The sequence below is a fragment of the Rhopalosiphum padi genome, chromosome 1 (genome assembly GCF_020882245.1).
Source record: "Rhopalosiphum padi isolate XX-2018 chromosome 1, ASM2088224v1, whole genome shotgun sequence".
In the NCBI taxonomy this organism is placed as follows: Eukaryota; Metazoa; Arthropoda; class Insecta; order Hemiptera; family Aphididae; genus Rhopalosiphum; species Rhopalosiphum padi.
The window spans coordinates 52,196,831-52,319,633 of record NC_083597.1 but is presented as its reverse complement, the minus strand read 5'-3'; the positions used below and the strand labels follow the sequence as shown (position 1 = coordinate 52,319,633).

Below are 122,803 nucleotides of genomic sequence, written 5' to 3'. Positions count from 1 at the left end.
TATTTCCATTATAAAGCCGTAAATATCCATTTATTTCTTAAAATTCCTACTTATTTTCCATTAAAAACCGTAAATCCGTTAAACGTACTCCGTATTCCCTAAAATAACAGTAAATATATATAAAATCGTTTAAAATCATCCAAATTTCCATTAAAAACCGTAATCCCGTTTAAAATCCTCCATATTTCCATTATAATGCAGTAAATATCCATATATTTCTTAAAATACCTCCATATTTCCATTATAATGCCGTAATTATCCATTTATTTCTTAAAATTCCTACTTATTTTCCATTAAAAGCCTTAAATCCGTTTAAAATACTACATATTTCCATTAAAAAACGTAATCCCGTTTAAAATCCTCCATATTTCCATTATAAAGCCGTAAATATCCATTTATTTCTTAAAATTCCTACTTATTTTCCATTAAAAGCCTTAAATCCGTTTAAAATACTACATATTTCCATTAAAAAACGTAATCCCGTTTAAAATCCTCCATATTTCCATTATAAAGCCGTAAATATCCATTTATTTCTTAAAATTCCTACTTATTTTCCATTAAAAACCGTAAATCCGTTAAACGTACTCCGTATTCCCTAAAATAACAGTAAATATATATAAAATCGTTTAAAATCATCCAAATTTCCATTAAAAACCGTAATCCCGTTTAAAATCCTCCATATTTCCATTATAATGCAGTAAATATCCATATATTTCTTAAAATACCTCCATATTTCCATTATAATGCCGTAATTATCCATATATTTCTTAAAATTCCTCCATATTTTCCATTAAAAGCCTTAAATCCGTTTAAAATCCTCCATATTTCCATTATAAAGCCGTAAATATCCATTTATTTCTTAAAATTCCTCCATATTTTCCATTAAAAGCCTTAAATCCGTTTAAAATCCTCCATATTTCCATTAAAAACCGTAAATCCGTTAAACGTACTCCGTATTCCCTAAAATAACAGTAAATATATATAAAATCGTTTAAAATCATCCAAATTTCCATTAAAAACCGTAATCCCGTTTAAAATCCTCCATATTTCCATTATAATGCAGTAAATATCCATATATTTCTTAAAATTCCTCCATATTTCCATTATAATGCCGTAATTATCCATATATTTCTTAAAATTCCTCCATATTTTCATTAAAAGCCTTAAATCCGTTTAAAATCCTCCATATTTCCATTATAAAGCCGTAAATATCCATTTATTTCTTAAAATTCCTCCATATTTTCCATTAAAAGCCTTAAATCCGTTTAAAATCCTCCATATTTCCATTAAAAACCGTAAATCCGTTAAACGTACTCCGTATTTCCCTAAAATAACAGTAAATATATATAAAATCGTTTAAAATCATCCAAATTTCCATTAAAAACCGTAATCCCGTTTAAAATCCTCCATATTTCCATTATAATGCAGTAAATATCCATATATTTCTTAAAATTCCTCCAATATTTCCATTATAATGCCGTAATTATCCATATATTTCTTAAAATTCCTCCATATTTTCCATTAAAAGCCTTAAATCCGTTTAAAATCCTCCATATTTCCATTATAAAGCCGTAAATATCCATTTATTTCTTAAAATTCCTCCATATTTTCCATTAATAGCCTTAAATCCGTTTAAAATCCTCCATATTTCCATTATAAAGCCGTAAATATCCATTTATTTCTTTAAATTCCTCCATATTTTCCATTAAAAGCCTTAAATCCGTTTAAAATCCTCCATATTTCCATTATAAAGCCGTAAATATCCATTTATTTCTTAAAATTCCTCCATATTTTCCATTAAAAGCCATAAATCCGTTTAAAATCCTCCATATTTCCATTTAAAAATGTAATCCCGATTATAATCCTCCGTATTTCCATTAAAAACCGTAAATCCGTTAAACATACTCCGTATTCCCTTATAGTAACAGTAAATATATATAAAACCGTTTAAAATCCTCCATATTTCCATTATAATGCCGTAAATATCCATTTATTTCTTAAAATTCCTACTTATTTTCCATTAAAAGCCTTAAATCCGTTTAAAATCCTCCATATTTCCATTATAATGCTGTAAATATCCATTTATTTCTTAAAATTCCTCCATATTTTCCATTAAAAGCCATAAATCCGTTTAAAATCCTCCATATTTCCATTTAAAAATGTAATCCCGATTATAATCCTCCGTATTTCCATTAAAAACCGTAAATCCGTTAAACATACTCCGTATTCCCTTATAGTAACAGTAAATATATATAAAACCGTTTAAAATCCTCCATATTTCCATTATAATGCCGTAAATATCCATTTATTTCTTAAAATTCCTACTTATTTTCCATTAAAAGCCTTAAATCCGTTTAAAATCCTACATATTTCCATTAAAAAACGTAATCCCGTTTAAAATCCTCCATATTTCCATTATAAAGCCGTAAATATCCATTTATTTCTTAAAATTCCTCCATATTTTCCATTAAAAGCCTTAAATCCGTTTAAAATCCTCCATATTTCCATTAAAAACCGTAAATCCGTTAAACGTACTCCGTATTCCCATATAATAACAGTAAAAAATATATATAAAATCGTTTAAAATCATCCAAATTTCCATGAAAAAACCGTAATCCCGTTTAAAATCCTCCATATTTCCATTATAATGCCGTAAATATCCATTTATTTCTTAAAATTCCTCCATATTTTCCATTAAAAGCCTTAAATCCGTTTAAAATCCTCCGTATTTCCATTATAATGCCGTAAATATCCATTTATTTCTTAAAATTCCTACTTATTTTCCATTAAAAGCCTTAAATCCGTTTAAAATCCTCCGTATTTCCATTAAAAACCGTAAATCCGTTAAACATACTCCGTATTCCCTTATAGTAACAGTAAATATATATAAAACCGTTTAAAATCCTCCATATTTCCATTATAATGCCGTAAATATCCATTTATTTCTTAAAATTCCTCCATATTTTCCATTAAAAGCCATAAATCCGTTTAAAATCCTCCATATTTCCATTTAAAAATGTAATCCCGATTATAATCCTCCGTATTTCCATTAAAAACCGTAAATCCGTTAAACATACTCCGTATTCCCTTATAGTAACAGTAAATATATATAAAACCGTTTAAAATCCTCCATATTTCCATTATAAAGCCGTAAATATCCATTTATTTCTTAAAATTCCTCCATATTTTCCATTAAAAGCCATAAATCCGTTTAAAATCCTCCATATTTCCATTTAAAAATGTAATCCCGATTATAATCCTCCATATTTCCATTAAAAACCGTAAATCCGTTAAACGTACTCCGTATTCCCTAAAATAACAGTAAATATATATAAAATCGTTTAAAATCATCCAAATTTCCATTAAAAACCGTAATCCCGTTTAAAATCCTCCATATTTCCATTATAATGCAGTAAATATCCATATATTTCTTAAAATTCCTCCATATTTCCATTATAATGCCGTAATTATCCATATATTTCTTAAAATTCCTCCATATTTTCCATTAAAAGCCTTAAATCCGTTTAAAATCCTCCATATTTCCATTATAAAGCCGTAAATATCCATTTATTTCTTAAAATTCCTCCATATTTTCCATTAAAAGCCTTAAATCCGTTTAAAATCCTCCATATTTCCATTAAAAACCGTAAATCCGTTAAACGTACTCCGTATTCCCATATAATAACAGTAAATATATATAAAATCGTTTAAAATCATCCAAATTTCCATGAAAAACCGTAATCCCGTTTAAAATCCTCCATATTTCCATTATAATGCCGTAAATATCCATTTATTTCTTAAAATTCCTACTTATTTTCCATTAAAAGCCTTAAATCCGTTTAAAATCCTCCATAATTTCATTATAATGCCGTAAATATCCATTTATTTCTTAAAATTCCTCCATATTTTCCATTAAAAGCCTTAAATCCGTTTAAAATCCTCCGTATTTCCATTATAATGCCGTAAATATCCATTTATTTCTTAAAATTCCTACTTATTTTCCATTAAAAGCCTTAAATCCGTTTAAAATCCTCCATATTTCCATTATAAAGCCGTAAATATCCATTTATTTCTTAAAATTCCTCCATATTTTCCATTAAAAGCCTTAAATCCGTTTAAAATCCTCCATATTTCCATTAAAAACCGTAAATCCGTTAAACGTACTCCGTATTCCCATATAATAACAGTAAATATATATAAAATCGTTTAAAATCATCCAAATTTCCATGAAAAACCGTAATCCCGTTTAAAATCCTCCATATTTCCATAATAATGCCGTAAATATCCATTTATTTCTTAAAATTCCTCCATATTTTCCATTAAAAGCCTTAAATCCGTTTAAAATCCTCCATATTTCCATTAAAAACCGTAAATCCGTTAAACGTACTCCGTATTCCCATATAATAACAGTAAATATATATAAAATCGTTTAAATCATCCAAATTTCCATGAAAAAACCGTATTCCCGTTTAAAATCCTCCATATTTCCATTATAATGCCGTAAATATCCATTTATTTCTTAAAATTCCTACTTATTTTCCATTAAAAGCCTTAAATCCGTTTAAAATCCTCCATATTTCCATTATAAAGCCGTAAAATATCCATTTATTTCTTAAAATTCCTCCATATTTTCCATTAAAAGCCATAAATCCGTTTAAAATCCTCCATATTTCCATTTAAAAATGTAATCCCGATTATAATCCTCCGTATTTCCATTAAAAACCGTAAATCCGTTAAACATACTCCGTATACCCTTATAGTAACAGTAAATATATATAAAACCGTTTAAAATCCTCCATATTTCCATTATAAAGCCGTAAATATCCATTTATTTCTTAAAATTCCTCCATATTTTCCATTAAAAGCCATAAATCCGTTTAAAATCCTCCATATTTCCATTTAAAAATGTAATCCCGATTATAATCCTCCATATTTCCATTAAAAACCGTAAATCCGTTAAACGTACTCCGTATTCCCTAAAATAACAGTAAATATATATAAAATCGTTTAAAATCATCCAAATTTCCATTAAAAACCGTAATCCCGTTTAAAATCCTCCATATTTCCATTATAATGCAGTAAATATCCATATATTTCTTATAATACCTCCATATTTCCTTATAATGCCGTAATTATCCATATATTTCTTAAAATTCCTCCATATTTTCCATTAAAAGCCTTAAATCCGTTTAAAATCCTCCATATTTCCATTATAAAGCCGTAAATATCCATTTATTTCTTAAAATTCCTCCATATTTTCCATTAAAAGCCTTAAATCCGTTTAAAATCCTCCATATTTCCATTAAAAACCGTAAATCCGTTAAACGTACTCCGTATTCCCATATAATAACAGTAAATATATATAAAATCGTTTAAAATCATCCAAATTTCCATGAAAAACCGTAATCCCGTTTAAAATCCTCCATATTTCCATTATAATGCCGTAAATATCCATTTATTTCTTAAAATTCCTCCATATTTTCCATTAAAAGCCTTAAATCCGTTTAAAATCCTCCGTATTTCCATTATAATGCCGTAAATATCCATTTATTTCTTAAAATTCCTACTTATTTTCCATTAAAAGCCTTAAATCCGTTTAAAATCCTCCATATTTCCATTATAAAGCCGTAAATATCCATTTATTTCTTAAAATTCCTCCATATTTTCCATTAAAAGCCATAAATCCGTTTAAAATCCTCCATATTTCCATTTAAAAATGTAATCCCGATTATAATCCTCCGTATTTCCATTAAAAACCGTAAATCCGTTAAACATACTCCGTATTCCTCTTATAGTAACAGTAAATATATATAAAACCGTTTAAAATCCTCCATATTTCCATTATAAAGCCGTAAATATCCATTTATTTCTTAAAATTCCTCCATATTTTCCATTAAAAGCCATAAATCCGTTTAAAATCCTCCATATTTCCATTTAAAATGTAATCCCGATTATAATCCTCCATATTTCCATTAAAAACCGTAAATCCGTTAAACGTACTCCGTATTCCCATATAATAACAGTAAATATATATAAAATCGTTTAAAATCATCCAAATTTCCATGAAAAACCGTAATCCCGTTTAAAATCCTCCATATTTCCATTATAATGCCGTAAATATCCATTTATTTCTTAAAATTCCTACTTATTTTCCATTAAAAGCCTTAAATCCGTTTAAAATCCTCCATAATTTCATTATAATGCCGTAAATATCCATTTATTTCTTAAAATTCCTACTTATTTTCCATTAAAAGCCTTAAATCCGTTTAAAATCCTCCATATTTCCATTATAATGCCGTAAATATCCATATATTTCTTAAAATTCCTCCATATTTCCATTATAATGCCGTAATTATCCATATATTTCTTAAAATTCCTCCATATTTTCCATTAAAAGCCTTAAATCCGTTTAAAATCCTCCATATTTCCATTAAAAACCGTAAATCCGTTAAACGTACTCCGTATTCCCATATAATAACAGTAAATATATATAAAATCGTTTAAAATCATCCAAATTTCCATTAAAAACCGTAATCCCGTTTAAAATCCTCCATATTTCCATTATAATGCAGTAAATATCCATATATTTTCTTAAAATTCCTCCATATTTCTATTATAATGCCGTAATTATCCATATATTTCTTAAAATTCCTCCATATTTTCCATTAAAAGCCTTAAATCCGTTTAAAATCCTCCATATTTCCATTATAAAGCCGTAAATATCCATTTATTTCTTAAAATTCCTCCATATTTTCCATTAAAAGCCTTAAATCCGTTTAAAATCCTCCATATTTCCATTAAAAACCGTAAATCCGTTAAACGTACTCCGTATTCCCATATAATAACAGTAAATATATATAAAATCGTTTTAAAATCATCCATATTTCCATTATAATGCCGTAAATATCCATATATTTCTTAAATTCCTCCATATTTTCCATTAAAAACCGTAATCTAGTTTAAAATCCTCCGTATTTCCCATTATAAAGCCGTAAATCCCGTTTATAATCCTCCGTATTTTCATTATAAAGCCGTAATCCCGTTAAAAGTACTTTGTATTCCCCCCTTATAGTAACGGTAAATATATATAAAATCGTTTAAAATCATCCATATTTCTATTATAAAGCCGTAAATATCCATAAATTTCTTAAAATTCCTCCATATTTCCATTAAAAACAGTTATCCTGTTTAAAATCCTCCATATTTCCATTAAAAACCGTAATCCTGTTTAAAATCCTCCATACCTATTTCCATTATAAAGCCGTAAAACCGTTAAAAGTACTCCGTATTCCCTTATAATAACAGTAAATATCCATCAAATATTTAAAATTCCACCATATCTCCATTATAAAGCCGTAAATATCCATATAATTCTTTAAATTTCTCCATATTTTCTTAATAAGACGTTAAATCGTTTATATTCTTCCATATTTCTATGTTAAAGCCGTAAAAAATCCATTAAATTATTAAAATTCCTCCATATTTCCTTGATAAAGCCTTATAACCCGATAAAAATCTTCTATATTTCCATTTTAAAACCGTAAAAATCATTAAATGCCTCAAATCTCCGTGAGAGCCGTTCTCACAACATCCAGTTAAACGTTAACTGACACTTAATCGGCGGAATTCTCTTAAAATCTGTTATTAGCCGGTTAGCGTTTACCGACACTTGATCGGAAATTGTAAAAATGGCCATGACAATATAATAGTACAGTATATGGTCTATTGATCTATCATATTAATTTATCATCCATGACAATCATTAATCTTCGCTATTCGTCGGAGACGATTGAAGGTTGTAATAATTTCAACAGAGGAAAAAAATAGATGTAGGTTCAAATCGTTAAACCTTACTTTAATATATATAATATTTTACAAGCATATGTCATTCTGTTCAGCTTTTTTTTATATATCTCAGTATCGTCAATTCGAAACGCGGTAAAGACGGACAAGGAAATCTGTTCCTGCGTCGGCGATGTGGAAGTACGAAAGCATGTTTTTACATTCGATTTTTCGCTACCAGAACGACCTCTTAACGTTTGGACATTACATATGAGATATTACACAACTAAGTTTCACAAAAAAATCTATGTTTACGTGAGTTTGATTTTCTATACTTTTAAGCTTTAATTTACTGTTTTAGATATAAAATAAATACATACTTATTGCTAATTTATTGCTACCCGCCAGGTGACGTATACGTATGCATATTTTATTCCCGTAAGCGCGATGCGTAAAATACGTGAGACCGAAAATACATAATCGTCATATTACCAGATCCTTATTATAGAATAATAATTTATATTTAATATTTATAATATTATATAATATAATATTTATAATTAGTATAGCATTTTTCATTTATAACCGTCCTAATACCCGACCGATATAAGTTTTTTTTTATCCCCAACAAAAATAAAAAGTTTTCTGATAAGACACATTAATATTTTATAATCGTCTGAATTTTTAATTTTTATAACATTTCATATTTCTATGATAATTATTTCTTCTCAACCAATTTTTGTTTTTTTGTAGTTATTTAAAAACGTAGGTAAGTATTTGAAACTTTTACCATATGTTTGCATTTCTTATACATATTATAATTTTCAAATTATTTTGACTATATACTATAAATATAGCATAACACCATAAATAGATGCATATATTACATATGTTAGTATCGCAAATTATCTGAGCATATTTAGAACCTATCGATTAATTTTAAAATCAGTAAAAATAATATGAGTATGTATTATTCCTAAACAGGACGGTACCGGAACGGGTATGATTTAGTCACATGTGTATAACGAGTCGAATGTGAATAACTGCTTGTATTTGGAAATTAATTTTATTGATTTTGTAAGTCCTTCTTTATTATACGTAGATCATAATCTATTAACTATTTAATATGTAATATTAATTTAATGATTAAACTTTTAAATATTATTAAAATTGTTAATCATTTAGTTCAGCCAAACCGTAAACTGCTGTATAGCTACCTACTATAGTAGGTGACTACATCTAGACTAGGTTAAGTATGTCACTATAACGAATTTGTACAATTTGAATTCAATGTATAATAAACATTGTGTACAATGTAAAATTATGCTGGTCGAAGATGGTCTTATTTTTTGGTGAAAAATTTTATCAAACAACTATTGAAATAATAAAATTATAATTAAAAAAAGAAAAATTCAGGATAATATACGCTTATTATGATTTTACGTATGAAAATAATTAGATACCAAAAGTTTCGTAATAAATCCTATAATATCACAAAGAATAATTCTATAAAAAAACATATGATTTATCATATTATTATAATATTTATCATCCATGGCAAACGACAATCATCGTCATTTGTAGGAGACGATTAACAATTCTAATAATTTTATTGAACAGTCGTCAAACAACAGCCTTCAGTACATTTATCATGTACTCTTATTTTCATAAAATATTTCAATGATTCCATTCCGAAGCGTAAAAAAGACGAATGAAGAAATAAACTAGCTATTTCTTTGGTGGCGGTGCACGTTTGAACTTTAATATGGCACAGCTTGATTTCGCCGAAAAGCGTCGAAGGATACTTACGTAGGTTAATTTTCCTATAATTTTGGGGGTAATAATAAATTTACTTTTTATACATAAAATAAATGTTTATATTTATATAAAATAAAGTCGTTATAACTTATAAGTACACCTTAGATCCTGGACGTAGCGAAAAATGTATAATGATTTTACAATTATGTAGTTTATTTTCTGTCTGCCATGAATTTTTGTAGCAAATATGATCTATTTGGTACTTTGGGTGGTAAATAGTAAAATAAAATAAAAAAATTCAGATCATGCCATAATATTGGAAAAAAAAAACTGGAAATATTACGCTATATCCTACTATCCTAGTATAATTTCAACCCGCAGGACGATTGGCAGCATCAATAAGCAGCCCATCTGAATAACAAGTGTCGCAACTAGTCGCAAGGGTGTATTTGTTCAATACTATAATTTTTGAACAGTAGTACAGTATATTATGAATATTTACATTGTACTTAACTTTTATGGTTTTTTCCAAATAATGTACTGTACTACGGATTTAGGCGGTGTTCTTTTATTTTTATTTTAATAATAATTTGATAAATTACCAAATTTTTCAATTTTTTTTCTTATCACATAGCTAGTTCGTCTTTCTGTATGTTTAAGTTTATATTTTTATGGTTATTGTACTGTTTAACGTTCTTAAAAGAGAGTGAAGAATTTAAACAGTGGCAACCAAACAGAAAGTTAAACAGCACTATACTATAATCTTCTTGTTTAAATTTTTTAACTGAAAACTATGAATATAAAATTTAAAATTAATTTTAATTCAAAAAAAATAAAAGAACACCAACACAGATTTCTTTAATATTAAAATTGATTTTTCTATAAGTTTAAATTACATTTAATCTGCACATTAGTTGAAGTTTTATAAGAACCGAAAATTTGGCTGGATCATGGACTACCCACCGACGAAGAATTTGTCATTGAGCTGATGGAAAATGCGTCGGCTATGTGTTTCAACTCGGAGGACGTTTGACTGCAGCAAAAAGAAGTCAATTATTATTATAGTCGATCGACGTTCGCTCGTTCTCGCTTACGATGTGGATTAGGCCTACTGGGGACACCACAATAAAAAAAACGTGCCTCGTGTAATACCTCATAAACAACACGTACGATGTTATTATATGTCGTTTAAGATTAAGACTAAAGATGGTGAGGAAAATTACACAACACTGCTATCTTAGTATCTCGCGTATATACAATTTATATCTTTAGCTCTGATAAAATTAATGATTTTTACTGTTTTTTCATAAAAATTCTAAAAGTATATTTGGAAATTTACATGATAAATTTTCCTGGTATTGTCGTATTACGGAATGGGAATTCATTAATTTTGATTTTTAAATAACACAATAAATAATGTGGATGAAATTATCCCAATAATAAATAATGGTTTTAATTTTAATGGTAAACAAATTTTACAAATTAGTGTTATTGTCCATGCCCTGATATGTGATGTACCAGCAAAATCATTTGCTTTATGCACTAAAGGTCACTCTGGTTATTTTAGTTGTTCCAAGTATGTAATTAAAGGTTCTTATATATAAATGAAAGAGTTTGTTTTCCATTAGTAGAAGATACTTTTAATTGTTTACGAACAGACTTAGATTTTTACAACTATGTATACAATGGCAGCTATCAACACAATATATCAATATTAACTAAAATTCCAAATTTTGGAGGAGTAACAAGTGTGTCATTTATTATAGTATGCATCTTATTTGTCTTGGTGTGGTAAACAAAATGATAAATTTATGGATTGCTGGTCAATTAACAGTTAGAATTCCTGCTAGAGATGTTAAATTAATATCTGATTCTCTCATATTGTTTCAAAATTGCACTCTTAATGATTTTACAAGAAAGCCCAGGTCACTTATTGATTATAAACATTGGAAAGCTACAGAATTTCGAACTTTTTTGCTATATACACTGGATCAGTAGTTCTGAAAAAAATTTTACGTCTTGATATATATGAAAATTTTATAGTTTTACATATTGCAATTTCAATTCTAATAAATTCTAATTTAGTAAAAGAAGGTAATTTTATTAATTATGCCAAATAATTACTTATTCAATTCATATTACAATTCCAAGAAATTTATGGTATTGATAATGTTTCACATAATATTCATAATCTCTTACATTTAACAGATGATTTAAAGAAGTATGGAGCCCTTGATGAATTTAGTGCGTTTAGGTTTGAAAATTATATGTCTAACTTAAAAAAAATGCTCAGAAAATCTGAAACGCCCCTACAGCAATTAGTTAAACGATTTTCTGAATTAGATTATAATAATTCTGTTATATTAAAAAATAGTAACACAAATTTATGTCTAAAGAAAACCACACAAATGGCCCACTTACTGCTGACTTATGTAAAAATAATGTTCTTCAATTTAAACAATTTTGGACTTAAAATATGTCTATTATTTGTGACAATAAAAAAAACTGTTTTTGTTTATTAAAAAATAATACAGTAGTTGCTGTACAAAATATTATTCAAATAATTGAAAGTCAAGAAATATTTATTGTTGGATTCATATTGAAGCCTGAATTCCCTTATAATTTATACACATCTCCATGTATATCTAACAATTTAGACATTCATATAGTAGCTAATATTAACAAGACACAACATTTACTTTTTATGCTGACTTTATAGGTTAGGTGTCTATACAACTATTTTTTTTAATTATTAACTTTATAAAAATGGCATATAAAATTGTTGAATTTAACGATGGTATTCAACTTGTACCTAATAATTGGCTATTAAGTGACGGATCTTCTAGTTATTGGCCACCTTCTAGTTATAATCAAATAAAAATAAACAAATCAATAGCAAATAATTGTGAACCAAATATAGCAACATGATCAATACATTCGGTTCTTCGAATATTTGGTTCTTCAGGTATTTTTTTTATTATATTAAAAATTATCACTTTATAACTAATTATTTATTAAAAAATATTAATTTAGATAGTTATGAAAGTGGTATGTTTAAACTTAAACAAGCTCAATATTATTCAGACGTGGAAACTGGTTCAGAGTTCCAAAAAGCGATCTAGACATGAAAGAGTTGCTAAGAGCAACTTGCTATTGAATTCACTGACAACTATGAAGATGAAGAGCTTTTATTGATACAGAAACCATATAAACATAAAAAGACCAAAGTTTTTAATGCTTCAAACAGTAATAAATAGTATTTAACTTAATATTGGGTTTAAAATACAATTGAATTTTCTGATAAACTAGGTATCACCAAAAATCAATTTCCAACATTTCCTTCATTAGATAACAATGATATGCTTGCTTCTACACCTACTCGAAGACTTCCATCACAGACATTTAATAGTAATAAATAGTAAATAACTTAAAATTGATAATATTATTAATACCATTTTTGTTTAAATTAGATATCACTAATAAACCTTCAGAAATCTACCATTCACCAATACATAAACCACCGCTACAGTTTACTGAAAGAACACCAGTCAACAAAAAATTGTACAAGGAACCTTGCGATCATTACAGTAAAAATGAAATGGTCTTTTGGGTTTTATATAATTATTTATAATTGTGTTACTTTTTATGTTACAGTTTGGCAAAAAGAAATTTCAAAAAAACTATCAAAAGTCACATTAAAAATAGATTCATTGCAAGAGCAAAATTAAGAAATTAAAACAATGTTGGAAAATTTCATGAAGAAACCAACTAATTCAAATAATAATGCTTTCTCAGATGATGAGCTAAGTGAATTAAATATTAGATTCCCATTATCTAACGAAATTAATCTTTTAGAAATAGAAAGTACGATGTTAAGTGATCAAGAATTTTATTCAAAAATGGTAAATACAATCTTTGTAAAGTTTTTTTAACAATCTATTAGTTAGCTATTATATCATGCTTACATATCTTTATCTTTAATTGCAGTTTTTTTTTTTCAACATATAATATCTACTTTAACCCTAAACAATTATATTATTTTAATTATCATAAATAAATTGATCATTTCATAAAATTTTAATACAGATTATAACATTAAAAGCGTTAGGAGGTGCAGACCTCACAGCCTTAGTTAATACTATACTAGCAAAACTGATGACCAATTGCTTAGCCATAAGATATAGTTTTGCTGAAAAACAAAAAAAAGTATCCTTCAAAGAAACTTACCCTACAGTTTTAAAGGTCATTATAAGTAAGTATATCAAAGTATGTTTTATGGAAAAACCAAGTTATTATTGAATATCATAATCAATGATGACATATAATATTATAACCCTAGTGTTTTATGCTATTTCTTAAATTTTTAGATGTTGTAAAATTTCATAAACCAACATCTATGCATAAAGAAATTCATGATCAAATTGGTAGGTGGTTGGTTCAAGCGCAATTGAGAAAAACTCGCCATGAAAAAAAAAATAAGATTATTTTCTATCAAAAATAAATTATGTAATTTGTTAACTTAGTAATAATAATTGTTACATAGATTTGGGGGTTCAAAAGTATTTTTTTCGTTTTTTTTTTTATATATAATATAAATGTTAATAAAAAATATTTTGTTGCAACTAAATACTTGAAAAATATTTAAGATCCATTGCCATGATTTTTTTAAGTAATTTTTTTTTTCAGGCAAATCTATTAATCAAGTTTGATAAGCAGAAATCTGTGAAATAATTATTGTATATTTGACAACATTATTATATTATATTGTATAATACATTTTTTTTTCAATTGTATTTTAAATAAGCAATATTACTTGAGTAATTATATTTAATTAACTGAAGCAATAAATATGTACATATTTTATGTATAAATATTATTATTTTTGTTTATTCATGTATTTTAATTTATTTTAATTTATATTGTGCTGGATATATATAACTGTTCAATTTTAATTTGTATATGTTAAGATATATTATTTAATATAGTATTAGATTCTTTTGTATTTGAGTATTACTTGTTAGATAATTTTTATATATTTATTATTGATTATATAATAAAAGTTAAAATATTTTAATTTGTTGTAATTTGAATATAAATACATTTATTGATACATTTATATATACCAGTTTTATGAATAAAACATAACTCAATAACTGTAATAAATATTAGTTTCTGTTATATTTTGTATAAATGTTTCAGAAATTTTGAATTGTTATCAAAATGTTTGTCAATAAGCGGACATAGGAACTAATATGCAATGTTTCAGTTAGATAATTGTTACTAAATGTTATATATTGTAATATTACATTTGTTTCAATGTCATATTTCAGAAACATAAATGGGACTATATGATGTTGTTAGGGTAGGTACTTAACTGTTAAACCACGGTGATTCAATAGAAGTAGATTTAAAGGCAAAATAATTAATAAAAAAAAGCAATTATTACAAAATTTATTAAAAAATTAAATAGTTTGTATATTGTACATTTTAACCAATTTTAACTAGTTTGTATAAAAAAATAAATGTGGACTGACGAACAATTTTGAATTTAGTATCAACGCATTATGAACATATTTTAATCTATAGATAGATAAAAAAGGCACTTATAAATCAATAAAGTATTTATAACTAAAAAAGCCAAAAAAAAAGTACATTCGTCGTGTCTTATACACACATTTTTATATAAAAATTATTTTTCTTTTGCCTTCAAAATTCAAATCCGAACCCTATATTATAATGATAACATAACCGCCGAGGATTTGAGGTATAATCTGTGATTCAGCCATTCAGCTGCTATCATTCGTCTTATCATTCTCCGTTTATGTGTTAACAGTTAAATAAAACATAATACCTATTTTATTATTATTAATATTATTTAAAAACGCATAGACGCAATGCCCGTCAGATACCTATTATATAAATTAATGAAATTATTCAATTTAAACAAATTAAGGCCAACAACATTCGTTTAAAATGTTATTTATTACTAACTGTTACAGTTTATATCATAGTTTCTATGTGTTCGAAACACATTAGCTAGCCATCGAACTGATTACGCACATCAAAAACGACTTCGGAATGGTGGACGTTTGGAAATACATCGTTAAGATGAAGATTCCCAGCCCAGTGAGCTACGTGAGCGCGATACTTTTGATAATCTTTACAGCGGGCGTCTACAAGCAATTAACGTTGACACAAAAGACGGCCAACAATTGTGAGATGACGTTCATGTTCGAATATCCTCATTTTGTTGTGAGTGACATTAGTTCGTTATTTAGTATTTACACTCTCCATTACGATGATAATGATGCCAATTATTAATCTGATTAATTTTCTTCTTTTTCAGGAAATCTCTGTGCCCATGAACAGGGGAAAGTATAATTTGTACGCTTACACTGAAGGCCAAACAATGGAAAAAATAAAATCTATGAAGTTTTACGGTACACCAGTCATTTTTATACCCGGACACAGTGGATCGTACAGACAAGGTAATAATAATACCATATGACTATTTATAAATAGTTTTTGAACAAGTTTTATTGAACTACTAACGTTTTATCCGTTGCAGTTCGGTCCATTGCTTCAGTTAACATTAGAAAAATGTACCATATTCAATCAAATATAAAATTTGATTTTTTTACTGTTGACTTGAATGAAGAATATTCTGCTGTCTTTGGAGGTGTTCTATTACAGCAAACTGCATTTGTTTCCCAATGTATTGATACAATCATAAAAACATATGAATATGACTACAAACCTACATCAATTATACTTATTGGACATTCTATGGTAATTTATTGAATTTAGTTGTCTCATGAATGCTCATATAAAATATATATTTATTAATATTATTATTCTAAAATTATAAATTAAAATATTACCTAATAAGTAATAAGTATGTAAATGTAATATTATTAAACACAAAAAGTAGATTTCTAATTATTTAATAATGTGGGACCGGCTTGTGTTCGGCCAGTCTGTGCTTGTTGACAACTTATTGTAACAAATTTAAAAATAGAATCTCAAATAGTTATTCGTTTTATTTTGTTTTATATCAATTATTTAAAATATTTAAAAATTTAAAAGCTAAATTATGTTTACAAAAGTATATAATAATTATATATATAAAAAGGGCTGCTGAAATTATGATTTTTCTCCCAGGCCGCCACTGCAAACATGTATATTAAAATTGTTTGTCATATTTTCTAAATTTTAACAACATTGTTAACATAAATAATCTATTGGAAATATCAATAGTAAAACTTTTTTTTTTCTTATGAATTTTAAATTTTTAAAAAGATTTTTTTAGTACTTATTTATAGTGTCAAGTGTGTACCTAACTTATATTACAATCATTAGATAATTTTATGGATTAATTTTAATAAATTATTCACTGTAATATTACTGGCATTTAATGTTTACAACATAAACAATATTAATACCGATTAAATAAATTACAATGATAATGAAAGAATGAATAGAAGTGGATCTTTAGAAAATAATCTTATTGTTATGTTTATTAATCATTCATTGCTTTTATTTGAAAATTGTTATGCTGTTAAAAATTTATCTCAAGTACAATGAGCAGTGGCCTGATGCCTTAGCAATAACAAACAAGTATCATAATTTTGAAGCATATTATTATAATGCATATAGTTCATTACAAAATCAAAATATTGAAAAAACCTGATGAAGCACAATTATTGATATATTTTATTATAAATTTTACTGACCGTGTAATCATAATACGAGAATAAATATAGCAAACAGTTTTATCACATGTATAAATATATAGTTGATTGATTAGGCATTTACTATTTAGCCTTCCAAAAAACAAACTGCGATTAGTAACTAAATTAGTTTATCAAATGCAAATATTGATGTTCTTTTATCTTATGTTATTAAAATTGTTTTTTATTTCCAGGGTGGTATTATAGCCAAAGGATTGTTTATTGATCCTTCATTTGATACCAATCTCGTTGAACTGATCATTACTTTGGCCACTCCCCATAGACCTTTGTTTTTAGCTGATCATTATATGGATAGCTATTATGACCAAGTAGAAAAAATTTGGGGGAACGGATTGGACAAACCAAGGTCTTCATTTTTGTCAAATATTTCACTATTATCCATTGGTGGTGGTCATCGAGATTTAATGGTTTGGCCTTGCTTGACTTATACCCCACATGCAGACATAAATGCATTAGTAAGTACCTTATTTTATATAAATAATTTAATTGACTTAAGAAGATTATTAAATTCAAACATCCAATTGATCTTTAGAGTTTAGCCATACCTGGTGTCTGGACTTCTACTGACCATCAGTGTATTTTGTGGTGTAAATCGTTGGTCAAATCTATTGTAAGAGTGCTATTTGACTCTGCAGAATCAGACTCGGACGATACAATTTACGAATGGAGAAAAAAAGTTTCTTCTTATCATTTTGACAAAGTATGTAAAAGAAAAATAACTTAATTATATATACCGTTTAATAGATTTACAATACTCACTGATCATCTGTGGTATGAGTGATTTCTACTAATTATATTTATTAAATAACAGAGAAGTAATGGAAAGTGGTTTCATTCTAATCTACATCCTATGACTGTAAAATTGAATGAGCCTAACGTGATTGAATGGAATGAAACATATAAGCTTCAAAGATCAATTTCATTAGAAAAAGGAACAGCAATGCCAATCGTTATACATCTGCCATTATTTGAAAAATCTTTTAACTATGAAATGACTGCTGAAGCTGTGAATATTGAATACCACGATTGGGTATTTTCGTGTAAACCTGATTATCATTCAAAAAAACACTGGTATGGTATTAAATTAAATTAATTTATTTTACAATCTTTATTCAAAATTCCTAATATTGTATTATTTTAGTTTATTTGGTACAAACTGGTCTTCTAATAGTACTATATCGGTTTCAAAACATATGAAAAGAAGACATATTACATTAAAGTTGCCTGACGTATACAAATTAGGTCATTCAAATTTGGTTTTCAAAATAAAAAATACTAAAAAACCAGTAAGTTTTCTAAACTGTAATAAAAAGTCAGATAATAAATTAATAATGCTTCATTCTAGACAGCATTGAATATTGACTTGTATGAAGCTAGTGATAGAACTAATCAAATGTTGTGGAGATTTTGGTACGGAGTTTTCGATAGATATATTTTATGGAATGTCAATGTTTTTGAAACAATACAATACAAAACTATCCTGCATGGTTGGCCAGCTAGTATATGTATGCATTGTGTGTATAATGTGCACATGGTACCCATCAAATGCTCAAAAAAACATCATCATGCTGTTTCTAAATTTATAGTACCTTGGACACAAGGCATTTTGCATGGTATCACTAGGTAAGCTATTTTTAGCTATAGGTAATCTCTTGTTAAATTGTTCATTGTGGCTTTGATGGTTTTACTTCTAATTTCAGCGACAGTTATGTAGAACCATTGAGAATATCTTTAGAAAACATTCCTCTGTCAAATGCAACAAAAGATCCATATTTGCAGTTCATATTAGATCCAAAATGCAACTATCGTATTGAGTAAGTAATAAAAACCATTTGTGTGCTGTTATAATAAAAATGTGTTTACTTTTAGATTAGAACTATCTATTATGGACACAATTGGAACAATAGGATTGAAATATGGATTGACTTTTCCGTCATACATTGGTATCATAATACTGTTAGTATTGTCAAATCAATTTTCACAATTAGCAAATTCAACTAAAGACGATTGCTCAATATATCATAACTCCTTGCCATCAATTATAAGAGTTTTTAAAACTTTGGCCATTACAATTTGTTTTTTGACGGTTATGTAAGATCATTAAGTTGATAAATTTTAATAATTAAGTATACTAAGGTAATAGTGATATTTCTTTTCTAGGCAAAACCAGTGGCCTAACATCAATAAACCAATTGGTGGCATAGACTGGCTTGGACATCCATTAAAGACAATGATATTTTCATCACTGCTATATTGCATAACTAATTCATTCATGTATTTTGCTACTATAGCACTGTGGATGATGATGTTATTTTGGGGGAAGGCTATAAACGAACTATTAGTTGGGTAAATACTAGACATAATTTAAAGTTTTTTTTTTAATAACTTAGTATTTCATGTGCTAACTTTTTTACAGGTTTATAATGAAAACTTTGAAAAAAAATGCTACATTATCTGACTGGATACTGTATGGATTTGGAAAATTACCAATAGCTGTTTCTATGATAGCCATTTTAATTTCTTACAATACATGTGGTACTGTAGGACTTGTTATTTCAGCATTTTTTTATTATTTCTTGGTAAGTTAATTATTAATTAAGTTAATATTTTGAAACTGTAATTTATTTTAATTATAATATTATTAAATTGTTAAGTTTGGTAACATCAATATAATTTTTCCATCATCAATGTCCAGTCTAATATCTTTTCCTTATTAATGTTAATCAATGCTATACAAAGTTTACTTTTTCATTCTAAAATTGTTTAATATAATATAAGAAATAACTAAAGGATATTTAAATGCTTAATGTTACAGTTGTGTACAATGGTTCAAGACTGCATTGACCAGTTGATTTATTACCCAATTATATTTTTTAAAGAGTATTTTATGAAAGGCGAAAAACCAGTTTTGAATTTATCACTGACATCTATCCACATACATTTTTCACTTTTTTTGTTGTGGTTACTTATTTGTGGTTGTCATCTGCCGTGTAGCATTGAATGGGCACGAAATTACCAGTAATATTTTGTATTTTGTTTGCATAAAAATTTGAAATTAATTTTTTGAAATTATTACAGTCAAAGCAAATACTTAGATCCAGATCCATCATTGATTACCTCGTTAATATTAAATACATGTGCGGGTATTTTATGGCAAATGGAAATCCCCAAACGTAATTTGTAAGTAATCATTAAAAAAAAAAAAACTATTGTATTGTGTAAAATATCTTCTATGTTTGTGTTTTAGGAAATTCTACGCACAATTAAGTAACCTTTGTATAGCGGCTTCAATAATTTTGTTTTTGTTCTGCCAAACTGCATTATTTCGAATAGCTCCAATTTTGACATTGGTTTTTGTAATCATTACTTTGCACCAGTGTTTTAGTTCTTGGATAGGAGTACAAGACCTGATTGATAATCAAGTAAGTGGTGCTAATGATAAGACACCACAAAAAAAAGTGGAATAAATGAAAAATTGTAAGTATGTAATAATATGATATAATATAATATGTACAGTTGACAGGGGTGGACTAGTTAGGGTTTGCTGGTATATTATAGCATACTAAACTGGTTCAATGTTGGCCAGTTGGCCAACGATTATTTGACAATATTAAACAATGATTTATTACTATTAGTTTATCATTGTATGATACTGGTCCACATACCTCTCATTACGTCCTATAGTTGATTCTTTTATTTAATAGTGAACAAAATTTTTGTCAATTTTTTTGTTTTATTCGATGTGGTGTCTTAAACAAAATATAACAACTAAGTGGTCAGTTTGAGTTACATTGCAATCTCATTAATTTAGAGTGTCATTTAGAGTGTACTATTTATTTATTGTGCATCCATATTTTGTTTTCGCATTAAAGTTGATTAATAATTTTATTTAAGACAAAGAAGTGTTATGAATGCCAAAATGTAATCCATCATTTTTGTCTAGTTTGTGTGCCTATCAAAAAATTGTTGATTATTTTTTTAAAGCATTTCTAATAGTTTTTAGAGCTTTTATACATGGGCCCTACTTATCATAGTTAAATGTGCCATTTTTCATTTAAAAATGTTGTATACATTTAAATATATTTCGTTTCTTCAACACTAACACTGTAGAATAAAATATGTATAATAGAACCAATATATTGACTACACTATATATTGAAATTATCGATATAATTTAGACACTTCATTTTGTAAAGCACATAAACAAACATCAATTAGATTCTTAGTTAAGCAGTATGTAGATATAATAATGCAAAGTATGATCATTTAAAAATACCAAAATTTGTTTCGTTTAAGAGGATACTGCATTAACGTCAGGTCTGTCTTCTACAGTTCTGTTTAATATATTGAGAGTACAAGGAAAACAGTTCTTTGTAAATTCAATTATGTGTTCATACAGATTAAGTTAAGGTATCATACCTCAATAAAAACAATAGAACAATTTTAACAGTCATTTTTTTAAGAATTTATTTTAAATGTTGGTTATTAATAATTTTATGAAAATACTTGGATGTAATAAAAAAAATTAAAATTAATAAAGGCTTTAAATAAAAAATAAAATTGTTCTCAATTATTTTTAATATATGTATGCAACTCCCTAATTATAACGTCTATAACTGTTTAATTATGATTTAGAAAGTTTTGAAAAATACAATTATTGACTGAAATAGAGTTCACAGTTAAAAGAATCTCTGTGTATAACTATTTATATGCCAAAAAAATACCATTTTGGCTATAAATAATTTAATGTATGAGAATATATATATATATATGTGTGTGTGTGTGTTAAGACCATTTTTATTTATTTTTACATCTTATTTACCTCATACCAGTGTCATTTCATGTTTTTTAAAGACTGATTCACGTTTTTGATTAATTATTTTTGGTTCTATTTATTATTTAATTTTTTTGTATTTATTTATTTAATAATATTTACTATTTAATTTTGTTTAAATGTAATTATTTGTTGTGGACATTGTATTTTATATGTTAAATCTTATAAGTCTAAGTCATAAACAATCTTCTAGTCAGTTGTATAAATTCAATAATTATGAATGTAAATATTATATTGTTTTCAATATTTCGTTAAGTACTCATTAGTAATAGATTATAATAATTAAACGTAACATAAGGAAAATATAAACTTTCAAAGATTAAATAAAATGCATATTGTACATGTGATTTTGTTGTAATGTATTGTAACAATTAATATATGTTATAATACTACTAATTTAATCATTGTATATTATATAATTTTTGTGTCTGATAAATACAGCAATTGAAATTAACACTAATCATCAAATTTTCAATGTGTTGTGTTTACCCTTTTTGTTCTATAAAAATTGCTTGGTTGAAACTACTGTGTGTGCCAAAAGTTTGCCATGGACTGTGGCATAAGATATCCATACTTTTTATTAAATGAGTATAGTTGTGATAATGTTCTTTAAAATGTTTGTATAATTTAAACCGTGAAAGCATGATAGTATCAGAGTAACTACTTTCATAAAGTTTGTTTTGTTTGTTTTTAACAAAAAGTGTATACTTAGGTGTATGTTTGAAAATAGTTAACTAAATAGATGAAATAAACAATAAAAAAGTGGGATCTCTTCCCTGCGAGGTTCGGTTATGTTTGCCCTCCTCCCCTCCATCTATGTATACAGTAGAAATCTTTTAACCTTCTAAAATAAATTTAAAAAAATGCATTTAATCTATATATTTATAAGATAAAAATATTTTTCTCTCAAATTATTGCATATTTTTTTTCGCCTATCTTGCCATCTACTAAAAAGTTATAAACTGTATTATCTTACAATATAGTTAATATATTTATTAAACTATGACTATTATTCTTATTCATTAAAAACTCAATATATTGTTTATTCGCTATTATCAATAAGTAACTATAAAATGGCTATTTTAAAATTAGGTAAATATTTAAAATATAATTTTAACCTTTTTTTTTTTTGACATTTTACTTTGTAAATCATGATAAAATGGTAGCATTTAATCATGTAGATGTTTACATTACTTTTCTAAAATATTCACTCTATTTATGTACAGCTTGAATTAATAATTAGGGTTACGGGTTACTGACTTTATATTTGATTGGTATACTGCAGATAAATAGGTACTATTATATCCATTGATATGTTTGTGATTTATGAATTTATGATGGCAGGAAAATAGTTTATATAATAGTAATATAAGGTTTACATATTTTATAGGTTTGCGATTCGCACTCGACGCGGCTTAATAAGTTCAAATCTTTTTGATTGTTGATCAACATTGAACTTGTGAATAAAAACCTCCATTTCAGAGTCGTCAAAAGCGTTTCACGCGGTCACAGATAGTTGCAGGCGTGGTCGTATTTTAGATTAGTATGCCTACGTATGTTACCTATACTCGTAGTATACCTATGTAGGTATTACTGGCTGTGAATTATTGTCGCTCCGTCGAATTGTTTCGAAACAACTATACTTTGGTACTCTGCGTATACATGCCAGTTAATAATATACGAGTAGGTAGATATATGTATTTTATTTTATATTTATAACTCAATAGATATATTATTATCTACCTACTCGAGAATATACTCACGATATTATAGGTATTTAACATAATACCTATAGGTAAACAGCTTAAACGTTTAATGATTTTCGCGTTTATCTTCGCGCGGAACAGTAATAAGGCCACGCTGCACATATGCCGTATATATAAACGTGACCACGTGGACCATCAATCGACGTATATTATTGTTATGTAGGCTGTAGGTAGACATTTTACTACGTATTATTTGCCAAACACTTAAAGTCGAGTGGAGTGCCTTCTACATTATACCGCGGAGTCCTAGTGTTATCGACGACTTATAAATATAGGTATCTACGTCGGGCGTAGGTCCGCGGTAAGTAAAATACACCTATATATTATTATTATATTGCTCTCGCATTAAATGTTAATATCACGAAATAAGACTGGTGATGATAATAAATAATATTAGTACGATGTACAGGACGACTCAGCGAGCTCGATCACCCGTTTTTCTTCTTTGATTAAGCAGAAGTTATTGAATATCTGATTTTTGATTTTTTTTTTTTTTTTTTGTATATAGGTACTTAAAGACCATATTTGTTGTCTGCTAAATAATTTACAGTAAGAAAAGGAGGGTTCTCATATCTCATTTTAAAAATAGAAATTTGTGTCGTTTGTAATTATAGGTGCAGGTACAAAAATTCTCAAAAGAATTTGAATAAATACATAATATTGAACGAATTATTAGAGATGAGCACACTTGGCAAATCACACTGTATATAGACGCTTAAAGTACTATATATAGTACAATACAATATTAGTATTTCCGGTGGATTGAGCTGCGGCATAACATAAAATAAAAATTATCATCAGTAGGTAACTATAAGCCGTACAACTCTACTAAAACGTAGCCTCTATGGTTTAAGCCAAAATATTTTACCTATAGCTTTTGTTAATTCCACATTGTGGTTTATCTACTAAACGATGACGTCGGTCAGCAATTATTTACACAGCCTAATATACTCGGCACTAGTATGTTACCTATTATAACCGTACGCAAAACATGTCATTATCATCGCTGTACAAACGTCATAATAATTCAGCTGTCGATTTTATGAAATTTTGTATTATTATATTGTTCTATGTGGTATTAACTGTACCTATAAAGATAAAAATTTGGATGAGGTTTAATAAATAATCAACCTCATAAAATATCTGCATTATAAACGGTATTACCTACGTGCAATTAACTGTTTTCTTCGTATGTTCAAATTCAAACACATATTTATTTTTTATTGTAGTAATTTAAGACAGTTTTTTTGCCATAGATTATTGTCGATTATCGTATTAGCATAAACAAAGTATTTTTGTTAACATTGAATATTAATTTCCACGTTCGATAATAAATATTTTATTTTCAAAGAAAAATGATCTTGTAGATTGTTAGATTATTGTCATATTTATATGGATAAAAGTTGCCACATGATTATTTAAATATTCAGTTCGAAAATATTTTACATTCTGATATTTTTAAATCAAAAAAACTTCATGTTAGTTATTAAGTATAGATACTTATGTTTAGCAATAAACATCAGACCTCGTGATTCTGGTAATAGTTTTTTTTTTTTTTTTTTTTTTTTTTTTTTTAAAAGAAACTTTGTAAACAATTAGCTTCGACAATTATGATTATAAATATTACATAGAAAACAATATTAACAACAAAAATAATATTACAAATAAATTAAATTTTTAAACCAGTCTGGTTGATGAAGGATATAAGTGAGGTAATAATTGGTACATTTGGTGAAGAGAGAATGGATTGAGTGTCGAGTTTGACATTAAAGGAGTGGATTAGGGTGAAGAGGGTATTGCGTTGGGGAACCAGAGAGGGACAGTGAAAAAGTATATGTGAGATATCGCAAATCATGGGATCGTGAACGTGGAACATACATAAAGGAGAGTCATTGAGAGAAAGTTTATAAGAGTGAGAAGGTAGTAAGGTGTGTCCAAATCTTAGACGTGAAAAAGAGGTAATTATTTTACGATTTAATTTGAGGTTGTGAAACCAAGGGTGAGAGGGGATAGATGGTGAGATATTTTTGTACCAAGAGGCATAATTGGGGGCTAGTCCGTTCCATTGGTTGCGCCATAAATTATAAATATGGTATTTTAATAAGGGACAAAAATCGGTCCAGGGAATTAGAGTAGGAGAAGGACAGCAGAACGAGGAGGTAGATTTTGCAATGGAGTCCGCTATTTCATTTCCTTTTATACCAGAATGGCCGGGCACCCAAAGGAATTCAACTATAAAATCTGAAAGGGTAAGTTCATATAGAAGTTGCCTGATCCTAATGGAAATAGGAGAAGGACGGGAATTGAAAAAATCGGAGGAGAGGCTAAGAAGACATGATAAGGAATCGGAGACGATGAGATAACTGCTGGGGGGGAGGGCAGAGATGGTCGAAAGGGCTTCTAATATTGCGAAGCATTCCGTAGTGAATGATGAGGCAGAAGAGGGTAGATTATTAGACATGGAGATGTGTAAGTCAGGAATGAAAAAAGCGTAACCAGCCGAAAGAGGGGAAACTGAACCATCTGTATAAATTAGGGTGGAATTTGGAAAATTATTTTGAATGTAGTCTAAGAAAAGATTGTTGACGATGATGGGTGATATAGATTTAAGTGCCTTGGAAGTAAAGTTCAGAAAATGTCTGTTGGTGTGAACTATAGGTGAGTAGGAGAGAGCCAAATAATTAATTTCATATAAGGGTAATATTTTAGAATTGGTAACAAAATTACGGATTGAAAATAAGGAGTATGCCGTGGAGGCAAGAATTGGGAGAGATTTTTTAACGTAACGCCAGGAGAAGTATATGTCAAGAAAGGAATTAAATATTGTGGAATGACGAAGGGAGAAGTTTTTTAGTAGAAATTTACCAGCCAACCATCTGTTTCTGATATTAAAGGGGGGGCATGCCGTCTCGATCTCAACGGCCGCATTAGGGGTAGATTTAAGGGCACCAATAATTGACTTAAGGCAGGAGTTTTGGAGATTGTTAATTTTTTTCCAATGTGAATAGGATGCGGAGCCTGATAAAAAGCATCCATAGTCAAGTTTGGACCTTATAACAGCTTTGTAAATGATTAAAAGTGTGGAGGGATGTGATCCCCACCACGTATTGGAAATTGATCTAAGGAAATTGGCCCAAAGAGAGGTAAATTTAATGAGATGTTGAAGATGCGGAGCCCAGCGTAATTTGGAGTCTAGTGTTAGTCCTAAATACTTTATGTTCTGGACAATTGGAATTGGAAAATCGTTTATAGTGATATCTAAAGAGAGAAGGTAACGTCTTCTAGTGAAAATCATGGCCTTACATTTTTCGGGAGCTACAGAGAAAAAGGAAGAAGATAGAAGGTTTTGTAGGAGATTGAGCGAATTGTTTAAAGAGTCAATAGCGAGATCGATATTTGAATTGTAGGAGAATATGACAAGATCATCAGCATACACTAGGCACTCATGTCCAAGTGTATTTAGTTGTTTAATAATGAAATTCATATACAAATTAAAAAGAATGGGACTTAGGCAGCTACCTTGGGGTAGACCTGTGTAAGTGGAGCGTATGTTTGTAGAGCCGTATGGGGATGTGAATTTTAGAGTTCTATGTGAAAACAGGAGGGAGACAAGGTTAATGAATATAGGGGGTAGTTGGAGTGAATTAAGGTGAGATAGGAGAGTTGGTATATGGACAGAGTCAAAGGCACCACGAATGTCGATAAAGGCTGCAGGTAAAAAATGTTTGTTGTTAAAAGATTGGTATATTTTACTCGAAAAATTTGCGAGGCAATCAAGTGTACCTCTTCCTTTTCTGAAAGCATATAGGTTGTCAGAGAGAATAGAGTTATGTTCGAGCCACCAATCTAGGCGGTTTTTTAGAATAAATTCCATGGTTTTGCATAACGCTGAGGACAGGGCGATGGGCCTAAATGCAGTGGTAGAGTTGGCTTTGGGAATAGGTATGACTATAAACTCTTTCCAGGAGTCAGGAATTTTATTGAGGAGGAGAATTTTGTTGAGTATATTCAAGAGGTACTCGACGGCATTAGTAGGAAGGTGTTTGAGCATAACAGGGGAAATGTTGTCAGGGCCGGAGGCGATTGATTTACGTGAGGCGATGGCGGCGTTTAGCTCACTTAAGGTTATAGGCATGGAGATTATGTGATTAGTAAGTGTATTTGAGGCAGGCAAAATTGAATTATGTAAGGCTTCAGAAGATGAAGGGACATAACATGGTGCTACTTTACAACAGAAATCATTGAACCAACTGTCATTGTGAGGACGAGAGCGAGTAACAATACTATTGCGAAAGCGTTTAGCGGTGGTCCAGGTAGATTGAATGGATGAAGAAGGGTTGAGGTTCGTACAAAATTGTTTCCAAGCTAGTCTTTTAGATTCTTTTAAGAGACGTGTGGTTGCAGCGCTGGCATTGCGATAAGTAAGATAATCTTGAACGGAGCCTGAGCGAATGAAGGTTTTATATAAGGATTTGCGGTTGGAAACTGCTTTGGAACAGGAGGAGTTCCACCACGGGGGAGAGGGAGGGAAATTGTTAAGGTTATTACGTTTGATAGGAATTGTTTTCTTAGAAATATCTAAGATCATATGAGTGAACTGTTCATAATCTTTTAATGGACATGTGTAAGTGTTGAGAAGAGGGATAGAGGAATTGATGAGTTGAGAAAAAAGGGGCCAGTCAGCTTTATTGAGGTTAAATTTGAGATTGGGGGAGAGATAATTGGGTAAGGTAGATCTGTTATTTGGTAAGGAGTTAGGGTTTGTAACATTGACAGATATGATAATAGGTAAATGATCACTTCCGTTAGGATCGTCTATAATGCGCCAGGTTGAAAGCCAGAATAAATTTGGAGTGGATAAGGATAAATCAATACACGAATTGGTTGAGTTGGGTCTGCCTACATGCGTAGGTGAGCCGTTATTAAGTATATTAAGATTAGAAGAGTTCAACGCATCGTAGATTAAGTTACCCCGTCTGGTGGACGTAGTGGAACCCCAGGCTGGGTGATGGGCATTAAAGTCACCTGTAAAGAAAGAGTTGTGATCTGTGAGTTGGAAGAGAGAGTACCATACTTCAAAGGGGATAGGTGAATCATTTGGACTGTAGCAGGACCAGAATGATGTATTAGGTAAACCGTCAATATTTGTTATTTTTAGACCAATTAAATCGATATTATTTTCCAAGAGAAGTTGTTTTAAGGGGGGTTTAATTTCTATTAAAGATACATTAAGTGAGGTATGGGCGGCAATTGCGACGCCCCCGTAGCCATCGACTCGATCTTGTCTGAATAAATTAAAATGAGGAATAAAGCAATTACGGGATGGAAGTAACCAAGTCTCAGAAATAAGTATTATGGAACAATTATAGGAAGATACGAGGTGTTGGATAGAAGGTAGTCTTGCAGGAAGACTACGAACATTCCATTGTAGAATATTGACCATTAGAAGAAATAACGGAGATTTTTGGAATTGAGAGACAAGACATAAGGGATGATTCAATTAAGTTTTGAAGGGAAGAGGGAGATAAGGGAGAGAGGCTAGGGGAGTTGGATAAGGATTCGGAGAGTTTGATGCAGAAGGCATTGACCCAGGTTAGATCAAATTGAGGAGGTTTGGGATCCTGGGACCGATTTTTACTAGCATAATCTATGAAGTGCCCATTTGGTAGGGAAAAATTAGATTGGTTGGGAACGTGAAATTGTTTTTGTTTAGAGTGAGAAGAATGATTGTTATACTTCCTATGAGGTGTATGGTGGTAATGTGATTGAGAGGTTAACGGGGGGAAAGAGTTAGTGGAGGTATCCGGAACTTGATGAGAAGGATTTAACACAGACTGTTTATTAACAATATTTGAATAGCTAAATGCACTTGAGGAGTAATTATTTTTCTTGAGAGAGACTGCTTCGCGGAAGGGTAAGTTTTCCGTAGCCATAATTTTCTTAACATCCCTTTGGAATGACCACTCTTGGCAATTCCGGTCAGTGGAGAGGTGGGGGAGTTTACAGAAGATGCAAACTGGATCTGTTGCGTTGATTGAAGGGCAAGTAGTTAATGAATGGTCATTTAAGCCACAGTGGCTGCATTTGGATTTACTGCGACAGAATTTAGCCGTGTGGCCAAATCGCAAACAGTTATTGCACTGTATGGGAGAACGGACGCTAGGAGAAATTTTGAAAAAGACGTTGTAAATTGATACGGCATCTGGGATTTTGGGGGATAAAAATTTTATTTCCACGACACGAGTAGGCGTTAGGACATTATCCTTTTTGATTGAAATGCGTTTGAAGGCAATAGCGCGGACTGTGTTATCAAGTCCTTCCCAGAAATCTTCTTCGGTTAGGGAACTATCGACTCTGATAATTCCGAAAGAGTAGATAAGCGTAGATGGAATATATGCTGTAAATCCAATGTTTGCGAGTAGAGGGGAGGTGAGAAAGTTGTTGGCTGAAACTTTAGTATTGAAGGTGATTTTGATTTTTTTATGACCAATTGGTTTGATGTTGTTGATGCCAATGAAATTGGTGGAAAAAATTTTTGCATATTTTAACGGGTGCCAGTGATCAATTTTTAGGTTGATATCTGAATGTTCCGCAATGGTAGTGAACGGACCGTTATAATCCGCGGAGAAAAATTTATTAAGTTGTTCGGAATTACGTAAGGACTGTATATCGTTGGAATCGTAATTTATATTAGTGTTTGAAATATCAGCGGTGTATGTTGTATTTGCGGAAACGGGAACATTAGCGTGATCGGTTGTAGAATGCGATAAATCTATATCTATATTCATATTATTAGAGGCCGTGTCATTAGTAGAATGAGATAACGAAATGTCGTAATCGAATGTATTGTTGGGCATATTTAATACTGGTGGATTATTTTTAATCTGCTGTAGAGTGGGAGATATAGGGCTAGTTGGAGTTGATACCTTCTTAGATTGAGATGCTTTTTTACTTGTCTTGGTGGTCCATTCCTGATCCGTGTTGTGTGGTCTGGAAGCATTTGGTGCTTTTTTTATTTTACCGACTGAATTGTTAAGAGCGTGCGGACGATTGTCGTCGCCGCCCGAAGACGACGCCGGCATTATACAAAAGGCGATAGCAAAACGTAGATACGGAGCGACAATTAACGAACGACTTGCTTCGATGGTTGACTTATCGCGACTGTGGTAATAGTTTATTTAAAATATTTTCTGTTATACCTAATTAATCAACTTTTTTTAGTTTTATTGAAAAAATAATTTATAGAGTTTAGACTGTTTAGAGTATTAAAAAACATCATTATATAGGTATATACATAACTTGTATTATAAATGACGAAAATTATATAATGTTGTTATTGATATAGTTAATATAAAGTTATGAGTTGACAGGGTTTGCCTAATATAAAATACACATACCTATGATATACGAGTATAATGTATATATAAATACGGTAACGTAGAAATTAACAATAAAAATTTATCCTAGGCTATCGAGGAAAACAGATTATTTTTAGCCATAAACCGTACGATAATTAATTTGAATCTTAATTTAAATATTCATACATTGTTTTTTTCAGCAAATCTAATAACTGTACATAACTTAATACAAGCAGGACATTTGCAGTCGTCTCAAATTATAATATAATAATATAATAATATTATAAATACATTTTATTTTTCAAGTGCAGCAAATTTGCCGCTCCAATCACCTGATTATTTTTCCTGTAGGGTAACCCAACGCTGGCCTCAGGTAAGAAAAACTTAGGTCCGTATTATATCAAAATGCTCTCTAAAATTCAAAATTTACCACCTGGAGCCCAAGCCCCTCCTACACCCCTAAATACGTCTCTGCTTACTAGTATAAGCTATATTTAATTTATTTAAAAATAACAAAACAAATAATAGGTAACATTTATTCATACAGTTCGTAGCCCATCATGATGGAGTGCCACTTTTGCAACACAATATAATATACAATATAATAATAATAATAATAATAATATATTATCATTCAGTAGGTACATTGTCGGCTATTGTTGTATATTATAAAATACGATGTTTACCATTATATTACCTATATGACGTATATACCTGTACAATGTTTCATAAAAAACCTACGCCGTCACACAATGCTGTGAAAATCCACATGCAACGTATATGCAACGAATTGTGCGTGTGCAGGCCTGGAATGGACAAAGTCACAAAGAGTGTCTGTGAGTACAATAGATAATACATTTCAAGCAAAATTTCGAAAAGTATTCGAATATATAACGACTGGTGACAAAAAATTAAACCGCACCCTTGAATTTCGACGATATTATTTTTATGAGAAATTAAAATTAAACATATGCGATATGCATGATATAATAATATAGGTAATATTATTACACTTAAATATTATATACAAATATACAATATATATCTTCATATCAGCATAAGTCTCAATTAGTTGATTAAAGTTGAGTATTGATTTTTTGCTAATCAACTTTATTCGATAACTATAAATATAGAAAACACAAATATTTAATATATATATACTTTTTTTATAAATATAATTCAATTAAAATTTATTATCAGTGTTTATTAGAATATGTACAAACGTACGTTATACATTTATCAGCATTAAGTCTTTCTCTAATTAATAAAAGAAATGTATTTATAAATAAAATAAATTTATTTTTATAAACGCTTTGAATAGAGTGACATACGTGACGTAGTTGGTTCGCACGCAATTATAGGTAGTACTATCGTATTTGTCTATACATGAGATTGGGTTTCCGATCTTGAGAATCGCGAGGATCTTGAGAATCGATGCTCGATATGGGGGAAATACTTTTGGGTGCATTTACCCAAAACAGAACACTTTAGGGCAGGGGCGTATTTAGAAATGTCTTAAGGGGGGGGGGCACAAACAAAAAGTTCAAATTTGCGTACATGGGGCATAGAATTGTAAAATTTTTCATATAATAAAAATTAGTATAAAATACGGTAAATGGGGGAGGCACGGGCCCCATGTGCCCCTCCCTTAAATACGCCCCTGCTTTAGGGCGTAAATCCATACAACCTTTGGGCTTAATATTCTCCTTCGTGATGGCACGTTTGGGCACATCTATTTTTTGCACATATTAATATATTATACTAAACTTGAACCTTTTTGTGCTTAACCACAAGACACAGCGAGCTATGTATGACATACCACAAGACACAAGATGCTCAATAGTCTTCCAAAAATATTTAAAGAATTTTTTTTTTTTTTTTGATGTCCTAATTTAATTTTGTATATTATGAATTTATTATTTATTAATATTATTGTATATAATGATCTTTTCTATTAATTAATTTTTTTTTTCTGTAAAACCTAGTCCTAATTTTTTTTTTTATAATTTAATATATTTTTTTTAACTTTATGCGACATTTTCCAATAATTAAGACGTGGTCTATAGATCAAACACGTACTTAATATTAGATTAAATTACACAAGACTCTCGATTACTAGTTACATTATTCAATATTGTGCACAAAGGTGTTTTTATAAATGCGCCCAAACGGGTTATAGCCCTCGATATAGTATAATGAGACAAATAATAATTTAACTTCTGAAAAATGGAAGATAGCGATTACCCTAATTCGGGGCATTCGTCGAGTACGTTTCATAAGTTTCTAACGCCTGCGACACGCCGACACGTCTTAGTTACTTGATCTGACCACATCTATTTTACATTTAATTTATAAAGTTAGACAGAGACAGGTAGGTTACATTCCGATGCTGGGCATTCTATTGTCCAATTTTCAGTTTCATTCGCATTCGTCGTGGTCGTTAGGAAAACGTCATTCAAGTTAGGTACACATATTATATCGCTTATATAATTAATTGAGATAATATAAAAGTAAAGTATTAATATCATAATATTTTCGGGGACAAGCCAAAGGCGGTTTGTGGGGAGGGAGTATGCCAAAATGTATTATTTCAAAACTTAATCAGGTAAGGGATTTAATTAGAATGCACTGACTTCGTATCAAATAAGTACTAGTTTTGGATACTGAAACGTATAGGTATACCAGAAAGATTCAGGCCCGATTCGCCAACACCCAATTCGCCGACTACTCGTTTCGCCGACGCGAAAACCGGTTTCCGGTAAAAATGAAAAAAGTTTCAATTTGCCGACAAAACGTAGTTTCGTAAAATACAAAAATAATTTTTATGTGGAAATCTAGAATATTACAATCTACCATCAAAATGTTGATATAACTATACTATGATACTATTGGCATTTGTCAGTTGACAGTTAGTAATCATTGCCTCGTCAGTTTGTTATATAATGATATTAAATTTAAAATGTCGTGGTTCATTATAACTTCTGAGCGAGATGGCCAACTTTTAGTTTTGGATAATTTTATACATCGTATTGGTAGAACAAGAGGTTCTAACCACTATTATAAATGTATTGATAATTGTGGAGGTCGAGCAATACACAGGGAAAATTCCAATAATGCTATAATGTCAAAAACGCATAACCATCCGACGCATGGAATCCAATTGGCTGAACGTGGTTTTCGAAATAAGCTTAAAGTGAGTTTGTTCTAATTTATACAATTTTATTCACGAGTTTTATACCATTTTTTAAAATTAGTTTTGAATACGTGTTTTATAACTTAAAAATAATTTATTTGAAGGACGAAGTGATAACAAATCCCACAAAAACTATACCACAGACATTTAATGAAATCCGAAGATCAATTATGGCTTCAGGAATAGAGGGTTCTACGGAAGCCGAAGTAAAGGATGCTTTACCAATTTATACCAGTGTAAAAAGTTCGGCATACAGGAAACGTATGAAGTAAATGCCAACGTTACCTAAAAAGCTGTCTGAATTAGATATTGAAGGTGATTGGCGATCAACGAATGACGGAAAAGATTTTCTTTTAGGTATTTATACTAAATTATTTAAACGATTTAATTATATATACTATTACTAATAATACTATTATTACCTACAGGATAGTACGGATAATAAAATCGTTATATTTGGTACCGAAGGATTTTTACGACGTCTTTGTTCTGGTAATACAGTTTTTATGGATGGCACATTTAAGTCAGCACCAAAATTATTTACACAAATTTATACCTCACACTGCTTTGTTATAGGAGTAACAATACACCTCTAGTAATTATAATATAATTTTATAATTTAGTAAAATACTAAGTATTATATGTTAAAATATATTTGTTTAGGCTTACGCATTGTTGCCCAATAAAAGTACATCGACATATTCGAGAATGTTTGAAATAATAAAAGAAGCGGCATTAAGAAATGGATTAGAGTTTAAACCTGCTTGTTTCCAAATAGATTTTGAAATTGGAATGATCATCTCCATTCGGCAGTGCTTTGGTTCTGATACACCCATAAAAGGGTGTTTATTTCACTTTGTGCAATCTATTTGGCGTAAAGTTCAAAGTCTGGGATTAGCTTACGATTATACACATGACGATAATATTAAAAAAGTTATTCGTCGTCTTTGTTCATTAGCCTTAGTTCCGATTGAACAAATTGATAATTGTTGGACAGAAATTCATAGTGAAGCACCACAGTCAGAAAGTAAATATAACTTTTTACGTAATATTTTTAGAACTTAGCAACACTTAATTTTTTTACTATCATTATTTTAGGTGTGCTAAAATTATTAAATTAATATTTTACTGAAACATACTTGGATCAAGATATTTTTCTATTTAATAGAAATATGTGGAATCATTTTAATACAGATGGAGCAAGGACCATAACTCACCTTGAAGGATGGCATGCAGCTCTTAATAAAGCTGTTGGTAGACCAAAGCCAAATATTTTTATTTTAATCAAAGAGCTAAAAAACCAACAAACAAACTTCGAGCTTGACCTCATAGTACAAAAAACTGCAATAGACCACAAAAGATGAAAACTAAATATAGAAAATTAGAAGAAAGGTTATCATTTGCAAAAGATAGGTAAAGCGTTTATGATATATAATAATACATTTTTTTCTAACATTTTAAATTATAATTTTAGGTTACAGAATGGTACGATTTGTATTTTGGAATACTTGGATGCAATAATGTTTCATTTTCATTTAGAAAACGGAAGCTTATAATGTTAATTGTTAATTTATAGTATTAATAGTTGACTTGAACAATGTTCGTGATTTATACAAATAATTTAAAGCAATAAAAAATAATATAGTTTAATTAGTAAGTATAATTCATCACAATATAGTGTGTCGGCAAAATGGTGTGCCGGCGAATTGATTTGTCAGCCAATCGGTACGTCACGACCAGAAACTAGAGACTTTAGTATTTTACTTTTAAACATATTATGTTTTTGGGACGGATATAATTTTTTTTTCTAAGTTACAGTTGCTATGGCAACCATAAAATAACAAAGATAAAATGTATATTATAAGTTTATAATTTAGTGTTATAGTACTTATATTGCTTCTAGCAGCCAATGACTAATATAATTACAGATTACCAATCTCGTTTTTAATTTTTTTTAATTAAAATTTAAAAAATATAATTTAATTTAATTTAGTGTTTTTCCGTGCAATATCAAAATATAATATACGCTACGTTTTTTTTCATATAATTCTATATACTTGTGCTAAGTTTATAATATAACATTTTTTATTTTATTTTTAAATTTTTAATATAATATATTGTTTTAAAATAATGAATACGTGATAGATAGGTTCGATATTATATGTTGTGTCTATCGATTTTTATATGCTTGACGATAAAACAAATCTCAAATATCACTAGGTATATACTATACTTACAATAAAACAAAATTCAATACCTACTAAAGAACAACGGAAAATCCATCTATTTGACTTAAATTGCTTTAAATTATGATTCATTTCTTATTAAGGACTAAATATGACGTCTACATAATAATATTATGACTACATAGTCCTTATTATTGTAGATAAATCAATAAATTATTTTAAACGTCGATTAAAATATATATTTATAAAACATTTTAAACAACACTATATACGTTTAAAATACTTTCCAACCCTGCTTGTCTGTTATCACCAGTGGCGATTTATCCCAAAAATGGGCCTGTGTGCAAAACTAAAAAAGGCCCTCTCCTACATCGTTTTATTCTAAATAATATAGATATACATAAATGTATATTTTATAACAATGATAATATCAGATTGAAAAAATGAGAACCATTATTTGAAATTGAAAACAATATTTTTACCTTTTCGTATACATAACTGTACTTATTTAATTTTTTTGTTTTGTGAAACGTTGAGCAATAATAATGTGCCCCCCAAGCCGAGGGCCCGTGGCATTTGCACATCACATCACACACATATATGGCACTCCATGATAACTTATCACGTACCGATTAAACGCACCCACGACATTCTTCCATCCAGGATCATGCATCCACATTGAGGTGACAAGTAAGTGGCAGTCATTACTTTGATTTTACTCACATTTGCACACACACCTATATGCAATTGCGTAAACCCGTTTGAGCCCTCCCCGATGAAAATTATTGATTGGTGCTTTGGCGCCTTATGCTTTTGATTTGCATTCTTCTATATCATATTATTATAATATTGTTAGTTTTATAGGTCCATCATTTAACGAATATAGTGTTTGGCGGCATAACGGTTGCCTGCAGTCGGCTGTAGAGACAAAACGTCGAAAACCATACCTTTATTCAATGTTATAGTAGCACTCACCCGTCTGATATATTATATCATTATATAAATATCCGTTTAAACAACAAAAAAAATCATAGGTGTTTACCTAATATAAAAATATATTATACAATAGATAAAACATAAAAGTAAAGATAAACAAAATCTTCAGGAAAGGTAATGATTATACAAACATTTATAAATCGTATATTTATTCGTTTTATTTATCAATTAGCATCATATACATATAGGTACATAATTATTATTTATACATGTACAGATATATTTAACGGATGACGTTAAAAAAAACAACACGAGTTTAACGTTCACTTATAATATCATCAGTCGTAGGTAACGTGCGCAGGTTAAATAATAGGCCGCGGTTTACGTATTAGCTAGGGACTCACGTATTTATCTATTTAGGTATAACTTATTATTACTACAATATCACATTGAATATCACTGATGATAATGAATATATCTATGTATAAAAATAAAATGTATACGACGCGTACACAATACAATTAAATCGTGCAAAAATAACAAAAATACAAACAGGTACAAATACTGAACAACGAAAAAGAAAAGAAAAAAAAAAGAACAAAATGCAATACAATAATAATCATCTCAAACGTTCAAACTCGCACGATATAAGCGGTCGACGTAGAGTCAGTCGTCTGTACACAGTCGTCGGTCGTTTTATTCACATATTCGCCTATTATTTATATTATTATTTATTATTATATAATAGGTATATATATATATATATTTATATATTGGTAGGTAACGTACAGCACGAAAAGGGACAAAAAAAAAATTATAACGAAATACGCAAAACAGTCATACGGCATCACATAATATTATATATAATTATATATATATATATAAGTACATAGGACGGAATATTATATTATCGTATTACCCCAGTCCGTATACATAATACAATGTGAGCAGTGATCTGTACAGTAGAGATCGCGAGACCGGTCGTATATATTCAAGTCGTACAATACGATAATAATATACGATAATAATATAATGTGTGCATAATATATTATATATATGCGGTCTCGCGGACATCTCACGGAGGATGGTCTACCCGAGTCGCAAGAATTCGCGATTCGCGTAGATCGGTTGCGTGAGAATGATCTCGTCGTTGGTCCGAACGGTTGGCGTTTCAGCGGCCGTTGTCATCGTCGTCAGCGTGACTTGGGTGACGGTCGTGAACGTCGAATAGTTAGGCGGGGCCGTGTTCATTTCCACTTCGTCGCTGATCGACAGGGACGGGTTCAACGAGCCGCGCAGCACCGTGCCCTGCCGGCCGAAGTGAATAGCGCCGTACTCGGGCGGAGGCTGACACACGAAAAAAAAAAATAACCAAATAATATAGTCACAATAATATATAAATAGCTGGGCAGTAGCAGACAAAACGCGCGTTAAGAGCGATTTTTTTGGACGCTTAAACGGAAAAACTGTGAGCTTACAATTATTTAGTGTTTATTTAATAATATACTTCTCTAATAATGCCTTGCTAGACAAAGGCGTTACATACTGTTTGTCTCAAATTTTTAAATTGCGTATTATCGAGAAAATTAGAATATCTTTATCTCCTAAGTCTAATTAATTTCAGAAATGTAGGAAATGGTACTCCTTTTAATATTCCTCTATATGCACCTCTAATTACTTAACGAATGAATCAATCAGAAGACTATAATGTATTTTCCTATGTATTCATGTTTCCCGCATTTATTAATATTTTTACCAATTCATGACTTACCTATACATTGTATAATACCTACGTTTTTAAATGTATTTTCAATTGTGTAACTATAATTTAATTTTAATATAAATATATTTCTTTTAAAAGGGTGTGAATATAATAAATAAATAAAAATAGTACTTCATTAATCATTAGAGTTGTTTGTAATTAAAAAAAAAAAAAAACAAAAAATTTCACACTATTCACATTAAACATTACCCGAAATATATTTTGGCATAAAGACGAAATCGATTGAAATGCTATAAAATAAAATGACATTACATTAAGAACTAAATAATTAACTTAACTTAATATAATGAAAAATTTAATTTGTTGATTTTACGTTAATTAAAATACAGTTAAGTTAAGTTAATTGTTATTAATTAACAGAAATTTACAGAATTCAGAAACTAACTAGTTAATCAGTTAATTGCTAGCCTTGCATTATAAGTATATCGGAACATAAATATGTATAATAAACGTCCTTGACGGGCGTATAACCTATACAGCCGCGATATAGGAAAGTTGCGAGGGTCGTATAAGGCTGTAAAATATATCAATGCGATTTGAATTTAAGGACTGTGTGTCTTAAATCCCTAGAGCTAAATGATTTATCGGACGATTTAAAGGTGGAAAAATCCCTCCTCTTGTTACACGGTTGGGCCACAATCAATACAGAGAAAATAGAAGTACTAGGTATATTAAATTAAACGGTGTTATACGATTGAGAACGTTTTAATGTTTTATAGTAACACGATTGAGAACGATTGTCGGCAAATCAAAGAAATAATATTTGTACCTATTATATTCAAATGATTGAGAACCATTTTTTGACTGCGACGTTGTCGTTTATCTACATTTTTAGCAAGCATTTCCCTATATATCACACATGTAGTGATTTCTGTTTTGAAAGAAACTCAAACAAACCGTAACAATAATGCGAAATCAATCGAAAACAATAATATCAAAGCCATGGCCAGTAATAACTATGATCGTTTTATTTTTACAGTTAATTCTTACTAAGAGTTTAAACAAACTAAAGATATCATGACTTCTTGCGGTATCTAAAATTTACTGGAAATAAGTATTGGGGAAAAATGTAAGTTATATCTTATACTGACAAATAATTTATATTTTTATATTTTTTAAATGACAAAAAAGTCTATATCAAATGTTCCTAATATAGTAATATATCATATTAAAATTTAATATCAGATATACTATTTTGTATTTTTAATCAACGCAGTTGCATACAAGTTATAGCAGGTAAAAACGTTCTCAATCGCGTTATTAAAAATGATACGTCCGATAAGGATCGTTCTCAATCTTGTTCTACCCAAATTAAATACGTATGATGTAATAAAACGTACCTGATGGTTATTAGTGCATACACTTGTACTGCAGTCAGCAATAGGAACTTTACGGTCTTTTTCGATGTCGTCGTAACACGGCGGCCTGTTTTGCATTTTTTGCTTAATGAACTCGTTCAGTGAACTGTCACTAGCTACTCTGCTCATCGAATCGCATCTGCAAAAACTGCACCTGTAAAAATGCGGTTATGTCTCAGGGATTCTTTTTAGGTCTCGGCCAAGGGACGGTACGTTTATAGCCTTATAGGCACAATATAAATATACTTAGTTATATACATGTAATATAAGGTATAGTCTGGGCTCCGTTTAAAAAAAGGTTATAGGCAAACCGAGTTCTCATTTAAATTTAAACAAACAACAGCAGAGAGAAAAAAACTTTAACTTGTACGAACAGGTAATGGTAACCATACATGGAAAATTAAATGTACCTATAGGGCTATAGAGGCTATAGGTATAAAGAAAAAGCTGTTTTAAATTTATATGATCGTTTAATTAAGAATAAAATAGGTATAAAGAATAATGATTTAATGAATAAATGTTTAATTTTTAACTATAAATCAAATATGTGTGGTTTTAAATTATAGGCATGGTCGAATAGCACGAAATTTTAGTCGAATTGCATTTGGGTTTAAAAAAAGTCTTGGTCGAACTGCATTCGACACTCGAGTAAAAAACAGGTAGTTGTTGAACTGCACTTGGACTCAAAAATATAATATAATATTTTTATTGATATTTATTTATTATCCGGTTAGGATAGATTATTTCGTCGATTTTTGGCGACAATAATTATCTGCATTTTCTAAATGGCATTCATTAATATATAATGCTTTATATAGCCAGCAGGTACGCTGTAGCGTTCGTAAATATAAGATTCGTAATAATTTTAACGTTTTAAAGGCGTGTTTCCACTACTTATTCGTAATAAGTTTGAACGTACACGTGAACGTTCATAGTGGAAACCCACCTTAAATTTTAACTTATATTTTGAACGAGTGTAGATGTATAGTTCTACCACCACCTGTTTTTTACCCGAATCCAATTCGACCACTTTTTTATAGGTAATAATAAGTGCAATACTACTATCCCGTAAATTATCGTTCTTCTAAATTTCCCTTTTTAACATTAGAAAAAATGTGCGGTATTGAACTTTGTAAAATGTGTGGTAAGCAATGAAAGTGTGCGGTTTTGAGCGACACTCCGTGGCTAATACTTATAAAATATAAGGTCAGCACATACTAATTCTCTTCACCTGATTAGTTTTTAAATTCTTACCTACGTTTTAGCACACCCCCTACCCACAAACCTCCTTTGGTTTGTCCTCGACGAGATTATATTATAAATACTTTAATAATTGTATATTATCACATTTATATAGGCTATATACTATATGTGGAATCTTACCTGAATAACGTTTTCCTAATGACCGCGACGAATGTAATGGCAAGGAAGACGAATGCGAACGACACTGAAAGAGTGTTGGCCAACTGAATGCCCAGCGTCGGAGTATACCTGCCTCTGTAAATCATCAAACTGTATAAATGAAATGTGAACTAGATGTGGTCAGATCAATCAACTACGACATGTCGTAGGAATGAAACACTTGACACGCTTTCGATAGATGGCCCAGGTCGAGTTAGGGTCAGCGAGATCGCCGAGATCTTCTATTTTTCAGAAGTTAAATTATTATTTGTCTCATTACTATATCGAGCATCGATTCTGAAGATTCTCACGATTTTTAAAATCGAAAAGCGGATCTAACGTATAGGTAAACAGTAAATACGGTATAGTCTGCCTACCTATTAACAGAGCCAAACTTAGGAAATATGGACCCGGGAAATATAATTTTAGGAGCCTTTAGTATTTATTAAATTTACCTAATTTAAAAAAGATAGTAAAGTTAAAATAACCATAATTGCATTAGTAAACAACATTTTTATTTACAGACCATAAATTAATTGTTAGTGCTTTTATAATATGTAAATATAATTATTAACTATCTATAGATAATTATAATATAATGTCAGTACAAATGAAAAATATTAATTAATGTTTACTGATAATGTAAATTCCTATAACGAAAGCAATAATATCATACAATTTTACAGTGCCACTTTAATATTTAATCATCAAAAGGGGCCCAGGGCTGCACCTTCCCCTCCCCCCTAAGTTGGGCTCTACCTATGAGATAACTTATATATGTGTGTAAACTAACTACGTCACTCTGTTCATTACGTTTATAAAAATATATTGATTTCTTATTTATAAATACATTTCTTTTATTAATAATTAGAGAAAGACTTCATACTAATAAATATATGTAACGTACGTTTGTATATATTCTAATAAACATTGATAACAATTAATCTTAATTGAGTTATATATAAAAAAAAATATGAATATTAAAGATTGGTGTGTTCTCTGTATTTATATTTATCGAAAAAATTTGATTAGTATAAAAAAATCAATATGCAACTTTAATCAACTGATTGAGACTTGTGCTGATATGAAGAGATATAGTACATACAATTTAAGTGTATGTATAGGTTTTTTTAATAGTACTATTGATCTTATAATATACTATAAATATAATAAATAATATATTATAAAATCAATGATAGTTTCTATATCATACATATATTATATTTAATTCTATTTTTTCATAAAATATGGTCGAAATTCGGGGATACAGTAAAATTTTTCGTTATCAGTCATTCGAATACTCATACTTTTCGGTATTTTGCTTGTCAATTTATTATCTATCGTACTCACAGACACTCTTCGTCCATTCCAGGCCTGCATACGCACAAACCGTTGAAGCAAAACGTGGCATGTGGATTTTCACAGCATTGTGTGACGGCGCAGCTTTCTTGAAACACTGTATATAGGGTACATATAAAGATAAAAATCGTATTATTTAATGTATAACAACGTATTGTATGGTAATGTATTATTATTGTTATTGTATTGTGTCCCAAAAGTCCCATATCCATTGGCTACGAACTAGCTATATGATGTATGAATAAATGTTACCTATACTATTCGTTTTATATTATGTTTAAATGAACTAATAGTGTTAATAGTACCTATATTTAGGTAGATAATCAAACTATTGAGTTGACGATGAAAACGTTTTTGTACGACTGTGATTAACTTCCCAAACATTTTTTCACAGATTTTTGTAAGATATTATTACGTCTCTACGGTATAACAATCAAAATCAACGGACTTGTTTGAATTTGTGTGAGAGAAATTGATGCAATTGTGTGTTCAAATTACTAAAAAAAAAGAACGAATTTAATAATATTTTATCTAGATTTTAAACTAGGTGACCATAATGACATAATGTAGTTCTTGATCGTAGAAAGCAATCTTGTTTTAATTTAGGTTATTATTGGATTTTTCGGAAAAAATAATAATATAATTATTATAGGAATGTTCAAATCTAGATTCAAAATACTAAGGCTAAAGATCAAGTTTTCTTCAATAACCTAGGATATATTTTTACTGTTAATTTCTGCGTCATTCAAGAAGGACTTTGATTTTTCAGACTACAAGCTTTGTAATTACTTTACGACTAACCCAACTAAATCATTTTTTTTTTAACCTTTTATAATTATTGTTTACCTTATAATGTCCAAATTATTTTTTCTTTTAAGTTTTTCAAAAATGATTTGACATTTTACTCATACAAAAAGATCAAAATTACTGCAGGTATTCTCCCAAGTCCTAGTCACCTCTTCCCTCTAAATATACTATAATAATAATAGATATACTCAATATAGAGATTTTTAACAGTAAAAAAATTACAATTTAATACAATAAATTCAAAAACATAATTTAAACTATTCAAAAATTCATCTAATACATAATAGGGAAATAGATCAAATACGCTCTTTTTTAAGGGACGTGATGCTTAGGTGCATAATATATTAATATACACATCGATATGGATATTCAATATACCTATAATATTATTATATCATACATGAATCGGATATGACATACGTGAACATAGGCGACAGTAGGTAGTATCAGAAGTCTTGTTGAGTACTTGATAGAAATTCTCGTCGCACACACACAGGTGATTTTCGCACCTGGTGAAACCAAATTCAGATGGGCATTGCAAGCTGTCGTTGCAATGGTACACAGGCGGTATATCCGATAACACAAAACGCACCATATTCGACGATTCGTGTGATATGTCCGCCACTGCTGTAAAAGATAATGATGTTTTAAATATTTTAATGCAATAAAAATAATTATTTTAATATTAAGAGTATATAATAATTACAATTATTTGTCATTAGCTGATGTCTGTGTATAGTAAATGGACTTAAAATACAATATTTGTTTAAATTTTGTTACACAGGTATTGGGCGATTGGGCCATAAATGTATACACCAACACAAAAATATACAAATATATCATAACATTTATTTATTTTAATATCTATATAATTTTAACATTTATATTATGCTTCTTTAAAATTGTGGTCAAATTCATGGATGCCCTTATTAAGGAGTAGAATTGGAAAATTATTATACTTATGAACAGAATATATTGGAGCATGCTCAGTGCTCATCCTCCATAACGAATTTATATTTTTAGAATTTTTAAGTATCATTACTTAGTATACTCGTACCTATATTTAAAGATCATATTTTCAAATAGGTATACTTGGTTTTCTTGAAACCTCGAAAGATAGTGTTCTATGGCAATAAAAACTTATTTTTTTTAAATTGTAACCTTTTTTTAAAGTTTAAATGATACACATTTTTTAATTTTATATTTAATTTTTTTTATTGTTAAGTAGATCATTTTTTTGAAAATATAGAAGAAAATAATTATTAAATCAACATTTTAGTAGTTTCTGAGTACCTAGTTAAATTTAATCCATAATAATGGTTTTATATAAAATATAAAATAGATACATTTATAGTTCTTACTAACTAAAACAGATATGACGTACTTTACAAATTATAAAATTGTGTACTTAATAATTAATTTATTAATATTAATTACTCTCATTTTAAAACAGTATAGCTGCCCCTGCATATTTCCTGTTATTATGAAACTATACATGTTACTATACATGGTAGGAACTATTAAAGTGTAATAGCTAGTTTAGTTTCAATTTTAAAAAAATTGTGTTTTCTGAAAAATGTGTAAAACAAATTGGTAGTTCTGGTTCAAAAAAAAGTATCAGAATACTCCTTAAGTTGTATAGAAAATATTTTTTTTTTAAATAATTTCTAAGTACAATTCAAAAACAAAAGTTTTAATAAATTCATTGTTGAATGAAAACGGGGAGGGAGGGCGTTGAGAACTGAACATGTTTGGTGAATGAACTGTATGTTTATATTATATGCGTAACCTTCAAGCTTCGACTATTAGCTATATACATTGCTTGGTTGCAGTTTAATATATTTTTAGTCGGAACCACCAATAGGTACTAGCAAGCTCAACGGTGTCGCTACATAATATTAGTAAGGATAATATAGTTAGTAAAGATAATATAACTTATTAGTAATGAATATTAATTATTATATATTTATATGTACCAATTGTTAAAGTTAACTATTACATCTTATTATACATTTTGTAGTATATTACACGCATTTTGAACAAATCTAAAATATATAGGTATACAAATAGACAATATTATATTGGCATATTGCATAGGTTATATTAAATTGAAAATAATTTTCGTACAATCCAACAGGAGCTAGATTTTAAGGAAAATGTATAGTGGGGGAATAAGTTCTACTCCTGTAACTCTAGTTGTACCTAGACTGCAATGGACTATCCACTAATCCACAAGGGTAAAAAAATCGAAGACAACGAAGTTTATGATTTAAGATAATCATTATTGGTTATATCTACTTGATTAACAATTAAAATTATACATTTAGTCAGCAAAATATGTTCAACAAACCACCCTCTTCCCCACCAAGCACTGCAACAAAAATTCTATGTTGAAAATCACTTCAGTTATTGTCTATAAATACTGATTATGAAATTAATCAAGCCTGATGAAGTAGCCGTCTATATAATACTAAATTATTAATATGTTTTAGGTATTACAAACTTCATTATACATCGGTAATTACAGACAAAATAGTCTTAATAGTAGATATACATGCCCACATAATGATATAATATGGACCTATAGCGGGACTTGGTTTAGACAAGTTTTTTTACACGCGATAATTACTGAACATTTTTTTTGTGAAAAAAGAATATTGCCCGAAAAATTGTAAAAATCTACGAGCCCGCGAATTGGGTTACCTAAATTATACTATTATAAAGGTATAATCTAATATATATTATGCATGCATATATTATAATACTATAGGCGAGATTATTATGCTGCGCGTCTTTTTGAAACATTGTACCGGATTAACGTCATAATACCAGCTATATGACTTTTTTTTTTATCGTTGCATAATAATATACACACAAAAAGTTATCAACACGCAGTGCACGGGTTAGTGAACTTCAGTACTTACCTATATTATGTGTACAACAATATTTAACACGATAATTCGTATTCATGCGGACATGTCCCGGGAAAAAATCGCGACGGCACCTATGTGCACCGCGTGTACACGTGTGTTATATTGCATATATATATATAGTACCTATGCGCATATATACAGCAGTTCAAGGTTTGAAATCTTCAAAACCGAGATATATGGCTTGGTTACATAGGTATTAGGTGCTTTTTAATCCCGTTCGTCTTACGCACAGCATATAGACTAATTATAATTTATGACACTGTCGGGACGCACATTATATAGTATAATACGCATTATCTGCGTTCGGTGACATTTGGCGAACTTCGCCGAGGCCGTACCCTGAACTTGATTGACTTGTTTGGAAGACTGACGAAGTATAATCGCCGCACAGGACGTATTTATCTATACGACGAGTACCTGCAGCCTATAAAATACGATAGAAATACGTCTATACCGCGATTTTCCGACCGGAAAAAAATGTCATCTCGACGATCGACAAACGCGGGCACGGAAAAATCAGAATCCGATTACGATACAGAACAATGAAGATCGACTTACCGGTTTCGTCGTCGGGCGACGTCCCCTGCGGCGCCGCCGTGGCGGCGGAAAACGTCGAACAGACGAACATTGCCAACGTCGGGACCATCGCAGAGATCATAATCATTTGCGGTGTCGTCGGCATGACGAGAGAACGGAATAAAAAAAAAATCCTAAATTTAATATTATAATAACGGCAAAGGCGCGTGTCAAAAAATAAATAAATCACATTACACTATATACTGTCAAAACGGTCTAACACTCGGACATGCGTACGCGGCGTCTACGTCGGGCGGCCAGAGCGCGACCTGTTGCTCATCATGATGTGCGGTCCGGGCAATAGGTAACTATACTAGTGTTTCAAGCTTGCGATATCGCGACGGAACTCTCGTCATCGAGTGGTGCGTACGATGAGTTGCGTATATATTATAATATTATATCGCGATAATATTATTATTTATTAAATACACACGAAATATGTGCGGTGCACATGTGTACAATACTGCTCTCTATAATATTATTATTATTATAATATATACACTGAGACGACTGATTCGGAGGTAGGAAAACACATAATTGGTCTATAACCGAGATAATAAAAGCCGAAGAGCTCCGAATGATGATTACACACACACACACATATATATATATACACGAGTTTATGTTTTATACATTATACGTCATAATATGCATAAGCATTAGCACATAATATAAAACAAACAATTAAAACGAACTGTTACAAAAGGTTTTAGTCCGTTCGATAAGTCATAAGTGTACTGCTATACCGTATATGTATATTGCAGTATTGTACTGCGGCCGAAGATAATTCATATTATTATAATAATAATATTATAACACGCGTGTTGTTTGTGTGTATTATATTATTATTATGCAATTATGTAAATACTAAACGCGCACCGATATCACGTCCGAATAAAATATACTCTGTGAAACTGAAAAAAATTCAAATTATAAAGGTTACACTGAAACTACATTGTATGCGTCGTATTAATGTATTATAGAAAAAAAAATGTTATAACGTGATATACCGTGAATTTCGGGATGTAATTGTTATTTAATGTGTTACACAGTTTTTTTTTTTAAATTATTTTTTTGTTTATTTACTCGTGTTGTTTGAACATTAGTCAATATTATTTACAGTGTGTTTCGTATATAATATAATATAATATGTAGATTTTTTTTCGTAGTTTTTTCCTTTTTAATTAGAAAATTCCAAATGTTGGTTTACATTTTCAATTTGTTAGAGCAATTAGGGCTTTTACGACGTCTCCGTGACATTCCCTTAACGTTCTCTCGGCCAGCGTTTTCGATATTTCCATTTCACGTATCTGTAAACAAATAATTGTATCACTTATGAGGACCGTTATTATTACAGTATAATTATACACGCATTATAAATTGTACAAAATTATTATTAGTGTTATTGTTGTTGTTGTTGTTGTTGTTGTGTGTAATTCAGAATAATTATTAATTAACCCGTCGGTAATCTTATCTGATGGCATCGAGATGCCGACGTCAGTGTGGCTAATGGCTATGACTAACGGAGAGTAACAAAGTAAATAATACGATTCGGTACGAAACGCATGTACCGTGCACCGTGAGATCATAAAAGTATTAAAACAACGACTTAATGTATGAACTATAATACATTAATACTATGATAATAAAAATGTTAATACTATTTTTTTTCAATAACGATTTACGATAATGATGAATTATGCTTCTTTAATATGCTCATAAATTATAGTTAACTAGAAACCGTACCTAGTTTTAAACTGTCTATACCAACACAATGGCTTTAAAAACTATGATTAAAGTGGATTTTTGTGTAGAACAGCGATTATTCTTAAGCTATAAGTAGTATGAAATCTCAAAATTACAATTGAACTCTCTATGTCTATATGATGGTTCATCGCGATGTCGAAACATTATCGAAACATTAAAGAATGATATTTAGATTTTCAGATGAAAAAATTAATATAAATCTTGTTTAAATATACATTATTTGGTAAAGTGTTTTAATTCATGTCTACGAGATTATTTTATGTTTGATTTTAATAATTTATAACAATCGATATGAAAAGTCATCAATTGGTAAACATTTGTACAAATAAATATTATGGTTATAATATTATATTCACACGCTATATTTTTATCGTTTTTTAAATTAAAAAAATTATATACCTATTTAAAATCAATACAAATATCAAGAAAACAAAAGGTTATGTTTGTGTAAAAAGAAACAAAACAATAACTTACACAACTGATGAGATAAAGGTGAAGAAATACAATTTATAAGTTATAACATAGGTAATAATAACTAGCAATAAATTATAACTAGCGCAATTCTTTAAATAATAAATATAAATTATTTTTAAAAGTATAGAATATAGATAATTTTTTTTAAATTTTCTTTTTCGAATAAGATACAAACAATTTAAATATTTTAAGTTGTCCTTATTTTTTCGTCATTAATGCTTGTTGGTTAACAGAGTATTAATGGTTTACTTTAAACAATTATCTATATTCTTGGTTTTATTATCTGAAGCATGATTTATAAATAATGTATAAATATCAAATACTGTTGATTACTCGTATAAGCCTTTAATTTATAATTCAATGGTATTTACCAACCATATCTTAATCATATGACATTTTATAAAAAGGCCTAGTCTATTTGATAAATTATTATTATAGAAGAATAAATAATGATACATTGAATAACTAATTACAAGAGGTTAAATTATCTATAGAGTTATTTGTATGAGTCAAAGAAAAATTATTATGAGATTCAAATAAATTAGTTAATATTGATTTTTGGGGTGGGTTTTAACTATTTAATTCAGTGTCGTAGCCAGGATTTTTTTCGGGTGGTGGGTGGGCTTAAATTTTGATGCCCAATTATAACAACAAAATTAAGTTTGCATTGTATTTCTGACAATATAATTCATATAATTATACATATTATCAAATTCAAGATCAAGTAAGTGTGATAAAGAACGGCGTTGCTTTATCACTACAAACGGTAACTAAATTAATAAAATTATTGTCGTGTCTGACATTTCCGGGGGTCCCCCCAGGGCTTGAGCCCGGAAGCATCCTCCTGGCTACGGCACTGATTTAATTGTATAAATAATAAATAATATTACTTTAGAAAAAATAAAAAAATCTTCTTTTTTTTTATAAATCATATATTTAACTTAATATTTCATAAGAATATTGATATATAATAATAATTTGTAAAATGCCTTAATTTTATCAGCAATGGACATTATGTCAGATCAGAGCAAATAATACTTTAAGATTTTGATCACGAATAATATCATGCTTTGGGTATTCAGCTGCTACTTAATATACTCATATACTCGTATTAATATTACAACAAGTACTAAAGTACTTACATTTTTTTTAATCTATAATGAATTTAATTATCTAAATTAAACTTTAATAAATATTTTCTAATACGAGGTAGATTATATCATTAAATAAAATATAACAAATTCACCTAAGTACCAATGTTTTAAAGTCAAATGATTAATAAAATAAAAACTGAAAGCTTAATCTAGACAAAGTAAAATAATAATTAAATTTACATATACCTACACAATAATAAATATAATTTATGTTAAGATTTAACAAGTTACAATTAAATTGTTCGCATAGCGACAATGTGGAGTTTAAAGCAGTAATAATGTATAACATTTTAAACATGCTCGATATGTTTGAATACAGCTTAAATTATAAATTTTATATTAATAGTTTAATTTTGTACAAAGCAGTATATAATAATAATACAATTAAACATTACTAAAAAAAATTGTTTTATATATTATTAGGTAATAAGAATAACTAATAACTATTAATTATTTAAAGAAATATCAAAATATTTGACATTAGAATCTGAGTGATGGTAGAACTAGAACATTACATTTTTATAATATAAAGAAAAGTTAAAATAATATATATTGTATTCTATAAAAATAATTTAGTTATAATTTATATTTCTATATTGTATTTTATTATTATTATCATTTAAAGATACTTATAGTAGCAATAACTATTAAAATTAAAAATGTATTATAAAATATATTAAATAATAGTTTTAGAAGTCTTTTTATAGTGAATAAAAGTTGGTAATTGGTAATATTAAAAGCAAGTTATAAGCAAATTTTAAAATTCTACAATGCCCAATGATTATAAACAATGGAATTTTTTTAATGGTACAAATACATCACTTGAAAGTGTTAATAATTATCTGTTTATAAAACTTGTTAATAAAAATGGAACTTTAATGACTAAAGTAAAATATCAATAAGAATAATTTTACTAGATTTACAAAATTCAAACCTATTGTTTATGTTGTATACAACTTGAATATTCAAGTTTATAATATTCTAATTATACCAAATGCACCTAAATATTATTTCTAGTTATTTCAACTCAATAATTATTAATATAAAAAATATGATAGTGTTAGTCTTATATAAACAGTTAAAACAGTTCTTTTTGGTTTAATCAATGTCAATATTTTTAAGCAAAGTGTATTATTAATTATAATATGTCATAATTTATCAGAGCATAATTTATAATACATAACCACAGCATATTTAATAAACATAATAATTAATCATTGGATCATCATTTAAAATAATTAATAATTATTATATAATAAAAACAAATACTAAATGACTTACAAATGAATTTTTCAATATAAAACAAGTATGATGTTAAAATGAATAATTTAGAAGACGATTCTTTAATCAAACAATACTCATTATTTCAAAATATAATAATGTTTTTACTTTTTTTACATAATTAACAGTTAATATAAAACTTAAAATCAAAATTTCAAATTTTATGTACTAAATACTCCAAAAATATTCTACTTTAGAATATAAAATTAATAATGCATGTTGTCGATCAAAAATGTAAAAACTAGAAAAATTATAACAATAAAAAATATTAAGATCACTTAAAAAAAAAATGTTTGTTTTATTTTGACTAAAAATTATATGTGAGAGAAATATTAATAGATTTTGAAATGAGTGTTCAATGATAAAAGAATCACCCTGTATAATAACTAAAGTACCATTATTACCTTGTTCGTTTTAACTGGTAAAAGTAATAGTACTTTAATTCAAACAATTTGTACAGTTTAGTAAATGATGAATATGTTAGAAATGTTAGAATATTTTTAAGTAATAATATGAAATATGTAACATCATGTAGTTTTAATAAAATATTTGTAAATAATAATGTTTTATAACTTAACTATGAATAGTTATGATGATATGAATTAAAAATATGGAAATCTGTTTAAATAAGAAACTTTATATTAAAAAAAAAATAAATTATACTTATTGAAAGGTGAAAAATATCTACTTCTAATTTAAGAAAAAATGAATTACGGTATGCAAACAATAACATAAAAATACAAACAAATACTACCTTGAAAAGCATAAGAACATGTATAAACAAAACAGAAAATTATTTTGCTATGACTAATATTGCATTTAAATATACAAAAAGTTATAGGTAACCCATAGGCGCCAAAAAACTTAACGGGTGCCTTGGTATCATCATAGGCATAAATGTACAATTTGAGGGATGGAGTATAGCCCCTGGTCAATACAATGTCCCCGTAAAATCCAATATTCTACTGGGTGACCAGCACCCCATAATCATTTTAATGGTTGCCTGGGTTAGGGAGGTACATGAGGCCTATGGGTACTTCCATTTAACATATTAACTTACAATCAATTCGACATCAGACTTTTTTATTGAGACTTTTTGCAGTTCTTTTTCTTTTGCTATTTTGTCTGCAGCTTCTTTTAACCTTCTGTCACCAATGATGGTCATAGCCTGTTTAATAGAAACATAATATATTAATAACTCTTAGATGAGTTGCATTAATGATGTAATAATTACTCCAGATATGTCATCGGTGGATATGACTTCCTTTTCTTCCGCATAGTCTGTCACTTTTTCTAGATCAGCAGCTCCGCTATCGTATTTCACAGTTTTCTTAGCATTCACATCATCTACATTGTCGGCTTGTTCATCGGTACCACCGACACCATTTACCACTGGTTCCGCAGACATTATAAAACCGTTTAAGAATGAACAAATTTCAAACGGTAATTAATAAATTTGAGTTTCTTAAATTGAAAAAATGAAAAAATGTGTTTTTAAATTTAAATATTTCAGATTTTTTTGTTCAGCATGAGAAGTCACGAAGAAAGCATGATAATGTGATAACTGATAAGCATTATCACAACCGTTGACTGCATATCACATTGATCCGGCATTTTTAATATGTGAAGTTAGTAACAATATCCAGAAACTATGCTAAAATATATTTTCCCCTAAAGCTATTATAGTCGTCATGATTATAACTTAAATGGCAGCGGCAATACGTCTAAATTCAATAAAAGACAATATTATTTATTTATTTTTATGTAATTGAAAAATCCTTGAATTAAAGTAGACGTATCATGTATTGTGTGTACACAAATAAATATGGATATAATATTTACTTTAGTAAATAGTGAAGTTTTTGTAAGTTTATGAAAATTGTTTTTAATTTGTCATGTATTAAAAATTTGATTATGTTACACTTATAAGTTATAAACTATAAAGTAAAAAAATGTATAGGTACATAAATTGTTTTTTTACATAGACAGGGCAGTCACGGACTCTTTAATAATTTATACTTGAGTTCATCTTTAGTTATTCTAACATTAATATATCGTCCAATAGGTAGGTATGTCAATTTTCTGTAGGTACCTACTTAACGTAGTTCTTCTTACTTTTCTACTTCACTTATTTCATTATTATTATCATTAAATACACTCTTATACGCACACAGAACACCTATAATTACTAATTCTAAATCCTATTAAATTTTAGTTTTTTTTCTATTAAAATAATTAATTAATGAAGATTGAGTGAAAAATGGACATACTTTGTTTAATTTTATAATTTACATTTTTAGCAATACAAATCTAAACTCTAAAGTAGGTTGAATTTGAAAATTTAGATTAAATTAAGATACATCTAAAATATAGTACCTAGTTTACAAATATATTTAATATTCTTAAGTACCTATATACCTAACAGTATTTTAATTTTCAAACTTACTATATTTGGGCGGGGGAAAGTTAACTCGCTTTTGTATACGCTATACGGTCTTGCAGAGTAATTAGCTGTAGGTAATACGATTGCGACCATTTAAAATTTTTTCAACAAACATTTTACATGAAAAAAACGCAACACGATTGAGCTCCATGAAATGTATGTGTTATCGTTTTAAAAATGTTCCAGTATATACTATTTAAAAAATATTAACATGTGGCAAAATAAACGTTTATGTTTTCTCAATATGTGTTATATAGGTACAGACATAACATTTTCAAAACTGATATCCTATAAGCTATAATATAATAACCGGGTATTTAATATAAAGTACCTACGTATTTAGGCATACATAGTTTTTAATATTTTTAAATAGTATATTGAGTGTAGGTACTAATATCATATTATGAAACAATTTTCAATGAATTCAACAATTTACTTTTGTTGTCAGACCTCAGCCTGTAAAAATGAGAAGAAAAATTGGGTATAATAATAGTAAGCAATTGTGTTGCAGCGAGAGTAACTAAACCTTACATAGTTATATGTAAATATAGTACCTACCTATGTAATATACTATAATATGTATATATAGTTACATGCATTATAACATTAATATATAAAGTATAATCTAAATAAGTATTTATGTAATAAAAATTTGATAATAAATAATTTTTTGGGTAGACAACGCATTAGGTTGCCATTGATTTTCGATTTTAGTGATGATTGATGACACTAAAATTATTAATAAAGGGTAAATCTTTTAAATTTCTAGCATTTAAACAATATTTTTATATCATTATTTATAAAATCATATACCTACCTATAATTACTTCTTGGTATAAAATTGTACATAATTTAATTATGCTTTTTAAGTTTCATTCAAATGCTATAAATATTGTCTTATTAATCTATGATAAAAAGGGCATACTTAAGTGTAGGTAAATTGTAGTACTAATATAATTTATATACATAATTGAATTTAAATTTACTAATAAGAAAAATGATATGTTTAATGTTTTTAACCTAACCTGTAGGTATAATAGGTGGGTATATACATATTATCCTTTAGTTTTATATGGTACCTACATAAATAGTTATATTATTTTTATCATTAAAAATAATTATTCTAATATTATTGAAATTAATAGTTAACTTTATAATTGAGTAAAATAAATATATACACAATACACATCATATCAATTTTGTCTTTATCGGTAGATATATAACCTTTGTATAGATTTATATAAATTATTATAGGTAGGTACTTATAAAGAATATATTTTAATACACGTTAAATATGATTTTATAATAATAGTTATGGTAAGTAGCATAGATGAGTATTATATAATATTATTATATATTATTTAAATTATTACTGAAATATTAATCAATTAAGAGTAATAATTATAAATTATAGATGATTATTATTCTATAAATATGTATTCAATTATACCTACTTGGAAATTATCAGTAAAGAATTTTGTGGAAATAAAATCTAAAACTGACATTTGTTTGTTGTTTAAGATGTGTTTCAATTATAATGTAAATTATAATAAATTATAATAATAATGTTCAAGTATATGTACTATAATCAATAAATTATACCATTACCATATCTATGGCACGCGAAAAGATTTTGTGGGCACACACGTGAAAATGTTTACTATTATATATTATATAATATATAATATTATATGTAATAGATAAAAATATTTTGAGCATACGGCTTTTGTTGTGCCGCATGTACTTTATTAAAAGTTACTAACTATAAACCAAATATCAACGAATTAGCATCAAATGTTCAACAACAAAAATGACATCGAAATAAATACATTATTATTATTATTTATTATATATTATTATAATAATAATTATTATTTATTATATATTATTATTATTATGTACCTAAACTAACCTTTTTATACTAATACATTAATTATACAATCAAATTATAATATAACAAAATATAATATTTTTAATATTTTTTTCATCATGGGACGCTCTGAAAAAAAAAAAAAAGGTAATTTTGGGCAGTGTTCAAAAGGTTTGCCATTCCTGCTATATAATATAAGGCAGGTAACCTATTAGGACACACATTAGGGACACTTAATTTTAAGTTTTAACTTATTATTTCAAAAACTTTCAACACATAATTTGATGTTATTGCGTTATTGCAAAACAACATTAGGAAAAAAAATCATATTTTAAAAATATTTTTTTCATACCTTATAAAGCTTAAGTTCAAAAAATAATAACGATAAAATTTTAAAATTTTTTTAAAGAAATGTTTTGAAATTATAATAAATTATGTTTTCATAAAGTTATACATAAATAAAAAAACCAAGATTAAACGCATAAATTGATCACTTTGTATGATCAATCTACATAGACGCACATGACCATCTGCAGTATAAAAAAGAATATTATTAATGGTATAAAATAAATTTAACATTTAGTTTTATAATATTAGTTATAATTTATAAATTACTACCAGTAACTGATGCAACTGTCAGTAAATCGAGCTTAATAAATTATAACAGTTGTTCAGTGGTTACAGGTACACGTGGCACGCAGAAATTATCAACGTCGGTACTAGATAGAATTATAATTTATAATTATATTCTGTGATCAGAAATTCAGAATTGACCGTTCACCGTGACACATCGTCACCTTTCTCTACTTCTATATAGAAAAGTTCTAATGTCCCTCCTCAATGAGTTCTCATCCTTGGAAACTGCCGCCGCTGTTATGATATAGGAAAACGTACGATCCGTAAATGGGTGGCCGTGCGTTGTTAGGGTTAAAGGAAATTTACCGTGAAGTATAAAAGGTTTGGTTTCAAATTACCCATCTTTTAAAAGCTCTATATGTACCTCTATTCACGCTGTTCCATTTTCGGTCGTATGTTCTGGGAACTCCATATATACATATAATATCTGATTGATATCACTTATCGTCACGTAGAAGACTATAACTGAAATATAGTGTCCTAAAAAGAATTCTCTAAAATCGAGCACACTATTTTCATTCATATAATACATTGTGTGTAAGTGTTATATGTGTCTATAGTATGTTGTTGAATTAAAGAGAATATATAGGTTATTAAATCACCACAGATTGGAAAACAAATTCATTTTACAAAGCTCAGCAAATTTTAGTTTTCAAGATTATGATGAATAGTTGTATAGAACATGCGTGTAGTATTATATAATATAATAGGCAATAAAATATAAATCACATCGATGTCATTAGGAAATATTAAAATGTAGCGCCGCTTCCGCATCACAAATCATTAGCAAGGAATTTCTTTAATTTAATTTAATCAATCGATTTTAATATTTATTGGACATTTTAATGGGACTTAATACAAGTTTCAATATTGATTCTAAACCGTAATATGATTATATTTTGTACACGTGTTAAGCATTATGTGATTGCAATTTGATCAAACGATTCTAACTCCCAAATAACGTGTCACGACCCTCAAAGTCGGCAATCGAGATATACGACACTTAGGGTGGTTTTATAGGTAGCAAAATATATGTTTGCGTAACGGACATATAGTTTTAAATCACCGCGAGTATACGTTCACGAAATTAAACAGTTACATAAGTCGACGTATTCACACTAAAACGATTTATTTGTATAGAAGTCTCGGGCGTTCGCAAAAAATCAATAGTATTAGATTTTAGATGAACTTCTGCTGTGGGTATTTAAAATTAAACACGCATTGTTTACACTGACTTCATGCACATGTATACTGCGCGATAATTCCATCATTGCAAATGTTCGGTCACCTGTGTCGGATCTATGTCTAGCGGAACTGGGGTGCGATAGACATTTGGGTCAACGAGGCCCCGATATATTAAAAAAAACTATTTTGCGAGTTTTTTGCGGTCCACTTTCAGAATTGACGAGTGGGTTATTTATAAACTACAGACAAACTATGGATGGATGGGCCGACTTTACATAATAGTCTACGCATGTCAAAACGCATACTAATTAACAAACTATTGGTCGAGATTCATGAGGATTTGTGACTAAGTGTTAATAAATTAGAAAATATATGTTCTGCACATAAGACGAGGAAATCATAAAGGTTAAATGGTTCAAATTTTGATTGAGTTTTATCAAAGTCTCCGCGATTACATACAAGATTCGTTTCTATGGAAACTCTTGTGTTTACGAAGACTTAATTAAAACATTAAAGCAGAAGTTTCTCACCTAAAATTTTCAAATGCTCTATACCAAAGCCTAGCGATTAGATTAAACATCACTTTTTGGTTACAATTTTTCTTTTGTACCTAAACTAGACGTTTAACTATAGCCATTACTGACCTTAAAAATCTCACATATATACTCTATCGGAAAATCGAATGGCGTATTATACTATATTAAATGTGCTGTACAGACAATTGAAAGCCATCATAATATAGTCTCGTACTCTCGTCGAATATTGATATATTTATGTACACTACTATTTATATATATATATTTAATATAATTATCATATGTACATTGTACAGTGAACTCACTTAAGGTGATATTAAAATGCAATATAAATACGATACAGGTCGATGGTCGTTGTATTCATATATATATAGTTACCTATATTTTTATACACGTGCATTCAAATGTAAATATAAACAATATAATAGATGAATATATGTTAGCTTAAGTTAATTATTGTGTACTTAAATAAGGACGAATTGAATATACTGATGAGTAATGGAATTGCAATTTGCGCTATCGAACGATATAAATTAAACTAGTATGCAGAACAAACTATACAGTCCGTTTCTATTTAAAAAGCATAAATTCCACTTTAAAGACAAAAAAAAATGTTTTATATGTACTTTAAAGTACTTACCTATACTTTTAACAATCACTCTGTATCTATGTGTATTCTAAGAAATAAAATACACAATATAAAGTTTTCACATTGATTGCGTTTGAAAATGATATGTTTCGGTTGAGTTGCTAGCTAGTCTAAAGAAAGTAAATATTTTTTTTTATACAAATTCTTAGTGATAAACGAAAAACACTTACAGTTTTTGATTTGATTATCTGGCTTAACCGAAACAATAATTTATTTTGTTGAATTTTTATATATTTATAGCAAAGCGAAAAAAATTCAGCGGATGCTGTGTAAAGACTAAAGTCAATAGGTACATATTTTGGAAAATCAAGGCATAAAACCATAATTGTAAAAAAAAAGATTAAATAAAAAAAAAACTTAAATCTTTTATAATTTAAGTTATTGGGACATTTATATGATTGTTATTGAAAGATATTTCTTGATTTGAATGACTAAATCTTTGGGATTCCTCTTTTTTTTTATCCTGTTTCAACATTTTTGAAATTATTGAATGAAGTCAAATGTTTTGATAATTGATGACTACTTAAACATACATAATACTGATTTGTGGTTGGTTTATAATACGATTTATGAATTTAACAATAATATTGTTATTAAGAATATATTTATTTAAATCAAATGGTTTGTATTTTTGTCAATATTATATATTCACTCACACAACTTGCTCGTACACTGAACGACTGAATTATGTTGTCTTTGTAGGTACTAAGTAGTCTGCACTTTGCTACTGGCTGCAATTTTTAATTAATCATTTACACTTATATTATAACGATTATATCGAGTTATCTAATTTCTAATCGTAAAATTTATAAATCTTATGTTCAGTCTGCACACAAAAGATATTTACCGTTTGTTACATCGGATAGATAAATAACTTAAAAGTATAATATACAGTCGTTAAACGATAACACAAACCTTGAAATCTCTAGTACAAATATTTTTCCTTTAAAAGCTATAACACTTAATTTATTAGTTTTTTATATCTCTAAATAGTAAATTATAAGTAACTATTGTTTTTGTCTTTACCCTTAAACTTTTAGTTATCGAGAGTTGACTAGGTGTATAATATTTATCTTGACTACTAATGTAATTATCTATTTGCCGCACTGATGAATGTTGTCTTATATAATATAGCTTATTATATAGAACTTTCAAAATACGGAGATCAATTTAAATTTCATAAAATACAATTAAAAGGCGAATAATATTACAAATAATAATAAATATTAATTTAAAGCTTTTGTATTTTCTATACTGTGTAATAATTAATAAATGAATTATTACAATTTCAGGGTTGAACAAAAATACGTTTTAATGACAATTAGTAATTTTACGCAGGTAAACGCGTTGAAAATAATTGAGTACAGTAACCTCGGTATTAACGCACGTGACAATAATATAATTTACACTTTTATTTTTATTATTATTAAAATTGTAAGTAGAATATTAATATAGTAACTATTTGCTCAACTCGGGAAATATCAAGGGGTAAGGGTTGTTGGGGTCCAACGTGTCCGTGCTGATCGGTGTCGGTGGTCTCGGGTCTTGTTCGGTGCAGCCGACTAACCAGTAGGTGACCACCGCTCCTTTACCCTTTAGTTCCACGTCGCCCCTCAGCTCTAACTTGAATGTCTGAAAAGTGTCCAATATATGTTTGGTTGCCCAGCTCACGTGAATTCTTAATGCTGTAAAATACAATAATTTTGATTTGAAAAATACAATTATTATTATTATTATTATTATTACATATGTTTAAATAGTTAGGTATTAGTGGCTTAATTTTTTTTTTTTTTTTGGGGGGGGGGAGGTGATGGTCGAAGGAGTGAGTTCACACTTTTCTTCTTTTTTAATATATTCTTGGTTGAGTAAGTCGGTGCACAATGTTAGAGGTGAATAATATTCATGGTAGATATAGACGTATAGTACACGTCTTCACTTCACCAATATACGAGCTTTGATTTGTACATAAATATTATTTTTATTGGAGAAATAATTAGTATTAGATCATAATATAACGATCATTAAAAAATCCAAAACACTTTATGTTTATATTTTCAGAACTATTCGCCAGAAATTAAAAAACGTTGTACTTTTTTAAAAATAAAATAAAATTGACTTTCGTGGAAAAAAATGGTGTCTCTCTTAGGTAAGCATACTGGCATTTAAACAGTTTACAGGATAAATGATATGTTATCTTACTCTTCACCCGTCCACCCTATTCAGAATTTTTTATCTATCAATACTATGGTAATATTATATTGAATACTCACGTTCTCCAGTCGACTCCATTCTGGATGCAGTGTTAACGGTGTCTCCGAAAAGACAGTAGTGTGGCATTTTCTGGCCAACAACGCCGGCGCACACAGGCCCTACAACGTATTCCAAAAATAATCATAAAATTAATAAATATTATTAAAAACCATACATTACATTAAAAATATTTTTAAAAAGGGAAATCATTGTTATAGATTAGGGTAATACATGATATAATTAATTGTCATTAAAATACAATTTTTTTTAAACCAGTGCAATGAAATTGAACGATTATTACAATATTATGTAATTATAAACTTAAGTATAATATAATATGGTTGTTTTAACAAAATAATTTATAAAAAAATTAAACATCTATTTATGCATGAGTACATGTAATATTAACTATATGATATGACCTAACTTAATTTTTTTATGATTTGTTTCAAAATGGAACAATAAATGATTTGTTAATAAGAATATTACTAATATTAGGTACCATGAGTATTAAGTATATAAGAATATCGTAAAATACCTGTATGAATTCCGATTCGAACTTTGAGTTGAGCATCGGGCTTATGTTGAATCGTGAACATTTGAACGGCGTCGAGAATAGCTAAAGACATGAGTGCAATTTCTTTTGCGTGGTTGTCGCCGTTTCTCTCAGGTAATCCAGAAACAACCATATAAGCGTCCCCGATTGTTTCGACCTAACAATCAATTTTATCGTGATTATTTATTACAGACCTGTGAGAGGGGGGTAGACGTAAAAATCGGGTAATAGTATTATGCAAGAAAAAAATATTTTTTGTATGTATACATGAAATAATATTATGATGTGGTTATGTTATTGCTATGATCAAAAGCCGATATAGGTATCTACGCCACGTGCAGGCTACTGTACGACAAGCGTTTGAATAATAATAAAATAATTTAAATTATATTTACGCACAAGCAGTAGTATGGCTAGGAATTTTCAATGGGGAGGAAGGGATATATTTTATAATACTACATTTAAATAATTAAATGTTATAATCCAAAGTCATGAATTTATGGGTCAATAATGTAAAAGCAATAACTTATTACTAATAATCAAAAGTTATGACTTTATAACAGCTCTAATATCAAAATGAAATAAGTTGTTTTCTGAAAGTCGGCAAAAAAGTGAATGAGGGGGAGTTATAACCTCTAATCTATCCCCACTAGGAAGGGCACGATACTGCACATAAGTGTTGATTTAAATGAGATACGTAATAAAATATTATAAAAAAACACGAAACAGTGTAATGTAATGTTTGTATCATGTTTTGACAATAATATTAAAATATGTAGTAGATTCTATTATAATTAATATATATTCTCGCGCATTACCTTATAAACGTCGTAGAACCCAATGATCCGGTCGAACGTACTGTACAAATCATTTAAAAGGTTTACCACCTGAAATAATAACATACATGAGACAGTTATAATAATATTATATACCTGTTGCAGAAGGAGCAACAAATTTATTTTAAAAACATATAATATTATTCACCTGCATCGGAGAACTCTGAGCACATAGTACCGTGAAGCCAACGATATCACTAAAGTAAACGGTAACGTTTTCAAATTGTTCGGGTTTGACCATTTCGCCGGCCATCAGTTGTTGAGCGACTGGCCTGTAAGCAAAAATATTCAAAGAGTTATAAAATAAATACTTGCACGCATAATATTGCGAATATTATCATTTTCAAACAACCAATAATAATATGTTACACTCGTATTATATGACCTGGGTAATACTTGAAATAACAATTCTTCGGATCGACGTTTTTCTTGACTCAACTGATCGGTTTTCTCTTCGACCAGAGCTTCCAAGTTATTTGCGTACTGTTCCATTCTCAGCACCAAGTCATCCATTAGATTTTCGCAATATCCCCTGTAATTAATATCGTTTTATTGGGTAATATATAGTATTATATAGTTATTGTATAATACGATTACTTGTACGTAAGTAAGTCGGACTAAATGTAATAAATAATAATAATACGATAATAAGCGTGTGCTTTTTGATAAATAAGTATATATATTTTTTAAACTAAGTAGATAGTTAATATAACTCTAAATAAGATTATTAGAATTCATAACTTGTGGTGTCCTGTATAATTTTGTTTAGATTTATGTAATTTTTACTTTTTACTGTGATGTCATATAGATATCAAGTTAGCATGAGTATCTCTAAAAATGTTTTTCCTTTATTTTCCGTAGCTGACATGGTGTTTTCATTATAACTTAAAATAACATATTGTTTATATGCATAATACACATTCACTTATTTTTCATCATTGATATATCCTATAAATAATTATTGGTTTAAGACTTGAAAGACGACAAATATTGAATATAACTGACTCATTCCTCTTTTTCCACGATCAATTTTAACCTATACATCTTCTTTACCCTCTTATAGTACCCATTAAATACATAGTACGTATTTAATATCAAGACGGGTTCCTGTACAGGCGATTCTCGTCGTCTGTTTATTTACTAAAAGTTTCCGGTTTTACAACACGTACAGATAAGTTCACGGTTTCCTCCTTTTCAACATTGTTTTGATGGATTGTTTTTCACGTTCTTTTACCGGTCTACTAAATAATTGTCTGCGTTATGTTTATTGCTAGATATTTGTGTTGGTTGCATAACTTATGTGTTCGTATAATTTCTGACGTCACATTCAGTAGAGTTATGGTTCTGCAAATGAATACCTGCAGCAGTTAGTATACAAGGAAAATTAATTTTTGTTTGCCGTGAATAGGAAACCACAATATTACGAATCCTTAACGAATACAGACGTAGTCGATTATAGTATTATGTAACCTATACCAGACGATCTACTTATTGTGCCAACAACTCGCATACAAATTAAATAGCGAAAAAATAATAGTCGTTCATCGTTTATGTATAATATGTACGGTGTAAAATTAGACATATTATATTGTTACCTCGTGATTTGTCGTACGATACTTCGCATGATGTCGAAGCCCGGCCTCTCTTCGGGCACGTCATTCCAACATCTCTGTATAAGTTCGGACAATGGTTCCGGGCAATCGTGTCCAGATATGTCGGGACGGAAATACGGTTCTTCGCGCAACTCGACTTTTTCCAAAATTTCTACCGTCATAATATTTGTAACGAATAATAATATTATTATCACAATAATAATATTGTTTATGAATGACAACAATAATAAATCGATCATAATATTGCATAATTATTCACAATATTACATATTTTATGTTCGATAATAGTTTAGTTCATTAAAATGATCGAATAGTAACAGATACAATGAATTTATTTTAATGTAATTAAATATAATTACTTATCGTAATAATAATAAAATAAAAAATGTACTTAAATGTTTGAAATATTAAATTAATCGTGTAACATGGTGTGAACTACCATTTTAACAATCACTGTATAAGAGATAATTGAATCACCTTAATAGGCAAAAATCAGAGCTGATCGTAATCATAACGTAACATTATGTTACGACGTATCAAATAAACGTCACATCGGATTCTTTCAGTTATTCCACATTAAAGGTATACCATATTAATTTAATTTTACTATAAAATAAAAATTATTAATATATATATGTTTTTACTAGGTCACGTGAAAAATTTATTAATTTAATTTTTCAATCAAATATAATGGACCAATCATGGGTCTGCACTAAATCATGTTTAAAGGACCATTAGCTCACTATTGATTCATTAAATGTTTAGTGATTGTTCATGCAATTTGGCATATATGTTTTATTTTTAAGCTAACAGCAAACATAAAGTTGTGCGATCCTCGAGGAAATCAATTATTGATAGTTTCTTTTCATTTATTTTGCTGTATATTATTATATTATTATTAGAATCAATAAATTGGTTAATAAAGAATCAAACTGACCATCTCCAATGTGATTGCAATTAAGCGGTATTCGCTGTAGTAGGTAATTTTTATATGGTATGTAAAAATTTAACCTTAAAATATTACATTTTATACAGAATATTTAGTATCCCGTCAATCCATAGAAAATAATTTACCGCACAACAATTATTTATCTGAAATAATCGATCGCAAGGTTTAGTATATCGCAGTAAAAATTTACCGAGGCAATATTTATCACAACTTATAACAGTAAAGTGGCTAATTTAATATTAAAAGGTATAACATATTAACATGTATAAATTATGAAAAAAAAAAAATAATAATAAAAACAATTAAGCTAACGAATGAACGAACTTACAAATTACAATAGTATATTACACTTCTATATTTTTATACTTTAGACTTACTAGCTAGTAGCTATAGCTATATTTCAATCATGTCATCATATTCACAACATATTATAAGTTTCACGTAATATACTATAGTAAGTTATAAGAACAACGAAAGACAACATATAACTTAAATAACATTTGATTGGCGATTTACTAAAAATAATTTTATGATAAATTGGTCTTTGCGATAAATTGTCGTTCGGTAGAATACTAAAATAATTGCGATTAATTGTTGTGTGGTGAATTATTTACGATAAATGTATATTTAATTTATATATAAATATATATATATATACAATTAGTTATATATATTAGCTGTATAAAGTAAAAATCAGTCATCAATATGTTGAGGTACTCGTACAAAGAAAATATGAAAATGTCCTCAGAATTATTCAATCAGATGGTAAGAGCTTTTACTGATTAAACATAAACATTTTATAGAAATAACAATATTTTCATTCTAACATAAATTAATAGACATTTTCTCGATTAAAATTTTTTTTTTTAAAATGTCCAATTAGATATTATTAATTTTTTTAAATTTACCTTGTGTTGTTAAGTCGTTCTTGACAAATTCGTAAGGTCCACCACGTACAACTATTTCTTCCAAGACAATAGCAAAACTGTAAACGTCTCCTTTTTGGGTAGCTGGTATCAAATTAGTAGTATGTTCGGAAAGAAGTTCTGGAGCTACCCACAATAATTCTTACAGAAATAAAATAATGAGTATGATTAATTAATACAATTAAATGATTTAAATTGTAAAATTACAATGTAATGTCTTAATAAGTAATAACCACAGTTTTATAGATTATATAATTAAATTTATCTTATATGGTAGTTAAACTTTTGTAGGTATAGAGTTTGATTTTAAATATTTAGTCTATCTGGAAGAATTATAAAAATTTATTCAAATACTGCCAAAATTAAAGTTATACGATCGACAATTTTCTAGTAAAACATTGTTTTTGATATTTTGATAAATATATTATAAAATAAAACAAGTTAATTCAAACGTTAAGTTCTTATTTAATAAAGTTAAAAATAGTTAGTTAAATTATATTTTTTAAATTTACCTATAAGTATTTTTTTGAAACTTTTTTTTATGATAGAAGGTTAAAAAGTAAAATAGTCAATTGTAAGGTAAATAAACAAAACTATCCACTTTAAATGTTATATATTATCATGTCACTCCACGATAATATTAATCATAGATAAACTTATTAAATAATATTGAAATTAAAATCTATATGATATACTCGTAGTTTAGACTTTTAACATATTCATGTTATGAAATATTATATAATGACTCTGCATATTATAATTCTCAGAATTTTTTTTTCATTTAAAATTTCTCACTCCAGCTTACTGTGGTAGTAAACACTATCGTGTATAACTTCTGACGGTGTAGTGAGCGTTCGAAGTCCAAAGTTGGACAATTTAAGTACGAATCGTCCATCTATTAGGCAATTACTGGATCGTAGTTTTCCATGTACACCCACTTCACAACTATGTAAAAATGCCATACCCTATAACAGACAAAATCAACAAAATGATCAGTGCGGTGCTATAATTTATTAAAAATCATATTAAGTCAATATACGTATGATCGAAAATAATGTTTGATGACCTCCGTAATGTATAAATACCTTCACAATGTCGTGTATTAATGACATTCTAAAGTTCCAATCCAACCTTAGTGCATCGTTTTCCAAGACATCTTTTAAACTTCCTTTTGGGCAATATTCGGTAAGTATAAGCACTGTAGGACAATGAATGCACGCTCCAATGAAACGCACTGTATTTTCATGTGTTACGTCGCGTACCTATATAATTTAATTTAATTAAGAAATTTTGGTTATAATGGTTATTTTTAAAATCTAAATCTGGAATCCTAAAAATCAGTCAGATAATTTCAATGAGACAACTGAAGAAAATCATTGTAAGTATAAGCTGTTATTCAACTGTATTTGAAATTAACTCAAATCAAACACATTTATTTTATTAATTTATTATTGTATTAAATTAAATTAGTTATGATAAAAAATTTTAAATAAATAATTTAATTGAATATAATTTAAACATTATATATTTTTATTTTCTATAGTATTGTACTTAGATTTTTCAAATATTTAGTTTATATTGTTATAACGTAATTTACAATCTGAGAAACTTATACCTATCGGTATTGATTTATATTCATACCATTATTGGCAGTTTTAATTGGTAAATACATCTAAAATGTATTTTGAAATTTATTACTTCAATGAAAACAATGAAAGCAAAACACTTCTACAAATTAAATAGAGATTTTAGTTAACAGACTCATTCAACTCACGCTTTAAGAGATGCTCTTGAGGGTAATTAAAATTATTTGACGATAATATATATGTAAATTATAATTAATTTACTTACTTGTTTGATTTCCCATAGAAGTTTTTTATTTAAATCGACTTTTTTCTTGACGACTTTTTTTATCGCTACCCTAGACCCCTATAAATAACAAGGATATACAATTTTTAGAAAAATCATTTTGAAAATTGGTTTTTGTTTACCTTGTAAATGCCGACTGTAGTATAAACTTGAGCCGGTGGCAACGACGAATTTGATGTGTCAGACCTTCGCCGACAGATTAATTTCTCTTGCAATGCCGGTTCGAATATCTATACAAAAATAATTGGAAAGGTTAACATGACAAGGCTTTTAAAATAATAAGAAAAACACCGCAGTGGTTTTATAAACGGACGGGTTTTCGTAATAATAATGTTATACTACTTTTTCTTCAGCAACAAATTATCACGTATATATCGGCACAAAGATTTTAAAATCACTCTAAATTCCTTCATAGTATATACATGTATTATATAAAATAATACTACTACCTCTATAATAGAGCTACCTTCTACGAAAGGAGATCATAAAATATTATACCTTACTGTACACCACTGCAAATATAATACCTGGTCTTGACCGGATTAGTGTTAAGGAAATGTTAGTGCCAGTTTATTTTTCGTTATCAATCTTAATTTGGCTCAGAATTAATAATTTCACATTATTTTATAAATATTAAATAATATTTAAGATAGGTATATAACATGAAAAGACTAGCTCCTTTATTTGTATACTGCACTTTGGGCTAAAGCTCTTTTATCTCGGCGTTAAGCGTTGCCTCGTCATGTTAAAAATGTTTTTTTTATATTCGTTTTTTTTTTTTTTTATAGTGAATTAAATTTTATTTTATTTTTAATTTTGCCTTTATTTTCTTTAGCCAACAATGTACATTGAATTTTGATGGTACCTGAAAACTTCTCAAATTCATAATGTGGCACTCGAACATTTCAATTGTTCAACGCTATTCTAAAAAGTTTTATTTCATTCGAAGTTGATCAATAATGTAATAATTATTAAAACAATCGATCCGATGAGAGAATATAATATATTTTGTACGTTTATACTCGATTGTTATTTAAAGGATTAAATATTTTTGTATGAATTTTTTATGATAATATGATTTATCTTATAAATTCAGCATTTAAACAACCTTTAATTTATCATAGCTAGGATTTTCAAAAATGTACCGTTTAGTAATATTATTACTATATATACACTATACTATATACTAAATAGTAACTATTTAATATATACAATAGAATGCTAGAAAACGTAGTACTTTACAATTTTGTTTTACAATTGAATATACGAACAGCGAGGGCAAAAAAAGTATTATTGTAAACAAATTTAACCAAGTAAGTCCAAATAAAAGTTAAATTAATAATTTTTTTTTAATATTGATAAAAATTACTATGTAAAGCCTTAAGTTAAAGGATATGAATTTGAAGCAACAAACTACTGTTTGATTCAAATTAAAATTTGACAAAATATTCTTTAAAAATTCTTTTAATTCGTGTGATTGTATATGTATGATTTATTTAAATTAGAAAATATAGTAATAATTTAATAGATCTACTTTTAATATTGTTTGTTAATATCTAAAAAATATATTAATAATTGTATTGTGTTTACGGTTTGTAATAATTTTTTTTTTTTTTATTGACGAGTATATTTATTGACAACAGTATAAACCAAAAATAATTTGATTTAGAAAATTAAAAAAAGAACCTAGATTAAAATTTATTATGATTTTCTAAAAAAACAACCTTGGATTGTGCAAAAAAACAACAATGAATTATTAAAGTGTTAAAAATATCCAAAATATATTTTTATACGCCATACATAAATAAATTTTACTGAATTAAATTCCTTCTACGAAATAACAAAAAAATACACCCGAATGTATTAAATCCGCTGACAATATAATGATGTTAACAAAATCAAGTTAAAATTACACAATATAAATTATGTATAGTTTATCTTTTTTTATCGCAAAACTTGCATTAACCTTATCAGTAAGAAATTAAAATATGTTAAATGTATAATATTTATATATTTTTAACAGTCTTGTGTATATATTTTTTTTTATATATACAATTTCGATTATTACCCTAACTGACCCTAGACAAGGAATAAGATAAGTCATAACCTTTAAAATTTGGCATTTTATATGTTTTTGTTATAAATTCTATATGTTGGTACTTTTTTAGGTCTAAGCCTGTTTGTTAATTATGAAGATTAATTGATTTTTGGATTTTAAATTAGCAGTAAATGTAAACGTACATAATGCTAAACGTACTTTGGTGCTACAAAATCGTCACAATCCTAACCCTGATAAATCGAAACAATGGAATTATTTGTTCCAAAATATATTTAAATATCAATAATTTATAAATATGGCGTAGTATTTTTGATAAAATCGTTAAGGCTATAATGCATATGTATATGTACCATAACTACAGGTAATGAATAAAATAATTATCTAAATACGTTTCTTAAGTATATATTTTATACATATGAAATACATTACCTCAGTTGGTTTCTGTAGAGCCAAACGAGATGAATACGGTTTGCTGACTTCAATCAATACTTCTTCTGGTCGTACTCTCCAACTCATATTGTTTAAATCCGCCGCAAGTTTAAGCTGTCTGTTTTCAACGGAAACAATTATTTTACTAGCTAATTTAAAATCTTGATATAATTTTTACTATAATATTAAATGCGTACCTGTTAACGATGAAAGCTAATACGGTGACGAATGAAATGAACACGGTAAAAGCAATCAATGCATATAGCATTATATAGTAAATATCTGTGTGCAAAAATCAATATAAAATCAGACAAATTAAAAACTAAAATGGGCAATTAGTATTTTTATAATAATATTTTAATAATCGTGTGAATTTATTTAGTTAAATAATCATAATATTATTATATTTAAATCGAGAAAAAAAAGTTAATAAAAAACTGTCATTCGTTTGCGCGCGGAATAACATTAATACTTTTTTAATAAAAACAACACGAGGACTGTTAAACTTATTTAAATCATAAGTATAGATAAATAACAATTTTTATGTTTTTTGAAATCCAGGATTAAGACTTTGTAAAGATATAAGGATAAATACATTTTTTTAAATAACTTTAGTTATACAGTTTGAAAATATATAGATAGTTTTATTTTAACAAAAATACAAAAATAAGAGCAGTTGGCTGCATAGTTCGATAAATGTATTACGAAATGTATCCAAAAGATTTGAATAAATAATATGGTTCTGTAATTTATAAATGTTTAATCCAAAGTTAATGTCAACCAAATCAAAACCCAGATTTTTCCAAATCTCTAGACAAAACTGTAAAGCCAAAAATAACCAATTATATTTTGGCTTGAACGTATTAAATTTTAAAGAATTTTGACTTAGAGAATCATTTTTTTTATAGAAATTTCTAAAAAGAAATTACAAATTTCGTATAAATTCCTTTTTAAAGTATTGAACATTTTTTCTCTTTTGATTCCCCAAAATACCAACTAAATCTTATTTACCAGAAACTACTAAAGTGATGACTGATGACAGACACACAAAAAACACTTTATTTATGTACACACTCATGTCATTGAAAAATCAATACATTTATCGCTCTTCTCAGAATTTCAATAATTAATATTAAACTACACAAGACAATAAAAAGAAAATGTTTATGATACATAACCATACTACGTCGTGGAAAATAAATTAAGTGTTGTATAACTTGCAGTTATTTTAAATTCTAAGCAAAACAATGTGCTTAGTTTGACTTTTAAAATGTTGTATGTATTTTACATTGTACATCTTATTATTTTTTTATAATAATATTGTAGTTTATTGTACGCATGACGCATTACAATAAATATAAAAGTAGATGATAAATCTATCTTATAAAATAAATGGTCTACAGGGACTATTTAATCCAAGATAAATATCCATCGAAATGCCGAGTCACGCATTTAATTGAATACCTTATTAGAACATAAATATATTCTTATCATTGTAAATTTTCCATAACAACCATATAGTTTTCTAATGTTTTCATAATTTTATCGGTAAATAGTCTACTCTACCAAACTATCTATTACTATAAGACTATTAGTGCGATCACGACCTACAGAAGATCGGTACATTTTATAGGTATGGAAAGTTGTCAAATTTTAACTATATTGTTTTTGTTAGCATTCAGGTTATATAAGACTTATAATTAAATGTACAAACCTTCATTTTCATTACGTTTTAGATATTTACGAGTTTTTAATTAAATCAGTGTGACTTTTCGGCACAGTTGTCAGAAATGCAAATGAAACATTTCTTTTTTATGTGTTCCTAAAGTATATATACATTATTATAATCATTATATATAATTTAATGTAATCTACCTTCCTAAAATTGTAGATTATTATTAGTGATTCATAGTTAAAATTAAAGTTATTTTTTATGTGGCTCTTGGGTACTATAGTACACTCACTATAAATACCTGTTAATCACTTATTCGTGATTAATAATTAAAATTAAAAGTAATTTTTATAAATGATAATAAACAACAAAAATCCGTCTTCTGGAAACTCCACAACAACTTTATGATTTGTGAAATTATTCATCTTAACTTCAATTGCTCTAAATGGCCTAAATTATCACCACAGTGTAGTCACTTATTGTTTCTTTTTAAATCCTCCATCATTCCCTTCAAAATCTAAAACACTCTTTCATATTATCAAAAAATATTATACTTCCCGTATTATCTTTCATTAACCATTTAAGCTATATAATTTTTTTTTATATACTTTTGTATATAATTTATATTTTCAAAAAAACTTTTATCCCAATAATTTAATTGTCAAAACTATGTATATAATAAAGCTTAAACGAATAAAAAACCCAAAAATGTACATTATTATTATTATTATTCTACGTGGTCTCGTACTTCGTAGCCTTACATTTAGGACCTCAGTGACCTAAATATCTATCTATCTATCCATATATATATATATAGAGAGAGAGAGAGAGAGAGATAGAGAGTATTTGGAAGATCGTAAATATAATTATTATAATAAAAATATTGAAATACACCACGGACTCGCCTAAGTCCCAGATTACTATATTTTATCATTAAAATAATCCATGAGCAATAATTATTTTTTATCTTCTAGAAATCACTGCTTTAAATAATTCAAAAGATTTTCAAATGAACCGTCATTATTAATTATCAATTAATTAAATTTTAAACTTTATAAATATCGGATTTGGTAAATGATAGGTATTGTATTTTTTTTTTTTTTTACCGTGGCAGTAAAGAAATATTCGATGCAGTGTTTATTATTACCTATATTGTTAATGGAGCATTCACGACGAACTTGCAATGAATGAAGTTATTCATCTGCAATATCTACCATAATATGATTTTTTTTACTTAAACCGTTACTATAAAATTATATCTTTGTTGATCGAATTGCACCGACCAAATGATCGGATAGCCGCCGGTTGGCGCCGATCGTATACATATGATATAATATACGTATATATTAGGTACTATGGGTGGTGCGTTTTCACTTTTCTCCCGTAATCGACCTTTTCCGTTTCGCCCAAATCAGATAACTGTGACCTTTCTATTTGCGCCAAAAACAAATTCAACGACTTTGTTATAATTTTATTGTGTTTTTTTGTGACTGCGTTTTAAAATGTTTATTCACATATAAAATGTACGGTTAGTTAAATTAATTTATCAATTACAAATATAAAACCAAATACAGTAAATTATCAAGTTTATAACAGTAATATTTAAAGCAATCGCGACTGACTGTGATTGTTTTGAAGATATAAAATATTAGTGGCTTATCTAATTTTAGATTTAGAGGCGATCGATGAATTTTTTAATTATACAATTATGTTTGATTTTTTTTTTAAAAATAAAATAATTTAATTTCCAACTTTTCGGGTGGTTTCTGGTAGAAAATTGAATCTTGTTTGTACTTGGGGTAGGACTAGTAGAAAACCGCAGTCGTTAAATTTGGCGTGTGTAAAAACCAAAAGGATGGCTGTTCATAGTTTTTTTTTCGTGCAAAAAAGTAAAAGGTTAACCTATACGGCTATACACATACATTTATATACTTATATATATATAAGCGCCACGCAACTAGAGCTTTTTTATTTTTTTCAAAAGGAATGTCTAGAATTACATAGGTTATATTTAGTTTGGTGCACAAAGCTCTATGCAAGTTATATATTTTCAAAGAACGAAGACTAATTGACATACAATTTTTCGTATCATTTATTTTCAAACCGATATATAATTTTGATTTTATCAGTGTAAAAATATTTCTAAATCTGAAAAATTATTTGAAATACGCTTGTTGTATAGTTCTTATCGGCCAAATTTTAGGTCATATACAATATACATATATAAAGACATTAGAAATATCAAAATACAATTTGCAAAAAACAATGACAAGTTGTTGATATCTTGTATAGCTATATGATTTTTAATATTCAATTTAAATTACTGTTTTTGATAGTGGATAGGTATTAGGTATAGTGTAAGTTACACTAAAATATCCTAAACAATAAAGTTTAATACCTTAAAATTTAAACCTATAATATTAAAACTTATAGTAATGATGTGTGACTAATAAAATAAGAATTAATATGTATACATATATATATATTATATATTTTAAAGTTGAGGTAAGCTAAGCTTCCTCAGCAATCCTATTCCTTACCCACATAATATTTGCATCTAATGACGAATAAAATGTATTAAATACTGATCAAGTTGTGTTTGAATTGAGTAAAATCTATATTATTATCATATGCGTGCATTCTAAAATAGGACTTAATTACCTTTAGAATCGCAGGCCGGTCCACTTCCTAGAAATCCGCAGGCCGGAACATCTTCAGGTGGTCCATCCGATCCGCCGGGCCAGTGAATATGTTTGCCAATCACCGGGCTGTAGTTCCTCGCCTCCCCATAGTACTTGGCCACGACCTCGAACCGTCCCGTGATCGGATCCAAGTCTAATATCGCGTAATCCGCGTCCCTGTCGCCGTTTTCATCGATCCTCACTCGGCCAGTGACACCTTTTTACGCCATGACGACAAAAACAACCAAAAGGAGTGATAAATAATTGTATATATATATATATATATATATATATAATGGATGTGACGTAATATACGATATTATAAATCCTCTCCCTCTTACGATCTATCCTCAAACCATCCTTCCACTACAGGATCATCTCATCGTCTTTAGACACTGATCGCCTGAGCTCAATATCGTTATCTGACGGAAATATATTATTATATTGTCAGTTGTCAAATTGTCAAAAAATGTAAGTCTAACAGAAATATACGTCGTATTTACACGATTTCAAATTTTAAGCTAAACATTTCGTCGTAGACAAATACACGATAACATACTTAACGAGTTCCAATGTTATTATTATTTATTTGTATAGTTATATGCATTTTACGGTTTTAGGAAATATCAACGGCACCTTTTTCGTAATTTTCCGATCGAAATATCGGATGAAATAATATTCAAATATTTCCCCCAATCTATTGTAGTACTGTATTAGTATTTTACATTTATAGTTACCCGTGGAGGATTAACGGTTTTAAACGGGCAAACGGGCAAACAGCATTATAATTTGTACCATTTGAACGGTAAGCTTGTAATAAGATTAATGATGTGATACCGTATTCTAAGACATTTAATAGTAAAATATCACTATATAATAACGTCTGTCTCAGATTAAGCAACAGTGTATAAATTATGTTTTCGAAATTATTTTGAATTAAAATGATTTTGTTCGTTGTAAACATCGTCCGAGTTCAATATAATAATTATTATACTACGTTTTAATAATTTACTAGCGAATTCAAAACCATCTTACCGCTAAACGTTCTGTTCCACATCAAACTGGTGATTGCTTTGCCGTCTTTGATGTTTTGTTTATTGGTCAGAGTTTCATTCATTGCCATTCCGAGCAAGTGTACGCCATCGTAAAATGCGCCGACGAAAAAATTTACCTGAAATACCAATAATATCGACCTTTACACTATCATCTCATCATTCGTCCGACGATCATATTTATGGTTATTGTTATAATTATTATTTCGTTTGATATACTCACTTCTTCGCTCTCAGATAATGTGTAGTTGTAGTTTTCTAGTGCCTTTTGCTTGACCAGCTTAGAGAAATTGTGAAATTGCGAACTGGTGGGCTTTAGCAGAGACACCCGCAACAGTGCCTGGTAAGCTTTTCTGGCAGCACCGTCTTCACTGTCTCCCGCCGACCATCCGTGTTCGCCCCAGTAAGAGCCCTTATAATAACGAATTAATATTATAAACGCCATTGATCAAAAATAAAAAGAATTGAGAAGACAAACGTGTTCGAGAGGTAAATGTCGATGGTGGGATTTTCATTTTATCTAAGATAAATCATTAAAAAATACGTTCGAAACAGTTTTTTTTAATTTTTAATTTAATGTTTCAACTACTAAATCGTTGTGTAGACGATACTTATATTATACTCGTATGGCTGTATAAGACAAAACTCATCTCGGCTATCATCATATTTGTTATTTCCTAAGAAGGAAATCAGGTACAATTATTGAGCATTTGAGAAAGGGGTGGGTCTAGAATCTTAAAATACCTAAATACAATAAGAAAAAGTCGTGGTTTTACTTATAGGTTTTTTGTAATTTACTTTTAAAATAACAGTAAGTAATTGTCATTCAAGCAGAATTTATTTTTCTGTCAAAATATTTTCCACAGAAAATAATAAATATTTTCTTATCAACTAAAACTTTTTTTTTTTTAGGTGGTCTTGATTAAAATTTTTCTAAGGTTTGTGACAATCATTTATTAATAATTTAATAATTTTTTAATTACCTTATAAGTACCCTTTTAAGTACCTTATTACGTAGATTACATACTTATTATTTGCATGTATTTTGTTTACCTGAACTAATTCCACGTCTAAAAATGCCCAATCGCCTTTGGTCATTCCGAGCTTGTGAGCAGCCAACATGCATTTCCGAACTAACGTTCCCCTTACACATAGTATTACGACTGTAAATACAAAAATAGAAGACTAATGCATTAATGTAAGAAAAAAATTAGATCTCTATAATGTTTTTTGAAATGTATTTTAATTTCAACGATAAATAACGCTTATCTGTTTTCTCCACTTCAATACATCACAATATTCAATATTCAATATCGTATAGGTACGTGTTATTATTACATGCCTATCGCTTTGCTATATGCGTATTTCTTTTACATAACATGAATAAACATTATTGTTTTCGTAAGATTACTATATAGTATTGTATTTATAATAAAATCTTCATAATTATTATACATTAACATCAATAAAAATAAATCTTAAGAGTTATATAACTTAAAAAAAACTGGCTTTCAACTGACTCCTACTTTAATCTATATTATTTTTAACGAACAAAAATCTAATTATTTAACATGGTTCATTGGAAATGTATTTTCTATTATTTCTATAGGTAAAAATATGATTATTGTACAAAAAATATGTCATAAATATTTTGATATGAATTTAAAAATCATAATAGTTACCTGTTGCCTGGCTGCTTGCATCTTTTAAATAATTTTCACAGTGTGGATCTTCGTCATTTCCGTCTAAATCTCGTATAAAACTCAAAACGCCTGCTTTTCTAAGCCCGATTTCCAAGTTTTTACCTATAAAATTTAACACCTTTCATAATATACAAACGGATTTATTAATATTTTTTTATTATTTTTTTTCTATCAAAATAAATGTAATTAATTCAATGTAAGTTAATAATATAATTTGATTCAGGTAATATTTAAAATCAATATTATTTATATTATAACAAAAACAGTTTTTTTTATATGTCATTTTACCATTATTTATATTATTTACACATAGGTATGGGTAATGTAGTGATGATAATGGATATAATTTACAAAAATACAATATATCATAAGTCATAAATTGTTAGAACAGCCGTCAGCCCTGTCGTATGTCACAAGTTCAAAGATCAAGTTCAAGTTGTCAAAGATGACCTTTGACGAATGAAGAGTAGGGTGTACACTTTAAGTTTATAAATTATAATATAGTTTACATTTTCTAGTGTTAGTATTAATTTAATTACAACAGAAAAAAATATAATATATATTCTCATATATAACTATGACCAATATTCCTAGGTTTTTATTTGGCTTCAAATTGATTAAATATTGCAGATGAAGAACACTAGCCATAAAAAGAAGAATTATATATTTACATGGAAGATATTAAAGAGATACATTTTTACAGGGTGAATCACCAAGCATTTGAACATTCCGTTCATTTCTATCCAATAATATGAGTAATGCAATTTTTTTAAGGTTTAGATTTATATAAATAATTTTAAATGGAATGTTAAAAAAATAAAAATAATGATCTATTACACATTATTAACTCTATTTTCTAAACTTATTATTATGGACTATTATTTTGAGTATTCATAGAGAGTGCATGGACATTATCTGCTTAATAATGTACAATAGAAAAAGATAGTTTTCACATGAAAAAAAGGAGTTGACACAACAACAGGACACTAGCTTTTTCTTAAATTGAAATTAAATTTAAGTATTTGAATATGGTCCTTACATAAATATACTTAAATTTTAAAAATCTAAATTTGAATAAATTCATTGAAAAAAAAAATATAGATGAATATGCTTGGTGAATTACAGTGAATATTTTATATGAATAAAAAGTGTTTTTATAAACGTAAATATATTATAGTTTAGAGTATAGCCCTATTACTGTGCCATACAAATATTCAATATTATGAGCACATATAAATACAAAACGATAAAATGTTACTATATTTAATACAAAAAATCCTGTTTATATATGGTATACCTATTACATAGAAGTATTGTGTCAAAAATAACCAAGTGATCTTAAAAGTATATAATATTATTATAATGTTTGGAATTGATGGCTGTATATAATTTATTGCTCAATATATTTTTCGAACCAGTAATCCCAATTGATTTGGCACAAGGCAAGGTAATAACATTATAGGTATTAAGTCATATGGAAAACAAGATGAGATCGTATGCAATTTCTCATCAAATTATTACTGTTAATTATTCCAAATTAATAATAATATTTTAATGTATTTAGAAACACATTGGACATGATTTGCGTAGAAAAATATCCACTTAATGTTTTACCTTTTTACATATCCTTTAACGTAAAATGATTATATTAAGCAAACTATTAATGTACAGTTAATTTTTCGATTAATTAATATAATGTTACTCACCCACTGTCAAAGAAAACAAATCCGAACGGTCCTGTATTAAGGCCACGTGTTTCCAGTTGAATTTTTTAAAAATGCTCAAAAATACGAGCCTTAATCTGCGCTGACAGTATGACATTCTCGTCAGCGTCGGATACTCAGACTTGTCTTTAAATATTCCCTGAAAATGTATCAATATTGAACATTTTATAGATGCAAATCATTTATAAAATACATCAAATTTGTTTGAAACGATAAGTTTTTTTCGAAAAAAAAATATTGTAGTAATGCGTTAGGTATCTATTTATCATTTCAAAATTAAAATGAATCCATTTTGAAAACATCAATAATAAATGGTGGTTTTCTATCGTGCCGTTATAAATCATTTATATTATAAAACATGCTGTTAAATTTCATTTTCTGAGAGAATTGTAACGAACGATTTAAAAATCAGCGCGCGTGAAATTCATTATTAACATAATAAATGCATTCAGACTTGTAACACTATTGCGTGTTTTCATAACGGAATAATTGAAAGATGAATATAACTTATTTTTATTACTTTAATTTCATTTTCAATTATTCATGAAATCTAATTTAACTTATTTTACGAATTTGTTTATTTTAATACACACGAAGCATTTGATTCTGTTATAGTTTACATTAAATTGGAATAAATATAAAAATCCTAATAATTTTGTAAAAATAAATTATTTTACTTTATGTAAAATTTATTTGTGTAAATGAATTAAATGAAACCCCATAAGAACACAATTCATAATTCATCAGTAATAATATAGCCATGATAAATATTCCATTTTATAGAAATGTGGAGAAAATTATTTTCATTAATTTCTGTGTGAATAATTGATTTTGTATTTGCATGGAAAATGAAAATCCATATAAAAGTTATATTATGGACATGAATTTGAATATCTTAACTTTTAATTGTCAATTAAACAAAAACTTAGATTCTAAACATTATTATTCATGCGACGATTGTTAGTAATAAAAAATAGCTAACTGTTTATCCAGTATAACCCACAAAATGCTTGAAAAATAATATTTTATCAATACATTTTAGTATTTATTATCAATAATATTATAGTTTATAAAAATAATTAAAATAGTAATTATTTAGGCATCATTTTATTAATTTTTTACTGAGAAAAAGAATATTTACAATTTCCATACACTAATTACAACAATGGTTATTATTTATTAGTTATTAGTTATACGTACAAGAAAAAGTAAATGTACAGGGCGATGTTGATGGAAGTATTGTTTTTTTAAATATGCGACTACAACTGACATTACTTAAAAATTCAAGCGTTATTATTTTTTTTTTAAGAATTTATTTATTCGATTAGAAATTAATGGTTTTATCATCAAGAAGGTATCTGGATCATTTACGATTAAGTCGATGAGTTGGATATTAGTGAATTAAGATGTTTATAAATGTAATTGTGTTAATATGACATTTTAGGTGATATACTAAAATAATATATAGTATGCAGCAAATATAGGGATTTTCAAAAAATTAATACATGGGTCTTTAATCCCGAAGTAGCTATTGTACTAATAAAAAATATTGTTGATAAGATGAAGGCATATTATTCATTGGAAGAACAGATATTATGTCCTATAAAGCCTAACTCTATAGTTATATTATAGATCATAATTTAATGAACTATTTGTTTATATAATATGAACATCATATTACTTGTATTATACATTTTATTTTTATTTTTCATACACGTATGAAATGTATGACGGGTTTAAATTATGAAGATGTGATATTATTTGTAAGTTTGAATTAATACTGGTATTTAATTATATTAAATTCTTAACGGAGCAATGAATATGTTGATTTTACAATAATGTGTGTATTTTTGCGTAGTAGTAGAAAAATTGCTTGGAACTTTAACTTTAAATGTAGTTTATGTTAAAAAATGTAATTTAATTTTCAAAAAGTTTAAAATTAAAAAACCACAGTACTTTTTAAAAATAACCAGAAAAACAAAATAAAATTAAGGAAAAACAGAAATTTTCACGCAAAAACAAAATTAAAATAATGTATATACTTAAAATATTCACCAAATGTTTATGTATGTTAGCATTTCCTACTCATATTATAAATTTCAGAATATTTTGATTCTTTTTGAGTTATTTACAAGCATACTACGATAATAATGTATTTGCTATATAAAACTGCTTGGAAAATTAATATAGCAAGGTTCCTCATAAATTATTCATTTATAAATTTAGGAATATTGAAAATGTATAGCCATAATATTTTTTATAAACGTTTAAGTTTAGAATTTTGAAATTCATAAAATCTCGAACATTTTAAAATTATTTTGAGTAAGGAAGACATAAAAACTTTTCGTTTAATATCTAAGATTTGAATGTCAAATACAAGTTCTTTATACATTTTTCAACCTATATTAAAAAAATTTCTATCCAAAAGTCAGATAAATTTATCATCAGTATTTAAAGTTCACATTTTTACGACACTGCATTTTTAACCGTAAAATTACTTTTTTTTTTAAATATTTTGTTTTAATTAAAAAACGAGTTACCTGCAATAAATTATAGACATTTTCGATAAATGTTTATATGATAATTTTCATACATGATAAAATTTTAAAAATATTTGACCCTTTTTGAGGGCCTTCTCATATTTACCTATACTCTAGTATTAGTTTAAATATTGCAGGTTTATGTAAAAATATTTTCACGAAATTTATGTTTATTAAATTATTGCTAGCCATCACAGGTATTCAATATTCATTTTTTTTTTAAATCGAATAATAAAAAAAACGATATTGTTCAAAATACCAAAGGTCCAGTAAATGAATGAATTATAATTAAACATAGAATTTGTATATATATTATAATACCCACATTTAAAAGAATTCCATTTATTTTTTTCAGTTTTACTTTTTTTTTAACGTGTGAAAAAATAAAGCAACAATAATTTGAATATAATAGCTTTGATTAAAAATAATATTTATCCGGAATATCTATTAGTTTTTACAGTGCAATCGTTTGTGACTTCATTGCAATTTCTAACAATAATAATTCACCTTTTTACCAAAACACGGTTCAGCTTAGATTTCTATCACAATGACATATTATAGTCTTCAGAATACTGGGTGAGCAATTTTGCTACTCATACCATTTATTAATTAATTGTACAGCACTTCACTTCGACAGTATCAATTTATTAGAAAAAAAACCTTTTACTTTCCTCTGCGGTAACTTTTTCTCTTTTATCGATTCGCCATTCAGTATTCTCCCCATAAAATCGTCTTGCTAAATAAATCCGTTATAAATTTCATTCTCAGTATAGGTTTTAAAATTTAATAACCCTGATACACGTGGCGCTTAATCTTTTCGTTATAAATAATATCTTTCGTTCCATAACGTATAGAAATGAAAACGAAAAATACACCAGCTGTACCGTTATGCATGCAGCAGTGCCGTATGGACGAGACGATAGTGACCAGTCACAAACTCCAAGATCTTGACTGGTTTTTCTTTTTAATCGTCATTATATTGGTATGTCGATGCTGTTATAGTGTATAAAACGCGTTTTTAAAATGTTTTTTTACGAGCCTTCCTTTGAAGTTGTAGTGTGTTGATGATGATATAGCTATGTGTTTTATTCACATCACTACATAATATACCTAAGATTTTATGAAGTGTTTGACATGGGTTATTTGTTAAACGCGAACACGACTCATGAATATTGAACAGTCAAATGTTGATACAGTCACTCGCGGAGGCAATATAACACTATGCGAATACTGTACAACATAATGCATTAAACTATAATACTGGGTGATGCACTTAATGTTAGGCATTCATTATTTAAGACTATTAACGTTTTTGAAATTTTGAATGTATATTTATTTTTCTATTATTTTTCAAAAAAAAATATATATTATAATATATATATATATATGTTACCATTTTTTTTTTAAATGTGCAATATGCATATTCATGCAATGTGTTTTTAGTTCCATATTCCAACGCATATTATTTCTAGATTATTTCAATACCTATATCATGTGTTTATATTGAATTTTTAGACGAGTAGCTTATGAGTTATAAGTATTGAAAGTTTTTATGAGTGTAGTGAAGTGGTGTACGGGTATCTCGAAAATGGTTAGTATACTACTCCATTCGTCTAAACTTTCATTAATATACTTATATAAACTAATATATCTATTACATGTTCGGAATTTGATTTTTATGGATCAAAATACTCCGAATATAATATATTCTGCTTAGGAATATGAAATGAAAAATGAATACTGTGATTTAAGACGTTAAGACATTTAAAAAAAATGACAGCGATGAAAAAATATTTGTAATTTTTTTTGAAAAAGTTTTTCTGACGACTTAAAATTATGCAAGACGAAATATTTTCCAAAACGAAATAACGACCGTGTCTTACGTTAAACGATTCACCCCATATACTGTACGGAATAATCTCAGTTGTTACGACGCCGTGCGCCGTATACGATATCATTACAACACTGTAGCAGAAAACTGAGAAAACGCGTGTTCCTAAATCATAATTTACTTTATATGTGATATTGACAAGAAAATTTAATAATATCGAATATATTATTATTACATAGTTTAATTATAATAAGTATGTTGTATTTCATTATACGCACTGCTGCAGGCGGGAATAATAATAATATATTATAATCTCCTCATCTTATAGTGTCGGCATAACATTTATAATATTATAATCATGTATCCACCTCTGTTCTCTCGGCATAGTACTGGCGCTCAGAGAAAAATAACATTATTTGTTCGAAAATCGACGAATTTCTATACGGTTTTCGTGTCGCATATATAGTACTACCTATATTTCTTCTCACGCTGATTTTACGCGTTACGTCCCGAACGCTAATCTCACTATACTCACCGAATCGTTTTTCCATTTCGGCAGTTTGCCGAGTATGCCCGACATGACTGATACTTGGCCTTCGGCTGGGGGCTGAAAACATATTATATAATATATTTATATAGGACGGTTTGTGTTTAGTTTATATTTTCTCTGTTTAGTTTTTCCCTTCGAAATCGGAAAACGTATAACATGTTACTACAGTGCAGTGTTGTTATGTAAACACGTGTTGTTTAGCACGACTTACTTGGTCGCCCATTCCGGTTATGATCGGTATATTCCAAAACGCGGCTAGTCTGGCGACGGGTTCCAACGCGAAGGCGCACGCAGGTCCGATGAACGCTATGACTTTATCGACAAAGTACATTTTGGCAGCCAATCCTGGCGCTTGAGCGCCTGAGCAAGTTGGATAGCTGAAAATTCGAAACAGAAATAAATTGCAGGTTAATTATAGCCTATGTAGGCGGGTGAAGATTAATAGTTAGACGGTGGCCATCGGGTGGAATATATTGCGGGGTTGATCCCAAATAAATAAACAGGATAATACGAATTTTTTTAATTATTAAATAATTGTTACATTTTTTTAGTTCACTAGATCGATAACACTATTCGCTTAATATAACAATAACAATTAAAATGTCTCTACTAAAGTCTTGTGTACTTTTAACTTTTTTAAGTGAAATCATATTTATACTTTCTATTATTGTTCTACATCTGAACCTTATAAATAATAATGATTGTTCATACTACCAATAATTGTTATTGAGAGAGAAAATTCGTCCTTGTCTGTCATGTTATTATTATGATTTTTGATGTATAATTCTCGACCCACTTGTGTATGTTTAGAAACGCATTCAATAATATTTTTATAATCGATCATGCACGAAGATCACGGACGGCACAAAAAACTAGATTCTACAACGGCTTGAACACCGCTTATTTATTTATACGCATGTTATACACGTCATTATGTTAGTACAATAATACCTATTATTCTTATGAAAAAAATTGAATTTATATTTCAAAATAGTTAAGTTCTACATTATTATATATATATATATTTTTGTGAATGGGTAGTCGATAAGTTTTCGATAAAATGTTTTGATTTTCAAAAATAGGGCTAATTTTGGGTAGAAAATTTGATCTAGTTTGTACTTAAGAATGGTCAAACTTAAAAACCCTTAGTGCTTATTTTTATAATTGGGAAAAACAAACAAAAAATTAAGAAAAAACGAGAATTTTTCGCAAATACAACTTTTGACAAAATCGATCTTGTTTTTTTTTTAGCTCAAAAACAAATAACCGTAGATACATTAAATGTGTTCATTAAATATTTATATTATAATTTTAAATTTACGATAAATTTAAAAAAAATATTCGCTAAATCAAAATGTTTGATTAAAAAAGTTAAACTTATATCTAGTTTAAAAATATTAAAAATACATAGGAAAATTTTTTTTTATATGCATTTGAAGTTAATGTTGACAAAATTCGTCAATTGTTAGGCTACAGTTCATAATAATTGTAATTTTAGTAATTAGCTGTAATAAAGTTATAGTAATTCATGTAAAGTATACATATTATTTTATATCATATATTCTTATAGTAAAATTAGTCTACAGAATGAATATTTTTATGATGTAAAATAAAAAACAAAAATAATAAATAAATACATATATTATTATAATAATAATTAAATACTAATAATATAATAAATATAGTATATTCAGAATAAATTATAACTACCTATTATAATGTACTAAAAGACAAAAGTAAAATAACTTTAATATCCATATCAAAAAACATAGGTATCACTTGGACTTGGTGATGGACTGTTTCCGCTCAGAATCGTATTTCACATACAATGATATATCATTAAATTCAGATTTAATCTAATTAGAATAATAGTGACCCACTCAACGTCTAATTTATAGCAGAGCGTTACTCAATTATCTACCTCTTTTTAATATTTAAATTCAATATATTTTATTTTATTTATTGTTAAATAATTATAAAGCTTTGAGCGCAGCCCACTCAGCAATTTCTCCAAAATCCTTCTATGTAGATAGGTATTCACTTCTTAGAAGCGAATATTACAATATAGTTTGAATATTACGAGTATTTGGTTGAATCTTAAACCATTGGATATTCTTAAAGATTAAAAATATTTATGAGTATACAAAAGATGGTTTTAATCCATAAAGATATAAGTCCGTCCGTACATTTAAGTAAAAATATAATACATTAAATATAAAATCAATTTAAATATGTATAATATTATAATTAAATAGACCTATGCATGCGAATAATTAGGCATAAAAATAACGATAAATAATATTTTTGAAAATAACAAAAATCGATATAATGATAATCTATAGTACAAATACCATCAATAAAATGTATAAATAATAAATATAATATTAAAATCAGGTACTATGCTATGGTAGGAAAATCTAGTACCTATCCTATTTGAGTATACTTGAATTACTCCCGAAAAAATCCATAGGCAATTGAAAAAAGGTCATCTGCCTTAGATTCGGGTTGCAAGTCGTGTGTGCGCTTTACGTGATAATTTTTCAACGTCACGCATTGGATACAAAAACAATATTATACTCACTAGTCACCCAACCACACGCCTATTGATACGAGAATAAAGTAATTTTCAGAATGAGCGTTACCTTAGCCCTTTACCAATCTAAATGGAAATACATGAACAAATCGCAGAAATTAAATATTTAACGATTACATATTGTAAGTTTAATAATTTAATATATTTAATTATAAACGTGGCAATCGTAATATCACAATAACATACATAATATGACGCGCAGTAATTACAATATTGTTTAAACTTTGCATTGCGTCTCAATTTATTTTGCACTATCGTGATTCGAACGATAAATGCGTATTTAATTTTAACAACCTTAAAGTTTGGCATGTATAAATATATATTATATATATATAGTAACTATATTTACAATTGAATTTCTAACAAAAACTATAAAATATATAACACAATCATGTAATTTAATTGTATTAATATTATATATTATAATTGCGTATTGCAATGGATAATCAATCAAATGTTCAAAATAAATCAGCCAAATAAATTGGTTTCTCCACAGCGATTTAGTCAAATTTGTTTTTGTTATTAGTAAGTATATTTGTTCTTTTTTTTTTTATTATTATTATTATTATTTGTATAACTATGGCAATGCATATTACCTTGTATAATTATGTCTTTATGTTAACAATGAACAAAAGTAATGATTAGGTATAATATTTGTTTTGATAGTAAGTGTAAGACTTTTATACCTGTAAAAGTTATTTAAATTGACTAATTTTACAATTATATTAATTAAATAATATGTATAAGGGTGACTTGTAGGTTACTTAGAGTACTTTGTATTAAAAAATACCTTTGAATGCATAGTACTAATCATTATTTAAATTGCAAGCCCTATATTTCGTCCTCATAAGTGTATAACTTGACGTTGTGACGTATAAATAATTATACACAATTATATATTTAATAGTTAAAAAAGAGTATTTTATAGAATCTACGTCCTAAAAGAGTAAAGCATTGTGTGTTTCATAGTTTTTTTTTGTTTTTTTTGGTTTTACCTATAGTAATAATTTGTAAATTTATATTTTTAAGATGACCGCGTATTTTTGTCGTAAAAGCTTAGTAGGAAAATATGATTCATTATTGTTATTAAGGACAACTTTTTTTACTACTTACCAATAAATTTTACATCAAGAATCCTTTTATAACATCGTTGCTAATATCTGGGGTCGCATTACAATATTTCTATAAGTGTATATGCAAAAGGTTGCTGGAATTTAATTTGATAAGGCCAAAAGAAAATAAATAATAAAATAATATTATAAGGCCCAAGGCAGACCAACGAGTTAAAAACAAGTACAAACATACGCAAGTCTTCTGTTCGATAAACTCATAAATTTCCTGGAAATGGCTCCCCGAGAATTTATACTGTGAAAATTTCACACCGTTCGAATGTTTTATCTGCTCACCGTAAAGAACGAAAAAAAACAACAAATAATAGTCGTACAATAATAATAATAAAAAAAAAAAGCGTTGCAATGTTTAAGTTATATTTTGATATTCCTCGAAGGTCGTTTATTTTTTCAACGTAAAAATTAACTAATTAAAAATAATATTTATTCGTCCGAGAAATATAACGAGTTAAATTATGAGAGTGTGAAAGTTTTATAAAATATTGACTACGCGTATTAAACAAGAAAATATTACACAATTTAATGTCTAAATGGCTTTTTTACTTTAACGTTATACTTTTATACTCTACGAATTTCATCATTTTCATTATCAGTGGCAATTTTTGATTGTCGTTTTAACCATTTCAGTTAGTTATTAATCGCATCAAAACTTTAATTTTTTTATTAAGAACTCTCGAAAGTTGAAAATATTATGTGCCTATAAACTTTAACTCGAGTTATTTTATTTGATTCATTACTAGGTTATCTATATCAATATATTTTTAAAAATGCTTCAATTGTACAAATATTATTAGTTCTACTAGAACCAATATCATTTATTTTTATTTTTTTAAATATAGTTATAACATACATTTATATACGTACAAACTACTTTTTTTAAGAGTCAGATATTAAGAGTTTCTATCTCATATTTTTTCGAAATAAAATATCATATTTGTACGAATGATAAAATAAATAATAATTGCATCGCACATATTATATTTACATACTGAAATATAAACTTATATATTCTAAAATAGAACTATGACTGAACATACAGATATCATTTATCTAAACGATAAGACATATATTGTTTAGTATTAATCTGACAAGGTGACAACTATTTTCTATAAGTAGAAATATATAAATTAATCTATTTACTAATTAATATACTACAACCAAAATATTCTAAATGCTCTTTATCGCGTTCATTTAGAGTATTTAGACCATAAAACGTTATTATTTTTTTTATACTTGATTTATGACTAATTTATCTATTCAGAACTATTATAACTACTCTGGTATTATAACTCGATGATTACATATTAAATAATTTATTAAAAACCGTTGACAAACATAAGATACAAAATAATGTGTACATTATTATTTGCTCAATATATTAATTTAGATAAAAAATAAATAATAATAATAATTGTGAAAAAAACTGTATTTTCAACACCATACAAACATATTTTAAAAGAAAATATGTCTTACAAAAATGTTATTATTTTCGTTTGATCGGTGTGCACTTAGTATTTTATTGTTGTCGGTAACCCTCTGGTTTCACAAATACATAAACATGATTGGACATGTTGCAATGCATCGGAGGGTGGGTCGCTGTACATTGTTATTATGATACGTACGTTTAACTGTTGTATATGATATCATGGGGATTAGGCCTTTAACTAATGATGACTGCTAGTGAACAATATCGTGTATGTGGATTCGATGGTAATTAATATAAGTAAGTACAATGATTTGGTGTATCGTACCAATAAAATCACGATATGGGTTGTAATAATTGTCGAGAACGTTACATTTTTCATTGTTTTACTATCATTATTATTATTATTATTGTTATTATTATTTTGTTGTCATACGTGGGTGGTATTTATGATATAATTTGTTGGTAGTTCTATAGTTTGTAAAGTTTTGTTTGTTTATTTATCGACGGAGGAGATGATGATATTGTTGATTGGTATTTCTGTTCATACGGTATAATAACATGGCAGGAAAAATTTAGTATGCCATTTCGGCGATTTCTTTTGTTGCTTATACTATTGAACAAGAAACGCAGACAAGAAAAGATCAAAATGAAAATTATTTTTACAATATTATTTTATGATCAGATAGTTTGGCATAGGTAATTATTTAAATTATAAGCTATATAATAGATACTGTTAAGTTATTATTGTTTTAATATACTGATATAAAATAATAACATGCAGTTATGAAATTTATTCAGGACTCACTTAAATTTCGTAGACAATAAACAAATTAATACATTTATTACGAATTTTTGTATAAATATATAATATATTTATAATATTATGGGTAAAATTATAGTTAAACAAATATAAATTGGTAATTTTATCTTAATGATTATGGTGCATTACAAATTTTGAAAATAAATCAGTCTAGCTTTACTCTTGAGTACCAATTTTGTCATGTTGATAAAAATCGATAATATTTTTGCATAAGATTTTAAACTGATAACTACACAGTTAGCCAGGTAGATAATATGTTTTTTTAGGGTTTTAGAAAATTTTAATTTTAGTTCTATTAAAAGGCAATATAATATTTTAAAATAACATTGAGTAAAATTTCAGTACAATGATTAATTAAAAATATTTTGTTGAGAAATTGTATATTATGTCTTAACTTAATTTTCCTTTTAATAGCAATATATATGCAAAAAAAAACATCACCCGATTTTGCTCATGTAGTAAACTTATAAGTATAAATTTGTCCTCATTTTTAACATGCATGAAATAGAATAATATAAATTGTGACATGCTATCTATTATCCAATTTTCTGCTTAATCTCTATCTACATGAAATACTTGGTTAGTTTAATAATTTATTAATTTATATTACATAATATTATTATATAATAAGTTATGTACTTTTATCGTTTCAAATTATGATCCTTAAATGTTTTTGAAGTCTGCGTAAAGTATAGATAATAAATTTATAAGTTTACTCGATAGTTATATAGTAAAACTTATACTCTTCATATTTGTCTATCAACATTTTAATCACGATTAAAATTATGTAACTATATAGGAAATTGAAGAATTTATTAATTTTTTTTTAATTGAGTGGTATAAACTATAAATTGTACTTCGAAGAGCATCTTATAAGAACAGTATCTAATCTATATAGTGTAGGCGCAGATATTATTTGTAGTTTATTATAGTCATCGTTGCTTATTTTCATAGGTATTAATGGATAGTATTCTATAATAATGAAAAAATGAATATTATTATAAATTTTAGAGGATATGACGTTGTTTTCAAGTAGTATAATAAATAATAAGTAGTAACTAATAATAAATTATTGTGATTTTAATAAAATAATAAATGGTTTTCGACTTGAACATTATTTTTAACGGATTAATGAAGTATATTAAAATATTTAATTATGTTTATATTATAATGTGTATATCGATATATTATATCGTAATATATGCAATAGATTCAATAATCTTTGAAGACGTTATTAAAAAACCTCTGGGGAACAAAAGCTATCTATTTTTACTTTTTATAGGGTCAAGTTATTTTCTTAGAAGTATTTTCGTTACGGTTCGTACATTCTACAAGAATCAACCAACATTTATTTATTGGATACATCATATTATATTACTTATATATATATATATATAATATAGACGAATGAAGGCAAACATTCCAGTGGCGTAATCAGAATTTTGCCTTTGGGTAGAAGGGAGGGGGGCAATTTGTTATATCGGACTAAGATCCTTCATGAGTTTGGTATAGTGATATTGTGGATACTGGGTATATACAATCGTAGATTTTTGCAGCAACCTTTAAACAAATTACAATTTAAATACACCGTTAGACGTAATATGTTCACTGAAAGCATTTTGTTTAATTTTCCTAATATTTGAGTTTGCAGTCCCATTTGGCTATGCCATTGAAAAATGACATCCCTTATGTCTGTTATTTATATATATATGTAATATGTATGTGATCATAGAATATTCAAAATATTATTAAAACTCAATATAAATTCAAAGTTTTATTAACAAACCTACCTTATATGAGTAAATATTTTGAAAAATATCTAAAAGCTAAGTGCACGTTCAAATATACATACGTAAACACAATATATGTCTAAATATATTTGATGGAATAAAATAAAATACATTTACGAATTATTCATAATAATAGTAAAATATACGTAGGTACAGAGTAAAACAGAAAAAAATGAAAAGTGTTATTATTAACCAATTATACTATGTAATAACTTGAAATAAAAAATTGATTAAAACAAAACTTTTTATTTATTAAAGTAAATTACATAATTTTAGCTACTAAATTATTGTCAGTTATTTTTGTTGCACCCTCTTTGTATAATACATTATGGCAGCGTTTCTCAACCGGTGGATCACGATTGCCTTGACTGGAGGTTGCGTAGGTCAAAAATAATAAAACACCGATTTAAGAAATGAACCTTTTCATTCAAAATTTGAATTTTTCAACGATATGATACAAATGTATACTTAATATCTATATTAAGATAGAAAGGGGTCGCGAAGTAATTCACCATATTTTATACCTTTTTTGGTGGTCACGAGACTAAAAAAGTTGAGAAACGCTGTATTGTGGTACTTATAACATTTAATTAATCCGTCGAAATACGTGGTATTACATAAAATATTTACATGAAAAGTCCTATAGATGAATTGAATTAGCGCAGATGTACGAGTATACGTTGGATTTGGATTTGTCGAGATAACACTAACCATAACTATATGGGCTCTAGTTGAGGATGTCCCTGAAAAGCTTGGTTCGTCGAGACTTATATACGATAGTATACATATATAGGTCTGCATGGAATATCGTATTTGAACAGATTAAAATATTAGAATAAAGCTATATTGTGTGATTTATCATGTATGTTCACATAATATACTTTTATTTTTTTAAATTTTGATTTTTCAAATTTTTAAATATTATTAAAAGGCTGTCTTTTCAAATACTTGAATTTTTTTTATGATTTAAAGAGTGTCCTGTGGTGATACAAACTTGTTTTTGATTTTAAGCGTAGCGATGAATGTATTGATTTTACAATAATGTGTGTTTTTTGCTTGTCTTTCAGATGACACTTTTCTAGTAGAAAAAATAATTTGATCATCAACTGCGATAGAAGTTTCTTATAGAAAATTTGTGATTTTACGAGGTAAAAATTTAAAATTATCAGTAGATTTTAAAATCATCAGGAAAAACTAAAAAAAAAAATACGAATATTTGTTTAAACTTTAATATTATTATTAAACTAATTGTTTGCTAACCCTTTTTACCTGTTGTGATTTCGAATCGTTATTTAATCGTATACAATGGTTTATTATTGAATTTAAATTTTTTAACACATAATGCGATTATACAGCAGAACCATATAGCAGTTACCTAATTTTTCAACCACCTTTTTTTAATATTATTTTTCGAGTATAGATATTTTTTTTTGAATATTTCAATGTATCTAAGTCGAAGCTCAAACGAGTAATTGTTGTGTTATTAATATTTGTGTAATAAGGAATAAGGATAATAAAGTCCATAGCAAAACGTTTTGAAGGTATGGTTGCTATGATAATTATTAATACAAATTAATTAAAATTTTATAGTTTGTAAAAATTATCCAAGTATAACGAAAACTAGACTTAATATTACGATATGTACATTATATTTTATGTAAAACCATTATTAAAGACTATTATCCTTAATATATGAAGTTTAATTACTCAGAAAATACTCGTTAACATTTTGATTTAGACTAGTCGACATTTTCAAAAATATTCATCTGAGTAACAATGTTAAAGTATTAACTTATTAAAAAAAAAGCTTGTTTCACCACAAGTTTATTCTTAAAACGCGTAAAAAAAAATCTAAGAAGGTATTTTTAAATGCCGTTTTTATAATGAGTGTAATAAAAAAATTCAAAAACTCAGGATTTGAAGAGGGGAGGTAAGCATGCTAAGCGAATCACCCTAGTGTATACAATAATAGTAAACAATAATAGTTTACATTTTACGATGTAATAGATGTTTCTGCTATGAAATCGTCGATGTGAATTTGTTACAATGACGTATATGTGCCAGAAACAAACTTTGAACGAGGCACTAAGGCGTATAGTAATAAATTAGTTTCGACATCACAGCGATCTGCAAGGTCGCATTAATAAAGTGGTTGGAACATAATACCGTATATGTGTCTAACGTGTCTATATATAAATGTTCTAATAGATTTATAATAACTGAACATTATTTGGTTGTGATATAACTTCAAATTGCGATTAAAAAAAAAAGTTTTATGAAGTACATAGGTAAATAACTTACATTATCTAACCTAAGTTATTATTGTTTTATTCATAAAGCAACTGCCGATAGACCTAATCGTTTTTCTAAATTTAGACTCAGAACTATAGTTTGAAGCGCTCCGATTTCGTAATATTATTGAAAATATACGAGCTAATTTTATCCTTTTTACCTAAGATTATTAAACTAGTAATACGGATAGTAGTCTCTTTTTATATTTTAATAACTAATTTATTGATTTTAATTTTAATTCTAAGTATGTGCTAAATGTTGATGTTTTTAAATACTTAAAAATTTAATTTGAGGAGTATTTTATGGTAGTACAAAAATAATCAATTAAGTACCATGTTTTTTTTCTATAAATTGTTAAGCAGATGACCTTTTAAAAATTCAGACGCATATTATTCGGAATACGAACAAGTACCTGGTTTAGAGTTAGAGTTATTATACGTACACTTTAAGTGCTAATGATAATAATTGTTGATATCGGTTCTATATTAAATATAAAATACCTATGTGATATTCAGGCTAATATTTATAAATATTATATACTATAATCAGACAATTTTCATAAGTTATGAAGAATTATTACAACTTTTAAATCATATAATAGTTCTAAAAGAATTCTTAAAAAACAGAATTTAAACAAGGCATGCAAGGTATATTATTTGAGAAAAAAAATAGGATGAACATGCCAGTGAATCACAAATTTCCATGACATGGAAATTTTGCACTCCATAAACTATGTACTTACATAAGTAAATACAGAAAAAAAAAAGTACAAAGTAATATGTTTTGGGATAATATCGATCTCGGGGTGTCGGTAACAGTTTTTGCACTTTTTGATGCTACTCGGAAGATTGTATTTTTTTTCCGACGGCATAAAGAATAGTGGTAATACTGCAATCGCGAGTCTTTTTAGGGTTGCTCCGGTTTATTAAACTTTAAACATTTTATAACTGCGCTACAGTTATCGTCTATGTTTTTCGAGTAGCCGACCGTTCTTGCAGTAGATATTATAATATACACAGTGTATATTATGCGCGCGCGCGGCCTCGCGATTATAATATTTTCCGTACCGTTAAACATTGAAGAGCAAAAACTTTACAGAAAGTACGGATGATAAAAATACGAGAATAATAATTAAAACGACAGATTATATTTTCATTAATGTGTTATAGCATTTTAATTCGGTTTATTCTCAAAAGTTTTTGCCGTAAAACAACGCTAAAATTGTTTACAAACTAAACACACGCGCACATTTTAAATTATGGTATTGTCTAAATCATTATTGTACAAAATCTAAGTATTTACAAGTTATAAAGAGATTTAAAACGACGCTGTTCAACTATAAGACTGTTAATTATATACGTAATATATTATAAAAGTATATAGCACACATAAATTCAAAATAATGCTTAGTAATATTGCATAGAGTTTAATTCGAATCGTATGGAGATTTATTACGGGGAAACAACATTTTAACTATAACTTATTCTATTAATTAAGTGGCTCTTATTGATGTTTAATATTTATTCCTAAATAAATAGCTTCATATTATAATGTATATGATGTAATAGGCCCGTCATAAGGATTGTTGTCATATTGTAGAGATATAAAACAAAGACATTTGACGAGCTGCTGTTAATAATATAATATATTCGCAATAAAATATATTTTGATAAATTCGAACAAAACTACAAAAGTCATTCGGAATAATTCAACAGTATAATAATTATTATTATAGTAAAATCGAATTTAAAATATTATGTTCATTCATGTGCAGTGATACAATACAAAAACGATAATATTTCGAAAGCAAATCTACATTTTACGGTTTACATCGACACAACAATATTACAATAATTGCTTAACTAAATATTTAATTATCGTACAAAAATATTTCAGTCGTTTATCTCGTGTATTAAATAATATCGTATTCGTAAAATAGTTTTTTTTTATATTATAAGTTATACCTTCTAGGGGTTGTCATATTATATTATGATGTAGCGTGGGCTTCGTCTCTTTCGCGTATAATCCGAAATACGCGTATTACCTATATCTTAAGTTGTACTATGTTGTATTTTGTGACAGTTATTCAAATGCCTTTTTCGAGAAGTATCTCTGGAGGTACAATTTTTTCCTTTCCCATTTTATTATATTGGCATGAGATGATGGAAATTCAAAAAAATGTCTATTCTATTTGATATCTTATTGATCTGAGATGTCCATATCTATCGTATATTATGTATTAGACGTACATATATGAATTATTTATATATACTGAAAATAACACATTTATCTTGAAAATTATATATATATTTATTTATTTTTCTCCTGCTAATGACCGAATAGCGTAATAATTCTTAGTATATAATAAATCTTATAAACAAAATTCTGACGACTTATATTCGTAACTGTTAGGTTGTTACTTTCAATAGTCAATAGATTCTTATTCTTCCGGGAATTGAGATAAGACAAATAAATTTAATACAATTTATTTACTATCCTAAATTTATCGTTATTATTTAATTCATATGTCACATAAACAAAAAAAATGTAAAAATAATATAGTAAATGTATTAATTTTATTAACAAATGTATTAATTCCCAATGGCCTGCGATGTCAAACGTTATTCTAATATAATAATAGGTACAAATAGGGATCTCGCTCTGTTGTGTAGTAGGTGTGGAGTATACCTTATTACTGAGTAAGCTATTACTGCAATTTAAGTTATTTTACTTATGAATTAAATGATAAATTATTGTGAAAAACGATTCTGAGCGGAGATAATTTATCAGCCTGTATTCCTTAGGTTATTTTAGTGTCTTTATAATTTATATTGCAATTAGAATTTATTTATTTTATTAGAAATTAGAATTACACATATAATGGTAGGTTAGACTAGTTTTTTAAAAGAAAAAATATCATACGTAGTGGTAAAAAGTTTCAAATTGGATAATATGATAAGAAAGTTATAAATATATTTTTTCGTCAAAATGTTAAAATTTCAATTTCAATAACTTATAAACCATAAGTACATATATATCATCAATATTTTTAAATTGCTATAATAATAAATTATATGGCATATTATATTACATTTATAAGTTTTTTGACAAACACTTGGAAAAAATTCAAAAATTTTAAATTTCAATAAAAAAGTTAATTAATTAATTTTAACATTTTTAAAAATATATTCTGTATAGAAAATACTAGTTTTAGTTATAACGAAATGTTTCGAGTTTCTACGATTAATATTTTTTTAATTACAAAATTTTTAAAATAAAATTAATAAAAACGTATATATAGTAATAAGTCGTTATTATATGTGTTATAATATCCAATTTTTTAAAATGTAAATTTCAAATGCTCATAAAGAATTTGTGGAATAACGATTAATTTTAGTTCCATTTACAGCAACTCGTGAAGACACTTGTATTTAAATTTCAAACCTCTATACTAATTGAAACATTTTTATCTACATTTAAAGAAAATAAATTCGAAAATTTAAGATTTTACGGATTATTCAACTTAATTTTGCTGTCTAATGGCTCATTTTTATATTCTAATAAATTTAATTATACGTCATTTTTTTTAAATATAAGTATATCATATTTCCGACGCATTTTAACTACCAGTGTTGCTTTGTGTTTAGTAATAAAAACAATAATCTAAATATTTAAATGGTTTTATTCAAATTGACTAGCATATCTTTTATTTATAAAAAATAATACTAATACGAGCGATAGCGCACTGAGTATATTATACAGTTTTGCTCGAGCATATACAGCACATACAATGAAAAGAGTAATATAAAAAGAAATATAATAATGATAAGTTATGATAAGTATACTATAGTTCATAAAACTTAAGTAAAAATTTGTTTTTAAACTTTCATTACAATAAAATAATTCATTTTACCACAAATAATTAAAAATAATTGTAAGCCACATAAAAAACAAATCCATTAATCCTGGTAATTGGGCAAATTCGGATACTAATTTGATTCAAATCAGGATTCGGATAATTCAGATATTCAGATTGCATGCCCACCACTATAGTTAGTCGATTAGAATAAAAATTGGTATTGTGTAAATTTTCCGATTTTACAGTTTTTAATTTTTACCTATTCCTAACACTACTTCTACCTTTAAGTACAGACTTAATTCAATTATTTGCTACCAGAAACGATATTGAAGTTATAGATTGAAAATTTTTTCTTGTTCAAAAGATTAATTAAAAAAAAAAAAAGTAAAAATTACTTTATCGTAAAATCATCGCTCCTCTTAGAATCTAAAGAAATTCTAAAGCATTAACGTTGCGGTTGTTATAATATTGTAATGATTGGAATCACCAATTGGTACCTACCTACCTACCTATTATAAACGTTTGATGCCAAAATGAGAAACTTATAAATACAGCAGTTTTGATGTATAATCGATGCATTGTGTACGATACACGCATAAACGATTTTAAATGTTGCGGTTAGACGGGTTTCCTCGAGAATCGCTTGCACGTGTTTAAAGAGCGATTTTACTTTTTCGTCGAAATTGAATTCCAACGATTCGCGCGCTGAGTTTTAAAATACGGAAAAACCAAAAAAGAAATCTAATTCCAATCCCATACCCACGCGCGTTTACGGGGTATAAAAACATTGTGTTTGATATGCAATTTAACATAAGTCCCCCCGGGATGACATAAACGCACGCACGCACGCACGCACACAATATAATGTACAGCACGCACCAGCGGAGTTTCATTTCATTAAGCTTTGAATAATAATAATAAAAAAAAAAAAAAAAAATGTATATAAACTAACAAATTGTTTTTATCGACTAAGTCCATTGATTTTATTTAACAACGCCGTGTACGACCAACGGTAATAGGTATATTAATATTATAATATAGCTGCTTACATATATATATAACTTTCACTAGATCAAATATATTATACTAAAATATATATATATATATATATATTATTTAGATAAACGTACGCGTAGTACGTACACTGGGTGTATGTATGTATAGTTTCCTAGGCAGCTTAGCGTATTAATTTATGCGTTTTGGTTTTACTATGCGAATTCATTAAAAGTTCATTATTATATAATCAGTGTATATAATATATGTAACTATATTTGGATAAGATAAAATATTTTTAAACACCAAATTATTTCAATATTATGGTAAGTATATTAATGTCACTGTAAACGTAATCGATTATTAATGAATATATTTTTATATTTGTTTAAAACAATATTGATTGATTTTATATTTATATAAATAATATGCTTAAATAATAAAAAATTAAACACGTTTCTTAATAGTTCACACTTAAAATTATAACTTAATGACCATTTAAATTTTATTTTTATAGCTTGTGAAGAAGATAAAAAATAATTTATACTATAGTTATTTTATTTTAAACGTTACATTCCCAGACAAATTAATTTTCCAAAACAGGTTCTCTCCCCATTCAGACAACTATGACTATACTCGTACAAGTTGAATATTTTTTTTTTATCCCAAACTCTATGGCTATTTTATGGCTTTCTATTTAAATATTACACCACAATATCATCTAAGTCTCAATACTTAATATAACAAGGGTTCAAAATACGACTCGATAGCAAATCTTATAATAAAACAATTAACGAAAAATCTTTTATTTGTCTCACAATATAGTCTATAACATTATCCTCTATTTATTTTGAATCCCTTTTTTTTAGTACACTCATTGATGTAATCGAAATGCACATACCATGGCTCCGAATTTCCTTTTGTCCTACCGAACAATAACCAATTCCTCTTTGTCTCAAAAATTCTTAAATAAAATTGTACTCGAAAGAATTTATTCAAATATTATTACAGCCTTAAAAATAATTCAAAATACTTTGTTTGGTTTTTAGAAATAATCATTCAGTCTTCCATCTAATGCATAAATAAAATTGGCTCTTTGTCAGAAAAAAAAACATTACAGCTGTATTCATTGATGTATCACGTAGCTCAAGCTTTGATAGTGTTTGGCACAAAGTACTTCTCTACAAAATGCAACTCGTTAAAATCTAAAAGTATACGACATATTAAATATATGAACTTTCAATGAAATTGTGTTAAGTATCTATCAAAAAAAAACCCACCTTACACGTTTTGTGACTTCGAGATAAAATATAATTTTTTTCGAATACGTAGATTTATACAGTGCGACAATACGTCTTAAAAATCCTTTTCCAGCTTACGTTTTATTACAAATAAGTCTATATTTGTTTCACATATATATATGTGTGTAATGTACGAGTATGATGTAATACACTATTATAAAATCATTAAAAGTGCTACAAAAGAAAACTAAAAATATACAAAGCCGTACACTTTGAAACCAGAAACAGTAAATGTTATTACAATCTAATTGAGATATTATTACATTTTATTATTGAACAAACTGTTATTGTTAGTGCGTTAAACTTTTTTTCATTGGACAAATTTTCGAATTATTTCTACTTCTACGTAATAAAGTTATAACAAGTTTTTTTAAAAAGTCTTTTAGTTAAAATATTATCAACGAATACAACATGACATGATTTGAATGAGCAAAAAAAGTATTAATAGACGAAGCTTAATATAAACAGTGACTATATGCTTATTTATGCTCAAGATTATAGTTGTATCAAATGTTAAAATTTAATTTCAAGAGCATTGATTAAAAACATTAAAATATTATTTTTATTTGTTAAAAAAAAAAAAAGTTACATTGCCTATAGATAAAAAGATTTATATTATGAAAATGTACGTGTACTTAATTATCTAGAGTATGAATCACATTTTTAGGCAACATTATAAATGATAACAATAATAATTATTAATATTTTATTATTGATGAAACTAATAATATTTAAAAAAAAAAATAGCTATTTTAGTCAATTTTAATAACATACGAGTACTTGTATAGTTTTAAAGTCCACATTTTAATACATTTTTAATATTATAATAACTTTTCATTTTATGAGCTTAAAATATGAAAACCAATTATTATGCTTTAATAAACCCAATTCGCTAAAAACCAATTTTCGAATTAAATGGTTTATTACAGCGTTTATACGTTTAAAAAGGTTTATTATAGAGGTAACAGCAAGTTATAACATTATCCTGGTTACCAAGGTAAATGTAACAAGAAGTGTTACATATTAATTCGTATCTGTGAATATTTACTACACTGTTATTAAAATAATTTAATCATAACTTAACATTAGTTGCTTGATATTATTATATATATATATATAAATAAAGTTCATTTTCATAAAATAGTGTAATACTAATACCTTCTGATTATTTCCTTTAGTAATCTCTAAAATGTGATAACTGTGAATAAATTACTGTCAACTGATGAATTGTAAATTCAAGTGACATAATTTATTATTCTCGTACTGTGGGATTTAATAAAAATTAAAATGTCTAACCAATATAATTTAAAATCTTAAAGTCATTATACGACACAGATTTTAGTTGAAGTGATTTCCTTTTTAATTTAAACTGGTTTTTCTCAAACTATACTAATAATTTAGAAGTTGGACCGTCGAGAAATTAAATCGAAAATTGTTTATGATTAGTTATATATCATACAAAATAATCGAGGGAAAGAAATAGTATACACTGAAATATTGTAAATTGTATAATTAGGGGACAAGTGACATTTTACCACTAACATTTTTGCGAGAGAGTAAAGTACTTAATATTATTTAACAATACTAAAGTAATAATAAATATAATAATAATAATATTTTTTTTCATATTATAAACTTTAAGACTTGGGTAAAAGCAGAAATAAAGATGTAATTTTGTTTTAAGTGAATAAATTATTTTATTTCCCCCTAATTTTAACTTTGTAGTTATGCTGCTTCTCATATTAACGCACATCTAAGTAATTCATATATTATAAATAATACTATAAATATTTTATTCAAAATTATTCGTTTAATATGTTTATAATATGATTACACAGTTCTCAATCTATAAGTCTATATAAATATGTATATTTTTATCTTTTAAATATTTCAACTATAATGATTTCTAACTAGAGATTATGAATTAAACACTCGAGACTGTGGAAAAAATCGTTTTGTACATTATAAAAAAGGGTAAAACATTGAATTAAATATAAGTAAAAACAATAAGCCGGTTACGATAAACAAAATTTATTATTTCCACATTTTATCTAAAACACTAAAATGTTTGTTTCGTAGAACAAATAATACATATAAATATATACTATATTAAAGCATAGCGATGAATGTATTGATTTTACAATTTTGTGTGTTTTTTATTTATTTATTTATTACGTATGAAGACACTTTGCTAGTAAAAAAAATGCTCTGATCATCAACTTTGATGGAAGTTTCTTGTAGAAAATTGGATCTAGTTGATACATTTGAAAGATCAAAATATAAAACTCTCAGTGCTTTTTAAAATAATCAGGAAAAAATAAACAAAAAATAAGAAAATTTGACAAAATGTTAATAATAATTTTAAAATAATTGTTTGAGAACCATTTTAATTAATAAATTAATTTTTTGAAAAAAATGTTTCATCTTTGGAAAATTATTTCATTCTTAAAAAACTATGATAAATTATACAATATTTGATTCACCTTTTGTATTGTGCAATTATTACACGAAGGAGCAACACACAATAATAATGCAATTACTATTAAATTGATGGATAATTTTTTTTTTAATTCTGCTAATAACAACTTGTAAGAAACATTATAACACATTTTTTTAAATGTTCTATCCTCGAAAAAATAATTTAAAGTAAGATGTCCATTAATAGCTATAATAATTTAAATGTTTTTGAAAAAAATATTATTAACCTTAAAGTACTAATAGACATTTAAAATAGATAACATATAATAGCAATAAAAAAAATATATAATATATTGAAATATATTTAGTAAAAGAGGCTGTCAGTCTGTCAGACCGTTTTCGCTCAGAAACGTTTTTCGTATGCACAATCGAATGAATCAATGAATTATTATTGAATTCATATTTAAGCATTTAACACATCATATGAGTGCATTGAAGAGTAAAGTGACTTACTATTCGTGATATACTTGATATCGACTGTACAATAAAATCTACTTTTAGATTCTAAGCGGAGCGATAAATGTATTGATTTTACAATAATGTGAGTTTTTTTTTTTGTTTGTGTGTATGTAAAAACATTTTACTCAATTCACGGTAGTAAAAATACTTCGATTTTCAAAAATGAGGGTGATTTCTGGTAGTAAATTGGATCTAGTTAGTACTTTGGTTGGTCAAAAGTTCATAAAAATTTTATAAACAGAAAAGCAAAAAAATGTCAATTTTAGATAAAATCGATTATGTTTTTTTTGGTGTAACTCAAAAATGAATACCTACAGATCCTTGTTATTTTCGCCAAATGTTTATATTACAGTATTTAATTACGTTATTATTTAAAAATATTTTGAATATTTTTGAGCTATCTTGTATGACATTTTCAAAAATTTTTAACAAACGAATAATTTTAAATCAGCATTTATAGAAATAAAAATAAAAATTCTTGGAAATTGATTAAATTATTCCACATAGTTGTTCTTATATTATATGTATTAATATATTAAAAATACATAGGTACTATTTTTTTTGTATACATTTAAAGTTAGAATGTTTACAAAATTCGTCAAATTTTCAAAAATTGCTAATTATTTCGTAGTTAGAAATTAATTTTAAACTCATCTATTTTATATCTAAGTTTTGAAAATTTAATACTTACAAGATTAAGCACTACTCATAAGTAGTTTATACTGAGACCATAAAATCTAATAAATATAAAAAGGCAATTAATGTATATAGTAATTTTAAGTTCAAATTTAAATGAAATTACTTATTTAATCAATAAATAACAATGTTAATTATTTTGTTATAATTTAAAAACATTTTTCGTGGGAACTAAAAACTATTATATTTTTGATATAATTAAGAATTTTACTACACACAATAACATTCTGATTTATTTTAAAATATTATCGGTGAATCTATTTTTACTTTTTAACAAAAAAAGTTATTTAAAAATAGTTATTTACAAAAATATGTTATTATCGTTATTAAATGCTGAGTTATATAAGTTGATGTTATAATATCAATGATAATAATAATTACTCATTATATAATAAATGCTATATATTCAGAATAAATGAAAAATAAATAATTTTAATAGCAGCCAAAATTCTTATCACGAAATATACTTAGTAATACGTATAGCTTAGAATCGTTTTTCGTGCACAATATGATATATCATTGAATTCAAATTTAACACACCCATATAGTGATACATTCGACACCTAATGCTCAGCAGTAAATTAACTACTTTTTTATTTGATTTTATAAGTTTCAACTACTCTGGTTATGGTTATTACTTTATTAGGAATAATTACCATTTGCATTTTTCAATTTTTTTTCTACAATGGTTGTTTTTATTATATCTAAATAAATCTTTATGACGTAATTTCGTTTTTTTTAAATATTAATATAGAATAATATTAACAATACTTCTTTTTAGCCATTAACACCTTCATAATATTAATTAATTTTTATAATTGTATTTCGTATTGAAATCAAATAATGCGATTAACACTCGAACATTATTTTAAACTTTATGGAGACCTAGGTACAATGTACAACCATCATAGGCATGAGAAATATGAACGCCTTTACACATAACATTTATTTGATTGTTGAAAAACAGAATTCATTTATCAATGATGTATATTTTTAAAAAAAATCATATTTTAGAGTACCTAGCAAGTTGCATAAAGTGTATAAGCATTTGAATAGAAATTTTATATTTAAACGCTAACAAAATGGAAAATTTAATGTATATAAGTAAAAAAGTTTTCATCCAAAATTGATTTTAGAGTTCAACAATAACCATAAATAATTTTCAAACATAACACGACGACAGTATTATTTTGGCATTCGACAAACCTCCATAAAATAATATCTAGAATTACATATTATGAAGTTTGCATCACATGTACGTCCAGGTTAATAATTCGTTTTAAAGTGTATTGTTATACGTTATTTTAAAGTGCGATTTTAGAAGGATAAGAAAAGACTATTTGTGGAATTTCATTATAATATTTATATTTATATTATTCATAGTTTTCTAGGTTTAATAAAAATATTTACTTCGGGATATTCTGTAGTAAATAACTCGTCCATTATTTTTGATTTCGAATAAACTGCTAAACGATTTACAGGTGAGAAACTTTAATTCTACTTGAAATATTTTTTTTAATTATTTATAAAATATATAAAGGTAAGTAAATATAAGATATATAGCATCCGGACGATATTATTTTAAGTAACAATAGATTTCAGACAATAGTCTCAATTTCGAATCCCACAAGAGGTCAAAATGTTGTAATATTAATCTCAAATATACTGTTTCAGAATCACGAAGTAACTACGGAGTATGATTTCGGTGTCACGTGCGAAGAGACAATGATAACAACACACTACAGAAATGGTGTCCTGCTCTTATGGGAAAACTTTATGGTCTACATTTACAACGCTACACGCATGAACAAAACTGAACTGGCTTTAGTTTCCTAAAATGATCATTATCCCGAAGAATTTCCCAAAAGATGAACTATGGAAAATTTTGTATTTTATTACTATTTACTATGTCGATGTGTTACATTGTTGTTCTGTTTGTTATACATTTATTATAATCTGTATAAACCTGTCAACGTTATTATAACAAAAATCTTGATAGTAAATAAAAATTCGATTTAAATTCCATGAAATAAAAAAAATATTCATATTCTAATTTAAATAATAAAATAAAAATATTTACAGTTTTAAATATTATTTAAAACAAATTAAAATATTGTTTTTTTTCTTCAGAACTGACCTTAATAATAATCAAACTTATATAAACAAGACGTATTAGTTTTTTGATGTATAAATTGTTTGAGTAAGGGTTATCATTTCTAAGTAAAAATAAAAACTACACGTCATCCAATCATAATATACAGATTTTTTTAGGCGAGAATTTATTAATCCTCTAATAACTATGAAAACAAACATTTTGCGTTTCAATCTGCTGTTATTATCGCAACGTTATAAATAATAAAACTCGACAAAAGTTATTAGCGTTTAGTAAACATTAAGCATTAAAGACAGAAACGTAGAAACTTAATGTCCCTAGCGACCACACTTTGAATTTGCTAAGATATTTCTCATTAGTCATTATACTCAGATGTGCGTGTACGTTCATGTGTATAAAATGTACATTAGTAATTTTGACAACGCCAGAAATGGAATATATGAGGTTTATATTAGATTTAAAGTTAAAAGCCTCAAATAACACGAATAGAATACACAAAGTCGACTGTCCCGACTGTTCTTACAAAACTATTTTGCTAAACATGATTTGTGTAAACATTCGTTAAAATCAAAAATTATACCACGTCGATTTCTGGTCTTTCAAAAAAAAAAAAAATGTGTAAGTTTCAATAAAAAAAAAGGAATAAGTGTTAAATAATGGTAATAGATCATACGTGTGTTGAGAGTGAAAATATTGTTTTTAAATTCGTATAGACTAATTCAGTAGGTACACCTTAAACATCATTTTCCTGTTTACGTTATATTGAAATTAAGTTATATATTTCGCATAAACATATGTATGTATATGTATGTGTGTGTGTGTGTGTGTTATACTTAAAATCATTAAAAGTGCCACAAAAGAAAACTAAAAACATACAAAACTTTGAAACCAGAAAAAGTAAATGTTATATCAATCTAATTGAGTTATTATTCTATTTTATTATTGAACAAACTCTTATTGTTTGTACGTTAAACTTATTTTTATTGGACGCAATAATGAATTATTTGTACTTCTACGTAATAAAGTTATATGATTTTTTTAAGGAGTAATTTACTTAAAATATTATAATACAATACAACACAATAAGAATTGAATGGACAAAAAAGTACTGACAGAGTAACCAACTTGATATAAACAGAAACTATTTGCTCATTTCGGCACCAGACAAGTCATCAAACATTGAAATTTAATTTGAAAAGTAGTTATTAAAAAAAAAAAAAACATTAAATACTTGTTTCAAAACTAATGATAATGACTATCAAATGCATTAATAAAAATTAGTTTTTGGCAATAATTACACAATAATGAGATATTATTTTTGAAAAAAATGCATGACAGAAATATTTTTTTTAACATGCCTAATCAAAATAATTTTGACCTATAAAAATTATGAATTTTTGAGACAAAATTCATTTTGTGAGAATACTTTTTTTGTAATAAGCCTTATTGATTTTTTTTTGTTTTGAAATGTCTATCGTTCTAGATTTAAATGTATCAATAATTAACACTTAATCCTATATTAAATGTAATACTTATAATTATGAAATTTAATGCAGTCGAGTATTTAATCATTGTTCAGTAAGCTTATCGTGCTAAAATATTATACTAGGTTAGATAGGAATGTTCATAAGGATGTACTATTACCATTATGTATCGCTTGTTGAGACTTCAAAGGAGTTTAGTTGGCAATCAGCTGGATAGAAGCGTACAATAACAGGATGCTTGTACTGCTTGTAGGTTAATATTTTGTTAACTAACGACTGTATATTTTGTACTACCATACTTGTATAGCGTTGACAAGACCATTCGTTATCGAAAATGAACCAATATAATAAAACGACAAAATATTCTGGTGTACAAAAATAACGTCGTAAAATTGACCACATCTGTTAAACGATTTCATTAATGCAAAAGTTCACCGTACGTGACGATTCTGATTGAATCCCAAAAACAATTTTTTCTAAATTTTCTTATTTTTTTTTAATTTAACTAAACAATGATTATTATTACGAATTTTTTTTTTTATTTATTTAGATGAAAAAATGTTTAGAAAATTTGTCTGTTGTATAGTATGTTTTATGTGTACTGATAGGTCATTGAGTAATACATATGTTGAACAATGATAGTCGCTCAGCCTCCATTTTCTTAGGGTATAAGACATCTCTTGTTGTTCACTTATTCTACTACTACTGTTACTACTATATTAATAATACCTATGGTAGGCGTTGAACTGTTTTGCAAAAAATATCATATCATATATATAATATAATATAGGAATTAGGTACGTATTAGTTAATAATGTTAATACCAATGTATTATTGATAAAAATTAATAAAACAATACAGTGGAACGGTATGAATGCATTTATAATATAATTAATAATTGAGTTTGAATATTTCATTGCGAATAAAAAATAATAATATACGTTTTATTATATTATATTGATAAAAAGTCACAGTTATTATTATTATTTTTTAAATTATGAAAATTATTGAGTGAGACATCGTTGTGTTTTGATTAAATATATAATTTTATAAAATGTTCAAATATCTATAAAAATAAATTCTGCAAATGTAGTTTAGATATTTGTCAATATAACTTATGAGAGACGCCGTGTTAAATGTAGTTCGATCCACATCATAAACCACTACCTACACATGGTTTTCTACAGTTTTTAACGAACTAAATAAAAATCAGATTTTCATTGCGTAGGTGTATAGTACGCATTTAATAATGATAATTTAATTTATCTATATTATATTCATCTTATGAAATCTCATTATTAATTTGATGTTAAGATAATCAACTGATGGGCTGATAATGGTAAACTGTAGAAATCCATGTAGTATTTTTTACATATTGTTATCCATTATTTTCTAAATCGAGAACGTCATCGCTATAATGACTTTGTTTTATATAAATAAGTGTATCGATTTATATTATGTCGTAGATCTTATACAATTTGTAATAGTTATTTTATTAATACACAATAAGACTATGCAATTTTGCTGGTTGCTATATACTGTAATCCTGAATACTATCCCGAGACAAAAGTTTTAGTAAAATTATTACTCTTACAAAACTAAAATACACTATGTTAAAAGAAATAAGGACCAAATATTACAGTTTGAGATCATTCTTTCCTAAAATAAAATTCATATGAACGTATAATATATTGAAATATAATCTTCTCGTATTATTTTTATTGATAAGTGTTAATATAATATACGTAATTTATATAAATTATATTCTGCGGTTTTTTTTTTAGTAAAATGTATTCTATATTATTTTAATGAAATAGAAAAATTAGAAATGTTGATTTTTTTTTTTATATATATATAATATAATAAAATGTAATAATAATTAAAAACCAAATGAAAAATTCGATTTAATGTAACCTAACCTATCGTATTTCTGGAATATTCTGTGAAAATGAAAATATAATTATAATGAATAGGTATAAAGTATAATTATAGAAACACGATACAAAAGTTTCTACACAATATGGTGCATTAAATACTTAGAATTTGTTGTTTTTTTTCAAATATATATTTTTACCTCGAAATTTCAATAATTAGTTTTATTTCATTTTATATTTTTATAATAAATAATTGGAAGTCAATACATGTTTTTAGTGCATTATTCTCAATTATTTTGTTAAGAAATATTGATGAAATACTAATTATATTTGTTTTTTTAACTGCTAACTATGCAATATGCATTAATTTTTATTGTAAGTGTATTATGATTATAACGATAAACTATGAATATACTATTTTTTGATATAAAATATAAACTGAATTAATTATTCATCATTAAAAATTGGTAGGTACTTGTTCCAACTTACCGCGGTATAGTAAATATATAAACAAAAACGATTATGTAATAATACATGTTTATTTATTTTCATAATGATGTGTATTATATATATTTAGATAAATCCCGAGTTATAAACATGATTATTGAAATAATAAAAATATTTATTTTATAACTTGTGTATAAATATATAATGAAAATCAAAAATTTTAATTATTACTTTTATATAATGATGACATATAAATAAGTGTGTGGGATTGGAAAGGGAGTAATTTTTCCCTATTTTATTTTAAAAACAGCTCAATCAGTTGAACTAACGGCAGTTGTGTTTAATATTTTATTTGGTTTTCTAATTTAATTTGTTCGGAAACAAGAAAAATTTAAAATAATGCCACTCAGGGAAGTATTATATTATTTAGCGGTCTGTGTGTTTTTGCAAAATACTAGGCTATCTGTTTATTGTGTCTACTGGCATACAAATAACATAATTGTTAAGTAAGATAACTATTTCCGATGAGAATTATCATATAATTTCAAAATTGTATTATGTCGTTATATAGGTTAGTTAATTGTTATAGTTAGTTGAGTGCGATGGAACATAATTAGGAAATTAATTCATAATAACTATAATTAACTATAAAACAAATAATAATAATTACGAATAGACATACAAATTAATTAATTAGAAATACAATACAATAGGTGTCCTGAGATGGGAATTTTCATCAGTGGGCGTTAACTGGAGAAACGGAGAAGGGTGGTTGTATTTTGACCACATATTGTGTTGCGTAATAATATGGTAATTTAAACGTGTGTTGCTCTGTAACGTGTGTATGGATATATGATTGTCAATTATAGTAATTAGCCTTCACAAGCACACAAATTTGATTTATAATCAATGAATAAGTTACCTTCATGTCATGGTTGATTGAAGGCCACGAGCACGAGGGACACCCTGTAATTTTGTATAACGTCGTACGCGTCGTTTTTGATTTATTTCACGGTTTATTTTTGTTGATCATATGACAATACACGCCGTTAAAACAAACGCGTTAGTCGTAAACACCAACGTTTAGACATATTGTCTTAGTTAAATTCATATAGTTGTTTGACAAATGTTATAATAATTGTTCAGATTTATTACGTTGGATAAATAAAGGAGGAATCATAGACATTCTTACCTTAGGCAAATATACATATATATACTCAGGCCGTTATTCAATCGAATTTACAGAAAACCAAAAAATATTTATTTGAATTATGACACGATTACACAATTCAAATAATTCAATGTTTAGTAATAGATATAATACATATTATATAATTATTTATAACCAACGTATTTAACACCGTTAGTCTTAATATTAATTGTATTGTCGTAAGATTAGAAGAATAGCATGTAGCTTATTATGTATAGCAAAGGACAAAGATGAAATAATGTATGTTTATATAATTAATAGTTACAAACTTAATAATATTATATAATTATAGTAATATTGATAAACGTTTCCGATGTTTTAATTATATTTAAATTCATACATTCCATCATTTTTATTAGGATGCTATAATTACTGCAGAGGAGCAGTTACAAACTAATCTTTAAAAAGAAAGGTTATAATAATAAAATATAATAGTTTTTAAGACACATTATTCAATTTGACCTAAATTTAAGACATTTTAATTTAATTTAAACAAAAAAACATACATAAACAACTTTTATTTTATTTTGTATTCATCACGAGTAAAATAAGTTATAAATTATTTTTTATTCCCTCGAGTGTTAAAATAAAATCAGTATTTTAACATCGAATGAAGCTTAACATATTTATATTATTCAAAAAACAATTTATTTCCTAGTATTTAAAATATTTATCAATTGGGACTACTATTTTATTTATAACGTACGTAATAAGTAATAAATAGGCTACCCATGTTATGACCCCATATAAATAGGTACACTGGAATTATCCCCTTAAGTACTATAAATGTGTCAATATCCCGCACAATTGTCTTTGTTTGTTGAATATATTATACAAAGCAATAACTATAATAGAATATATTCATCATTATATGCAGAGTATTCCTATTATAATAATAAAAAGTATTTTAAATTGAAAATGTTCGTTAGATACTCATTAAAGTTTTAGTTTATTCAGTAATATATGTATAATAAATTCATTAAAACTATAATTTACATACTATAATGGTGTTTTTGTGCTTAAGGGAAAAATATTTATGTTTATAAGGACTAAATATATATAGCTTTTTTTTATAAGATTACTTCAAGATCAGCCATCAACTTTTATTATATTTTTTAAAACGAAGTTAATATAATAAGATCAAGATTTAAAAAATGTAATAGTTAAAAAGTGTATTACACATCACGAAACACTATATAATTTACGAGCTAGGATAAACAGAATTATTTTTACTCGGTTCACACTACTAATATGTTTAATACAAACACTGTAAAGTTTCAAATTTATTCATGTAAAATGTATATTTTTGTTTAAACTTAAATATTACATAGAATAATAATGGTTTATGACTTTAAATTGTCGTCATCGTTTTATCATTAGAAAAAAACGTGCAATAAAATATCTGATTAATTAATAATTAAAATACAATTGTAAATCGACATATATATTAGCAGTACACAATATTTAATAACTTCAAACATAAATTATTCATTTATTCGATTATTATAAATCCGTTGTTTCAATCGGAAGTTAATCCAATAATCATTTTATTTATTTATCAACGTAATACTGTGATACTTTATTTGGGTATATTGACCGGCGTATTACAATTTTATATTATCATCACAATATATTAATAAATAATGATATAGGTATATCGTAAGTGTACCATAGCGATGTTACATGCTCGTTTGTGCTGTTAAATTGCATAATTGAAACGCCGTGTAACGGAAACCATGTACGTTGCCCATCTAACATATTTATACTAATACACCACTTGGACTCTATATAATATGTACAGATTACACCTCTGCAGCAAACAAAATGGGCAATATAACTCGTAAAATACCTAATGTTTTACGCGAGTATTAAATATATTAAAGCCAAGATAAGGAGCAGTAAATGTTTAAATTATAACAACGACTAAAACACAAAAATGTATGGACGATAATGTCTGATAACGATTTTTCACATATCATGAACCACAAATTACTGTGGAGATGATGTGAATTTGTACAAACTTATAATCATTATCCAAAAATAAAATAAAATATAAAATATATCACTTCCAAAAATCGGATACAGCAGGTGGATAATACAATTATTTACATTTTGCGTATTACGTTAAAATCGTATTATTATTATTTAATTATGATGACTATAAAATTCTACTTTTCGATTTGATGTTATCTTCAAGATTTAAAGTTTAAATTTAAGATTGACTATGATTAATTTGGTTCCTCAAAAATTAGTCATATACGTATGACGAAAAATACATTTCGCTACAGCAGTTTCGAAAAGACGTATATATTTTTGTAAATTAATGAAATATATTTTTACGATCGTCAAATAATCTCAGAACGAAGTGAAGGAAATGTTGATTTTACAATAATATGATATCGTTAGAAAGAAACTTTTTTTGGAGAAAATACGTTTCGTAATGACATATCCGTCATTGAAGGTTGTCAATATTGGTCATATAACTAACAAACAGAAAATAAGTGTGCGTGTGCGTTAAAATGGTCACGAATTCATCATTTTTTTTTTATGTTTTTCCTCATACAATTTAAGAATTTAAGATACAATTTAAGTTATTTTTATTGATTTAATATTTTTTTTCTCGAAAATTATTAATATACATTTTTCTTCAAGTATTCAAAACATTAGTTTTTAATTACAAATTAACAAAATTACTATACAAATTAGTTATATTCCGTCAACTATCTACACATTTTATAGGACTACTAAATTATTTAAATTTTTAATAATTTATTATGGCATTATATTATTATATTCAGCGCTTTTATAACAAATAATAAATATTATACTGGTTTACTTAAGAGTTAAGAGAATTGGCGGCGATCAGTTTTTTTTAGCCAAAACATGTCAGTCTTTTGTCTGTCACACTGATCAACCTAATAATGCGATAAATATTTTTAAAACTGATTTAAATTTGTGATTATGTCTACTTGAGTTTTGCCAATCCACTTTTGTGAATTGGATGATTTGAATATTTTAAAATTTAAGAATTTTCAAACGTTAATTATTCTGAATTAAAGTCAGAAATCGTATAATGTGAACTGATAGATCTCAGATAGATATTATAAAGAATTCAGGTTAGTTTTCTGAAATATTATCGCATTATTCGATTGATCTGTAGGATGGACAGAAGGTACATAATTTTAATTAAATGAAACACGCGCATTCTGGATCGTACCGTGGACCTAACCTAACTTAACCTAACGCACTTTAAATATTGCCTATATTAAACTTCTTAAATATAAACCACCGCCTATCCCTTTAACTTCAAACTGCAATGCATATTGTAAGTAAAAATCACATTTTTAATTTTAGTATATTACTTATAAATAAGTATAAAATATTAAGATTTTAATTACTAACTATTATGTAAACAACTTTTAAATGTTCTTTTATAAAAATGTAATAATACTACAAGACTAAAAGGATGTTGGATTCATGACTTGTACCAAAGCACAAAGCTAGATTGCATTGTATCGCCAAGAAAAATAATATATGATTAAATAAATAAATTTAAAAAAGGTTAAATTTTATTATTTTAATATGAAAAATATGGATAACCTAATCTAACCTATTTCATATAAAAATTAATTGAATGGTATTGGTAAATCGTCTGGGTAACCTCATTATAATAGCACAAACTATTGTAACTAACATTACTATTGTAATATAACTATCATATATTTGAATCCAATCATATAATATAAATATATAATAAGTCATCTAAGTCACAGTCCGACATGTCATATATATTTTTAAACAACACGCTATAGAAAATAACATATATATATAATTATTATTTACGTGTGTATGTCACTGAATACCTCCTAAACGACTGGACCGATTTTAATGAACTTTGTTGTGTGTTTGAATAGGTCTCTGGGTGGTTTAGATTCGAATTAGACCCGGCTAGTAGCGCTGTAATCGGGTTCTTGGAAATGTTGACATGGATATGTCTTAAATGATACATCTGTGAATCTTAGATGCCAATCAGCCAATCCTCGTGCGATATTTTTAAATAAAAAAGCACACTAAGTAGCAGGTCTTCAACGTAGTTTTATGGACCTAACTCTTGTCCACGGAATATTGAGTGATAAAATATGAGTATATCAATGGTGCCATTCGTTTAATACAATAAATTTAAATTTAATACAAAAAATAGTAAGACTTTTTCTCTAGCGTAGTTGAGCTTAATACAAATAAAATAATTGTAAATATTGTATTAACTTTTTTTTTCAGTTAATTTTAAAATAATGACAATAAAACTCTATTGAAAATACTAACGATTTGTCAGTGAGCTGATAGGTACACTAAAACCAAGATACGGCGATGTAGAACCGTGTGTTGGTTTGGATTAAATAGGTTTTAAGCCCATTTCCGATTCTAATAGTTAATTAACAATCAAGTTATTCATTTTTAAAATAAACTGCAAATACGCACAAAAGCATATAAAGGTATACAAGAAATTCCGTGTCGTCTGTGAACGACTAGTATAAATACCGTATTAAAAAAGTTTAAACTACCTACATAAGAAGCGTAATTTTCATGGAAAACGAAGTGCACGAGAATAATTGCTATGTTACTTGTTTCCGTGTAAACTCAGAAAACAATTTATACATCGATGCACTTGATTATAGAAACGAATAATGTAGTTTACAAACAAATATTAGAAAAAACAGATAGAACCTTTGAAGAATATTAAAAAAATAATATATTAAGTCTGACACCTGCCAATCGAGTAAAAAATAGTTTTCAAAAAAATGCTGTTTTTAAATGGCCGAATCAAATTTCACGGGAAACGCCGGTATGGACAGCTATGTAAAGTTGATATTATGTTAGGAATATCATATATCTATACATCAAATCAGAAAACCAAACATATTATTTATCCACATGCGTTGCGTTAAATGTTAGCAACAGGCAACCAAATTTAACACGGATATATTTTGTTCGAGCAACGTAATGCACGGGGACAACTATAGTAAATTGAATTGTAATTTGATTTTAATTTTGAATGCATTCATCAATCATCAGACTATTTGTTGGACAGACAATAAATAGACAAATCATCTTTCCCCGAAATTTTTGCTTCAGCTTTATTGCAACGGATCAATGTATTTATTTTTAATATATTATATTCTATAAACTATACACTTGCGATTATTTTCTTAATATTGGGGTACCTAGTGTTTATCTAACGGATATCCGAGGGTAAACTAGATATATCTATATAATACACAGTATTTTATTTTGATAATAATGTTATTTAAGTTCGAGTTCATAATACACCCCTTGCGCTGTAGACATAATAATTCTCGAGAAATAAGATGGGTGTAATATTTTTTTTTTTTGTTTGTTTGAAGTTCGTTTGAAACTGGTCCTCTAGACTAAATAATACGATGGGTTTAACTTTGTATCTTAAGTGATATTATGTAAATAGTACTTCTTAATATAATAGACTCAGTAGTCTCGATTTAGATGTATACCAAAAACATTCTAAAACACAATAATGTGTAGTTAATTTTAAAATAAATTGCATTAGCACATGGATAAAATAATTTACATAATTTTTAGTAATATTAACGAAACATCTGAATGCGGACTATTTTAGTACTGGGGTCTGAGAATTTTATTTGTACCTCGGGTTGGTAGCTTTTGGTCTCGCAGGCCTTTTCATGGAAGTTATGAATAATTGATATTTTATTTATTGGACACCACATACGAGGAAAAATTTTTCCAGAATAATCAATAATATATTTTTGCACATAAAATAATCACGAATGTTTTATTATGAATTTATAAATAATTATAATTATACAATTTTTTTCAAATCAACACTGAGTGTGATATTTATTGAAATATTAAGAAATACGTACATTTTAACGTATATCACGTTAAGCTAACATGTGCTAACAGTAAGTTATTACTTTATTACTTTATTACTGTATTATATTTCTCATAGATTATTCGAAATGCGCCCTTTTTTCATGGAAGCAGTAACTTACAATTTTAATGATTTTGACAAATTTCTTAAATATTTAAACCTTTAAGGCTTATAAAAAAATTGTGCTGAAATTAAATATTTAAACTAATTTTAAGCTACCTATAAGAAACTTTAAATTAGTTTAAATATTTTAAAAATCCCATTGTGTATGTAAAAATTATAAATGGTGGATTTACAAACAAACAAAAATTATGTCATACATATATTGAAAAAAAGTAAAAATTTTAAATATCTATAAATAATATCAAAACAGTTAAAATAATACTTATAAAAATGGTACAATTTTGAAAATTTGTACGTAAATATTTAATGGAAAATTCTTTCAGTTATTTGTAGTGTTATTAAATTTCAAAAAAAAAAAAAAACAGTATATTTTGAAAAATTCTAGAAATTTTACTACTGAGACTGATTACCTAATATGACAACTATACATTCAATTTAATACCAGAAAGATAGAAACAATTTAAAATTCAAACATTTATAATGTTATGAAAAGTTTTTTTGTGACTGTCATCGCCTTCTTTTAAAACACATATCATTATAAAAGCAATACATTTATCGGTCCACTAAACAGAATCTAAAAAATATAAAATATACGGCATTTAAACAGATGTCGACACATGTAATCTTTACATTTAAAAATAAAATAATTTATTGTTATCTGAATGAAGATTTTGAACGAAGCCAATTTCATCAATAAATGAAAATTGATTATGTTAAAATCGAATACTACAATATTCTTGATATATAATATTATAGCTATTGTTGTTAACAATTTAAATGGTTCTTAAAACCATTATATATTATTTTCCATGACATTTTTAGATACCTAACAATGAATGAGGTGTATGTATTGTAAACCAAATTTAAAGATAGTTTGTTGTATTAATAAAATTTAAAGTAACAAAATAAAACTGCTATTTGTAGTACATAGTAATACATTGTATGTCTACAGTACATAATATTATATCTTATTCTTAAAACTGAACGAGATGTAAGATAATAATAAATAATGTAAAATCATTAATATTTTAAAATTTACTTGAGTTTTTGTTTATATTTAAATTATTTGTAATTTAACACAAAATATTAGCCTACAAGTTACTTTGAATCATGTTTTAAACAAATAACTGATAAATTGATACACATAATTGAATTAAATTATTGTCTTCCCGAGAAGTTCAATGTTATTTTAATTCCGCACCAATAGTTATTTTTTCTCGAGTTATTTTTAATATTTATGTATAATAGACATAGACTTAACTTTATAGTATACGGTCTATAATACTAGGTATTGTAACAATAATTAACTTCCTACGCGTATTTATATGAAGATTAACTTGAATTACTAAGAATACTGATTATGTGTGTATTTTTAATCAAACTAATTATCATCATTTTCATACGTAATATTTATTGTTTTAAATACTTACAAAAAATATTACTTATAACAAAGTATAAATAGTATAATATAACAAAAAATAACCAATCAAAATAAAATAATATTTATAAATATAACTACGCTACTGTACGTATATTTTAACAAAAATAAACAAAAAATTCTTTTCTAATAATTATTTAAACGTTATGTTTTGTTATAATTAATATAACTATTATCAAGTACTGCACATTGAGGAGGACACACAATGTCTATAGTTTATTATACATTTATAACATTAAATATACCCATTTGACGGCGTCTCACGCAATATAAAATTCTAAAAATAACATTCTCCACTTCATTTAAGGTACCTACATAGGTGCAATGATTTTTTTTAAAAAAAAAATGGAGTTTTAAAGTTTTCACTTGGTAAACTGTTTTATATTGGTATAATGCGTATATTATTGTTCTGGGACCGAAAAGAGATAAAGTCACGATCTCGAATTTTTTTTTATCCTACTGAAAGAAAGCTCGAGGGTCAGTATATTATTCAACAATAATGGTATGATAATACGATGATATTTCAAGTGAAAAGCGGTACATTGTTATTATACCGGTATCTCCGACACAATAATGGTATATAAGTGTAGGGACCTAAATATACAGTCATAAGGGGACGTAATTTTTGCAGTTTTCAACAGTAGAATCGCGTGTTACGTATTATGTATCATGAGCGAGCTAATATTTCTGTTTGGACTTCCGCGAGAACCCTTCGGCGGTCTTGTCGGCAAGCTAATGTAAAAAAAAAAATAATAAAAAAATACGAGAACTAAAGAAATTACATTACGACGCGGGACATTTATATCTGTCTATATAGTATTTTATTTCTATTATACGGGTTTATCGCACACACATGTAGACGATATAAACGAATATCGTCAAAAACAGACGCGTTTGCGATAGATTGATAGATAGCTAGATAGAGATGTATATAGAGAAACCTAAAGGAAAGAATCTGTGCACCTAGAATGAAAGACGAGTCAAAAGTATTGAGTCGCGTATTAATAAAACGCCTTTACCGGTTGTAATAAATTGTATGCTAAATACATTTTATAATAATAATAAGTTTAGGTGATTGTTGTCCTGCTGCAGAGCTTGATTTCGCCAAAGATCGACACAAAGGTCGTTTCCGAAGGATTTATCGGTAGCCACTTTTTTTTACCGCTCCGAATACTCATAACTTTATCCCGCACGAGTTTTTCGACTCCCGAATACACCCGCCAGCCATGTATAGTATTTTGTGACTTATAAGTCATAACATGTAATACAATTGTATGTACAAATGGGTTTGATTACACATTTAAACTGCGAATACCAATAAAGGATTTACCTGCTCTCGACTTTCTTCAGACGTACCCTGTGGTGGGCAAGGAACTTCTTGTTGACCATGTCCAGCGCCAGGTCGACGGCCGGCCCGCATCGTTCCAGGTCGAACGGCGAGTCCAGTTTGGTGGTCATCAGCACGCCCACCTTGTACTCGATGAAGCCCCCGGCGGCGGCCTGCACGGCGAGTGGCGGCAACAACAGCAACAGCCACGCGGACACCGCCCACCCCGTCGTCAACATCATTCGACGGCGTATAATCGCGTGCGACCGCGTACAATCGCGTGCGACGGTGATGCGGTTGCTGTGGCGGCGACTACGGCGGTGGCGGTGATTGCGACGACGACGACGAGACGACGACGGCGGCGGCGACGATGACGACGACGACTGCGACTAAGGTCCGCGACGACGTGGACACCGCGAAAGGATCGCACCGGCCGCCGCCGCCACCGCGTTCGTCCACGAGGCACGCACCCGCCCGCGCGCATGACCGTTGCGTCGCCCCGCGCACTTGTTGAATTTCCCGAGGGCTGATTTTTCACACCCCTCCGCCCGCCATGACCTCGGCAGTGGTTCGGATGTATAGTCGCAAGCCACTGCCATCGCCGCTGCCACCAAAATCATGTCAACAAGTGTACATTTGTATGTATATGTATACAGGGTAATTCCCTCAACATGTTCACCCCCATCCACATTTTTCCTTTAAGTATAAATTTATTCAAATAATGATTTTTGGAATTTTTAAATACACTCAGAGACGATTTTTTCAAATTCACAAACTTTCCTATACTACTTATTAAGAGTGCTCTGCAACAATACCGACTTTTGTATTTTGAAAATAACAACTTCGTCCTTTTTTACTGACTATAATTTAGTGGATAATTTGTTTTGCAAAAATATAAAATAGATGTAATATTATATCCAGTGTTTATTATACTTGGACCCTTTTTTTACAGTTATTAATGTTGAAAGATTAATTACTAAAATTATCAAATCGCCATAACTTCATTTCATCCAAACTTATTATAATGGACCATTATCTTTAATACAATAAAATTAAATAACTCGACAAAATACTCATTCGAATTTTGATTTTGATACATCAATGTTTTCAATTACACACTAAATAATTTAAATTAGAAAGGGATATCGTAAATAGAACAATAGAATTTTGTATCATTTACACGTGACACTCCATAAGTAGGACAATTAATTTCGAGAGTTTTAAAATACGGTCTTTAAGTATATTATATTTTAAAACTCAAATTTTGAATAATGGTATTATTGGAGAAAAATGGGGATAAGAATACTGAGAATACTTGAAGACTCACCCTGTATATAATAATATGAGCCTGCGGATAACTATGACGATCCAAGGCCGTTATGAACCTCGAATTTTCCTGGAATCGATCTCGCGTCGATCGTCGAATACACAATATATATTATAATTTACATATTTTACACTTGGGTACTCGCTGCATAAAATATTATGTATATTAGAACGCATTTATTTTTTATTTTCAAAATAACTACCACGGCACGTATATCATCGCCTCATCCGAATATTTTCTCACCGTCGTTTCGTATAAAATCAACCTTTTTGATGTACTATGTGTTTTTATAGATAAAATAGTACTACGAGCTGGTAAAAAAAAAAAAAAACAAAAAAAAAATATCTAAGTAGTGCACGCGTGGGTTATAATATGCAGGTGTTCGATTTGGTTTTCCGTCACCTAAGAAAACTTTACGACACCGCAATTTGTTGCACGAGGCTGCTGTATATATAGAGACTTTATATCGTATATAATATTATATTATATACGCGGGACATGTATAGTTTTGTTTCTCAAGTATATAATATAATATAACGACGATGTAGCACCAGACTTGAATATTTATTGTAAAACCATCTTATTTATGTCGAGCATAGTAGCACGCGGGTGTACGTATATCATGTAATGCGAATTCAAAGTTATACAACCGTCAAACAAGAACTTTTTCATTTTTTTTTTTTT

At 27.5% G+C, this 122,803-nt stretch overlaps 4 protein-coding genes, 1 long non-coding RNA gene and 2 pseudogenes across 10 annotated transcripts in view; 4 read left to right on the top strand and 3 right to left on the bottom strand.

Annotated features, from left to right (window-relative positions):
- LOC132917557 (uncharacterized) overlaps window positions 1–8,967 on the top strand; it is a 33,388-nt gene extending 24,421 nt beyond the window's left edge. The window contains exons 6-7 of the long non-coding RNA XR_009660294.1: window positions 7,919–8,097; window positions 8,767–8,967. This is a non-coding gene — a long non-coding RNA (uncharacterized LOC132917557). The remainder of the gene's footprint in view (window positions 1–7,918; window positions 8,098–8,766) is intronic.
- A 3,217-nt stretch (window positions 8,968–12,184) lies between these two features.
- LOC132917154 (uncharacterized) lies at window positions 12,185–14,359 on the top strand (annotated as a pseudogene).
- A 1,022-nt stretch (window positions 14,360–15,381) lies between these two features.
- Window positions 15,382–22,593, top strand: LOC132932463 (GPI inositol-deacylase). Its single transcript, XM_060998844.1, has 15 exons — window positions 15,382–15,792; window positions 15,887–16,028; window positions 16,109–16,329; window positions 17,465–17,746; window positions 17,824–17,991; window positions 18,103–18,362; window positions 18,433–18,577; window positions 18,637–18,914; window positions 18,992–19,105; window positions 19,161–19,382; window positions 19,452–19,637; window positions 19,708–19,870; window positions 20,107–20,309; window positions 20,370–20,471; window positions 20,539–22,593. Exons 1-15 carry the CDS (start codon window positions 15,619–15,621, stop codon window positions 20,756–20,758), a joined length of 2,880 nt encoding a protein of 959 aa, XP_060854827.1. The 5' UTR covers window positions 15,382–15,618; the 3' UTR covers window positions 20,759–22,593.
- Window positions 22,594–32,504: 9,911 nt separating this feature from the next.
- Window positions 32,505–36,257, top strand: LOC132932186 (uncharacterized; annotated as a pseudogene).
- Window positions 36,258–37,756: 1,499 nt separating this feature from the next.
- LOC132931623 (uncharacterized) lies at window positions 37,757–48,301 on the bottom strand. Of its 5 annotated transcripts, none has more exons than XM_060997510.1 (6): window positions 47,764–48,301; window positions 44,693–44,899; window positions 43,457–43,562; window positions 42,089–42,217; window positions 40,688–40,844; window positions 37,757–38,911 (listed from the first exon to the last, which is right to left on the bottom strand). In XM_060997510.1, exons 1-6 carry the CDS (start codon window positions 47,885–47,887, stop codon window positions 38,654–38,656), a joined length of 981 nt encoding a protein of 326 aa, XP_060853493.1. In that variant the 5' UTR covers window positions 47,888–48,301; the 3' UTR covers window positions 37,757–38,653. The 5 variants fall into 5 exon arrangements, with proteins under 5 accessions (XP_060853493.1, XP_060853491.1, XP_060853490.1 ...); XM_060997508.1 differs by having other exon boundaries at window positions 40,688–40,859; window positions 44,693–44,896; XM_060997507.1 differs by having other exon boundaries at window positions 40,688–40,859; window positions 47,764–48,297.
- A 487-nt stretch (window positions 48,302–48,788) lies between these two features.
- LOC132931624 (huntingtin-interacting protein K) lies at window positions 48,789–54,012 on the bottom strand. The gene is made up of 3 exons (XM_060997513.1): window positions 53,692–54,012; window positions 53,518–53,625; window positions 48,789–49,091 (listed from the first exon to the last, which is right to left on the bottom strand). Exons 1-3 carry the CDS (start codon window positions 53,863–53,865, stop codon window positions 48,996–48,998), a joined length of 378 nt encoding a protein of 125 aa, XP_060853496.1. The 5' UTR covers window positions 53,866–54,012; the 3' UTR covers window positions 48,789–48,995.
- Window positions 54,013–60,996: 6,984 nt separating this feature from the next.
- Window positions 60,997–121,198, bottom strand: LOC132917069 (atrial natriuretic peptide receptor 1-like). 2 transcript variants are annotated; one of them, XM_060977603.1, is made up of 23 exons: window positions 120,796–121,197; window positions 85,228–85,393; window positions 85,002–85,073; window positions 80,078–80,234; window positions 78,351–78,473; window positions 77,722–77,831; window positions 76,892–77,080; window positions 76,652–76,787; window positions 75,597–75,833; window positions 71,461–71,545; window positions 71,264–71,381; window positions 68,898–69,005; window positions 68,758–68,835; window positions 67,992–68,168; window positions 67,712–67,871; window positions 66,889–67,047; window positions 65,014–65,182; window positions 63,804–63,950; window positions 63,567–63,690; window positions 63,401–63,469; window positions 62,565–62,739; window positions 62,047–62,145; window positions 60,997–61,461 (listed from the first exon to the last, which is right to left on the bottom strand). In XM_060977603.1, the coding sequence occupies exons 1-23, from the start codon at window positions 121,032–121,034 to the stop codon at window positions 61,235–61,237; spliced, it is 3,324 nt and encodes a 1,107-aa protein (XP_060833586.1). In that variant the 5' UTR covers window positions 121,035–121,197; the 3' UTR covers window positions 60,997–61,234. The 2 variants fall into 2 exon arrangements, with proteins under 2 accessions (XP_060833586.1, XP_060833587.1); XM_060977604.1 differs by lacking the exon at window positions 85,002–85,073 and having other exon boundaries at window positions 120,796–121,198.
- Between the last annotated feature and the right edge of the window lie 1,605 nt (window positions 121,199–122,803).

What these genes read in the sequence shown, in the direction of transcription:
- LOC132932463 (XM_060998844.1), top strand. Translation starts at nt 15,619, where the DNA reads ATGGTGGACGTTTGGAAATACATCGTTAAGATGAAGATTCCCAGCCCA. An exon ending in CTTCTTATCATTTTGACAAA is followed by an intron (nt 17,992 to 18,102) that starts GTATGTAAAAGA and finishes ATTAAATAACAG; the next exon opens with AGAAGTAATGGAAAGTGGTT. An exon ending in CATTTTTTTATTATTTCTTG is followed by an intron (nt 19,871 to 20,106) that starts GTAAGTTAATTA and finishes TTAATGTTACAG; the next exon opens with TTGTGTACAATGGTTCAAGA.
- LOC132931623 (XM_060997507.1), bottom strand. Translation starts at nt 47,887, where the DNA reads ATGCCGACGACACCGCAAATGATTATGATCTCTGCGATGGTCCCGACG. An exon ending in GGAATGGACGAAGAGTGTCT is followed by an intron (nt 42,218 to 43,456) that starts GTGAGTACGATA and finishes TCATTTATACAG; the next exon opens with TTTGATGATTTACAGAGGCA. An exon ending in ATTAGGAAAACGTTATTCAG is followed by an intron (nt 40,860 to 42,088) that starts GTAAGATTCCAC and finishes GCATTTTTACAG; the next exon opens with GTGCAGTTTTTGCAGATGCG.
- LOC132931624 (XM_060997513.1), bottom strand. Translation starts at nt 53,865, where the DNA reads ATGTCTGCGGAACCAGTGGTAAATGGTGTCGGTGGTACCGATGAACAA. An exon ending in CCACCGATGACATATCTGGA is followed by an intron (nt 53,626 to 53,691) that starts GTAATTATTACA and finishes TCTATTAAACAG; the next exon opens with GCTATGACCATCATTGGTGA. An exon ending in AGTCTGATGTCGAATTGATT is followed by an intron (nt 49,092 to 53,517) that starts GTAAGTTAATAT and finishes ATTTGTTTACAG; the next exon opens with ATACGTGAAATGGAAATATC.
- LOC132917069 (XM_060977603.1), bottom strand. Translation starts at nt 121,034, where the DNA reads ATGATGTTGACGACGGGGTGGGCGGTGTCCGCGTGGCTGTTGCTGTTG. An exon ending in CGATAGTGTTTACTACCACA is followed by an intron (nt 67,048 to 67,711) that starts GTAAGCTGGAGT and finishes TATTTCTGTAAG; the next exon opens with AATTATTGTGGGTAGCTCCA. An exon ending in TCGAATCGGAATTCATACAG is followed by an intron (nt 62,146 to 62,564) that starts GTATTTTACGAT and finishes AATACGTTGTAG; the next exon opens with GGCCTGTGTGCGCCGGCGTT.